General features: G+C 43.6%; 2 protein-coding genes and 1 pseudogene across 8 annotated transcripts; all 3 read left to right on the forward strand.

Moving 5' to 3' along the window:
- Positions 1–23,867: 23,867 nt before the first annotated feature.
- r3hdm2 (R3H domain containing 2) lies at positions 23,868–85,353 on the forward strand (the record flags this gene model as incomplete). Of its 6 annotated transcripts, none has more annotated exons than XM_083771928.1 (25): positions 23,868–23,988; positions 24,308–24,522; positions 25,893–25,934; positions 29,729–29,815; positions 30,728–30,845; positions 31,235–31,313; positions 32,049–32,108; positions 33,463–33,603; positions 35,723–35,831; positions 43,344–43,439; positions 43,867–43,916; positions 44,549–44,602; positions 49,864–50,102; positions 50,909–51,075; positions 52,279–52,377; positions 60,016–60,345; positions 65,439–65,574; positions 68,855–69,018; positions 70,310–70,449; positions 76,183–76,283; positions 76,522–76,694; positions 79,384–79,528; positions 80,393–80,487; positions 81,822–81,906; positions 84,962–85,353. In XM_083771928.1, the coding sequence occupies exons 2-25, from the start codon at positions 24,364–24,366 to the stop codon at positions 85,351–85,353; spliced, it is 3,261 nt and encodes a 1,086-aa protein (XP_083628054.1). In that variant the 5' UTR covers positions 23,868–23,988; positions 24,308–24,363. The 6 variants fall into 6 exon arrangements, with proteins under 6 accessions (XP_083628054.1, XP_083628055.1, XP_083628058.1 ...); XM_083771929.1 differs by having other exon boundaries at positions 43,885–43,916; XM_083771932.1 differs by lacking the exon at positions 52,279–52,377.
- Positions 56,685–57,851, forward strand: LOC310863710 (protein disulfide-isomerase A3-like; annotated as a pseudogene). The gene has a single exon. The product of its transcript is annotated as a protein disulfide-isomerase A3-like (transcript).
- Positions 85,354–89,999: 4,646 nt separating the features above from the next.
- Positions 90,000–105,115, forward strand: LOC310863317 (SH3 and cysteine-rich domain-containing protein 3-like). The gene is made up of 13 exons (XM_083771565.1): positions 90,000–90,137; positions 90,569–90,663; positions 93,908–93,986; positions 96,487–96,673; positions 96,942–97,039; positions 97,254–97,335; positions 98,687–98,787; positions 100,055–100,121; positions 101,330–101,397; positions 101,987–102,090; positions 102,797–102,848; positions 103,715–103,852; positions 104,816–105,115. The coding sequence occupies exons 2-13, from the start codon at positions 90,647–90,649 to the stop codon at positions 104,912–104,914; spliced, it is 1,092 nt and encodes a 363-aa protein (XP_083627691.1). The 5' UTR covers positions 90,000–90,137; positions 90,569–90,646; the 3' UTR covers positions 104,915–105,115.
- The last annotated feature ends 39,064 nt before the right edge of the window (positions 105,116–144,179 follow it).

A 144,179-nucleotide genomic window follows, 5' to 3' on the forward strand; every position in this document is an offset into this window, starting at 1 on the left:
GAGATTTGGTCTGGGTCTGTAGGAGCTGCTCTGCTGCATGGGAGTTCACAGTGATGGAACAGGTCAGTCTTCAGACAAGAAAAAAAAAAGAAGATATCGCTGGCAACGCAAAATCAATTCTCCGCATCGCCAAAATAAATCTATAGGCCTAGTTTCATTCGTGCCATTATACTCAGCCAATATGCACAACGCAGCGCATGAGATTGCAGATCTTTGAATTTTCGGTGCGCGCACTGACCATGTGAATCCAAGCAGGTCCTCACAAGTATAGGTACACCGCCAGGCTCCACAAGGTTCTCAGCGCAACAATGGCCCATCGATAAAAGTTGAGATTTTATAGTGCCATTATTCAGGCAATACTCAACAGATTGTTATAATTCCAAGTGATCTATAATCTGTGAAGTTTATATTTTCATTGGGGTGTAAGTAATGTTTTTATATGACTTATCAAACATGGTAGCCTATATTTAATGATCACTGAGCTGTGGTGCGCTTGCCTACACTCTCAATTAGGGATTTTCCCAGCGGTCATTTTCACTCTCGTGTAGCCTACAAACTTTATTCAAATAGGGTATTTTAAAATGCAACCACACTTTCGATTTATTTTTCCTGGCTCCTGGGACTGCAGCTGCACTGTTCAGTTGACTTCCTTGTTTTTAACACGGGGAAAGAGGAGGCGTTGCGAGGCGCAAGCATGGCTCGCGGACCAAATGGGGCCCTCTCGCGGACCAAAAGCGTCCGCTTTTTTTTTAATGACTATTCGATTCAAAATTTAAAAATCGATTCCTGTGCGTATCGATTGAACGTCGATTAATCGATTTTTTTGGGTCAGCCCTAGTCTGCCCTTGTTAAAACAGCTAGCTTGCGCTGAAATACAAAATGGTCTGTTCAAAGTGGTTGCCACATAGTACAGTAGTATCAACCAACAATGCTTGCCGAGTTCACCTTGTACTGTGATGAAAGGGCACCTCCGTTCTATTTCCTGAGGCCTAGATTTCTATTCTGGGGCCCTATACTTCTGTCTGGCATCTCAATCTGTTTAGTTCAAGGTTCATCTCCACCACCCAGACCTCTAGTTAGTTACAGCTCCCATCAGCACAGAGTAGAATGGACTTGATGGAGCACATAAGCAGACATTCATTGTGTGAGAGAGTTAACAGCAATCTTCACACTTAAATAAGGAGTTCAGTGACTCATATTCTTGGTATGATCAGCATGAGCATGCCTGTGCTTGCATGGACAATTAAAAACAAAATGATAGAGCTATCCACAGGCCTCCTCTGAGACACAGAGCTAACGTAGACATAAATGGTAGTGGTAGTGTGACTATGGAGCAGGTGGTGGCAACTGATTGTGGAAGACCTCAGGGCAGAGTGAGAGCGTAGTACATCAGTGTTGTAAGAAGGACCAGCACTTTTAGTCCCTTTAAGACAAATAAGCCTGAAGCCTTAAAATGGATCCCGTTGTGGCCTCGGTGCCAGTGAAGAGACACTAAATCTGGGGTGATGTGGTCTGTCTTCTTAGTGCCAGTTAGTACCGGTAATCACGGTCCTTTACCGGTCCGGTGAGCTCCTGAGGGTTGGTGACAAGGCAGCAGCACATAGAATGCAGCTGGTAGGTCATTGCCAGAGGCATCTGGAAGCTAAGGCCCATCAAGTTCTCCTGTGGGAACAAAATCGCGAGAAGACATGCAGCAAGACACCAGCATAGAGTTTAGAGTTTTATTAGGATCCCCATTAGCTGGTGCATAGCAGCAGCTAATCTTCCTGGAGTCCACACACAACATAAAAACATGACATTCGACATGAATGACATTACAGGACATACATTACAGGACATATACAATACATAATGGCAGAGGGGAGTGTGTGGCGCGCAACCTTAAATGTATGAACGCTTGTCTCAGGCCGACCAAGTAGCTGAAAGATTTGATATGTGATTAGGATTGACCTAGGGTTTCTGAGAGGCTATTTATGCTATATTTATGTATTACCTTCAGTCATGGGTCTCACTTAAATAAATAAATAAATAACCATTGTTTTTTCCTATAGTATGGTGTGCCTCGCATGGGCTCTTTGGTACTCATTCCTAACCCCTATACTCCAGATTTAAATGAATATATTACGGTCAACAGCAGCCATATGTATGGCTGAGGTCTAATAGGATTAAGATGGAACATTGGCTAGTCAGCAGTAAGCAGCAGGTCAGCTTTGAAATGGGACAATAATTGCTGAGAATCCTCTGGTCAAGGTTGTGCTTTCTGAGAAGAGACTGAACCACTGCATACTGTGGGCACTATCAGGCCCGGAGTGGAACTCCAAATCAGGCCGGGAGTTATACGCCCTGGCAGGCCACACCGCGAGCGCGCATAGCGCGCGCCGAAATTTTGGGGGCCCTTGGGGGACATTTTGGGGGCCTTTACAGTAATTTCACATGAGAAATGTACCATCTGATGTTATTTATATTATTAACTTCTTCCCTCCATTAACACAAGACACACAACGTAGTTGTGCTGCAGCAACACTGCCTGAATTGAATTGAAATTGACTGTGGCTGGCCTGGCCTGAGCTTAGGAGAGATTTATTTTTTGCTGGCCTGACCACCATTTTTTGGACAGCCAGGCCACTAGGAGGCAGGCCACCGGGAATCGTCCCGGTGCTCCTGATGGCCAAACCGGGCCTGGGCACTATGTTGCGTCAGAGGCACTTTATCCATAATTTGGGGTTTTAGCATTGTGTAAGAGTGCCCCCGTAATATTAATAATATCTTGTGCCACAGCCTAATTCCTTAAAACACCTCCGCTACCCGTTAGATTATGCATACTGTAGGTGTGGTTTGGGCATTAAAATGATTAAACCATGCCACAGTGCCACATGCCATTGCCTTTAAGAGATCCATTATCCATTACGCATTATGCTCAGTGATATCTCCCTTGCACTAGGGAAAGGCAACACGTTTGCCTTGAAATATATTTATTTTTGATAGTTTTGTGTGTCCAGTAGGCTAGCTCCTCGTCTCCTCTATCATTCACTCCGAACAACGCAGTCTCACTAGCAATAAAGCAGCGCTGCCACGGCTAAAAATGCATTTTCGGCCTATTCGGTTTCGGTTCGAATAGGCCAAAAATATATCACTGAATGGTGTATGAACTTAATGCATTCAAAAGTGCTGAATAAATGTTTTATGGACCCATAATAGTGATTATTATTTAAGTTAAGTTTTGCCATAATCATGTCTTTTGCCATAATGGGGTAGCTTTAAGGTGCGGCAATAACAGCAATGGTAGGAAAAAAGATATACAATATTCATATTCGGCTATTCGGTTTTCGGCCAACTGTTTCCTATATTCGGTATTCGGCCAAGAATTAACCTTTCGGTGCATCCCTAATAGCAAATATAGGGAAAGCGCATCAACACGCAAAATGTATTGTGGGTTGTGTGGCCGCAAGATAACGTTTACGCATAGTGGAAGCTCCTAAATGCGTAATTCACGGATAATGTTTAATGCGGTTTAAGGCATGGCATACGTTAGAGCCCTGTATTATTATGTAAAACCGTGCCGGCGGCTAGACAGGTGTTAATATTGGATAGAACACCTGGGCTTGTTCTATCAAATGATGTGCAGGTTTGTGCATAACTATGCACATCACACACATAGACCTATTATGTCTACTAGTAGACCGCTGCATATAAATTGGCCATACAGTCTCCTTATATGCCTATGTATGGACAACGGCCTAATGCGCCTATCCAATCAACTCGGCGCTGGGATTCTCAACTCCCTTGGGTCGTTACTCGTCTGCGATGCGAGCGCCGATGTTGAAGTCCGTCGGTCGGAGAGTGAGACGGTGTGGTTTAGCAAAAAGGTGTGGTTCTTCCTTGGATCTTGCGCCACTTTACAATGCTGGAGTTAATACTTAACGGTAGTTACAGACCAAAAATTGCAGCAGGTCTTCAAGATCTTGAAGATCGTCTATTTTTATGCTGCGTGACTTCCGCTCGCAAACGAAGTATAACTCAGGCTTAAGTGTGTGTGAGTGCATGGTTTGTTTGTACACCGGTAAACACACTGAGCTCTGTAATTGGGGGGGGGGGGGGGGGGGGGGGGGGAGTGGGAGAAGATAGGGGGGTGTTGAGGGATACGGCTGCTTTTCTCTTGGTGACAGAGCCTGTTGCCATGGAGCTGGTCTTCCCATTGGTGGAGGCCTGGTCCAATCACTTAACGGCACAGACCGTTTCATCATTGAGATTTTTTCCCCCTTTGCTTCCCGTCTTTGCTGTAGCTCCCTCCCCTCTTTCTCTCCCTATTTTCTCCTCATCTCACATTCCCCCTCCCTTCCTAAACTCGAAGTGCAGAAATTACATAAGGTGTGTAATGACAGTAGGAGCTGTTTCCCCGGTATATACATTTTTTCCTTCTCTTTTGCAGCAGTAGAGGATTCTACCACTTTAGAACAAGTAAATAGCAGCAGACATAACTCTGCCAGCCTGCTGCTATAGTTTGCTGTAAATGCAAACTTAACCCATTTTGGGCGAGAACCCCTTTTGGGGTTTTAAACATTATGTTATAATTTAGCGATTGAGTGGCGTGCTACGAGCTTGTAGATCTGCTATTTTTGAAAAATCGTGAAAATATTTATTTCAGAAAACTGGAGGATTTAGAAGATTTATTTTAAATTTTGAGGTCAGGCCTAAATGGGTTTAAACCACATCTATCCCCTTTCCTGTGCTGTGCAAGTTAATCTGTCTCCTAAGAGACAGATTAAAGGGTCTGAGGTGCCCATGTTTGATTTGAAAGTGGTACCAGATCGTTGTTCTCGCTTCCTCTTGTATTGTGGCTGTGGGAGTCGCTCACTTTTTTTTAGGTAGTTTGTCAGGTATGCGGGTACAGAGGGCATAGTCCTGTTTTTTAACAACTTTTATTATTCTCCAACTGTAGGCTATCTTTGCCAATTCCCCCTGTTTGTACTGCGGTCCTAGCCTGTTTCCTGCCAAGTTGGCACGGGGAGGTTTTAGACAAGCACACTGATAAACATGGAGGCATCGGGAGAGCATAACGTGCTACTCCACATTCCCAGAGGGAACTCCTTTAACCGAGTGATGAGAAGTCCAGTTGGCCTGACTTGCTCCCATCATTGGACACTACAGGAGTTATTGATGGGAGAAAAATCGAGTGGGAATCTATTAAGAAGTGGGCCTTTCTGTAGAGTGGCTTGTAATGGGTGTAATGTAACCTAACCAGTGGGGTGGATTTTACTCATATCCCCAGGGAAAGGTGACTGGTCTGTCGGTCGGTCGGTCGGTCTGTCTGTAGGATGTTTAGGCTATTGGGAAACCATTTTAAGTACTGTTCTGTTTGAATTTTAAAGCTACATGCAAAGGAAAGAAGGGCATACATATTGTATATCCTCGGAGCACAGGTCTCCGCAAGGTCAGGTATACTATTGTGGCCACCTGGGTAGAGCCAGGTATAATAGGCCAATGTGAAAAGGGTGACTTTCTTCTTTGGCCTTTCACGGCAATCGGACACATGATTTGAGGCATTTTGTTTGCAAAAGTGTACTCTGGTCCCTGCTGGTGGCGCTATAATAGGCCAATGTGAAAAGGGTGACATTTCTTCCTCAGCCTAGTGGGAATGTGCGTACAAAATCGGGAATCGCATACTATGTGGGATTTGAGGCTGTTTGTTCAAAATGAATCTTTTGAATCTTTGCAAAGCCAATGTTATAAATATAGAAAAAGGAATATCCGTACTCTCTTGAGTAGTTTCTTATGAACGTATTTATTTTCAATATAATACACACACAGCAGTGATCTATCTAGATAAACGGCCTTCCCTCAGTGATACAAAAATAAATAAAAGCCAATTAGGATGGTCACATGACTATTAGGGATGCCATACTCATATTTGGCCACTCGACGTGTCGAGGGCGCAAATCGATGTGTCCTTTTTTATTATTATTATTTTTTATTTATTTTTGTTGCTGCGCAACAGTTGAGGAGAATGCAACTATGCATTCCTTTAAGCAACACAACTTCTGCAGCTGCATCCATATGTTTAGAATTTGCATCAAAGCCCAATAATACAAAAATAAACTTTATTTTGTAAACTACACTGAAGGAGCAGCAATGCTATCAGCTTATACTCTATGGTCTGCAGCATGTCACGAATACCATAATGAACTGATACGGGACGCACGTTGTTCCGTATTTTATTAATGTCGGGTCGGGGAATAAATAGAAATACAGTATGAATGACGGCGCGATGTATTTGACATCTCTGTCCTGCTTTGCTTTCTTCACAATGAGAAGAGCGCTCGCAACTCTTTTTTCCGACTCGTTTTTGAGTCGCAGTGGGCATGAGTCGAAAATCTAGTCAGTTTTCGACTTTTTTCAACATCCCTAATGACTATAGAGATGCATTTCACTGTTGCAAACCTCATGGTGGCGCTATAACAGGCCGATCAGACAGAGGTTCTGCTCTGGCATCCAGGGATTGTGTGCACATTTTCGCAGTGACCGGGCCAACAATGCTCACGGACGGTGCTCACATGCTTTGATGGTGCAGGCGTAAAGATAGCTCTTGTCCATAGCTCTAAAGCATTGCATTTAGAGCTATGTTACTTCCGCTAACATAGCAGGTTGGTGCAGACCAAAGACTAGAGGCTGATCTGCATTCATGCAAGCGGCGGAAGTTGAGAGTAACATAGCTCTAAATGCAAGGCATTAGAGCTATGGATCAGAGCTAGCGTAAAGCATACCTGCCCACCACTGCATAGTCTAATCCCTAGCCTAGGGGTTTGAATCCACAGTAATGCATAAGGCTCGCTGATCATCTATCTACGTGAACACAATTGTCTGTGTTCAGGGGAGGGACACCGGGCGGGGGCGGCGATCTTTGTCAGTGTGTATACTCCGGGCTTGGGCGGCACCAGCCATCGGAACACCACAGGAACATTGAATGCGAGGAGTAGGATGGATGTGCTTGCTCGGGAGGATGTCCTCCAAGTGGTGGATCCTCGCTGGCAGTTTAGACATCAGTGGCAAGCAGTAGAAGGAATTTATTGCCATAACGACGAAATTGGGGGGGGGGGGGGGGGGGGGATTGTATAAAGATAATTGGCTACTGTAAATAAGTAAGTAGGTTGGAGAGGCTTATTGTCTTTTATCAGCTGAAAGCGTGGGAGTGTATCCCTGTTTCAATGCACTAGATAGATGGATTGCTGAGGTGGAGCGCAAAACACTTCTATCACCTCCCACGTGTCATGATCCAAGGGGGGATTTGGGGGATTTTTTGATGGTGAGACCTACAGTATGGTTCAACAGTCTTAGGCCAAAGGCCACCATGACTGATTTGAAAAAGGGGTGGAGATGATTCTTCCGAAATTAGCTGCTAACAGACACACACAGAGACACAGACAGTGGCGAACCATAATCCTCCCGGACGTCCTGCCTGGCGGAGATACAAAATAAAATATAACTAGAAAAAGTGCCCTTCTGGGCACAGGTCTCCACCAGGATAGGAATGTAGGACATTGCAGCTTGCCTTCATCTGGTGGTTGGATAAAAGGGCAACAAAAGTAAATTAGAGGTAAAAACACTTTTCGGCCAGTTATAGCGCTACCTTGAGGCTGAGTTGAAATTGTTCATTTTGCACAAAGCGGCCTCCTGGTGGCGCTATAACAGGCCGTTGTGGAAATGTTGGGGCAGAGGTTCATCGTTGGCATCCAGGGAGTGTGTGTGCAAAATTTGGCATCGACCGGGTTAACGGTGCCGGAGATTAGCTGCTCACGGACATACACACGGACGGACGGACGGACGGACGGACGGACGGACGGACGGACGGACGGACGGACGGAGTGCAAAACATACTCTCCCCCCATGCCTTCGGCCTGGTGGAGACAATAAAGTTTAATAATACTAGTTGGGCAGCCATTCATTGTGTTGTGTGCGGATAGATCCCCTTTATTAAGGACAGAAGTCTACCTTAGTTTTGTCTCCATCTGGTCTTTCTTTATTCATCTCTGTCTTCTGTGCATCTCTTTTACTGACTTTTTCTTGCTGTGTGGCGTCTCTCTCTCTCTTTTTTGGTGTCTCACCCACATTCCTGCCGTCATCAACACTGCATGTGAGAGAGATCAGTAGGATCCCCTCTCACTACTGCCTCTCATTCACTATGAAGAAAGGAAACGGATGTCTATTTGGCCGACTCAAGAGTTTGTATCTCTCTCTCCGTCTATCTCCGTTTCCCTCTTTCTCTCCCTCTCTTTTTTGGGGAGAGTTCCATATTTCTCTTGATTGTGTCCACACGCATTGTGTTCCCGCCCCTCGGTCCTTAATTCTCATTCACAGTCGCTAGCGCCAGCGACCACATACACACACACAGTAACATCCAGTGTCAATTTCATTGTAAGCAAGGGAAGTGGAGTGAGTTAGAAAGAGTTGGTGAGCGAGCGAGCGACAGAAAGGTAGTTGCGGAGAAAGGAGGAGGGGGGGGGGGGGGGTGACTCAGCGCTCAGTCCCTCAGGACTGAGTGGGCCGGCTAGGTGGGGGAGGATAACGTCACGGGCGTCATTAAAAGAGGAAGCAGTGGAAAACGGAGCGAGCGAGCCCGAGAGAGACGAACAACAGCATCCAGATAACATTCAGCAGTGGGTGGATGGAGGGAGAGATGGAGACGGGAGGGGGCGGCAGGCAGGCAGAAGGGGTATCCTCGCTGAATTAAAAGAACAGAGGGGGTGCCAGGGAAAAGGATGGAGAGACCTAAGACGGAAGAAGAGCGGAACCCCTTCTTCCTCTTCTGCGTTTCTCTGACGTGGGGTTTTTTTTCTTCTTTTTTTTAACGTTTTATTTATTTATTTATTTATTTTGTGTTCTCCGCAAACTCACAAAGGTTTCACATGTTCATTCATCTTCATTGTAAATTGTTCCGTTTCTGAGCTCTGAACAGCTTTGTCTTAATCACTTCGTCCACACGGCACATAATGTGTGAAAAATACATAGCATGCAAGCGTGTGCGTCTGTGTGTTGTGTGTACACACACGCCACGCATGCATGCGTAGCGTGTGTGTACACACTTAGGCTCACTCTTGTTTGCACTGTGCACCATTTGCGTTCACCTTCATCTTTCATTCAGCTTGGTAAGAGACCAATGCTGTGCATGATTCTTTCCATTCTGAAATTAAATATCCCTCAATCAACGGCACAGGATGATTGATTACTCACTACGATGAGGTTACCATACCATACCATACCATCTTTATTTCTATAGCACATTTAAATAACAACAAGTTGTACCAAAGTGCTTTACAATAAAATAATAAAAATCACAACTTCATTTAAAAACAAACAACATACAGTACACAGTGTCACTTTCAACATCAAAAAGCTCATACTATGCTAGGAAAAGCCAAAGAATAAAAATATGTCTTGAGGCGTGATTTAAACACCTGAAGAGTGGGGGCCTGTCTTATGTGCAGAGGCAGCTCATTCCAGAGCTTGGGAGCTGCGACTGCAAAAGCCCGGTTCCCTCTGAGCTTCAGCCTTGATTTAGGCACCACCAGGAGAAGCTGGTCAGAGGACCTGAGGGTCCTTGTGGGAACATACGGTTTGAGTAGTTCAGAGAGATAAATGGGTGCCAAACCATTTAAACATTTAAAAACAAAAAGCAAAACTTTGAAATCAATCCTGTATCGCACAGGAAGCCAATGGAGGGAGGCTAGTACAGGACTAATATGGTCACGCTTACGTGTACCTGTAAGCAACCGTGCGGCGGCATTCTGGACTAACTGTAAGCGAGATATGGAGACCTGGTTGACTCCAATATACAGGGCATTACAGTAGTCGAGGAGGGATGTCATAAAGGCATGGATAACAGTTTCGAACACAGGGCGGGAAAGACAAGATTTAATCTTTGCCAGCCTTCTCAGCTGGAAGAAGCTCTTTCTGACTGTTTCATTGACCTGTTTGTCCATTTTTAGATCAGAGACTATTTTAACGCCTAGATTGGTGGCAATTGGCTTTAAGAAAGGCTCAAGGGGACCTAAATCACCGGGAGGAAACACATTGTTGCTTGGCCCAAACACCATAACTTCGGTCTTGCCGTCGTTGAAGTTTAAAAAGTTTAAAGCCAGCCATGCTTTTACATCCTCCAGGCAAGCGAGCAAGGGTTTTAAGGAGTCAGGGTTGTTACGTTTCAGAGGCAGGTAGATTTGGCTGTCATCAGCGTAACAGTGGAAGGAAACACCGTGTTTTCTAAAAATAGATCCTAGGGGGAGCAGGTACAACATAAACAAGATTGGACCTAAGATCGAGCCCTGTGGCACCCCGCAGTTGAGGGATGCTGTGGAGGATGTAGCGTCTCCTAGGGTGACACAGAGACTTCTCCCTGACAGGTAGGATCTGAAAAACTCCAGTGCTGACCCTCTAATGCCAACCCAGTGCTCCAAGCGAGAGAGCAAAATGCTGTAATCTACCGTGTCGAAAGCGGCAGTCAGGTCCAAGAGCACCAAAATAAGAGAATCACCAGAGTCCGTAGCCAAAAATATATCATTAAAAATTCGTATGAGTGCAGTCTCAGTACTATGGAGGGTTTTGTACCCAGACTGGAACACTTCTAAGATGCCATGGGCGTTCAGATGGGGCATCAGTTGGGCCAGGACGCATTTTTCCATAACTTTTGAGTTAAACGGGAGCTTGGAAATGGGCCTGAAGTTGGATGGGACAGAGGGATCGAGGTTGTGCTTTTTAAGCAACGGCTGTACCACAGCATGTTTAAAAACAGCTGGTACATCACCTGCTAGGCACCGGTTTAAGATCGATAGGAGATCCGGCCCTGTAGCACCACTGGTCTCTTTAGCCAGCCGAGGGGGAAGGACGTCTAAGGGGGAGCCAGTTGGTTTTATTTGGGAAATAATTTCCTCTAGCTGAATAAGAGACACAGGCTCAAAGTGGCTCAAAATGGCGGGGCAGATGACAGCAGTAGATGGGTCATGTGTCGGAGTAGGGATGCTAGCCCTAATGTTAGCTACTTTTTCCATAACAAACTTTAAAAAGAGCTCACATTTTTCAGGGGAAGCATCTAGACAGACAGGCTGGGGGACGTCAAGAATGTCGTTTATAGTTTTAAATAAAACCTGAGGTTTGTGACAGTTTGTCACAATGATATCTGAAAATTATTTAATTTTTTCAGTTTTGACAATTAGCTGGTATTTACGCCAACTATCACGCAAAATGTCAAACGACACCGTTAGCTTATCTTTTTTCCACTGACGTTCAGCTCGCCTGCATTCTTTTCGGACCTTCCGTGTGCTGTCATTTAACCAGGGCTCAGTTTTAGGTTTAGTTCGCCTGGTTTTAATGGGAGCAACAGTATCAAGGGCTTTATGACAGATGGAATCAAAGCGAGCGGTTAGCTCATCTGTGGTCATACACACAAGGCTGGCTGGGCTTGGTACTGTTGCACTAGTGAAGGCAGACGAGAAACGGGCGGCAGTGGAAGAGTTAAGTATACGGCATCTAATAGCTGGTGCAGCTTGTTTAACAGTGTGACATGGGAGTGACATATCAAACAACACAGGCATATGGTCAGAGAAGAAAGCACCACATATTTCAACATTAGAAACAGGTAAACCATATGAGAGGACCAAGTCCAATGTGTGCCTGTGCTCTTGTGTGGGACCAGACACAGACTGCACAAGATCAAAGGAACTTATGAGACTTAAGAATTCACTAGCCATTGGCTTAGAGGGACAGCACACGTGTATATTTACATCACCCAGAATTAAAGCATGATTATACTTCGGCATTATTTCAGGTTGCAGGATTACACAATTTTGTCATCAATGGGAAATAACTAGACTTGCATATATACTGTATTCATAATGAAGCCTTTACAGATGTCCTCTTCCTTGTTGTAAATTGCATCCACATATCACTGCTGCAGAATTGCTTACAGTACTTTCTGAGAGGAATGTTGGTAAATCAGTCACTTTCTGGGGAAAAGCTACTACATTTTATAAATTCTTGAAATAAATCAACAATCCGGTTCCCACGAATATATATATATATATATATATATATATATAATTTTTATATATATTAAAAAAAAGATAGACCGACCTGCAAAATTGGATTACTATTGTGCTTCCTACTGCTAGCCTGCTAGCCTACTCAAACTACAGCCACATTCACTATATATACGCCTGCAGTGCACATAGTAAAATATTATTTCAGGAAAATGTTGCTTAACCCATTTAGACCTCACCTGACATTTATAAAATGTCTTCTAAATCCTGACAGTTTCCTGTCAGGATTTGCGCCACATTTTCACGATAAAAAAAAAATAGCAGACCTACAAGCTCATAGCGCGACACTCGGTGGCGCGCTATGAGCTTGTAGATCTGCTATTTTTCAATAGCTAAATTATAACATAATGTTTAAAACATCAAAATGGGTTAACTCAAGTGGGCAGAAAGAGTATATATTAGGACTGCAGAAAGTAATCAGAAGGACCATTTTCATGACACATTTTAGTTACGGAATGAAATATATTTTGGTAGGGGAATGTTTCTTCTGCTATTTAGATTAGTTAGTAGAATAAAAGGCTTCATGTAAACGCAGGTAAATATTTGATTAGTTTTGCAATGTTATGGGTTTTAGTTTGACTTTAATTAACTTGCTAATTGAATTATTGGTTTCTGTTTTTCACTTTTGTTTAACTAATACAGGATTGATACATGTTTGGGGTTTTCTACAATGGATATGAAATTATGAATGTATAGTTCAATTGTAAGCTAGCTTTATCTTGATACCCAACAGCTTATACTTATATTAATTTCCTCTGTAATTTAGTGTAAATGTCCCATAGCTAGGCTTACTGTACAGCTATATTCATTTATGTATGTATTTAGAAACTCATTGGCAAACTTTGGCCATGCATCTTTTGATTTGCTTGTGTCTTTATTATACCAGGAAAAGACTAGATATGTTCTTCTTGACACTCTCCGAGCCACTACTATGCAGCAGCATTCCTCTCATTTCTATGGCTTACCCTGCTGCTAGCTATTGCAGGGACCCTGACCTGGCTTGACCTAGAGTGGCTAAATTTGACTTGGTACCTGGCTGCACTGGCCATTAATGTACGAAGTGGGTCAGAGTGTCCTGCACTGCGCTACGAGCACTGAGGATGAAGATCGCTGTTGAAGAGGAGTGGTCTGGGAGAGATGGCAAGAACTGAGTATTGTATCCACTGTGTGCAAATATAGGCTAAAATGACAAATTGTCAAATAGCAAAAATAGCTGGTCTATAAGCTCACAATGTGTCGCAGCCTTGTGAGCTGTTAGATGGATTTATTTTATTTTTAATAGCCAACTATTGTCTGCAATTGACGTATATATACGTTTTATATCGCTTTATATGGATCCGAAATGGAACTGTTAAACAACTTTTAGCCCTGAGTCGGTTGCTAAGCAATGCCTTGTTCAGCACCGCACGCACAGAACGTGCTCGTGCATGCGTAGACTACTGTTAATAATTAGGATCTTCTTTGGCGCTTTTCTCAAACTACGGCGCTGTCCATTGTACTGATCAGACATCTGAGGTTCGGATCTGATTTCAGATTTTTCATCGGATCGCGATTGAAATATAAACGTTTATCGAGAAATATAGCTAGCGTTGAGCTAATGCTAACATTGACCTTTTCTTACAATGGAGGTCTACGAGTGGGGAAAACGAAAGTACTTGAGCAGTAATATCCCCAAAAATGTTATACGGATGAAATATTAGGCAGCAGTGTGCTTTGTTTTTTACGTCCTCTGAAATTCGCTCTGATATTCGGCCGAAACAACCTTTAATGTTCCAACACATTATATCTCTAAAGGTATTGGCTGTGTGTTTTCACTTGCTTTGCGTCAAACTTTCCACTTCATCTACATGCTCCTTGGAAGATGAACCATGGTTTGAGTAACCTATCCTGCCTTGAGACTCAGTCTTGTTTTTGCACTCTACACACAAGTCAACAAAATTAATCATTCACACTTTAATTCACACTTTATTCCAGACACACAGGGAATCCATAGAGTACATACAATTCAGCAACATCACACACAAGTTGACACAACGAAACAAAAAAACCCAAAATATAAAATATATACAAACCTAGTCAATGGCATGTCTTGAATCCCTCTGATATATCCCAGTGATGACAGGTGACATTTAGCGAATGTATCATATGGTATGGTCTACTAATCTTTGCTACTTTGATGTATTGCCCACTGACACACTGACTGAACAGAGCTCTCTGCTATGTTTTCGGGCCTGCATGTTAGGGAGGGCTGAAGTGTCTGCATTGCACATCCAGACCACAACCAAACAGGTTGTTGTTGACGTGCTGTGCTGAGTTGAGCCTGCTGTGCTAATGGCCAGTCAGCCGTTGTGCCATGGCATTACAGCATATGTAGGCATGCTTGGATCTAATTGTCTAATTGTCCTGTCTGAGTGGCGTTACCCAGACGTTGGATGTAGTCAAATTGTCTGGACAATTGTGTGTGGACAATTTGACTAGTGCGATGGGGATCGATGCAACGGATTGATCTGATGTCAGTTGCCACAAAATGAGTGGTCTCACTCTCATCCTGGCATGGCATGTCTGGCTGTTGAGGATCTGAGTTGTTTGACGCTCGCCTGGTTAATCTTGACTGTTGTTGTTGTTGTAGACATGTAGGTTTCATTCAGATTCCCATGTGTGTTTGTCTAAAATGAAAAAAAATGTGCAATTGTCGTACAGTATGTATCCATATCTGTTATCTAATGTGGTCCATAGGGTCCAATCCAAAAACTATCAATGTGTCTTAACTGTGGTCAACTCTCTTAACACCCCCGCCCCCTAACCCTTGCATCCCTCCCTCGCTCGCTCTCTTCGGCTCACTGCAGTCCGTCCGCACATTTATTTTTGATATCTTCCCTCTCTCTCCGTGCCCTTCTCGCCATTGCTCTGCTATACACAAATGGCAGCAGCTGAGAATGACGTCACTATCTCCTTGGCAACCCTGTGTGCCAGTGCCTGCAAAAAAAAAAAAGCAAGGTAGGAGAGTGCCGAGGGAGGGGGGGAAGGAAAGAGAGATAGAGAGAGGGAGGAGGTGGGAGGAGAGTTGGCGGAGGAGGATGAGAGAATAGGCGAGGCTGCTGGTTCATTCATAACCCATAGCCCTCATTCACTGTGCTGACTGTCTTACCACAGAATGTCCTCTCTTCCCCCCTCTACCACGCAGTGGGACGACAGCATGTGTCAGAGATGTCGTTTAGTGTGTGTGTGTGTGTGTGTGTGTGTGTGTGTGTGCGTGCGTGATAAATGATGGCAAACTTTTGTGTTCTGTGCTGTAACTGCTGTTACATGTTAGAGTTTTGTAAGAAGTGTGTGTGTGTGTGTGTGTGTGTGTGTGTGTGTGTGTGTGGGTGGGTGGGTGTAGTGGTCATTGATGCAGTACTATATGCTGCTGATGACGCCCTTGCCTTGTTGTTGCTGCTCTGCTTGGGTCTTCCCCACACTGGGAATCCCTGCCTCTCCTCTCATCTATCCTGCAGCACAGCACAGTGGCACTGACACGCACGCGCACGCACGGTCGCACGCACGCACAAATACACACACACACACACACACACACACACACACACACACACACACACACACACACTTTAATTGCGTGCCCAGTCTGTCCACATGCTTTCTTTAAATACCTGAATTACCTTTCGTGTGCACTTTTTTCATACAATCTTCCCACAAGCTAACATGCAAAACCGTCCAGTTGCTGACTCCGTGATGCCAGAGGAAATGGGCTTGTAGGATATGTTATTTAACTGTGTCTGTGTTTGTGTGTGTGTCCTGTGCACATGCATACTGAAGTCGTCAGAGTTTTCCTCTTTGCAGCTGAGATTTAGTAGCCGGAAGTATGGAGTTACATTTGTCTCTTTATTAACCAAACAAAAGAAAAATTAACCAAACAAAAGAAAAACATTTGAGAGAGAAAAAATCTAAACAGAACAAAAAACTATTTTTAATTCAAACAAATTAAAAACGCAATCAAAAAATATATTTGCAAGCAAAAAAAAAAAAGATTTGAAAGAAAAGAAAAAATAATTGAGAACAAAACTTTTAAAAATTAAAAAAAAATTAAATTAAAAAAAATTAAAAATTAAAAATTAAACTACATAAAACAAAATACTTACTAAATGTTTGGGTAATAATAATATGTGTTGTGCTAAATAAAATGTTTTTAATGTTTTTTTCCTTCGTTTGCGAATGAAAGTTTTTTTTTTCTCATTGCAAAACGCCTTCTCTCTCAAAACCTATGTCTTTGGTCTCGATTTTTTTTTTCTCTCTCAAAACCTATGTCTTTGGTCTCGATTTTTTTTTTTTCTCTCTTGGATTATTTGTGTGAGGGGTGAAAGTTCAGAAGGCGGGTCCTACGCTGAAAAGATGTAAGACACCTCTCCATTGGCCACTGTCTTAAACCCTTGCTTAGGGTGCAAATCTCAACTGTTTTGGACGGGGGTGGGCTCGTTGGAATCGTGTCGCCCCCCTGGGGGCGTCTTTGGGGGGCTCAAGGTTCAGGGACCCCCAGGGACCCCCTGGGACCCCCCAGGGACCCCCAAATGGTAACTCTGTCATTTCTCAACCGTTTTTGACGGGGGTGGGCTTGTTGTGATTGTGTCGCCCCCCTGGGGGCGTCTTTGTGGGTCTCAAGGTTCAGGGACCCCCAGGGACCCCCCAGGGACCCCCAAATGGTAACTGTCATTTCTCAAATGTTTTGGACCGGGGTGGGCTCGTTGGAATCGTGTCGCCCCCCTGGGGACGTCTTTAGGGGGCTCAAGGTTCAGGGACCCCGAGGGACCCCCCGGGACCCCCCAGGGACCCCCAAATGGTAACTCTGTCATTTCTCAACCGTTTTTGACGGGGGTGGGCTTGTTGTGATTGTGTCGCCCCCCTGGGGGCGTCTTTGTAGGTCTCAAGGTTCAGGGACCCCCAGGGACCCCCCAGGGACCCCCAAATGGTAACTCTGTCATTTCTCAACCGTTTTGGACGGCGGTGGGCTCGTTGGAATCGTGTCGCCCCCCTGGGGGCGTCTTTAGGGGGCTCAAGGTTCAGGGACCCCGAGGGACCCCCTGGGACCCCCCAGGGACCCCCAAATGGTAACTCTGTCATTTCTCAACCGTTTTGGACGGCGGTGGGCTCGTTGTGATTGTGTCGCCCCCCTGGGGGCGTCTTTATGGGGCTCAAGGTTCAGGGACCCCGAGGGACCCCCCGGGACCCCCCAGGGACCCCCAAATGGTAACTGTCATTTCTCAACCGTTTTTGACGGGGGTGGGCTTGTTGTGATTGTGTCGCCCCCCTGGGGGCGTCTTTGTGGGTCTCAAGGTTAAGGGACCCCCAGGGACCCCCCAGGGACCCCCAAATGGTAACTGTCATTTCTCAAATGTATTGGACCGGGGTGGGCTCGTTGGAATCGTGTCGCCCCCCTGGGGGCGTCTTTAGGGGGCTCAAGGTTCAGGGACCCCGAGGGACCCCCCGGGACCCCCCAGGGACCCCCAAATGGTAACTCTGTCATTTCTCAACCGTTTTGGACGGCGGTGGGCTCGTTGTGATTGTGTCGCGATTGTGTCGCCCCCCCGGGACCCCCCAGGGACCCCCAAATGGTAACTGTCATTTCTCAACTGTTTTGGACGGCGGTGGGCTCTTTGGAATCGTGTCGCCCCCCCCTGGTGGCGTTCTCAAGGTTTTGGAGGTTCGGGGACCCCCCGGGACCCCCCAGGGACCCCCAAATGGTAACTCTGTCATTTCTCAACCGTTTTGGACGGCTCGTTGTTATTGTGTCGCCCCCCTGGGGGCGTCTTTGGGGGTCTCAAGGTTCAGGGACCCCCCCGGGACCACCCAGGGACCCCCAAATGGTAACTCTGTCATTTCTCAACCGTTTTGGACGGCGGTGGGCTCGTTGGAATCGTGTCGCCCCCCCTGGGGGCGTCTTTAGGGGGCTCAAGGTTCAGAGACCCCGAGGGACCCCCCGGGACCCCCCAGGGACCCCCAAATGGTAACTGTCATTTCTCAACTGTTTTGGACGGCGGTGGGCTCTTTGGAATTGTGTCGCCCCCCCCTGGTGGCGTTCTCAAGGTTTTGAAGGTTCGGGGACCCCCCGGGACCCCCCAGGGACCCCCAAATGGTAACTGTCATTTCTCAACTGTTTTGGACGGCGGTGGGCTCTTTGGAATCGTGTCGCCCCCCCCTGGTGGCGTTCTCAAGGTTTTGAAGGTTCGGGGACCCCCCGGGACCCCCCAGGGACCCCCAAATGGTAACTCTGTCATTTCTCAACCGTTTTGGACGGCTCGTTGTTATTGTGTCGCCCCCCTGGGGGCGTCTTTGGGGGTCTCAAGGTTCAGGGACCCCCCAGGGACCCCCAAATGGTAACTCTGTAATTTCTCAAAGTGTGTGAGAGAGAGAGCTATAGTAAGAAGAATATGCAGATGAATATAAATGGTTCTCTCTGTCTCTCCCTCCCATCAATAAAGATCTATCATAAAAATGTCAAGAGTTACCATGTGGAAGTCCCCAGGGGTCCCCGAACCTCCAAAACCCTGATAATGCGCCCAGAGAGGCAACACGATTCCAACGAGCCCACCCCCGTCCAAAACGGTTGAGAAATGACAGAATTACCATTTGGGGTCCCGGGGGGTCCCCGAACCTACAAAACCCTGAGAACGCCCCCAGGGGGGCGACACGATTCCAACAAGCCCACCCCTGTCCAAAATGCTTGAGAAATGACAGAGTTACCATTTGGGGGTCCCTGGGGGGTCCCGGGGGGTCCCCGAACCTCCAAAACCCTGAGAACGCCCCCAGGGGGGCGACACGATTCCAACGAGCCCACCGCCGTCCAAAACGGTTGAGAAATGACAGAGTTACCATTTGGGGGTCCCTGGGTGGTCCCGGGGGGGTCCCTGAACCTTGAGACCCCCAAAGACGCCCCCAGGGGGGCGACACAATCACAACGAGCCCACCCCCGTCAAAAACGGTTGAGGAATGACAGTTACCATTTGGGGGTCCCAGGGGGGTCCCGGGGGGTCCCTCGGGGTCCCTGAACCTTGAGCCCCCTAAAGACGCCCCCAGGGGGGTGACACGATTCCAACGAGCCCACCGCCGTCCAAAACGGTTGAGAAATGACAGAGTTACCATTTGGGGGTCCCTGGGTGGTCCCGGGGGGGTCCCTGAACCTTGAGACCCCCAAAGACGCCCCCAGGGGGGCGACACGATTCCAACGAGCCCACCGCCGTCCAAAACGGTTGAGAAATGACAGAGTTACCATTTGGGGGTCCCTGGGTGGTCCCGGGGGGGTCCCTGAACCTTGAGACCCCCAAAGACGCCCCCAGGGGGGCGACACAATAACAACGAGCCGTCCAAAACTGTTGAGAAATGACAGAGTTACCATTTGGGGGTGCCTGGGGGGTCCCGGGGGGTCCCCGAACCTCCAAAACCTTGAGAACGCCACCAGGGGGGGGCGACACGATTCCAAAGAGCCCACCGCCGTCCAAAACAGTTGAGAAATGACAGTTACCATTTGGGGGTCCCTGGGGGGTCCCGGGGGGTCCCTCGGGGTCCCTGAACCTTGAGCCCCATAAAGACGCCCCCAGGGGGGCGACACAATCACAACGAGCCCACCGCCGTCCAAAACGGTTGAGAAATGACAGAGTTACCATTTGGGGGTCCCTGGGGGGTCCCGGGGGGTCCCTCGGGGTCCCTGAACCTTGAGCCCCCTAAAGACGCCCCCAGGGGGGCGACACGATTCCAACGAGCCCACCCCGGTCCAAAACATTTGAGAAATGACAGAGTTACCATTTGGGGGTCCCTGGGGGGTCCCTGGGGGGTCCCTGGGGGTCCCTGAACCTTGAGACCCACAAAGACACCCCCAGGGGGGCGACACAATCACAACAAGCCCACCCCCGTCAAAAACGGTTGAGAAATGACAGTTACCATTTGGGGGTCCCTGGGGGTCCCTCGGGGTCCCTGAACCTTGAGCCCCCTAAAGACGCCCCCAGGGGGGCGACACGATTCCAACGAGCCCACCGCCGTCCAAAACGGTTGAGAAATGACAGAGTTACCATGTGGGGGTCCCTGGGGGGTCCCTGGGGGTCCCTGAACCTTGAGACCCACAAAGACGCCCCCAGGGGGGCGACACAATCACAACAAGCCCACCCCCGTCAAAAACGGTTGAGAAATGACAGAGTTACCATTTGGGGGTCCCTGGGGGGTCCCGGGGGGTCCCTCGGGGTCCCTGAACCTTGAGCCCCCTAAAGACGCCCCCAGGGGGGCGACACGATTCCAACGAGCCCACCCCGGTCCAAAACATTTGAGAAATGACAGTTACCATTTGGGGGTCCCTGGGGGGTCCCTGGGGGTCCCTGAACCTTGAGACCCACAAAGACGCCCCCAGGGGGGCGACACAATCACAACAAGCCCACCCCCGTCAAAAACGGTTGAGAAATGACAGAGTTACCATTTGGGGGTCCCTGGGGGGTCCCAGGGGGTCCCTGGGGGTCCCTGAACCTTGAGCCCCCCAAAGACGCCCCCAGGGGGGCGACACGATTCCAACGAGCCCACCCCCGTCCAAAACAGTTGAGATTTGCACCCTAAGCAAGGGTTTAAGACAGTGGCCAATGGAGAGGTGTCTTACATCTTTTCAGCGTAGGACCCGCCTTCTGAACTTTCACCCCTCACACAAATAATCCAAGAGAGAAAAAAAAAAAATCGAGACCAAAGACATAGGTTTTGAGAGAGAAAAAAAAAATCGAGACCAAAGACATAGGTTTTGAGAGAGAAGGCGTTTTGCAATGAGAAAAAAAAAACTTTCATTCGCAAACGAAGGAAAAAAACATTAAAAACATTTTATTTAGCACAACACATATTATTATTACCCAAACATTTAGTAAGTATTTTGTTTTATGTAGTTTAATTTTTAATTTTTAATTTTTTTTAATTTAATTTTTTTTTAATTTTTAAAAGTTTTGTTCTCAATTATTTTTTCTTTTCTTTCAAATCTTTTTTTTTTTTGCTTGCAAATATATTTTTTGATTGCGTTTTTAATTTGTTTGAATTAAAAATAGTTTTTTGTTCTGTTTAGATTTTTTCTCTCTCAAATGTTTTTCTTTTGTTTGGTTAATTTTTCTTTTGTTTGGTTAATAAAGAGACAAATGTAACTCCATACGGAAGCTGTTTGTGGTTCCCTGTCATGTTTTATTTTCTCTATGTTGGTCTAATGACGCTCCCTGATGCTGAGAGAGAGGGCTAACATGATAATGACTTGCTGGAACTAACGACGCTCTGGCTATTGTCTCCAGGGGATGAGGAGGAGGCAGAGCTCGAGCAGTTCTCCTTGATTGGAGGGAGTTTAATTAATAGCAGCTTGTAATTGGAGGAAGTCAAGGGGGTTGTGATTAGAGATGCAGGTCTGTTACGTGTTAAGTCAAGACTTGAGTGGGTGACCTGGAGCACAAAATACAGTACTTCCCTCAGGTCAGAAAAACAAGCACTCTCAATCTGTATTAAGCAGTTTACCTGGAGCACGGCTCACGAAGATTCACAGTAAGAAAAGAATAGCCAGCACTCTAGTACTTTTAATTTATAATGCTACACGGACAATACAAGCCTTCCACGTGTATATGAGGGGCTTTCCCAAATTACATCATGTGGCATTGGCAGGCAGCCGAGTCTATGGACTTTTGCATGTCTATAAGTACCAGGTCTTATTACTTAACTTAAGACCTGGAGGCGTGATCAATGCCATTTGGCTATTCTGAGTGGCCAAAGAGCATTGACCACGCCTCCAGGTCTTAAGTTAAGTAATAAGACCTGGTACTTAAGACACGCAGAAAAGCCCTAAATGTTTGTTTAGAGCCAAATTATAAATTCCCCTTTGCCAGCCAACTATGTACTTTAATATGTGTTTAGGGCATTAAATTACAACGTAATTCGTCATCTGGGCGATATAAATACTGCCCTCGCTGCACCCCTCACTTCACACAAGTGTGATTTGTTTTACTGTAGCATTGCATGATGCATCTCATTATCACATTGCAAGTCTGTCCATCAACTTTTAAAATGCAGATAATTCCTAGTATTGCTATGCTTGGCATAGTTATTGTATATAACTATTTTGTGAATACCAAGTTTTCACTGTAAATCGCATTTCTGTTTCCCCATTATAGAAAGACATTAACCATTTAAAACATATACTTTGTTGACCGGGGTTCCCCATGGGTCTGTACTTACCCCCCTCACCCTCCGATCTACTGGCTCGTTGTTAGCTTGTAGATCTGCTATTTTTGACCAATGTTTGCCTATTATTAATTATGACTTGCATTGCTCATATAGGGATGCTCGCTTAAGATCTTTGTGGTTAATATACTATAAGAACGTTATAATAATAATCTAAAGTGACCCAAGAAGTGTTATGGCTAATTATTTTTACAAAAAGCAATGATTTAGACAGCAAATACCAAACAAACATCTTAGTGTCTTATTGTAGCAGTGGGCTAACATTGGGCTGGTATCTGGTTGAATATGTGCTCCTCCAGTGCCTGTGAGCTTGCAGCAGCAGCAGCAGCGATGAGTCACTCACTGTGTGAAACTGACGTCATCCGTGTCTCCTCTTTTCCGCTGTTGGTTTCTAGGGCTGTTTACTGTGGAGGGCAGACCATGCTGCTGCTGCTGCACTGAAGCAGAGGAGAGGAGACCAGAGGGACAGAGAGAACACAGACGACCCAGAGGGACCCAGAGGTGCTGTGTGTGTGTGTGTGTGTGTGTGTGTGTGTGTGTGTGTGTGTGTGTGTGTGTGTGTGTGTGTGTGTGTGTGTGTGTGTGTGTGTGTGTGTGCGTGTGCGTGTGCGTGTGCGTGTGCGTGTGCGTGTGCGTGTGCGCGTCATTTGTCTGACTGGCTTCCCCTGCATTTCCACTATTTCCTGAAAATATCGCTGTTAGTTTTACTTAGTTTCAGTTTAAAGGTTTCAGAAACCAGGAGGTTTGTGAACCTCTAGGGGTGATTGGCAGTACTGCGGGGCGTTTGCAAAATTGAGAAAAATATGATTTTAGTTTTAGTTTGAAAATTCGTTCTGTACACAAATGTGGTTGTAATGACTTATAATCATAATAAAAGTGTGTAATGTGAGACTGAGTTGTGCATGAGTTGTGCATGTCACTAAATGTGTAACCTATCTTTTGAAACAGAAATAATGCTGAAGCAGCATGCTGAAATAGAAGTCATTGTGCTTGCATAAAAAATAAGTTTGTAATTGACCATAATTATCTACCGGTATTGTCAATGGTAAGCCGTTTTCCGGCTGTCCTGTAAGCCCTGTCTTATTCTTGAAAGATTGTATATTGGCTATTTAAAAAGAAAAGGTAAATTGGTTTTTTAATGTTTTTCCTACAGTATAATGACCTCCCCAAAATAGGGAAGCCAGAATCAGAATGTAGTTCAAGGAGGTAAAATTACCTCAGTTTAATAGTTCACCTCAGTTTGTTGCTTTTACTGGTTGTAACAATAGAATATAACGGAACATAACAAAAAACATAGTACAAAGTATAAATAGAAAAATATATATAATATAGAAAAGAAAAAACAGGTTCTGCAGTTTTATTATTATTATTATTATTAACTATTGTAGCATTTCCCCCAAATTAATTGTATACTGTAGCTAGACTGATGTACCACAAATGGTGCAGCATTTGTTAGAAACCCTGTGTTTTTGTCTTCTCGCAGCAACCAAAAAAGCCCCGTGGCCCCCGGCGAAAGCTTGCTATGGACTGCCCTGCACCCCTTGCTGCAGCCCAGCATAGTACACTGCTTTAGAGGGACACCCCCCCTCCTCCTCCTCCTCCTCCTGCTTGTGGTCTCCATCCAGATACACTGTACAGGGACTCAACAACACAGATCTGATAGCTGCAACAGGTATTGATTACTGTAGCGTGTGCATGTCTTGTCTTCCAAAGATAGACTTGGGGAGTAGTTCTTTGCCTGTCTTATCCCATTTTGGGCAGGGACCCCTTTTTGTTGTTAGCATTATGTTATGCTTTAGCTATAGAAAAATGGCGAGTGGCGCGCTATGAGCTTGTAGGTCTGCTATTTTTGAAAGATCGACAAACGACTGACATAGAAACGTAGCTTTTTCAGAAAACTGTCAGGATGTAGAAGACATTTATAGAATCTGATCTCGGGTCAGAATGGGTTATTTATCTCTTGTTTGTCTTGCCGATCTCTCCCTCTCCAGCGTGTCCTGGGTGCTCCAGCCCCCCCCTCCCCCCTCTCCCCTCCTCCCCTAAGAAGATGTCAGTGAGCCCAGCAGCCGACATCCAGCAGGAGGGAGAGAGTGGGCCGGTCGACGAGCCCTGCAGCCGAGGCAACGCCTCCCCTCAACTCCAGGGCACCAAGGAGGGGACGGGGGAGGGCCAGGAGCCCGACGACGGCTCCCTGCACGATGCACAGGTAGAGGACCAGTGTTGTTTTCATCCACTAAAACTAAGACGGAAAATGTTCGTCGACTACGTTTTTTTCACTGACGAAAACTAAATTAAAACGAATCTATGATGACTAAAACTAAGACTAAATATACTGACAATTTCGTCAACAAATAACAACTAGACTAAAATGTTGGGAAGGGACTAGTGGACAAGAGTATAAGACACAAGTCATTTTACACTTGGTTGCATGCTGAAAATAGCCGATCTACAATCATCCCAAAAACATCCCAGGAGACTAAAATGTGACTAAAACTAAATGAAAACTATTCAAAAGACTACAACTAAAACTAAAATCTAAATTTGCTGCCAAAAACAACACTGTAGACTAGGACACATCTTTACGGTCCGCTTCCTCTGTATCTAACTGTATGTTTTAAGTCCCATGGCAAGATGTGACCCTGAGAAAGCGGTTCTAAATGAATGGATTATTTCAGTCGCAGCATTTCAGGGTTGTACAGTGAGAGAAGTAAAGAATGAAAGATAATTATAGATTGTTAGTTTGGATTTAGGGACACCACTGCAAATGCAAATTTGGATTTGAGTGAGTGTTCATCAATCAATCAATACATTTTATTTAATGCTTTCTAGTGTGGCAATTGTATAAATCAATCGCACCTACAAGTGCTGTACTTGGCTGCGCTAGTTGCCTTAACCTTCTTGGCTATTTTTTGGTGTGGGGAACCGTAGTGCGACTGAGTATAAATCAGGCTTTAGCTATCGTTTCTCCTACATTCATTCAGAAGCAGCTGCTGAATTTTCAACACCACTGCATATGCATTCACATTTATTTATTTCCTGTGCATGCGTGCGTGTGTGTGTGTGTGTGTGTGTTATTAGGGACAGACACAGTCTAATTCAAAAACCGCTTTAATGTAATGCTTATTGTTAATGCTCTTATTAACAAACTATATATATACAGTATATATATATACAAATGAAGATCTCCTGTTAATCTTATTGACAATCTCCTCTAGTGGTTTTCATCAGTTTTTTCTTGAAAAATTGGGATTCAAAAATGGGATTCAAAACTGCATATTGAACTTGTGCCCCTAGATCTTTCTCTATGCTCCTGCTCGTTTGCGATTAGGATCACCAGTGCTGCTTGGCAAAAACCTTACCATAGAACCCTGTATTCCACCTAGCAGGGCCATAATTGTATTTGTGCATCTGTTATTTTACGTATCATATTTTGCTCATGCATCATATTGTTTCATAGTTTACGTATGCATTTGTAATTTAACGTTACAATAAGCTATACCATTTAATATGCAACTATATTATGCAAAGTTGATTTATTATTTGGTTCTACAATACCTTTCACTTTCTCATGAACAGAGACGGGCTCCCAACCACGGCCATGGAAGGAAACGGGCCAAGGTGAGTGACTGATTTCATATTCCAACAAGGAGACATTAATTAGTCTTGACTTCCTCAAATATTCCCCTGTAGTCCAGTTACCGGTATGTGATTTGCCCAGGGAAAACTGCAATAGTAATCATTCAAGGTTTTATGTGAGCCCTACAGTCATCCAAATGACATATTAAAGGTTTACCATTATGTACTGTACATACTGTAGTGTAAGTAGCCATGGTTAGTTGGGTACCAATATCTTCCTGAGCCATGTGGCCCATAGGTCAGGAGCCTATATCCTGTGTCTGTAGCCTGAGGCCGCTTGATGTACACTCCCCCCCACACACACACACACCCCTGAACATGACACTTGTTATGTCGTAGGAGTTGCCCCCAATCCAACCCTTGATGCCGAGTGCCAAGCAGGGAGGCATTGGTCAGTGATAGTCTTTGATATGACTCTGCCTGGGAATGAACTCCACCACCCAGTCTCGGGGCGTTATTACTTGCGCAAGCAGAGCGCGCAAGTAAAGTACTAGTTTCGCCCGGGACTCGTATGCACCGTCCCAGCCGTCCCGCCAATTTTGATGCGTATGCACCATCCCAGCAAATGACGTGCCTGATACGGCAGTGGTGCCAGATTACATACATGTATACATAGGAGCATTACCTTTAATCCTCCCAACACTAAAACATATCGTCATTACGTAACCATCGAAAACCAATTACACTCTGGCATTGGGTCCTTTAATCCACATCTTTATTACGTAATCATTGAGAGCTAGTTATACATATATATGTATATGTATAAAACCAATGGTTTTCGATGGTGGCGTAATAAAGACGTGGATTAAAGGACCCAATGCCGGAGTGTAATTGGTTTTCGATGGTTACGTAATGACGATATGTTTTAGTGTTGGGAGGATTAAAGGTAATGCTCCTTCCTATGTATACATGTATGTAATCTGGCACCACTGCCGTATCAGGCACAAGTAGTCATTACTGAGATTTGACAGTTTGTAGCGGTCGAAAGTACTTGCACGCTCTGCTTGCGCACTACTAGTGTGCAACAAGCAAGTATGCACTCGACAGAGTGCAGTTCTTTTTTTTTTTATAACTTTGTTTATTGTTTTTTTTTCACAGAAGCATTATTTAAATACTGAGTTTGAAAAATAATAAATGGTGGCATTAACAGCTTCTCTTAAATAAACCCCACAAGTATGACATAAAAGAGTAAACACATTGAATTTTCACCCCAAAGAAAAAGGACAACAGAAAACAAGACAAACAAACCTTAAATACAAGATCAGTAAAAGTTGAAAAATAAAAGGCAGACAAAAACAGACAAAACAACAGTACACAACATCCTATAAAAAATCAAAGGTACATGATACATCCATAATCCGCATTACATCACAGGACAGAGTGCAGTTCTAGTTATTATTTGTATTGGTCCAAAAGCGCTAAGTGGTGAGTGGGCTGTCTCCCACTCCCATTTTGTTGTTTAAAATAGATGTGACCATTTTCACAGTTTAGTATCTGGGACGACACACCTTATACTTATGGTCAAACCTATACCAGGTGTAGACCATTTTACACGCAGAGGACCAGTGTGGCACAAACTGTGACCCCCCCCCTCCTAAAAAGAAAAAAAAAAGTATTGGGCTAGTACTAGTGGTACCCCAAATATCCTCTGTAAAAGTGTATTATAACTATAACTAAAAGGTAAAATGACACAGATGCTTTCCCGGAGTGAATGTGTTGAATATGCAGGGGTTGGTGGTGACATGTGTGTGTGTATTTATAACGGCTCCCACGCCACATGATGCACTGTAATGGTTCTTAAACATCTAATACCTTCGTTAATGGGATTAGATCTGACCTTCTGCCCTCTTTATATAGTTGTGTGTACACATGGCACACACACACACACACACACACACACACACACACACACACACACACACACACACACACACACACACACACACACACACACACACACACACGCACACACACTCCATGTATCTGGGTAATGTCTTTGCTGCAAGCCCCCTGTTGTCCTGACCTGTTTTCTACTATGTGGAATGGATCCTCTCTCATCCCCTTGTTGCACTACAGGCTGGTTGAGATGCCAGCCAAGTGTGTCAGCAGAAGGCTCTTTAGTAACGGGAAGAAAAAAGAAAGATGATGATTACAATGTTGTAGCTTCCCTTCTACTGTATAGTGTATACTGTAACATGCCCTCATCAGCCACAGGGTTTTCACGTTCCCTGCGTTCTCCTGTTCTCCCCTCAGAATCTCCTACCTCTGGATTTAGAGTTAGAGTTGTATTGGAAACATACAGCAACAAAGTTGTTTAACTTTTTCATGGTGCATTCACATGGGATCAGGCAAGCGGTATAGACGGCAAACCGGAAGTCATTTTAGTGGACGGGAGCCTGACGCCGGTAAACGGAACAGGACGGCACGGCAGCCCGGTAGCCAGAACCGGCGACGGTAACGGCAGACGGCATCAATATTTAATCATTTTACTGTTCCGTGCCATCCAGCAGGTTTTGCCGTTTGCCGTCTACCCATTTGCCTGATTCCATGATGTGAATGCAGCATATATTTTTTTTTTGTCCCCTTTTTTTCTGTGGTGAAAGGAAAGTACTGTAGTATAAACATGCCAGGGGTCTTCATAACATACGTTTACAGGACGTGTCACGAAACAAGGTTGACTAAAAAAATACGTAAGGGGCAGCAATATTATAGTGTTAACCCCCTGAATGCCAAGACTACGTCAAGCCCATAGACTGCCATGTTAATTGACGTAGTAAATCAACAAATCCCTCCAAGCCAATGACGTTATCTGCGTAGTAGACGTACTGCCCTGTCAGTACGTCTTTTTATAACAAAATATTGCAATTGTTTGACATTATTTTAATTATTTTTATGTAATCTACCAAAAACCGGCCGAAACCCGCGCGATCGTGCACTATCGTGCACGCGCGCCGTCTATGTGATCCGCGGCAAAAAATGTGATATTTTGGGATGTTCCTGGCCGTTTTTAAGCTTAATCTGACTAAGTTATGACAAAGCTAATGTTAGTTTAGCAATCCGGACGGCCAAGCTATAAGCTTGGCCGTCAAATTAGCTTCCTTTGTTTACCTCGTTTGACAGGAAGTGGTTTAGCCAGATTTAACACTTTTGTCAAAATCAGAATAATGGAACGTTACTGCCATCAAGTGGAACTTCTGGGTATTACTTTGAAATCGAAAGTAAAACGTGCTGTATTGTATTTAGATCGCTGATCCCTCTTATTGCATTAAAATGACGAATTAAGAAATGGGGCATTGGCCAGCATTGGCCAGATTTGGCGACTTTTTGAATGGCAATCGAAAAATGTGAGATATGACCACAATGTCACGAAATGTCTCATTTTATAGCTCCAAGTCACTACTTTACAATGAAAAAATAATTATGATTATAGCTTGTTCCATCGTTTACTTATAAGCTTTTTAGTAGACCTTGGTTTCAGTGATAAGTCAAACCAAGGTGTACTAAAGTGCTTATAAGTAAACGAAGGAACATGCTAGGAACATATTTTTTTTTTCGGTGTAAACTAGAGATGTGCAGCTTTAAAATGAGATATTTCGTGACATTGTGGTCATATCGCACATTATTCTATAGTCATTCAAAAAGTCAGCCAAAGTTGGCCTAAGGCACAATAAGATGATATTAAGGGTGGCCATAAGAGGGTTAATGGGTCATATTTATCTCTGTAAGATTTACATGCAATATGTTCCACAAGGACTGTGTTTTTTATTGTGTTCCAGTCTAATGCTAAGCTGAAACTGGTACGGAGTCTGGCAGTGTGTGAGGAATCTTCCGGTCCATTCGGTATTGATGGACTTCCAGAATCGGTAAATGCGAACCTATTTCTCTATTCCTGCATCTCCCATACATTTAATACCCCTCAGTTTCTAGTCTGTAATGTCTTTTTTCCCCTCTTTTTTTCATGCATGTAATAATTTGTTTGTCAGCAAAACTTCATAGCCAAATGATTGCACTGAATTGCAAATATTCACTACAGCCGTTGTTTAAAAAATAAACTGCGTAGGACTATAAACATGTGAGGGCCATTTCACGCCATTGAACAGAGCATGAACAAGCGACCGTTTGGCTTCTGCTGCACAAGCTGTATGGAGTAATTCTATGGTAATTATTTTGGAACTGGTTATCATTGACTTCAGTTGTTTTGGAGAAAGCTGCTATGAAGTTTTGCTGGCAAACTCCTTGTGTGTTGTTTGGACAAAGAAATGTTATCCTGGCCCAGGCCGTAGCGTAACGGTCTGGGCACCGGACTGGTAATCCAGTCGCAGTGTGCCGCGGGTTCGACTCCCGGACCCGACACGGCCTTTACTGCATGTCATCCCCCCATCTCTCTCCCGTTTCCTGTCAGCCTACTGTCTGTCCCTTCAAAAATCAATAAAAGGCATAAGCCGCAAAAAAAAATATCTTAAAAAAAAAAAAAAAGAAATGTTATCCTTGTTTCAACTGGCATGAAGGTAAGTAAATGAAAGAATTTGCATTTTTGGGTGAACTATTGCTTTAATTTAAAGTTACTCATACCATATTTTACTGGTGCAAACTGCAAAGTGTAGTATACGAGGTTTGGAAGATAAATGGGCACACTCCCAGTGTTCTGACAGTACAGCTGCGCTGGGAGTGCTGGTTTCAACTTCAATGCCTGTTGTTGAAGAATTGGCAGAATCTGTGCAGAAAACCTCATGTTTGAATAATTAGTTAATACTAATATTTGTCTTTTTTTGTAGGATATCATCCAACTTCACATCAGCTGTCCGTCAGACAAGGAGGAGGAGAAGTCCTCAAAAGATGAGTACGAAAATGAAGAGAAGAAAGACAAGACCCCGCGTAAGATGTTATCACGTGGTAAGATCTGTTTTTCGATTATTTGATTCGTATGTGCAATTTAGACCATGCTCTTTGGACAGTTTCTCTGAGCAGTGTTTATTTAACATAGTTATTATGTTTGAGGAGATTGTATGGTTTGTTGCTTCCCCACCAGCACTCGCGAATAGGAACCATTTCATTCTTAACTGTAACTGTAAATGTGAACATCCGTTGCAATTAGTCCTTGGTCCAACTCTTATTATTATCAGCTTGAGTCGCAAGACAAATCTCAGTGTGAGGCTGTGAGCTGTACAAGTATTATATCGTATCATATCAATAAAGAAACTAGTCGTTACATACTCAACACTTTCTTGATTCTACCAGTCTCACATGTGCTAATCCCTTCTCCCCTTCTACATCTCTGTCAGATTCCAGTCAGGAGTACACAGACTCCACGGGCATCGACGTTCATGAGTTTCTGGTCAACACACTGAAAAACAATCCCAGGTAAGTGACTATTATACATTGCGTCATTCACAGCCTAAAGACCCGCCAGCCCCTGCCTGCCTCTGATTGGTAGGGGGCCCGCGAGGTGGAGCATTATCACCTTCTACAGCTAGGAAAACAATTCTGCCAGCCAACTCGCTAGCCTAATGGTCTAATCATTCGAATACCGCAGCCGCCACAATTTTTCCAACAACCGCGGACTAGTTTTTTTTGTTCCGATAAAGTATAGTTCTAGAGTACCACGACGGAGGGGCGCCTTCTCTAGCGAACCTGAGCCACGAGAGACACCAGTGACAACCGAGCGTGCCGTGTCGAATTTTGCGAACGTCAATCAGAGGCAGGCGGGGGCGGGTACTTTGCGCAACCCTATCGGGATTTTGAATGACGCTTCTACATCAAGGGTTGATCTCATCATGGGAGATAATCCATCACGGTTTAGGAATGAATCCTGCGGGTCAAGATGAGCTACTGTAGCACTAGCATATAGAGAGGGGAATCCCATCCTCTCACTATTGGATTTCTATTTAGAGTGTTTCTCAGTGTTTGGCATTGAACATGGCCCCTGCTCTAAGCCTCTGGGGGTGTGGGATTGGGAAGGACTGCCCATCCTTACTTTAGACGGCATTGGAAAAGTATTCAGTGCTTGCCTTTGATCTTTGCTTGGTATTCTGTCTGCACTCTACTCAATGATCTCTCACTCATTCCGCCCCTCCCTCTCTCCCTTTGCTTCGACAGGGATCGAATGATGCTGCTCAAACTAGAACAAGATATCCTGGAGTTCATTAATGACGACAAGTGAGCCACATTCTTCCCAACCACTCACTCGTACTTAAATTTAGCCCGCTGAAGTCCATCCCACTTTTATTTATAGGCCACTACAGGTTGTAGTTTTTTTATATTATGGAGAAAGTTTATGCTTGGCTGTGTTCCCTCTGGCATTTTAACCGTGAGCCTGTTATTGTGTGGGACTCTGAGTCCCCCTGTTGCTGAGACTTCAACATTGCTAGGTTGAAGTGTTGGTTAACCACTTTCAACCTGCCGTCCCAACTGTGCCTGGCATTATAGGCAACAGAATAAATAAATAAAATAAATAAAACAATTTCGTAACCCTTCCTTTTACAGTACGGTAATTACCAATTTTTTTCTATAATTGCAAAGATCTACATGCTCGCAATGCGTCAAGATTCGACATTGTGTGAGCTTGTAGATTGGTTATTTTTTGCTATTCACGAAGTGTAAGTGAAATGCTTTTGTGTTGATTGAGCTTCAACCGAATGTAGCCAACTGAGACACACAAAGGATCTGAATGGAGTTGGTCAATTCTTTCTCCCGTACACAGTGGGACATGCCGTCCATACTCCTACTTTGTTTACCACACGTCCCTATTCCGGGGGCAAACATTTGGTAAAAATAGCACATCTACAAGCTCACAACGCCTGAAAAAAGGAAGGGGTCCTTGACCACTGTGGGACAAGGACCCCTTGTGTCCCACAAGGGGTCCCACAAGGGGTCAATTACTGTGGGTCAATTAAGTTGAGACCGACCTGACCAGATTCTACAAATGTCTTCTAAATAATGACAGTTTTCTGAAAAACCTATGTTTCTATATCAGTGGTTCTCAAACTATTTCATGTCAAGGACCCCAATAATTATATGTAATTGGCCGCCGACCCCCATCTGAAAATATTTTGTTCCAGGAACCCCCAGAAGCAAAAAATATGAGTTAAAAACGTTTGCTGCGAAATAATATATATTCAAAGATTTGCACACGTTTTCACGATATATATATATATATTTTTTAGCAGATCTACAAGCTCGTAGTGCGGCACTATGAGCTTGTAGATCTGCAATTTTTCAACAGCTAAAGTTTAAAATAACGGTTAAAGGTGGTTAACCCATTTTGGGCGGGAACCCCTTTTGGTGTTTTAAACATTATGTTATAATTTAGCTATTGAAAAATAGCAGATCTACAAGCTCATAGCGCGCCACCGAGTGGCACGCTATATATAATATGAATATATATGAATAATATTTAATATTCTTTCAAAGTGAATGTTTTTAACTCTAAACGGGTTAAAAGCTAAAGTGACCGACACGGATGCGGTTCAGGTCTGAATGGGTTCAAGCGGTTTTAATTTCTCCCCTGCAGTAACCAGTATAAGAAGTTCCCTCAGATGACGTCGTATCACCGCATGCTGCTGCACCGCGTGGCGGCCTACTTCGGCATGGACCACAACGTGGACCAGACGGGCAAGGCCGTCATCATCAACAAGACGGGCAACACGCGCATGTAAGCAGCCTCGTGAATACTATGGGTGATTAGTTGTGACCAGCTGCAGCCTCGTGAATACTATGGGTGATTAGTTGTGACCAGCTGCAGCCTCGTGAATACTATGGGTGATTAGTTGTGACCAGCTGCAGCCTCGTGAATACTATGGGTGATTAGTTGTGACCAGCTGCAGCCTCGTGAATACTATGGGTGATTAGTTGTGACCAGCTGCAGCCTCGTGAATACTATGGGTGATTTGTTGTGACCAGCTGCAGCCTCGTGAATACTATGGGTGATTTGTTGTGACCAGCTGCAGCCTCGTGAATACTATGGGTGATTTGTTGTGACCAGCTGCAGCCTCGTGAATACTATAGGTGATTAGTTGTGACCAGCTGCAGCCTCGTGAATACTATGGGTGATTAGTTGTGACCAGCTGCAGCCTCGTGAATACTATGGGTGATTAGTTGTGACCAGCTGCAGCCTCGTGAATACTATGGGTGATTAGTTGTGACCAGCTGCAGCCTCGTGAATACTATGGGTGATTAGTTGTGACCAGCTGCAGCCTCGTGAATACTATGGGTGATTAGTTGTGACCAGCTGCAGCCTCGTGAATACTATGGGTGATTTGTTGTGACCAGCTGCAGCCTCGTGAATAATATCGGTGATTTGTTGTGACCAGCTGCAGCCTCGTGAATACTATGGGTGATTAGTTGTGACCAGCTGCAGCCTCGTGAATACTATGGGTGATTAGTTGTGACCAGCTGCAGCCTTGTGAATACTATGGGTGATTAGTTGTGACCAGCTGCAGCCTTGTGAATACTATGGGTGATTTGTTGTGACCAGCTGCAGCCTCGTGAATAATGTCGGTGATTTGTTGTTTGTGACCAGCTTTTTTTTTTTTACAGTGTGAGTATTTCATCTGCATTTGCCCTTTAAAATAGATTTACCAATCTACAGTGAGAGAATCCAAAGTAAAATCTACTTACCCAATCAGGATGAAAAATGTAACCGGCCCATTTGGTGACATCCTGATGGCGTGATCCTGGTGGTGCTATAAAAGGCAGATGTTAAAAGTGTGGGCAGAGGTTTTTTCTTTTCCTCTCGAGAGTGTGTGCAAAGTTTCACGTGATCAGTCCAGTTAAAAATGTAAATGTAAAATTGTGAATCGGCCTGTTATAGTGCCAACATAAGGCTGATTTGAAAAATGTAGGATGGCCAAGGAAGATTTCTTCCTTTAGTTTCTCAGCAATCGGATGCCATGTCCATGATTTAAGACATTTTGTTCAAATCGGACCACTCCTGCTATAATTTGGAGGCCAATCTTAGCCAATCGGGATAGTGCTAACAGGACAATGTGAAAAGGGTGTCGTCATAGTCTCAGACTGGAGACAATAATAAAACATAACAAAATCAGAATAATGTATTATTAAAGTGTGTTCTATTTAGACCAGGGGTTTTCAACAGGTGGTCCGTGGACCACTGGTGGTCCGTGGAGGTATTGCATGTGGTCCCTGACCATGCATTTAGTAATGCAGCAAAGTATTTTCTTCCATGGAACAGAACAGTGCACTAAACGTCTGTGCACTGTTCCATGGAAGTGTGTCAATGTTATCAGAATTACTGGGAAGTCTGAGGTTAAGAAATTCCACAGAAAAGGCAGTTAATTAGAATCTCAAGAAGGGTGTACCACTGTACCAGCTTGCCTGAATGAGTCATCATTATTAGGAAATGTTAATGTGCCCATATAATCATGTCATCATGTGCTATATCTTGCACGTATTTGCCATTTTTACTATATATATATATATTACTATGACTATTATTAAAATAGTTCAAATAGCCAATAATAGCCATAATGTATGGATGTAGATCAGCTAGTATTTTTCAAGATAGTAAAATATGGAAAGAAAAAGTTTAGGGATAAAGGTTAAGGCACGCCATCGTTTGAGAAACAGTATAAGACATGGGATGCATTCCATAACAAGTGTTACGAAAGCACTAATCTTAGCCCATATCCCATTACAACACAACAGTGGTCCCCAGGTTGATCCTTAGTCAAGGTGGTGGTCCCTGGTTCACAATCAGTTGAAAACCCCTGATTTAGACGGTCATGGCAATGTTTGACGTTTTTCTACCATAGCCCAGAACAACGGTTTTCTGAGCACATCAAGGATGAGCGCAACGTGGACTTTCAGAAGAAGTTCATCCTCAAGAGGGACGACGCCAGCATGGACAAGGACGATAATCAGGTAACAGAATGTTTTCAACCCTTTTCACATCAAGGCCAATTATTTATTCTGCATTTGAGCCACAAACCACCATTTGGTGAGATTTAGCCTCTCAGAGCGAAGATGTAAAATATTTTGTTGTTGGATACGATTCCATGCTGTATTGATGTGGTTTAATTAATCTAAATACAAAATAGATGTGTTGTGTGCTGTGTTCTTGCTAATTCTGCAATTTTTGAGGAAAATTAGTTTTTTTCCTCAAAATTGCTCCTTGCTAAGTGTGTTCAGACTCTAGAGGGCTTTTTTTTCTTATGAGCACTGGCCATCCCAACTTCAATACATTAGCATTAGCTATTTTTAACCATGCGCCAAGATATCATGCACAAGGGATGGTGATTCAATATCTGCTGCTTTGATATTGCTTTTTAACTAGGCCACACTTTAACCGCCACAAGAGTGTTGCTCAAAAGTAGTGAAAATAGCAGATCTGCGAGACTATTTAAAATCATAATAAAAATGGAACGGTTTTGGACATACAAGGTTTGGGTTTCCCCCAGACAGTGACTGCATGCTGAATACATGTACTGTATCTGCCTATTGCTTTTTTTACTTGAAATTGCAAATGTTGGGAGCTTTTTCATCTGTAATCTTGTTATGTGAAATTGACTCTGATTAGTTGCACTCACAAAACTTCTAGGTGCACCAACTTAAATTGAAAACAACTGACATCTGCTATGTCACAAAAAACCTTTCCCTGTGACATTGGCTCTAAGGGCGCTTTCACACCCAAAGTTCGCTTAGAAGGTCCGGATCAAGGACCAAGGACCAAATATTTGCATTTTGATTTTGGTCCGTTTGGTGTTCACACTGGACTTTGTAAAGCGTACCAAATATGTAAACAAATGACACGTGGACATGTTAAGCGAACCAAATAGTGAGGGGGAAAAGAACATGAGGGGAAATCACTGTCTACAATTTTTGGGGCAACCTTCAGTCACACAGAGAGAGAATAGAACAGCAACATGACAGGCAGCAACAACTTGCTATTGCATTCATTCTTATTAATTATTTTATTAGCCAAATAAAGAGCAACAGATGAACAGAGGAGCAGGTGTTTGAACAATAATGTGCTTGCTGCTGAATGCTGATGCATAAATTCACGGAGACGTATAGCCTACTACAACAAGGTATCCCCGATAAAAAGGACTTTTCTTCCATGTGTGCACCTTCACCCATGTTATTTCTGCGCATCAAATCGGCGCCGCGGCGGGCATTTCCATGTCATCTTATGGTTTGGTCAGTTGGTTATTGAGCTTCAAGTCAGAACAGCTCCGCTGCAGCTAATTGAGTTGACCTAGTTTTACGTCTTTTGCTATAGTAATGTAATCAATTAATCATTTGGGACCACCTGTGTATAGCTTATTTAACATTGGCTTTTTCTCGATACCTGCGGCCTGCGCGACATGGATGATTTTAAATATTTCTCTGTCTCTGCGTCTCTCCCATATAAATATATGGGTCTCTCCCCCAGTCCCCTCATGTGCGTGCGCGCCCACGCGCCCACACACACACACACACAAAAAGGAGGGGACACGAGTTGAAAGAGAAACTCGCATGAAGACTCATGCATCGCAGATTCGCATGCTTTGTCATAACTTTGCGTGGCGGCGGCCGGCGAATTGCTTAAAATAAACAGATCTACAAGCTTACATCGTGTGCCATACCGTACACCATTCCATGTCGATAACTTGTACATTTTGCGCATGTGAACCTCGTATGCTGCGCTGCGCCTCGACATATACTGTATGCGTCTACTATTAAAATCAGACTGTCAGCTGTCATATGATCCCCGTAAAAAAATACATGCTTTTATAACTATAATTATTAATGCAGCCTCACAACTGCCGACGCCCGACGGCTATTTTGCCTATCGTCCTGTATTTGGTCCTCTATAAAGTCCGAATGCATTCACACCAGTAATGAAGCGCACCGTGGTTCGTTTGGAAGCGAACCGAGTCCGGCCTTTTTTAGCGGACCATGGTTCGTTTCTTTGATCCGCACCAGAGTTCGTATGCACGTTCACACCAACCGAACCAAAGGGGTAAGCGGACCATGGTTCGTTTTAAACGAACCAAACATGTCCGGTGTGAAAGCGCCCTAAAACCTTTGAAGTTAACCACTTTGTTCCCTACGTGCTGTGTTGACCGGAGTCCCTCAGGGCTCCTCCTCTTTTCCCTTTACACCAATTTTCTAAAAAAGTTGCCGAACTACAAGCTCAACTCAACGTGTTGCCAGTTTGTAGATCTGCATTTTTCTTTCCAAAATAGAGACACTGGGGTTCATGTGGCAAGGCCTTAATGGTGTAAGCTGTGTATTGGCTAATTGCTGAGCGTTTGACCCATGGCTGTGCATGGCTACCATTAAGGACAATTGCCTCTGTAGTTTGACCCATGGCTGTGCATGGCTACCATTGAGGACAATTGCCTCTGTAGTTTGACCCATGGCTGTGCATGGCTACCATTGAGGACAAAGGCTAGAAAAATCTAAGCCAAACATTCTAGTCAGGAGAAATTTTAAAATCTTTAATGCACAAGCATTCTCATATGATCTTCATCATAGTAATCTGCCAAATATGTTCCACATACCTGATGCCGAATCTGCACTTGATTTTTTTATCACTTCTTAACTCTTTGGCTGATAAACATGCTCCATTTAAAAAAATTAGAGTAAAAGACAGGTCAAATAAATGGTTCACGGATGAATTATCTTCACTACTTCAGTCACGAAATAAAGCCTGGACCTTAGCCAGACGCTCAGGTGACCCCTCTCACTGGCTGGCTTTTAGACAGCTACGAAACAAATGTACTGCACTGGTGACTAAAGCCAAATCAAACTATTATGTACATCTACTTGGAAATAATTCTACTCACCCTAACCCCAAAAAGTTTTGGAATATAATAAACACCACTAGAAAACAAAATACTACTGCCCTTCCCACTCACCTCAGCATGGGAAATGATGTCCTAACTAATGAAAAAGAAATATGTACAGCTTTTAATAACCACTTTGCTGCTGCGGGCCACTTATTTGACAACTTGCACATGAGAAATGCCACCTCTGCTGACAATTTGCACATAGGAAATACTGCTGCTGCTGCTGCTGTCTCCATTAGAGATAGCTTTCTGTCTGCCTCAGAAACTCCTTTTTCTTTTACCCCTTTTAACACCAGTGAGGTATTTCATGCTCTTTCCACCATAGACCCAAATAAATCAGTTGGGGAGGACAATCTGGACCCTTTCCTTCTGAGGGCCTCCACTCCCTTAATTACAGAACAAATCTGCTATATTTTCAATTTGTCCATTTCATCTGGTATTATTCCCAGAGCCTGGAAAACGGCTCATGTGGTTCCCCTGCACAAAGGACAAGATAAAAATGACCCAAATAATTATCGTCCAATTTCCAAGTTATCATGTCTTGCTAAAATTCTTGAATCCCTTGTAAATAAGCAACTTAAAGTGTTCTTACATAATAATTCAGTTTTGAGTCCTTACCAATCTGGTTTCCGGGCCAAACATAGTACAGTAACTGCCACGACATTAGTTTTAAATGATATTGCCTCAGCATTGGATAACAAGCTATTTTGTGCTGCACTATTTGTAGACCTATCAAAAGCTTTCGATACCGTGGACCATACATTGCTTTTAGAAAGATTATGTCATATTGGTTTTGATCCTATTGCCTGTACATGGTTTAAAAATTACCTCTCTGAGAGACATCAATGTGTTAAAGTTGGAACTGTAAAATCAGAGTTCCTCCATATATCTAAAGGAGTACCCCAAGGCTCGATTTTGGGTCCCATACTGTTTATTATATATATTAACAATATTGTAAATACATTACAGACCTGTAATGTACATTTATATGCTGATGATACGATCTTATATTGTTTCTCAGACTCTGTGGAGAAATCTACTCATATGTTGCAACTTGCCTTTGATGTTTTCCAGAAATCATTGCTGGATTTAAAACTGGTTTTAAATGCAGAAAAGACTATGAGGGAAAATAAAGGGAAGCTCCGCACACTCAATCTGCGCACAATCGGTTTATTTCTTTGCAAGCTTTCGGTCTACTGACCTTCTTCAGGCATCTGCAGCAAATGCAGAAAAGACCAAACTTATGTTTTTTACAAAGAAAATAGCTTTAAATGAAAATTATCCTCAGCTATACACCTCTAATGGCACCACCATTGAACGAGTACCTTTTTATAAATACCTCAGGATCTGGCTAGACGAGAAACTTACTTTTAAAACACACATTGAAATTTTAACAAAGAAATTGCGAATGAAGCTTGGCTTTTTTTACCGAAACAGATCCTGCTTTCCTTGGCCTACCAGAAAAAGACTAATTGAAGCACTTTTCATCTCCGCTCTGGACTACGGGGACATTATATACAGAAACGCATCAGCTACCACACTTAAAATCTTGGACCCAGTTTATCATTCTGCCCTCAGATTTATAACAGGCGACAGCTATAACACTCATCATTGCATACTATATAATAAGGTTGGTTGGCCCTCCCTTGCGACAAGGAGAGACCAACATTGGTTTTTATTTATATATAAAGCTCTAATTGGGAACTTACCTTCTTATTTAAATTCTCTTTTAAAATGGAAAAACATTTCTTATCATACACGCTCCCAAGAATATTTGATGCTAGCGAGCATACATGCCTCCACTACATCTGGAAAGTCTGCCTTCAAGTGCTCTGCCCCACACACTTGGAACACCTTACAGACTTCACTAAAATACAGCTCTCTTCCTTCTCTATATCGCTTTCATCTTGACATATCAACGCTGGTAAATATCAACTGTACCTGTTTTAATTGAGCACTATGCAATGTTCCCTTATTATTATTATTATTATTACCAGTAATATTTTACTCTATTTATCTATGTTTTGTTTTCTTGTTGTTTTCTTGTTTTATGTTATGTTACATTGTAACTGTACATTGTTGATGTGTTGTAATCTCGGCACCACTGAAAAAGAGGGTCCCAGCCCTCAGTGTGTTATCCGAGAACTAAATAAAGGTTGAAAAATTGCCTCTGTAGTTTGACCCATGGCTGTGCATGGCTACCATTGAGGACAATTGCCTCTGTAGTTTGACCCATGGCTGTGCATGGCTACCATTGAGGACATTGCCTCTGTAATTTGTACCTTTATTTAGCTGCGACCTTGCAGCTAGTCTACGCCACTCGGTTGAGTGATGGGTAGGTTGTCTACCCAAAATCTTCAAAACCTAATCGAGAGTTGGTTGCAGCTTATCAAGAATTATTTTCTAAAACAGTTCTTGTTTTATCCTATACACAGCCTTTATTTGCCCTGGTTGAGGTAAAGGCTTAAAGGTGCAGTGAAATGAAAAAGACGTTTTTCACACTTTTAGACCATATCCGTGGTCATTATATGGGCATACCTAACAATGGATGCCAATTTTTTTTGAAAATTCTCATTTCTGTGTGTTTTTATATCAAAGGTCCATAAAAACGATTGCATTATTTATTTATTAAAACGAAAACGTGCTGCGTGATGACGTGTAGAGATACACATCGATAAAAGCCAATAACAATGAAGCTCACCCGTTTAATTTCCCATATTTGTGCGTCCGTCCATCACAGCTGCTATTGATTACAGAATACTCAGTTTTTATTTCCATTCCAGATAATATCCAGACAGTGTATTACTCGCTTTCAACTTAATCATCACGCTAGAATATGTATCTGAAAACATTATATGGAAGAAATAAGCCACATAACAGTAAACTGGTTGTGCTGGCCGACCATATGATTTATAAACAAACAACACCACGCTGTTGCGCCTAGCATAGCTACCGTCCCTAGCTACCGTCCCATCGCCTGAAGGGATGCGACGCTCTGATTGGTTCAGAAACTTCAGACCGGTGTTTCATGTTGAAACACCATTTTCATGTTGTTCACCATTTCCGTTTCACTGCGCCTTTAAAGGCCATAGAAGTTGAATAATTGATATCAGACCTAGGGCTGTAACTGACCAATTACTGCAAGATGAAGTGCCACCACATCCTGAACTGTCACTAAGGATCTCCACATGTCAAACATAGACGCCACGGTTGCAATGGTGAACAAAAGCTATTTTCGAAATGTTTTCCTGTTTACACTTCGTTTAAAAATGTATAAGAGTAAACGGTGAGCTTTCTCATTGTGTCTAACCACATGAAAATCATGTATAAATACAGCAAAGATGCAATATTGATTGGATTGCTCAAATCACCTCTGAGATGAAAATAAGGGTTGTGTAATAAACAATCATTAATGATTACCCAGGCATTTGTTGTTGCCGATGGTATCCAACCTTGGGAAACGATGAATGCTCGGGTGATATATGTATCTACTTGACCACTGAATAGTCAGTTAACTATAGTAGGCTACTATAATGTATGTAAACTAATGTTTTTGTTATGTCCATAAAAGAGAAGGGGAAGTCGATAGACTCGATACATATGTACATACAAAATAACTGGTTCCATTCTAGATTCTTGGAAACTTTTTTTGTTTCCAGTTCCGAACCAACTGTTAGTATTCTGAACCAAGTCATTTTTCAGTGGAAACACTCTGAACTGGTTCAATATTAGGCGGAAAAAAAGAACAAAACTGGTTCAACCCTGATGTAAAATGGGCCATAGTATATCTATCCATGAACCTGTGAGCATAGCAGCACATATATACTGTACACATGATTTGGTTAATTCAAGTGCAAGAATAAAACAAAATCAGCGTGTTGTACGTGGGAATAATTTGCAGAGTGTCCATGTCTGCGTCAATGAAGTAGACGGTTATCCTCCCACATATTATATTTAACATTCGACCAGGCACATGTGTGTCATTGATTGATTAATTGGAATTTTCTATTTCACATTATGGGTACATTTCAAACGAAAGTGCAAGTCGGTACAGAAACTGCTACTTTGTGGACGAAACCCTGAAATGCACAAGACTTGTTTACATCAGGGTCCACCATTTTCAATTCATCATAACAATTAAAGACTTCTATGAAAAAGAAAACAGGAAATCATCTTATTATAAAGAAAGTAAAAAAGGGAAAACATGTAGCCTACAGTATGGGGGGAAAAGGGCGTGGGTAAATGTGGGGGTGGACGCATTGTGAAAGCCAATTAAAATCCAGCTCTGAGGAAAGACTTGCTGAAGGTATCCAATTAAAAAGAACTGCATCAAACCAAAGCCAGATGTTGCTGGCTTTTGGTTGTCTCTCAGTCACACACGGAAAGAGTTGAATACTGTGTCACACCAGCGTGCACAAATCACATTCTTACAGGTTTCACAGACCACATTATGGTCGCATATACAGCAAAAAAGGCCACACGGTATAGAGCCCTCCCTGGTCGGCCTTTATCGCAACTCGCCGTCCTAATTGGCTGTTGTTTTTAGGATCAATAGCGCCAGAAAACAAATCCTGAAAGGTGGTTGTTGTCCAATTTGCAGATCCGCGTTCCGCTGCAGGATGGCAGACGAAGCAAGTCCATCGAGGAGAGAGAGGAGGAGTACCAGCGGGTACGAGACCGCATCTTTGCCCGAGAAGTAAGTATGGGGCAGGTCCACTCAACTTGACTCAAGTATTTCCAGGGACAGATCCCATAAGAACTCACACTTAATTGGGACTAGGAGCATACCATTACTTTTGGGATAGAATAAATCCTGATTTATCCTCATCTACAAGCTTCAGTGTGGCGCCATGCAACACCGTCGTGAGCTTGTAGATCAGTTATTTTCAGCTTTAGAAAGCATAAAAAACACGAGGGGAGAGAACACGTTGAGTACTTGTCCTAAAGACGAGAGACGGTGTGTCACTGATACGTCGTAGAGTCCCATTCTAAATCCCTGTGACGTCGACTCCAGTGAAGATGTATCATTTTTGAGAAGTTTTAATTGTGTTGATCTACACGTTCTTTTAGGATTGGGCTCAAGTGGTCCTGCTTGGTTGGATAAAGCTATTCATAATGTGCAGGTGTCTTTTTCTTTGCAGTCCTCTCAAAACGGATACATCAACGACAACAGGTAAGACCACGATGCAGGGGAGTCACCCCTTCCCCCAAGCTTAACATGTGCTCGTCAGAGACTACAGCTACGTACGGGTTCTGTAGAGGTCTGGACGGAATTTAGATCCACTGTACAGAAGTTAATGACAATTGTCCAGCTCGTTAGTTCCCTATGAAGTCCTTTTTAGAGAGGAGCAAAATGAGTGGTTTTGTCTTTAATTCTTCAAGGTAACATGCAAACACTGTATTAATTTGACATTTGTAATTTTTTCCATTTTGCTGAAGTAACCTTCAGTGTGGGGAGCATAATGTCATAACAAAGATGTGTTGGTAATGGAAGACCCGTTATCCAGTACTAAAAGTTATGTAAAGTGGTCAGTTTAAGTCCCCCCCCCCCCCCCCCCCCCCCCATTGAGGATGAGTGATTAAGAGTCAATATGCTGAGAGGGAGAGAACTGGGGAGCGTGGGCCTTTCAACAGTTTCTGCTTTGTGTGCATTTTTGTTTCTAGGGGTAAAAGTTCTACACTATACAGTACCTCAACTTTTCCCCTCCTTCCCTGACTCCCGCCCACCTACTGTACCCCACCCACTCCCTTCTCAAATCCAATCCTGTAACCCCAGCATTTTTCTCCCAATGTTAACTTCAACAGACTTTCCACTGAAGGCTACTCCTCTAGCTCTCAAAAGAGGAGGCAGATCTTTAGGTACTGGAGCGTGCTGCTGACTTTGACTATTAGGGCTGCAACGATCGGTTACTTTCTCTGCCATTATTCTATCGATTACGCTTTTGATTGATCAAAATTTATATATCGGAGTCCACAAAATAAATACCCCATTATGTTTAACCACTTGCGTTGTTATACAGTGTTATGCACCAAGTTGCCAAAATACACAGTCTACAAGCTCACAACACGTTTCATCATGATGAGTTCCAGTGAGGGACAATGATCAGCAGGGGGGCATATAGTATTCACCGGCACTTTATGATTAAACACCCTTTTATAGGCTATATAACAAATGTTACTTGGCCCATAAAGACAGTAATGCACTGTATCGATCACTAGCAGAGAAGGTGCAAAGAACTTATTATCAAACTTAAACGCATAACCGTAAAGATTGTTGTCATCCATACAGAAAACACACTAACACAGTGATCACATTTCATTATTATTATTTATTTTTAAAGATATTTATGGGGCTTTTTGCCTTCATTGATATACAGTAGCTTGACAGGAAATGGGGAGAAGACAGGAAAAGGGGGAAGACACCAGCAAAGGTCGTCGGGATTGGGACTCGAACCCGCGGCACGCTGTCAGGCTAGCCTAGGCTATAGATTACCAGCCTAGGTGCCCGGTCTGCTACGCTGGCCCAGGCCCACATTCATTTAATTAATGTGACTGGTTGCTACCTCCACGGCGCGAGGAATAACAAACAAAAAGCCAGCAACCTGCGCAGGCCAGTTCCACAACCATGGGCAGTTCCTCAGCATCTTAACAAATAAGGCTGATGAATTTTGCGAGTGCATAATTATGTACTAAAGTACAGCAGACCTAAGTGTATGTTTTATTGGTTAATTTCACTCACCATTACTAGAGCTGAAGACCTGCATGCGACTTCCTGAGAACGGAACCCTTCCATTCATTATGGCAGTTGCGCTCGCTAAAGTGAAACACTATCTCAGAGAAAGGCACTAAAAACAAAATCATGTTATAATAAGTCTAGGCCTCTGTTAGCCTGTATTTACAGTCTATAAATTGATTTGCAAATGTATATATTTTTGAATAATGTATGTATTTGTAAAACAAAAAGAAATGTGTTGGTGTACTGGCCAATCTAGATGGGGTGGGGGGGGGGGGCACAAAATACAATCTGAGCCCCAAAATGTCCCGTGTCCTGACACGTTGTGAGGTTGCAGATCTGCTATATTTTATTCACTAAAATCATTAATCGATTATTCTTTTATAATCGATTAGTTCGATTAACTTGTTGCAGCCCTATTTGACCTGTGTGTTTTGCAATGCCCATCTCTGAAAGTGGTTTGGTGGTTTGGTTGGTGACTTGACTTGTGGTGTCCCTTTGCTTGCCGTGGTGGGCTGATTGATGGCTCCTCCAGCACCGCACCGTGGGGCCTTCCCACGGGCCCATGCATGGCTGCTTTGTGGTTTCACTGATTGGGGGGACTGATTGACTGATTGATATTTACCCTGCCACACTTCAACCATCACTACATCTCTCTTTGAGTCTATGCAGTAACTGCACTACCTCCACAGTATATCTTTGTTGATGTTTTGTGGTTGATTTGGTCAGACTTTTTCCCAGTGGCCACCTGGTGGACGCAAGAGCCAACTGCTTGACTGCCTACCCGGATCTACTTGGTTTTTAGTGTAACGCACGTCCGGTTTGGGGCGTCTATTTTAGATGCTAAATAATTAGCGTCAATGCTAGCGAGCTAAAATGAGGCCATGCTTACTCTAGAAAGCGCCAATCGGGATCACCGGACAATCAGAGAAGACCTCAGAACGTTGCGCGTTTTGTCAAAACCATGGAGAGCTGCGTAGATTTAGAGTTATTCAGCTTTTTAGTCCGCCTGTATACGAGAAGTGAACGACAGTGTGCACGCACAAAACTGGCCTTAGGATCGCTGAAGAAGGAAAGGAAAAAATAAAAAAAATAAATCAGCGATCCGGTTTGATATCAATAATAAAGCTTATCTGACGGAACGTTCCGCCAGAAGCAGTTGCCGGTTGGATTCTATATGGCGGAACGTTCCGTCATGAGCAGTTTTTGTTTAATTAAATGCTATTATACCTACAGTACAATACCTTCAACCTCATAACAATTTGTCTAACAACAAAAGGCAATTGGATTTTTTTAAAGATATTTTTTTGCGGCTTACGCCTTTTATTGATTTTTTAAGGGATAGAAAGTAGGCTGACAGGAAACGGGAGAGAGATGGGGGGATGACATGCGGTAAAGGCCGTGTCGGGTCCGGGAGTCGAACCCGCGGCACACCGCGACTGGATCACCAGTCCGGTGCCCAGACCGTTACGCTACGGCCTGGGCCGGCAATTGGATTTTTAAGGAAATACACCAGTATTCTTTGTAAGCCTAAACTAGACTATTAACACATTTAGACCTGAGGCCGATTCTAAAAATGCTTTCTAAATCCTGACCTATAAAACTCGTATTCAAAAACGTATTAAAAAATGACCCATGTTGACCTATGTTGCTACATAGCAACAACTAGGGTTTCCCGTCCTAAATGGGTTAATTGGTGTACTGTAATATTTACAATTTACTGGTAATAATTGACAATTACTGGTCAGTGTTTGGGACTATTTCTTACTGTGAGTCAAGAAGTGCACGCGCATCCAAACATTTTGACAGGTGCTGGATCCGAAAAGAATGAAGAGATTACGCACAGTATACTGAGAGTGAGAGTATATACCTGACGAAGGCCAGTTCGTCCGAAACATAATTTTTTGTCCGCTCTGTTATTAAATTATTTTGGGAGCTTTTAAGACGGTGTGCAGATCCCTTCTTTCTCTTTACAAGCTTTTCAGTGCTGTCACCAATGCACAATGCAATCTCATATGTACGTGTGTGTATATTTCTATTACGTCCTCCCATTTTAAACAAAAATGAATGCCCAAATAATAATAATAATACAAAAATGTTAACCTAGTTTACAGAAACCTCACTTGTGTGTAACTAAGGATACATCCACTGGCTTCCCTCAAGTCCTCCCATTTTGAACAAATCAATACGCAAGCTTAGAAATAAGTGGTTGGTTAACCGCGTTTTCAGAAACGGCAACACTGTGTAAGGCTGCAAGGCATAAGGATATATTCCTTAAATGATCCTACACAAAATACATGGAGAACGTAATGGGACCGTCTGTGATTGATCCTTCTAATAAAGACTGGGAGTGACGAAGTGCAGAATAGCGATAGCTGATACGGAGTGGCTTTCCCCGGTGTATGTGTGTGTGTGTGTGTGTGTGTGTGTGTGTGTGTGTGTGTGTGTGTGTGTGTGGTGGAGACGTGGTGTTGTGAGGGAGAGAAAGTAGGGAGAGATGGAATATCATGTGACCTGACCAACAGCAGAATACCTCCTCCTCCTCCTCACGCTCTCATCTTTGTCTGCAGAGCGAAGCGAGGGAGCAGTATAGCACCCACCCTTCCTTAAAATAGGCTGTTGCAGAGAAAAGGCTTAAAATAGGCGCTCCATTAATTACAGCCTCGCTGAAATATGTATCAACCGCTGCCACCTTCAAACAACCAATGCTTTACTGTCACGGTCTTACTTACCATCTCTGTGTTCTGGGTGTTGGAGATTCCCCAGAAATCCTTAGACGTTTTTCTTTTTGTACGGAGATTCCCCAGACAATTCTGGAAAATAAATTAAAAGTTAGTTTCCATTCTCGGGCTAATGCTTGCTCATTGCGATCGCCTCTTTCACTTGGTTCTCTGAGGATGCCCGAAAGATCTGAATAAAGCAGACTTGGCCATTTTCTGCTGTCTGGTACAGAGATGCAGATCTTTGATTGGTTTACAGGCTTGTTATCCACGTTAAATTCAGCACCACATCACGCCTTAATTATAAAAATGTGTCATTTCGTTTCAGTTACTATCATTTTGTATTCATAAAAATGTTTGGTTTGGTTTCCCACTAGCATTATAGCGTTACATTTTTTTGTGTCTCTTTAATTGGAGCTATAATATTAAGGTTGTGACTGGTGACACTTAAACCCTACCTATATAATTTGTTGACCGCAGTTTCCCCTCTACGCCAGATTTCTTTGACAAAAATAGCCAATCTACAAGTTCCCACCGTGTTGCCTTGTGACCTGTTGTGAGCTTGCAGATATGCTATTTTTGCCAAATGGTTATGCCAGGCTCATGCCAGGGTTCATGTGGTTAAAGGCTTTGTGAAAGCGGTGTCCATGCTTACAAGTCTGATCGTTGGTTTTCTTGGCATATACTGTAGCTACCTTTATCCAGTGTGACTGGCCACACAGAGGCACTGAGTGTGTATGCAAGCAATATAGCCAATCCATAGTGGTGAACCTGTGTTAGCAACGTGGTTAATAAGCCATAGATGCAGTGTGTGCGATTTGGTGTTTGTGTGTAGCTGGTCTTCTATGTATACATGTTCAAGTCTGTGTATATGTCAGATTGTCTTTTGTGTCTCCATTACAGTATACAGTACTGTATGTGTAGTTTAGCAGTGTGCATGTCATGTTGTTGTATGGACCTTGTATCATGTATTCACAGTTTGTGACAATACCATATCATGTGATTGTGTCTTGGAATGTTTGTGATGGTTTTCATCGTCACATCACCCCAGGGTTGTCTTCCACCCCTTGTGGTATATGTGGTTGTCTGGAGCATCTCCTTCTCTTGCATGTATTTTTGTTCTTTGGATGGGTTGTCACGTGGGGCGTATTTGTATGGTTGGCGGGTGGGAGCTTGTGGTCGTTTTCATTGCCTGACCTTTTTATCACGGTTTCTACACCAGCCACCATGCATCTGTCTATTGAATGCCTGATCTCACCAGCCTGGCTGGCAAAGTGTCTGTCTCTACCTCTCGATGACCATACTGTGCTCTTCTCCCCCCCCCCCCCACCCCCCACCTTCTTCTGAATCTTCTCTTCTCCCAATTCTCCTTTCTTTCTCATCTCCTTGCCACTCCTCTTGTCCGCCCCTTCACTGCTCTCATTCTTTCCCTTCCCTTCATGTTGACACCCCCCTCTCCACCCCCCCCCCATCATTTTCTATCCGTTATCCTTACCTACACCTTCCCTTAATTTAATCTCTTCCTGCCTGTTTACGTCTCATCTCCTCTTCCTCTTTTCCTACCCCTCTCTCCTCTCTTCTCCTGTACACTCTGCCTCTTCCTATCATTTGTTCCCTCTCTCTCTCTCTCTCTCTCCCTCCCCCCCTCTTGCCTCTCTCTCTCCCAGGGGGAACCGTGAGAGTTCCAGCCGAGCGTCCAGCAGTCGCCAGAGCAGCACGGACAGCGACATGAAGTGCCTGGAGCCGCGGCCGTGGAGCAGCACGGACTCCGACAGCTCCAACTGTCGCACGCTGCGGCCGCCGGTCACCAAGGCCAGCAGCTTCTCTGGCATCTCCATCCTCACCCGGGGAGACAGTCTGGGCAGCAGCAAGGGCTCACAGGGCAGCTGCAGGGGCTCCCGCTCAGGTAAAGGGAGCTGGGGGGGGGGGGGGGGGGGGGGGGGGAGGGGGAGGACTGCATGGTGGCACCCACAGTGCGGGGTGCGTCGTGGGGCTTCCAGAGTTGTCTGTTAAAACCCATTCTGACCTGAGATCAGATTCTAAAAATGACTTCTACATCCTGACAGTTTTCCATTCTGACCTGAGATCAGATTCTAAAAATGTCTGTTTGAAAATGACAGTTTTCTGAAAAAGCTATGTTTCCATGTCAGTCGTTCTTTGATTTAAAAAAAATAGCAGACCTACAAGCTCGTAGCGCGCCACTCGGTGGCGCGCTATGAGCTTGTATATCTGCTATTTTTCAATAGCTAAAACATAACATGATGCTAACACCAAAAGGGGTTCCCGTACAGAATGGATTAACGTTCCACTCCAGTGACTCCTGGTTCAAAGACGAGAAGATTCATGGAGTGAGATGTGTTTACTGAAGAGACAGGCACCGATGTATTGGATTTGAATCTGAAGCCTGGGCTCTTCAGATTATTTGAACGTTAGTTTAGCATAGTTTTGAGTGTGAATATCTTATTCTTAACTCATTCAATTTTAACTGAAAGGAAAGATGGAAAAGGGCTTCAACAGGTTCAATGTTTTGTTGCATCCATGGAATTTGCCCCCGAAAGCGGTCCAAAAGGCACCTTATGCTTACTAGGTTACAGATGGAGGGCTCGTCTAAGAGACGGGTGGGGTTTTGGATAGGGAGTGTTGCTATTTCTACCGCATTTGGTGGTTTTTGTACACCCACAGCCAACTCTTCTCTATGTCTCCACCGTGCAGGCCTGCCCCTGGTGAGTCCAGACGTTTGTCCCCCAGCAGCGCCCCCTCAGTCCAGCCGTAGCCTGCTCCCCTGCCCCTCTCAGCAACCTCCGCAACAGCCTCAACCACAGAGCGCCCTGCTGCCCACGCCGCAGCAGCACCCCATGGGCAACCACATGATGGCTCAGGTACGCTATGTCTATCAGGTAAGGCAACGCTGCCTGCTCCCTTAACCACATGTTCTCCTGTGGCCAACAGAGCGTTGCCTCTCACAATATCCAAACGCTTCCGGTCATACAGTCTGGAACACGGACGCTGTTTTGACGATTAAGGGAGAGAGCGGATGTGAAGCCTCCTCCCCACTTCCATTTAATCTTTACAGACGAGCACATTTGTCCTAATGTAAATTAAAATCATCATAGCATATCACTGCTGTCGGGAAGAAACCACTTGACTCCAAAATGTTAATTTTTCAGGAAATGAAAAATATACATTTTTCAGGAAATTAAGAAAGAAAATAATTAAACAAAGCAATACTGCCTCATCAAAGTTGGTGTTGTGACTTTATATATTGTCAATTACTTACATGAGAGGGGGAGAGGTGGTGGAGTTGGCTGCTTTAGCAGTCAGTTTGAGGGTCCAAATCCAATGGATTTAAGAGGTTTTAGTTTTTTGTCTTCATTTGCTCAATCATTTTTTAACCAACACACAGACGCAAAGGGTGTTCAATAGCATTGATTTATGATTCTTATGAAACATAAACACCAATAGTGGAGTTAGGTGGTTTCTCCCCGACTGCTGCTTAGCATAAAGGGAAATTAAAAGATTTAAAAGGAAAGATATTTTAAACGGAAATGACAATCATAATGAATGGGATGGTCAGGAGGAGTTAGTGGGTTATTCTAGATCAGCTCTCCTCCTCGCGACCGGCTTGATGAATGCATTTCACTTATTCTCAACCTATTTTGATTGGCTGTTCATCTTTGAGTACACTTGGAAATCCTCCGTATTATTCCAACTGACAGCATTATGGATCTTGAGAGCCACTGCTGCAGATAACATGTCTTCCATGTCCTCGTGCCATATAGCAAAAATTAAAAAAATGACAATAGTTGCCATCTCCTCTTTGGGTTTTACACATAGTACAATCGTAGTTTTAAGTATATCAGTATTAAACTGCCTTTTCCCCACTTTTCCATTTTGTTCATTAACAACTTCTCCTCTGTTCTAACCCACATCTTTCTCTCCACCTGCCTATCAAACCTATACCTTCTCACCGGCTGGCTCCTCACCCTATTCTCTGTTTCTTTGCTTCCCCCCCACCTCTCTCTCTCTCTCTCTCTCTATCTCTCTCTCTCTCTCTCTCTCTCCCCCTCCGGTGGCGCACGCAGCCTGTGGCATCACTGCAGCCCTCTCAGCCTGTCTCCTATTCAAGCCCCTCCTGTCCCCAGGTTCTCCTGCCCATCGCTCCTCCCCAGCAGTACACAATGGTACTGTTACCTCTCTGGGAGACTGCTGTCTCTTAAAACACTTGCATATATCCAAGCAGAAAGTATTAAGGCCGTGACACACTGAAAAATAAAATAAAAGAGGTTACCGACGTGGCTTTCTGTGATGCTCCAACTAATTTTGGAGTGTCTGTGCCAGGCATCAACACAAAATGGAAGCTCTGAGAGAGAGGTTTTTGGGCACGTCCAGTGTGGCCGCAGCCATTGTAAACAACGTGTGTGTTTGTTAATGCCTCTTGCAGTGTGTCAGGGCCTTTGCACTGCTGTACCGTCATATTCTGTTGTTTGGGCAGTGCAACTACTACTTGCTGGAAACTGTGATTTACTCACATTAAACCATGCCCGACAAACTGCGAGAGAGGGCGAAATCTCAGAACGACGTTCGACCTAGGTTGTGACTGAATCATTTTAAGTCGGGGCTTTATTTTTTACGTCGCAGCGTGTTTTGAATTATACGTCGCAGCGTTAAGAATCCGTCGTGGCGTGAGGACTCGTCGCAGCGTTAAGAATCCGTCGTGGCGTGAGGACTCGTCGCGGCACTCGTCGGGGCTATATCTACCCGTTTGCGACGTAATTTGCCTTTGGTATTTGGTGGTATTTGGTGCATCGTGCCCGGCGATCGGCCCACGTGCCCGGGCGAGCCTGCGTTCCCGAGCTCTCACCTCTTTTGCGCACCGAAAAGAGCAGATCTACACCTCGGGGGGTCCCCGTGGACCGCACGTGTGTGTGTGTGTGTGTGTGTTAGAGACCTGTAAGCCCGTCTGGGCCTGGCCCGGCCCACCAAAACGGGCCGGGCCCGGGCCGACTTTGTCACTGCCCAACGGGCCCAGGGCCGGGCGGGCTCACGCACCATTATATACATTTTCCGATGTGAATTTCACCCAGACTGGACTTGCTTCAGCAGCGCGGCAGCATGCTCCATAGTGACGTGACAATAACCCCTCCGCAGTGTCCGCACACACACAAGCCACAAGGCAAGCACACTAAAATCTGGTCAAAACTATAAAGACTTTGAAACAACGTGTTTTACATTCTATCTCTCTCGCTCCGCGCCTAAACTCTCGTCCTCTCTCTCTCCTAATTATTGTGCAGCACAGCTGTACACACACACACACACACACACACCGAGTACTAAGTAAGTAGCCTATAGGCTACGGCTCCAAAAACATTAAATACTGCGGGAGCATTATTACCACACTAAACAAAGTTGGATTTGTACATTGCAGAAACTGCAGATACATAATGTAAGTGTTCTTATTATTGTCCGTCTACTCTGGGTTTTATAATGCAGCGTGAGTCCGCGATAGCCGATCTGCAAGCTCACAATGCGTTGCGCTGATTGACAGTGCACGTGCAGCAGCTACTGTATAAAATTATATTTAAGTAGGCTACTTTTTAGTGTGACGTCTGTGTGTTATTGACTTCTTGTTCCTTAATGTGGGTTTATCAGAGCGATATAGTGCAGCTGTGAGTCAGTGGGCTGCTGCTGCTGCGTCATTGCACCAATAGAGCGACCGCGGCGGCGGCACGCATGCTTGAAATATTAAATAAAAATATGCCGGGCACGGGCCTATATTTTAGGCCCGTGCAGGGCTCTAGTGTGTGTGTGTGTGTGTGTGTGTTAAATGTGGTCATTTAAATGTAGGCCTATTATATATACACGCACCATACAAGCACCTATATTATATAATATGTGTTATCGCATACAAATGGGCAATCAACATATAGCCACACCCCCCACCAGCAGATGTATATAAACATGGAACTGCGCTATGATATTAAAATGGACTGAGCTGTGATTGCGCCGTACTGCGCCGGCCGGTGGCCACTGGCCTATTATGCCTATAAATGCATATCATGCCTGTTGGTGAAATATAAACATCTAAAATGGTTCAGTAATAATTAGCATAAGTTATTATTAACGAAAAACATCTAATACTATTTTTTCTTTTTTTAAGATATTTTTTTGCGGCTTACGCCTTTTATTGATTTTTGAAGGGACAGACAGTAGGCTGACAGGAAACGGGAGAGAGATGGGGGGATGACATGCAGTAAAGGCCGTGTCGGGTCCGGGAGTCGAACCCGCGGCACACTGCGACTGGATTACCAGTCCGGTGCCCAGACCGTTACGCTACGGCCTGGGCCATCTAATACTATTTTAAATTGGTCTAGTAAAGTTAGTAACTAATCAGAAGCAGCAACCATGCAGAGCTATACCAATCAGATTAAATAGGCTATAAGCCTTAAACGCTTGACAAGCAATATTCAAAATACAACTATAGTTGTATTTACGCAGCAACAGGCCCTGATGCAGGATGGTCCAGAGTGCCCGTCCCCCACCCTGTCCCCCACCCCATGTGGACCCTTGGGGTCCCTATGCACTTTGTGTAGAAGCTGCGTAGCCCCATACTGAAAAGAGGACGATTTTACGCACAGAGCGCAAGGCAATGTGATTACGATCGTCCTTCTGGGGGGGAGGGGGGTCCCTGGGCGACCCCCCAACACAATAGATAACCTACAAAGACATATGAATTTATATACAAGGCTATATTAATTTAGCCGATCATCAAAGCTCACCGCCCCCCTAGCATCTGTCTGTCTGTCTGTCTGTCATATAGAAATTAAAGAATTATGGCTCACAGCTCAGTCCATTTTAATATCATAGCGCAGTTCCATGTTTATATACATCTGCTGGTGGGGGGTGCTGCTATATGTTGATTGTCCATTTGTATGCGATAACACATATTATATAATATAGGTGCTTGTATGGTGCGTGTATATATAATAGGCCTACATTTAAATGACCACATTTAACACACACACACACACACTAGAGCCCTGCACGGGCCTAAAATATAGGCCCGTGCCCGGCCCGGGGCCCGTGGAGTTAAGGCCCGTCCGGCCCTAAGCCTGTTGGTACAGTCCAGAAACGGCCCGGGCCCGGCCCGGAAGCCCAACATATTTTTATTTAATATTTCAAGCATGCGTGCCGCCGCCGCGGTCGCTCTGTTGGTGCACGGACGCATCAGCAGCAGCCTACTGACTCACAGCTGCACTATATCGCTCTGATAAACCCACATTAAGGAACAAGAAGTCAATAACACACAGACGTCACACTAAAAAGTAGCCTACTTAAATATAATTTTATACAGTAGCTGCTGCACGTGCACTGTCAATCAGCGCAACACGTTGTGAGCTTGCTCACAACGCAACTCGAGAACCGTTCGCCCCACCGACTTCAAATTCGACACACACGTTCCACACACCCACAGGGAGTGCAGTGCCCGGTCTCGAGTCGGTCGGACCCACGGTTGTCCAGAACCGCCACAAAAGGCCCTTTTCATTTGGCGGCCATCTTGAAAAATGGTGGCCATTTAGTTTTTTCAAGTGGACAACGTACTTTTCTGAGAGAGTAGGTTCTGAAGCACTTGTGTACCAAATTTGGTGCTTGTACCATAAAGTGAACGATCGTGTCATTAATATCCTCCACTAATACTGAAAACAATCAAATGCATGCAAACAAGTTTTGCCGTGCCTACTTTGACACCTCCAATGTGATTACAGCCGGAGTGTGTTGGGGACATTGGAGTTAATTTCACACTTCACTCCCACATTAATGCCTGTTTTGGACATGCCATAGATGACAATTCTCAAAAATATTCTAGGCCGTATGTGAGGACTTAAGTTGTTTCGAAGCTCATATCTCTCAGTACCTTTACTTACACAACACTTTGCTCCTGTTGACAGTCATGATATTGCTCTAGACCAGTGGTTCCCTAAACATTTTAGCCTGTGACCAAAAAGAACATTTTGATGTCTCCCCGGGATCAAAAACTAGTGAAAATAGCAGATCTACAAGCTCACAACATGTCGCTTTGTGCCACGTTGTGAGCTTGTAGATCTGCTATTTTCACTACTACTTAAACTTTTGTTTTCAAATTTATGGAATTTCTTAGATTTTTCTTTCGTTATCTTCATGAAATCACTTTGCTTTGTTTGGGATACGGGGCTGTCTAGAGAGTAGACCATCATCTAGGTCGGACATGGGTCAGGCAGAGAACTTCACATGTTGGGCATGTCCAGGCCATATATGGGCATATAATATGCCGACTTGCAGTGACGTCGGTCATGTCCAGTCCATATATGTTCTGGACTTTATGACGTGTCAATGTTGGCCTTAATGTCGTTATTTAAAGGGCTTTTACAGACGGTTTTCAATTAGAATTAGTTTACTTGTGCATCTTATCTAGTTTATTGATTAGTTCATAGCACAGAGGAACTGAGTCCAAATGTTGAAGTGGCTGTTTTTTGCTCTACTTGTCGGGTCCGCACTGGCCAGTGACGTGCTCGAGTTCACAGATGATGATTTTGACAAAAAGATCGGAGCAGATGAGCTCGTCCTGGTGAAGTTCTTTGCTCCCTGGTGTGGCCATTGTAAACGACTGGCACCCGAGTATGAGGCCGCTGCCACCAGGCTGAAAGGCATCGTCTCATTGGCCAAAGTTGACTGCACAGCCAACGACAAGGTCTGCAACAAGTATGGAATTGGCGGCTACCCGACTGTGAAGATCTTCAGGGATGGCGTGGACTCGGGTCGTTACGATGGCCCCAGGACCGCAGATGGCATCGTCAGCCACCTTACAAAGCTGGCTCTGCCGTCTTCGGTGGAACTCAAGACTGAAGCGGATTTTGAGAAGTACATTGCAGGACCCGATCCCAGTGTTATTGGGTTCTTTGCCGACAGTGGAAGCACCTCCCAGGCCGATTTCCTGAAGGCAGCCAGTGCTTTGGGTCGGCCTTACCGTTTTGCCCACACCAACCTAGAGTCTCTTCTCCAGCAACACGCAGAGGGAGTCACCCTGTTTCGCCCGGCACAACTCCGCAGCAAGTTCGAGGACAGCTCAGTGGTGTTCAGCGCGAAGAAGTTCACCAGCAACAAGATCAAGAAGTTCGTCAAGAACAACTACTTCGGCATGTGCCCTCTCATGACGGAGGGCAACGAGGAACACCTTAAAGGGGATAAGGACCTGCTCGTGGCCTACTATGATTTGGATTACAACAAGAACCCTAAGGTCTCCCACTACTGGAGGAACAGGGTGATGAAGGTTGCCAAACGATTCCTGGACGAGGGGATGGAGTTGAGATTTGCTGTTGCAAACAAGAACCTGTTCAGCCAAGACGTGTCACAACTGGGCCTGGACGGGAGCACAGGAGAGCTGCCTGTGATCGGCATCCTTAGCGACAGTGGACTCAAACACGTCATGACGGAGGAGTTCACTCGTGATGGGAAGGCCCTGGAGCAATTCCTTCACGACTACTTTGACGGTACTCTGAACCGCGTCTAAGCCTTTGCTGATCCTAGAGAACAACAATGGACCGGTCAAGGTGTGGTGTCTGCGAATTTTGACTCCATCGTAAACTATTACAATAACCCAGAGATTTGTGTAAAGAAATAATCTGAACATTTTCAAGGTATTTCTTTTTTTTTTATGTTCAGAAATAGCAGATGTACAAGCAATCTATTTCTGAATAACCAACGCTCAAATGGGTTAAACTTTTTTTTTTTAAGATTTTAGTTTTTGTTTTAGGGTTTTTTTCTGGTTCACGTCAAGACATGAATCGAACCTGTGACTAGGTATCATGCATCAGAGGCTATTACACACCTTAACCAAGTGGTTAAGGCCTTAACCAAGGCCAAGTGGCCTAAATACAAAGAATTGGGAGAGAAGCTGGTCGGCAAGCCTAGCGTTGTCATTTGCCAATATGAACACAACGTCCAACGATGAGCCTTCCCCGTAAGAAGTCCCAGTATTCCCCACAATCTACTGCTCTACCTGTTGGACAGAACCCAAATATATACGAGGGAGGTCGCGAGGTCAACGTCTTAAACTCCTACCCGAAGAGGTAGACCACCAACCCCCTGATTGCTCAGGAGAAGCCAAAGACGTTGGAGCTATAATATGGTGAATGTAGTGATGGCCATGGCGTTCCTGAAGTGAAACAAATGATAGCAAAGAGGGGGAAAAAAATTGCTATAATTTGAATGTTGTTTTTTTGCAAGTTGGAGATGCATGCCTCGCCCTGTAAGTTGGAAATGGATGCCCCACCCAGATATTATGTCTGTATCCCTTTTATGCCCTGTCCCGAGCCTGGGAGGAGGCCTTTTTGGGGTGGTTTTGGACAACCGTGGGTACGACCGACTTAACACCGGGCGCTGCACTCCCTGTTGTGGTGTGGAACGAGTGTGTCGAATTTGAAGTCGGTGGGGCGAACGGTTGTCGAGTTACATGGATTACAGACGTACGTACACAGAGACTTTTATAGGCATTTATAGTTGCTTTATGTTTTTGCTTTTCTTTTTTCTTTACTGCTCTGTAAAGTACCTTGCTCTGCATTCATGTCTTGGAAGGTGCTATATAAATAAAGTTTATATATACGGTCATCATTTTTATTTATTTTTTTATTTATACTTTTATATATATATATTTATTTTTTTGCAAAATTATAAGGTTATATTGTCCAGATCGCTCAATGTTTTCTCCTTGTGTGAGGAAGCTAAGTTGTCTCCATCAACCAACTAAATGTCTGTTTGCAGCTGTCCACCGCTGCCTAGGGATGGATATCGTTGGGGTATTTTTTATCCGGTACTGATTCCGGTTCTGCTTATCGATTCCGGTTCCTAACGGTTCCCTATTTCGGTTCCAAATGGTATAAAATAACTGTTTATTAAAAATAATAGGTCAAATGTTTCTTTAACAAAAAGTTTTATTCCTATTTATTGCCTTAGTCAATTTAAGACATATAGGCTAATGAATAGAGTAACATATTATCCTTTATTCAACTGTACGTTGAGGATAAGGGTGAGAATAAGACAATAACACATTTTGACAATAACAAAAGAAAGCTCAGACTGAGGAGCACTGCAACACACACCGTCTCACACAGTCTCTCACGCTCACACACACGCACGCACACACACACACACAAACTTTTAATATCATTAGGCCAATATTTGCTCTTTATGATTATGATAGTATATGTGCGTGTGATGTGTACATTCAAACTGTAGGATCGGTTATTGTCACGGACAGAAGTGATTCTTTCCTTTTCCAACTGCGTGCGTTGGGAGTGCAGTCAGAGCCATTAATTAGAAACTCTGTACAGCTGTGAGAGACTCTGCCTTTGATGTGTAAAATCACACTTGTGTGAACTGTGAAGTGAGCGGCACCATTTATCATGATTATGTCGCTTTGTGTGTGTGCCCCTCGTGGCCTAAAGAGTTTATACGGAATAAAACGTTCCTTAAAAGGTCCATAGGCTTGGCTGCCACATGTCGTCACGGTCATTTGGCAGCCTCTGTGGCACCCATAGCACATTTATTTTGCCATTGACTTGGCCTAAAAAGTTAAAAGTCCATAGACTTTGCTGCCACATGACATCCCTGAAGGCACACACAAAGCCACGAGTTGGAGCGGCTAGCACCACTCAAACAATGATGGCATGACTTCCAAATTAGTCAATTAGTAAAAAGTGTATATGTTAGGCACCTGTCATATTTCATAGTATTCTAAATCTATAATCCTGACCCACCAGCACTAACATTATTCTGGTCTCTTCCAGGGAGACGAGCTGGCGCCACAGTTCAACCAGATGACGCTGAGTCGGCAGGGCTCCAGCGAGAACCCTGAGCCTCCCCCCATGTACCAGCCCCCTCCCACCGTGCTGTCCCAGCACCCCCCTCCACAGACCAGTTACATTATGGCCACCACGGGTCAGCCTATGGCCCCTCCATCTGGCTACCAGCCAAACACTGGCCACCCCCATCCACCACCCCCTCCGCCGCCTCCGTCCCAACAACCACCTCCACAGGGTTACATGCAGCCCCCTCCACCGCCTCCGTCCCAACAACCACCTCCACAGGGTTACATGCAGCCCCCTCCACCACAACAGGTATGATACCACCTCCACAGGGTTACATGCAGCCCCCTCCACCACAACAGGTATGATACCACCTCCACAGGGTTACATGCAGCCCCCTCCACCACAACAGGTATGATACCACCTCCACAGGGTTACATGCAGCCCCCTCCACCACAACAGGTATGATACCACCTCCACAGGGTTACATGCAGCCCCCTCCACCACAACAGGTATGATACCACCTCCACAGGGTTACATGCAGCCCCCTCCACCACAACAGGTATGATACCACCTCCACAGGGTTACATGCAGCCCCCTCCACCACAACAGGTATGATACCACCTCCACAGGGTTACATGCAGCCCCCTCCACCACAACAGGTATGATACCACCTCCACAGGTTTACATGCAGCCCCCTCCACCACAACAGGTATGATACCACCTCCACAGGGTTACATGCAGCCCCCTCCACCACAACAGGTATGATACCACCTCCACAGGGTTACATGCAGCCCCCTCCACCACAACAGGTATGATACCACCTCCACAGGGTTACATGCAGCCCCCTCCACCACAACAGGTATGATACCACCTCCACAGGGTTACATGCAGCCCCCTCCACCACAACAGGTATGATGAACCACCTCCACAGGGTTACATGCAGCCCCCTCCACCACAACAGGTATGATACCACCTCCACAGGGTTACATGCAGCCCCCTCCACCACAACAGGTATGATACCACCTCCACAGGGTTACATGCAGCCCCCTCCACCGCCTCCATCCCAACAACCACCTCCACAGGGTTACATGCAGCCCCCTCCACCACAACAGGTATGATACCACCTCCACAGGGTTACATGCAGCCCCCTCCACCACAACAGGTATGATACCACCTCCACAGGGTTACATGCAGCCCCCTCCACCACAACAGGTATGATGAACCACCTCCACAGGGTTACATGCAGCCCCCTCCACCACAACAGGTATGATACCACCTCCACAGGGTTACATGCAGCCCCCTCCACCACAACAGGTATGATACCACCTCCACAGGGTTACATGCAGCCCCCTCCACCACAACAGGTATGATACCACCTCCACAGGGTTACATGCAGCCCCCTCCACCACAACAGGTATGATACCACCTCCACAGGGTTACATGCAGCCCCCTCCACCACAACAGGTATGATGGCTTCCTTCACAGCCTTAGAAGATCATTACCAATACCGTTACAGAAGTCATTTGTGTTTAGCTCAGAGGATGAGGACCATAGAAGAAGACATGATTTTAAACATCGGTTCGCTCGGACTACACTAAAACAAATGTGCACTTCTGTTACAGGTATAAAGTTATGGAATTCACAAAACCAGGAGTTGAAGAGTTGTACGACAGTGTTTCAGTTTAAGAAAGTGTTTAAAAAGGAAAATAATTATAAAATATGAATTAGAAGGTTAGATATAAGTGTTCTTTTGTTCCCTCAGCGTTTCTTTTGTTCTCTTATTGAGCTCTATGTTCTTTTGTCTTTGTTGTTTTTCTTTCTTTTTTATTTGATGTAATCATGGTGATGTAAAATGTATGGTTTTGTAGCAGCATCAATTAGATGTTTATTTTATTTTATGATAGGGGCAGGTTAAAATAAGATTTATCTTCTTCCTGCTCCTTTTCTTTTCTGGTTTGAAATATGTAAAAAAAATAAGTACAAAGTAAAATGAATACAATCATGTAAAACCATAACTGAAATGAAATAAATAAATATGAGATGAAATAATATGAAATGAAATATCGTAGATGGATCAAATGCTATTCACTAATAATTGTATGAAACCAGAATTAGGCACTCCTTTTTTGGATGACATTTGATTGCTGCCTCCATTACCTCAATCTTACGGCAACTACGCCTGTACATGGGAAACATTCCACGTAGCTGGAAAATATCAGCGACCAAAGCTTTCTACTGTACATAGCTAACCAGTGCGCAGATTGAGTGAAAAGGTGTGAACTGTCAACGTGTGTGATTCCTGTGACAGAGGGGTTGGAGAGTGTCCTCTTTCCACTGAGCAGAATGCTACACGTCGCCTTCTCACTTGTGCACTCAGTCAACCAACCAGTCAACATGTCGCACTCTTCTGCTCTCTCCTTGCTGACCTGTTGCAGCTTTGCATCCATAAAGCATTCATTAACATTCACTAGAGGAGAGGGAACACAATTGATCACTTTACAGTAGGAGCGTGTAACTACTGTTCAGAGAAATGTAGAGATGGAAACTCGTGAACCACACCGGTGTCAAGTTTGTCAGTGTAGATTTATATGGTAAAGGGTGTGTTTACAATTTCCCATGGTCATTAAAAGGTTGCTGAACATACCAGAATAATTGAGTTGGTGTTTGCTAAACATCATTGCTTGGATGTTTGAGAAGTATCTGTTCTCCAGGGAATATTTTCGGCTAGACTTTTCAAATTAGTCCATGCTTTAAAATCTATTAAAGTGCAGTGATGACTTACCTTTGACAAACTGTTAAATTGGTAAACTACAATATTTGGAAAATGGTCAGCTGCAATGTAATGTATACTGTGAGACGTTGTAAATGCGCTAAACATGCCAGACTGCCCGATGTTGTCTTTTAACCACTGGTCCTCTATCTACAGTATAGCATTTCATTAATGCTTACCTACAACTCCAGTCTGTTTCTACTGCAGCACGATTAATAGAGAGCAATCAAAGTACATTGTACTGTTTACATTTTATTTTGTAGCAGAAAGGCTGGTATTGTAGTCGCTGTACCGCGCTGTTGTGACGAAAAGATAGCTGAGCCAGAAGGCAAAGCTCTTGGTCTACCGAGCAATCTTCGTTCCTACTCTTACCTCATCATCATTAAGTGTGGGTCATGACCGAAAGAATAAGGTACAATCTTCTCAGACGGGTGGCTGTCCTCTCCCTTAGAGACAAGTTCAGTCACAAACTCGGGAGTAGAGCCACTGTTCCTTCGCTTTGAAAGCAGCCAGCTTTACGAGGACGAGGACAGCCCACGCTAATATACGTGGATGTACTCAAGAACGACGCAGGAGCGCAAAGTACCAACGAACTGGCCAGATGTATGGAGAACCGGGATGACTGGAAACGACGATGGAGGGCTCGTCTGAGGACGACCTAGAGAGAGCTTATAGTAGGTGGTTTGAGCATCTAGTCATGCCTCCCACTGGTAGGTGACTCGCCTCGGCATCTCCTAGGAGGAAGTTGCTAATGTTGCCCCTGTGACCCGACTCTGGATAAGCAGTTGAAGATGGATGATGAAAGCACATTTTTTATTTGTTTATTTTTTTTAACCTTTTTCTATACTTAGACGTCTTTGGTTTCCACTTTCCAGATGATTACAACATGCAGTGGTGACAGACAGCTCGCAAATCTAGACCGTTCAAACTTTGTGTGGCATGTTTCTGTCCAGTGTTTTATCTGCCGCCTCCAGTTTGGATGTTCTTTTTATAGTTTTTTTACCTCCTTTGCAACGTATCTACCCATGCTCTGTACTTTTCGTCCCTCTCCGTGCCTCTCGCTCTATCCTCTTGTCCTCTGATGTTCATGCGGTATTGACTGGGAAGGGAAAGCATACATACGGCGGTGGTGTTTGGTGTGTGGGTGGACGACAATGGAACAGAAGAGCAACTATTGACACCGCTGTACCCCCTGTGGACACCGGGTTGCTTGCGATCCATGTCATGTATGCAGATGAAGGCAGAGGCAGCAACTATCGATCCTCCTAACTTTCACTTGCTCTCCCTCTCTGTCCTTTTGATGTGCCTGTAGGGATCTATAGGGATGTTGTGGAAAGCGAGTATAGCTGCATTATATGGGGCAATTAGAGTACGTGTACCGGAAGCAGACAACTAACAAACCATTTTGTATGTTTTCTTTTTCTTTTTTTTCCCTCCCCACTTTAGTCATCATGCCGTTTGATTCCTCCCCACACATTTCCATGTTGTTGTTGTATCATACCGACTCACGAGGAGCACCCACCGGGAGGACATAGAGCCTCAAACACTCGCCCCGGCCTGTAGTTGTAGTAATATGTGCAGTGATACTTTTCACCCTCCCGCACACGTTCAGTTTTGTTATTTTCTGATGTTTGAAGCTACGCTTTTTAAAGTCCAGCTTCATGGCACTAAGGAAATGCGAGAAACACTTATCTACATAGACATGCATCGAAACCTGAAGCTAGTCCTTAGTGTTGACGCTGTATATGTGAATTGGGGCACAATGGATTCGAAAATCAGCCACTAAAAAGTTGTGTTGGCTGATAATTTTCCTATTGATAATTGATTCATTTTCCCTTCCATTCCCGCCCTTTCGTTAGTCACCCCACGCCTCAATATATGGTCACACCTTGTGACATCACACCTCCACATATGCTCATGCCTTGTGACATCACCATGACATCACGCCTCTATATATGGTCACGCCTCATGACATCACCATGACATCACGCCTCTATATATGGTCACGCCTCATGACATCACGCCTCCATATATGCTCACACCTCGTGACATGTCACGCCACCATATATGAACATCACATCTAACCCTGGATAACCATACATGGAGAACACTGGATCATCACCTAGATCTGCATATATGGAGCCAGTCCAGCAACTATATATGACCTCAAACCCTTAGATCTCCATATATGGAGCTGACCTGTTCTGACATTCCATTTGTTGATGTGACCTCATCAAACCCTGTACACTCAAGACACGGGTTGCATATATGGCCAGTACAGAATTCATTCCATATGTTGATCTGACCCCCCATGCCAAAGCGCCAGTGCTCGCAGGCGGATGTGTGCACACGACCTCCCCCTGCTTGTCGCCCCCGGGGCGTCTTACTGGTATTGGTGTGGTTGCTCTAACAGGGTGACCAGACTATAGTAATTGCCAGGCTGTATTTGATGTGTGACGTACCATGTGGGTCAATACATCGTCATCATACTGTACTTAGGCAAGCTACTCGAGCCCACACCGGAATTGTGCCTTTCTAGTGTGTCTTATTGCGCGTTTTTGTCTCACGAATACCACATGCTGTTGTAACTGTTCTCTCTTTCTTCCTTTTTTTCCTCACTTCCCTCACCCAGATCCAGGTGTCGTTCTATGCCCCTGGTCAGTATCCCAGCTCGGGCCAGCAGTACCGCGTTTCCCAGCCCATGTCCCACCAGGTGTCTTATCCCACCCAGCGCGCACAGCCCATGCCTCAACCTGCACAGCAGTCAGGTTTGTATATATGTATTTGTCGACTAATTTATGTTTAGCAGTACCAAATTAAATCTAGCTGGCACCTTTCATGGGGGGGGGGGGGTGATAGAGATAGAAATAGATAAAAATACTTAAATACCCAAAGTCAATAATGAGGAGTCCACAAGAAATAAAAGATTTCCAGTCAGCGAGCTGTCACAAAATGGACACAGTCACAAAATGGACACGGTTAATATAGTATATTCTTATCATGATTTACCGTTCTGGTGGGGGAGAGTCCGCCCACTAGAAAGGCTACAAAGTGGTACGTGAAAAGATGTTGTCACTTCCTGTAAATCCAGGAAGCATGACTCTGGGCAATGTTGTCGTAAATAATCGTTGTTCACAACTCGGAGTCATGAAGAGAGATACCCATTTCTTTATTTTATATATTTTTTATATGGAGGGACAGACAGTATAGGCTGACAGGAAATGGGTAGAGAGATGGGGGGGGGGGGGGGTGACATGCCGTAAGGGCCGTCGGGATCAGGAGTCGAACCCGCGGCACACTGCCAGACTGGATTACCAGCCAGGGCCAACCTGGGCCGCTGAGCCACGGCCCAGGCCAAGAAACCCATTTCTATCATGTAGGGAGACTGTGTGTCTGCTTCGATACAGCACAAAGCCAAACGTAGGAGAAACAACATGTTGTTCACAGAACAGATAAACTGGTTTAAAGGTTCTGGGGAAAACGGGAAAAACAATTCTCTCTATTGGCTGGGGGAGAAGTGATATGAAAAACAATTCTCTCTATTGGCTGGGGGAGAAGTGAAACCGGGATCAACGTGGCAGATGACATCATTCGCAAACCTGGATCAACGTGACAGATGACATCATTCACAAACAATCGATGTACCGAAATACCCATCAAACGTGGTCTTTGGTATGACCTGGCCGGGGATCGAACCCCAACCTCCCCGCAAATACTTGCTTAATTCCCAGCCATGTAAAATTAGTGCTAGAGAGGCTGAGCTTCGGCAGTTACTGTGACATGTTAAAATCTCCAAAGAAACTACTTCTTCTGATGATGGTTATTAGCTCAAATCATGAGGTCCAAAAATGTTTTTACCGAAAAATCTGAAAGGCAAAATAAGCATAAATGAAGCTTAACTGAAACAGAAAGCAAATAAAAAGACTATTGTGTCTCATTCACCCTCGACTGACTGACTGACACAAATCAACAGATAATATTAAGGAGACGTCACAACAGGAGCTAATTGACAAAATATGAAAGGGTGAGCAACCAAAAATTAAAAACAGGCAAATATCTATAAAGAGGTGTTGCTAAAAATACTACCGTTACTAAAATGAATGTTACACAGCATGACTTTAAAGTACAGTGATGTGTATTTAACATTCATATTTCCATGAACCTCATAAAAATGTATTGTCTGGAATTCCACTGTGAACTGATTTTAATCAATTCATTTTAATACATTTTACCAAGGCATAAGAAAATAATCCTCTAGGTCATTCTGTATGTTTGATAGTTATACCAGGTGAAAGGTAGATTTTAAATAACCTTGAACCAGCGTTGTTCTGACAAGTCGAGCACAGTGCACTCTTACCCAAATAGATTTGAAAAGCTGGCAGCATTATCCTTCACCCTCTTTTCATTACATTGGCAGGCAGAGAGAGTTGACTAGGTGAATGGACGCTGGCTCGCAAGCAAGGCCTGCTAAGTCTTTAACACTGATGGTCAACAAGACCTTCCAACCAGGCGGTGTTCTCAAACACAAAACTAGCTGTTGTGAAAGTTTATTTTGGCAGGATGTGAACTACTGTACACAAGACCCTTTTTTATGGGAGCATTTAAATGTGTCATCCACATCATTGCCTGGAATTGCTGCAGATTGCATGATGATGTTGGGAGTCAGGACTGCCCAGGACTGCTCAGGACTGCCCAGACTTGTCTATACTGTTCTATGAAAACAGCCATGGTGTCCTTTAACCTGCACTTTCAACCTGGTGTCCCTATTTTGGGCATGTCATCATAGACAGACATGCCAAGATTCTCAAATTGCTCAGAAACTGTGAAAATGGCTAATTTACAACACATCCGATTGTAGATTGGCTATTTATTTTTTTTACTTCTGTAGCTAGTTGTCTACAATTAAGCTACTGCAGTAGTAAAGAGATGTTTATGTTCGATCTGTGAATATTTCGTAGACGTGTGCTTATTTGTCCTTTTTCTGCTCAAAATGAGACAATCTGGGATGTTTAGGACCTTATAAAACCTGAAAACGAGCTACGCTAATGATGATGCTACCGCCGGGCAATGTTGCTCCTCTTCGCAACAACAACAGCAGCAGCAGCAGCTATGGGGGGGGGGAATTAAAAAACTTCAGTGCACTGTGCCTACACATGTTGCGACCGAAGGTCGCAACATGTGTAGGCATAGTGCAAGGAATAAATGCATTCGCCATGTATCCGAAGGAAGTCTGATCCAATCACTTTTAGATTTCTCCAGTTTAATCCTGAGTTTAAGTTTTGTTGTGTTCAAGATCTGATTTTAGGCATGTTTAAGCCTCCAGGAAAATCCGTGTTGAGGTTCTTAATCCACTGTTTTTCATTCAAACGTCTTTGTCCTACTGTCCAGTTTGGATTGTGTTGAAGTCCAGCTCATTTTAGAGCTTCAATGCCGTGAGCCATGAAATGTTGCACAAATCTTGTGGTTGTCTTTTTTGCATTGTTAATATTGTATCTATGTTGTCCCAGCCTTGTACCTATTGTTTTACCCGTTTCTCTGACATATTGTAAACCACATTTTTCACATGTGATTAAATAAATGCAGTTGCTGGTTCTGGCTGTTATTTGTTGTTTAATCTCCAACACGCGTTTTGTAGTTCTATTTTTGACTAATTGTTTGGGTTTGAAGTATTCTGGTCCCTGGCGTGCTGGTGTGTTGATTTCTTTTAGCTTGCTGTGTACTAGATAATCTTTAAGGTTTTTGTTTTTTCTGTAGGCCGATATAATTTTATACTCTTTTAGAAGAGGGGGGGGGGGGGGGGGGGGGCTATACGTCCTGCTTAGTCAGGGGGCCCTTCTTTGATTTTTCACACATTTTCTGGCACTGGTGCCATGATTTCCCCTAGAGGGCTGGCTGGGATGGATTGTGTTAAGATGTGCAAAATAGAGCTCTGAGGGGGAATGTTAACGTTCATACTGTACATACTGCCCCTCCGTTTAAAGTCTGGAAAACGTCCGTAATTCAGTGCATGTCTGAAAGTGACTTAACTCTCTGTGTGATTCCCTCCAGGTCTGCAGACGATCATGCCCAGCCAGCAGCCCAGCTACCAGGGCATGATGGGGGTGCAGCAAGTTCAACCACAGAACCCTGGTCTGCTCAACTCCCAGAGAGCAGGCCTGGGAGGCCAGATGCAAAACATGATGGTCCAATACCCACAGATGCCCTCATATCAGGTACGGCACTGGTTTCTTAAGTGTGGTCTGGGGACCCCCAGCGGTCCTTGAGACGGTTTTTAATCAAAAATAAGTGATCTACAAGCTCACAACCAGTGTTCTCATCAGGCCTGAAATTTAAGGCCCGGCCCTACCCTAACTGGGTCGGCCCGAGGCTCGGCCCGGCCCTAACAATTACCATAATGTTGGGCCCGAAAACCCGAGTGGGAAAAAAAAGGAAAAAGAAAAATGCCACTATATGGCGGCGCCTGGTGTCGTGGTTATTGTTATTGAGACGAGTGTGTCAGAGAACTGACTGAACTGAAATAAAGGATTTATGCAACTCACGTTAATTGGCTGATAATGTTCCAAACATTCTAATGATTTCCAATACTGTCCCCGTTAACAAAGTTCAACATTTTCAGCGTTCACAGTTGTGCAACAGTCCTGAACACTATAACACTACAACTATACAATATAATGACAACTGTCAACTTGGCTATAATCTACTAGATTACTGTATCGTTTACATTAATCATTGCCTCTCAAACCCACATACCATGCGTAATGTGCGTTGCCTAACCAAAAGAATAGACATACAAACAATCAACATGCTGCTCAATGGCATGTCGACAGCTTGCAGATCTGTTCTTTTGGGCACACAACGAGGCATGCGCGCGCCGCGCTACGATGGGGAAACTGACTAGCTGTACAGCACTACGATTTGGAATTAACCTTTAAGCATATGGTAATTTAACTTAAGTTATATACTTGGTGCTGAGTACTAAGCAGCTCATTTGGCTCGCAAACCAGAGGCCAGACAGCGGTAGCAAGTTCAACAACTACCGTTCCTTCTTGTCACTTCTCTGGTGCGCTGCTACCCCTCCTCCACCAGTCTGGTCACATAGTGGCCTAAACTGTAAAAGTTAATCACCAACATTCATACAGCTCAGCTCTCTTCATATACATTACACAAACAACAGAATTGTTATTTTTATTATAATAAAATTATTAAAAAAAAAAAAAAAAAAAAAAAAATAGAAATCACGGAAAATCACAGAGCCCGAGGCTAATTATCGTGCATTTTGGGCCATACCCTACCCGAAAATGTCGGGCCGGTTCGGGTTCGGGCAGAGATTGAGAACTCTACTCACAACCCGTTGTGGAGACCTGTGTCCCGAGCCGCACTTTTTCTAGTTTGATCTGTGACGACTGTTTACTGTAACACATTGATAAATAGACACCAGAAGTGTCTTTTCTCTGTCCGTTTGATGGTGGTAAAGCAGCTGTTTACGTGGGGTGTTGTGTCCAGGTGCCAGTGGGTAACGAGTCCCAGCAGGTGGTGCAGCAGCAGTACCAGCAGCAGGTGATGGTACCAGTCAGCCAGTCTGTCCAGGGGCCCATGCCTGTATACTACAGTGTCATCACCCCCACACAGCAGAACAGCACAAGGTATTGATTTATGTATACGTTTGTTTGTTTGGGAGGGACAGCACATATTGATGAACACCACATACACTGCAATGTAAATAGGCCAGATTTACCACGGTATCACATCCATACCGTCGCTGTCCAGTGGAAACCTTGTGCATAGGTCCAAAACCGTTATAGTTATATTGGGTGACTGTGGCTCAGGAGGTAGAGCAGGTCGTCCAATGATCCATGGGTCGGTGGTTCGAATCCCGGCTCCTCCTGTCTACAAGTGTCCTTGGGCAAGACATTGAACCCCAAATTGCTCCCGATGTGCTGGTTGGTACCTTGCATGGCTCCCGCCGTAATCGGTGTATGAATGTGTGTGTGAATGGTTGAACGTAATGTAAAGCACCTTGGATAAAGGCGCTATATAAATGCACCATTTATTTACCATTTTGGATAAAAGAACGCTCATTTACGTACACTAGGTTGTATGACCGCGTCGCTCAACAAACATGACTTATTTTCAGTTGATCAATCAAATATTGATATTCGTGGGTCTGACCTGACCTGAGGCTTCCCGCCTTTCCTGTTTTTTCCCTCACTGTCACTACAATTACGATGTATTACTTTCGCAAGCAGAGCACGCACGTATTGTGGTCGTGCTGGCTTTTGTATGCGTATGCTTGGAGGTATATACAGTATACCAGATGTTGATGGTGACGTAATTAGGAGTATATGTTTCAGTGTCGGGTGAATTAAAGGTAATGTCTGTATGTATACATACATATGTAATCTGAAACCTATCTTTATTACGTCACCATCAAAAGCCAGTTATAACCCGGCATTGATACATATCTTAATTACGTCACCATCAACATCTAGTATATATACCTCCGAGCATACACATAAAATAGCCAGCCGACGACAGTATAGTACTTTCAACTTACAATTTACAATTTAGGCATTTAGCAGACGCTCTTAATCCAGAGCGATTTACATTTAAGCAAGAACAAAAGCATGGGAATACATCACATAAAAGCATTTATCATGAGACATGCGTAAGCTAAGAAGGTAACAGTGGAATATCTATATGATGAAACTATACATACACTATACATAATAAACTATACATATTCACTACTATGCTATACATATGTACTATGGCGTGCTATGACTATATACAATACAATTATAGTGCTGTCTACATAACATGCTATAAGTCTGTGTCAAATGCTATCTAAGCCAACAGAAATGCTATCTAAGGGGTTAGGGTAAGTGCTATGGGCCATGATGGAGTCTGAAAAGGTGGGTTTTCAGGCTACGGCGGAAGATTGGGAGTGATGCTGCAGTTCTGACTGCAATGGGAAGTGCATTCCACAGTTTTGGAGCCAGAAGGGAGAAGAGTTTGGGACGTGTGGAGCGTTGTCCCGGCGTTTTTAGTGAGGGTACTTCCAGTTTCCCTGCGTTGGCTGATCTGAGTGCGCGGGAGGGTTTGTAGGGTTCAATCATACTTGTAAGATATGGGGGAGCCATACCTTTGGTTGCTTTGAATGCCAGCATCAGAGTTTTGTATTCTGTGCGGGCAGCGACCGGGAGCCAGTGGAGGGAGCGGAGCAGGGGGGAGACATGTGAGAATTTTGGCTGGTTGAAGACCAAGCGAGCTGCTGCATTTTGGATCAGCTGGAGAGGCTTAAGTGCACATGCTGGTAGGCCAGTAAGGAGGGAGTTACAGTAGTCGAGTTTTGACAAGACTGTTGTCTGGATTAGGAGCTGGGCTGATTCCTGGGTGAGGAACGGTCTAATTCGTCGTATGTTATAGAGTGTGAACCTACATGATCGAGTGACAGCTGTGATGTGAGCTTTGAACGAGAGCTGACTGTCCAGGACAACACCAAGATTCCTGGCTGTTGGGACAGACGTTACCAGGGCGTTGTCTACGGAAATAGTTAGCTCCCGCATAGGGCAGGTCTTAGCTGGGAAAAAGAGAAGCTTACAACTTACAACTTACATACATGTGTACATACATTACCTGTTACCCAACCGATATTGAAACATATCGTAATTACGTCACCACTGACAGCCAGTTATAACCCGACTTTAGTATTTAATTTCAATGTTTTACTGAGAGGCTGAGATATGTAAGTTCGTAGCGGTCGAATGGCCTACTAGTGCACAACGCACAAGTAGGCACTCGTCAGAGTGCAGTTCTAGTTTATTATGCCTTTATTATAGACAGGAAAGTAGGCTGACAGGAACTGGGGTGTTACACGCAGCAAAGGCCGTCGGGATCGGGACTCGAACCTGCGGCACTTTGTCAGGCTACATTGTAGCCTATCTGCCCGGACCGATGTGCCAGCGGTCCGGTCAGTAATCGTATTTTTTGTTATGTGACATGGTTTTGCAACGATGTGTAAATTTGCCTCAAGGCTCATTTTGGAATGCGTCTGCATCTTATAATGATTATAAGAAGAATATTATGAATGATTATAATATAATTACAGTACCACTATGTTATGGAAAGCAGGGATGTCATGATCCTGCTACTATTACATTTAATATTATCTGTTGAGTCCTATTCCCACATCCCGCATCAAATTAGCTTTCTACAGTGTTCATGGATGTGGAGATGCACAGTGTATTTCATTTATGATTAATGCATTATTAATTCATGCATAATAACCCCTTCATGCCAGAAAACCCTCAAATCCCATAAAATCTATATATTATGAGATCTAAGTGTTTGTCCATGAATGTGGATATGTACAATATTTGATTTCAGAATAGGGCATTTTTTATATTTGCCCCTTCATGCTTAAAACGGCAAAATCCCATAAAATACAATAATCAATGCAAATGCATTCTAAAAAAATGCTTATTTGGAAGTGGTCATGTCCACCACATCTCCTTTCTTATGAATTAATTATTTCGGGCCTGGCATGAGCATTTTACATGACCAAAACATCCACATAACATGTGAATGACTATGTACACAGGTTTTCACACTTACTTATACAGCCACACTTTATAATTGCACAAATGTCATCTGGGGCAGGTTTATAATCTTCAGGTACATTGGTAGGGCTCAGTGACCTGATAGATCTGTGTATTTCCATTCAACCTACTCTGGGTCCCATGCTGGTGGAAGATGCCCATCAACATTTTACCACAAAGCTGCATAAAAGTGGGCCATCTTAACATTCTCAATGAATGATTGGTGTGTTGGTGGTAGTAGTGCAGCTATAGGTTTGAAGCAGATGCATGTCCCTTCCCATTCTTTTCTCCCAGGCTAGTAGTCTAGTTTCCTCCATAGTGGAATAACGGGAAAGGACCTGAAGGTCCAAGTAGCACTTGCCTGGAATGCCTATAGCACAAGATGAGGAGAGTGTGGAAATCAGACATGGGAGAAGACTTTGCAGTATCCCTGTCCTCCTGTTCCATCTCTTCCATGTCTGTCTCAATCGTGGAGCAGATGTGACAACTCAGGTCCAAGGTCTTCGGGGTCTCTGTAGAGGTAGCTTTTCATTATAGTAGAGGGCCATAACATCAGGTGGAGAAGGCAGTCATCTCATGTTCAGACTAGATGTATGACATCAGCAATTGTAATCCCATTCTGACCCTGGTCCTCTGCCTCTGGAGCCTCTGGAGCCTCCATCGTAGATGGAGGCTCCATCTACGATCACTCTGTAGAACATGCTCAGCCATCAACTGCATGCAGGGCACCCACACACATTCTGAAGGAACTTCTTTCCCATTCAACATCTTGGCAAAAACATCTGACAGTCACAGAACACCAGAAAGCCCACTTTCAGGTAACAGTGAACCTACTGTGTAGGCCAGGGGTGGGCAACTTTGAAGATGGAGAGGGCCAATATATTTCCACACTCACTCGAGAGGGCCACAGTGCATATTACTGTCGTAGCAAAAAAAAGTAGCTTGTAGATCAGCTATTTTTGCTATATTTGAATTGAAAACCTGAATAATTTTTGCTATTTTTTAATTGGAATCCTGAAAAGTTACCTTTTTATTGAATTTCAAATACATTTAGGCCTAGTTATAGTTATGTTAACTTTATGAACTGTTAACTACGTTGGACACAAAAAGACAATAACATTTTAATACTAGTCATGGAGTAATTAAACCGGGTTTGGAATTGTAACAGCTGAAATCAGTACTATATCAGTATTCTGATATTAACATGCGGGCCGCATTAAGTGAAGGTGGGGGCTGCATGTGCCCCCCGGGCCGCCAGTTGCCCACCCCTGGAAAAAGTTACACATGTATGAATTGTGGTTATTATCTGTAGCCTACAGCATTGAATTGATACTATTCATAGCTGTAATATTTAATAATGATTTAAAAATTCTACTTTTTCAGCTGAGTATGTTTATTAATTTCAGTGGAATAATATTTGTGTTCTATAGACCAGTATTACACCGGGGCTCCACCGGGCGCGTCAGCGTCGCGTCTCCGTCACCGTCACAGAATGTTCCCTTTTTAATCAATGAAGGGTGGCTCCACTGCCCGCGTTGCGTCGCGTCTCCGTCACCATTCAAATTGCCCCGGTTGAACATGACACATTGAACATGACCACATGGATACATCTTGGAGAAAGTAGATTTAATGGTTTGGATTTAAGTAACGTTGCATGAAATAGGCTATCATAACCCTATTTTTGGGGGAAATGTTCGGTGGATGTTTGGTGCAAGATGGTCAAGATAGATGGCCTGAAAAGGTTAATATGCCACCACCTGAAAAGAAATATGCTACAGTTTCATTAATACAGATTGTAGAATGCAGATCTTTTCACTTGATTATTGTGCATAAAATCTCAAAAAGTTGGATTCTGTGGTTTTCGGGCATGAAGAGTTATTATGCATTAATTCATAATGCATTAATCATACATGAAATACATTGTGCATCTCCACATTCATGAACACTGTAGAAAGCTAATTTGATGCATTTAGACCAATTATATTGCATGAAATACCATAAAACTCTAATTTGTGTGGGTTTTTTGTGTTTCAGGCATTGAGGGGTTAATAACTAAAAATGCCCAAGGGATATCATCGGGCACCCTCTTGAATTTTTAAAGGACCACTTCACCACTCTTCATATAATAGGTCCTCACTAATAATCATGATAAAATGGCACGATTTATTTCTACTCAGTCTGTGTCTCATAGCAGGGCTGTGGGCAGTTTAGAAACCGTCTTCCAGTGACATCATCATTAGGCAGATTATTTTTTGAACAAGATTTTTTTACAAAAATGTTTAGATTTTCATTATCGTGAGCACGATGGCTTCCATTTTGGTATTGCAACTTTTCAGGACTAGAAAACCTGCAGTTTTTATTAGCTTGTATTCCCCTTCGATGATGTCACTGGAAGACAATTTCTGAACTGCCCACAGCCCTCCTATGAGACACAGACAGAAAAAGATTGCGCCATTTTTTCATGATTATTAGTGAGGACCTATTATATGAAGATAGGTTGAGTGGTCCTTTAAGAGGTGACCCCAAGCTACAAGAATCAGTTGAGAAAAAAACGTTATCTGACGAAACTACGTTCAGCCAAAAATCAGCCTTCCGCTCCCGGACTATGGTTCATTGGTTCTGTATGCTGAATTGCTGACACATTTTCTTGTGTTTTGGTCAGAGATTATCACTATGGTTGAGAAAGACAGGACAAATAGTTTTTGGTCAGAATAATAATATCCACCGCTGCTAAATATTGTAAAGCTAGACACATTTCTCTGTGTGTTTGTCTGCCAGTCCATCGGTGGGTTACCTGCAGCCACCCAGCACTGAGCAGTACCAGATCACCCAGTCCCCAGCCCCCTGCAACCCGCAGCAGATGCAGCAGCAATATTCAGGTATGTGGTCGTGGCCAGAAGGTAGCTTAGCAGATAAGCTTTGCACGTTAGTAAAGGATTAAGTTTAAAGAACTTCTGGAACACAAACTTGTCACTGCGCGTTTACATTACCTTTGTACAGCCAAATAAAGCATTCAACATTTCAACCTCACCTTGGTTTGGCTCTGTGCACTCATGTGTGGACACAACGGATTTAGATTTCTGTGTATACTGTATTGTATGTGTGTCTCTCTCCCAGGAGTGCCGCCCCCTGGTCCTGGGGTCATGGTCATGCAGCTCAGTGTCCCCAATGGGCCACAACCTTCCCAGAATCCTCCTCTGGTCCAGTGGAACCACCCCTGCAAGTACTACAGCATAGAGCAGAGACCCAGCAAGCCAGGAGAGCTCTACAAAACTGACAACACGCCACAGGTACACGGCAGCAGCACACACGTAAAGTCACAAGAGATACCTATTCAATTCAATTCAATTAAATCTTTATTGCAGACTCAGGGGAATCCATATCACAGTACAGAACAACAATACAAATAGATACAAAATAATAATATAGATCCAATCCAATCCACTTTATTTATATAGCACGTTTTAAAACTCAGAGTTTACAAAGTGCTGTACAGGAGAATAAAATAAAATAAAAACAAGTGCACTAAAGCTACCACACAAAAAAACAACAGTGAGAAAACAAAGTACAAACAGTGACAACAACTGAGACACATTACAGAAAACAACAGAAAAACAACAGCATCACAGTGAGACGAAACATATACAAGGACCAAAAGAACTCAAGCGGGGTTAAAAGCCAAGGTAAAGAGGTGGGTCTTCAGGCGGGATTTAAAGGTCTCGATGGAGGGGGCCAATTTGACGTGGGAGGGGAGTGCGTTCCATAGTTTAGGGGCTACAACAGAAAAGGCTCGGTCGCCTCTGGACTTTAAGCGGTCTTTTTTGTGTCCCTGAGGTTTAGCTGGCCCTCAGACCGCAGTGATCTAGCAGGAGTATAAACCTCAATAAGGTCAGACAGATAAAGAGGAGCCAGACCATTTATAGATTTAAAGACAAATAAAATAATTTTAAAATCCACTCTGAAGCGGACAGGGAGCCATTGAAGGGAGGCCAAGACAGGTGTGATATGCTCACGTCTGCGAGTACCTGTGAGTAGACGAGCGGCTGAGTTTTGGACTAGCTGGAGTCGAGCAAGGGAGGCTTGGTTTAAACCAGCGTACAAGGCATTACAGTAGTCCAACCGCGTAGATATGAAGGCATGTATAACTCGCTCAAAATCACTAAAAGATAGCACCGACTTGATTTTGGCCAGCAGCCTCAGATGATAGAAACTAGAGCTAACTACCGCATTGACCTGTTTGTCAAGTTTAAGGGCATTGTCTAGTTTGACGCCAAGGTTTGAGACCACAGGTTTCACATATGGCTGCAGGGAACCTAGGTCATTGGGAACGATACCAGGACCGCTAGGTCCAAACACTATAACCTCCGTTTTACTTTCGTTGACACTTAGAAAATTAAGAGCCATCCATGCCTTGATGTCACTTAGACAGTCAAGCAGAGGTTTCAGGGAGCCGTTATTGTCCTTTTTAAGTGGCATGTATATTTGCGAATCATCCGCATAAAGGTGATACGAAATGCCATGTTTCTTAAAGATAAGGCCAATAGGAAGTAGATATAAAGAAAATAGAATAGGCCCAAGGATCGAGCCCTGGGGGACTCCAGAGGACAGGGGGGTGGAGGACGATACGAAGTCGCCAAATTTAACAGAGAAGCATCTCTCCGATAAATAGGAAGAGAACCAGGCTAAAGCGGTATCTCTGACACCAACACAAAGCTCCAAACGAGATATGAGAGTATTGTGATTGAGAGTGTCGAAAGCAGAGCTTAGATCTAGGAGTAGTAGGATCACAGAGTCCCCAGAGTCGGTGGTCAATAGGATGTCATTGAAAACCTTCAACAACGCTGACTCTGTGCTGTGAAACGCTTTGAACCCAGATTGAAAAACATCAAAAATGCTATTAAGCTGCAAAAAAGACTGGAGTTGAGACAGCACCGTTTTCTCAAGGATCTTAGAAATGAACGGAAGCTTTGAGATGGGTCTGTAGTTAGATAAAATAGAGGTATCCAGACTAGAAAGAAATATACAATAAAAAGAGTTCCACCATGTTCAGTTTCGAACATACAGACAAGTTCGCCAATGGTTCCACAGTCTGGAGGAGAACCTGACAGAACTATGTATCGGGTTAGTAATGATGTCATTTACTGACTAAGATACTCATAAATCATAAGATTTACATAAGATTGCGTAGCACAGCAGAGCAGGTGGGGACCCCAACACTGACGAACATTTGGCTTGCACTGGAGCTTCTTGGAGCTCTCAGTAGCAGCCTCATACAGTCATTGTAGACCACTGTCAATCGTCTAATACTGGCTTGTTTGTAGCGCACTACCTATTGATAGCAGCAATCCAGTTATAGACCCGGCATTCTTTGTGTTGCAATGCCACACAATCTGCTATTCACTGCAAATGTTTGTGCCTATTATTACATGACCAGCATAGGGACACAAGGGAGTGGTTAAGGATTTAGTCCTGTTCTCTGTGAAATAATCCTGATAAAAAACATGCTTAGTGTGCCCTCACCTACTGCTAGAGAAGGTTGGCAGGAAGGTTTGTCATGAGGGTGCAGCGTTGTTTTTTTTGTCTCTGATTAATGCACTGTTAAACTTATAACTATGCTGAGTATCTCAAATGCTGTGCTGTGAGAAGGATGGGCACATGCCCTTTGCACTTTAGCCCATTTTGGGTGGGAACCCCTTTTGGTGTTTTAAACATTATGTTATAATTTAGCTATTGAAAAATAGCAGATCTACAAGCTCATAGCACGCCACCGAGTGGCGCGCTACGAGCTTGTAGGTCTGCTATTTTGTGTGAAAATATTTATTTCAGATAACTTCACGGTGCTGTTTTTTTCTTTTCTTTGCTGATGTAAAATTTGTACTTGATTCTGTGAAGATGTTAACAAATACATAACAAACTAAACTAAACTAAAAGTGACTTTCTTCTATGCATTCTATCCTCTCCTGTCCTGGGTTCATACAGGCCAGTACTCAGCTGAGCAGTCCTCTGGCCTCCCCCAACCAGTCGCCCACTCCGTCTCCCTCTGGGAACGTCGGCAGTGTCTGTCCAGGCCTCGGACCCCTGCCTCTCCTCTCCCAGTTCCCCCGTCCCGCGGGACCAGCGCAAGGTACACAGACGCACACCTACAGCATGCACGGGGCCACAGGCAGCCCCCCCACCGTCACTTGACCCATTCTGACCTGAGATCAGATTCTAAAAGTGTCTTCTACATCCTGACAGTTTTCTTTCTTTGATTTTTCAAAAATAGCAGACCTACAAGCTCATAGCGCACCACTCGGTGGCGCGCTATGAGCTTGTAGATCTGCTATTTTCACAACTATATATATGCTTTATGTTGGTTTCCCTCCGTTTTCATGTCGATGGTCAAATTTGGTGGCCCTATAGGCATGCTTGAAAAACGGACACATACTAGACTACAGACATGAATAAAATAGAAATCACACCCGTGTGAACTGAGTGGTGCAACCCCCCGCCCTCTCTCTATCATTAGCAGGCAACAGTGCAGCTCTCTCTCTGTTTCTGGCACAACAGCGCCCCTACTGGTACTATTAGTCATACTGGTGCTCATTAACGTCACATAGGCATACACATAGGTGAACCAATACATAGGTGAACACGGACATTGCTGTTCCTTGGAGCGGTTGCACCACTCAAAAAATACTACATACGTACTCTATGTACACCAGCGGTATCGACTATGGTCAGGAGTTTTTTAACCCTTGCTCTTTCACGCTCTTCCACCGCGACGCTCTTTACTATCTGTGTTGACTCTTTGTTTTTCTTGTTAACCCTTGTTGGTGTTGGCCATAAACCAAAGGGTTTTGACCATCTCACCCACATAACTGGGTGACCGTGCGACTCGCGCGACCGTGGCGTAACCTCTCACCTAGAACGCTCACACTGACTGCGAGTCCATGTTGTTACTACAACCACGACCGCATGTTGTTTGAATGTCCAATGTGTTGTTCAGGTGACGGGCGCTACTCTCTATTGGGCCAGCCTCTGCAGTACAGCCTGTGTCCTCCTCCCCTCATGCACAGCCAGTCCTCCTACAGCTCACATCAGGTCAGTACTGGTTTCTTTTTTTATTGTCTCCACCAGGCCGAAGGCATGGGGGGAGAGTATGTTTTGCACTCCGTCCGTCCGTCCGTGTGTGTGTGTGTGTGTGTGTCCGTCCGTCCGTGTGTCCGTGAGCAGCTAATCTCGGCCACCGTTAACCTGGTCGATGCCAAATTTTGCACACACACTCCCTGGATGCCAACGATGAACCTCTGCCCCAAATTTCCAGAACGGCCTGTTATAGCGCCACCAGGAGGCCGCTTTGTGCAAAACAAGATTTTGCACAGTACACCTACAGATTTTGTCCAAACATCGCGCAAATTGGTACACAGTCTGAGTCTAGAGCCATTCAACGAAACGGGTCTTTCAGATTTCTCAGACTCCATCCTGATTGGTTAAGATTGGCTTCCAAAGTTCACAGGAGTGCTCAGTTTCAAACAAAATGCTGCAAATCATGAACACATCGCGTGAAATTGTGCACGCACATTCCCACTAGGCCGAGGAAGAAATGCCACATGAACAATTTCAACTCAGCCTCAAGGTGGCGCTATAACTGGCCGAAAAGTGTTTTTACCTCTAATTTACTTTTGTTGCCCTTTTATCCAACCACCAGATGAAGGCAAGCTGCAATGTCCTACATTCCTATCCTGGTGGAGACCTGTGCCCAGAAGGGCACTTTTTCTAGTTATTATTATTATTATTATTTTTTTCTCTCTTTTTTTTACTTAACCCATTCTGACCTGAGATCAGATTCATACGAGGTTTCCACTGGACACACACTGGTCTGATTAACCCATTCTGACCTGAGATCAGATTCTAAAAATGTCAGTCGTTCTTTGATTTTTCAAAAATAGCAGACCTACAAGCTCGTAGCGCGCCACTCGGTGGCGCGCTATGAGCTTGTAGATCTGCTATTTTTCAATAGCTAAAGCATAACACGATGCTAACACCAAAATGGGTTCCCGTTCAGAATGGGTTATAACTTACTGTAAAACGTTTGTATAATGTTGGTTTTGCTATTTGTTTTATGTGAATTGCACATGATAGTGACTTAACTGTGATCGACAGCATTGCTCCCAGTATTCTTACATTCATATTGTGGGAAATCCCTTATTTAATGTATGGGGGGGCTAACATGAATAATTCCACAACCAACTTCTCTTGTGCCCTCTAATGTATGTACACTGACTGTACTGTATCTGTATGTACACTGATACATCCAGTCTCCACTCAGACGTGTCTATCGAGTGTGTATACTCCCACCTGCTGCCTCATGGTATTATTACACTCTCTATCAACGGCTAGATGTTGTCTTGCTGTGTGGTTGTGTTGTGTTCCAGGGCCAAGGAGTGATGAAACATGGGGCGCGAGGGAAGAAACAGCCACTCAAATCTATGTCGACAGACCTGGGTATAACTGATGTTGGTAAGAAACATGCAGTTATGACCTAATACCACTTAAACATTTTGACCTGAGATCAGATTCTAAAAATGTCTTCTACATCCTGACAGTTTTCTGAAAAGGCTATGTTTCTATGTCAGTGGTTCTTCGATTTTTCAAAAATAGCAGACCTACAAGCTAGTAGCGCGCCACCTAGTGGCGCGCTACTAGCTTGTAGATCTGCTATTTTTCAATAGCTAAAGCATAACATAATGCTACCAAAAGGGGTTCCAGCCCAAAATGGGTTAAACATTTTGGGGTTTGGGAACGCATGGGTTAGGGAGTGAGTTAGCGGATTGAGACTTATGCAAAGGTTCAAAATATAATTTAGATAAAATGTTATTTAGACTTATACTAGATTTACCTGTGATCCCAGTCTACTGAAGCACCACTACACTGTGCCATTTGGAGTATATGGGTGCCATTTAGGACTTCAAATAATATTACTAATCATATTACAGTTTTATGAGCTGGGGGGCGTGTTGTATGTCATATTGCAATTTTGGGCATGTTAAGAAGCGCTTTCGACACCCCGTGGATTGCGCAAAACGGCCTTGAATTAGTCATGGGTGTGTTTAAGGCGTGTTTGAGACGTACCCAATCAACATGTCCGTACTATTCTCTTTACCAGTCAGCTGATGTCACATACGGAATGCGCACTTTGGGGATCGTGGTATTACATTTCTTCTGGCACCATAGAAGACATGACATGACTTTGTCACATTTGGGTTAATTATTCCTATTGCACTGCATGCTGTCACCTTTATGCCTCAAAATAATTTGTTTCTATTGAAAAACACCAGTAAAATAACGTTTATTATATTTTATTTCATTCAAGTCATGATGAAGGAATGAGTTGAATGCTGCTGCTTAATGCTGTGCCTGTGGCCCCGATGGTTCTTCGCTCGTAGCATTTTATTGAAGAAGACTTGAATCGGGTGTGATACAGCATATGAAAGCAAACTTCCCAAGGATTATGGAGATGTTTTTATTTATTTTTAAGGTTGAGAAATGAAAGAATTATGGACGTTTCTAATCTCAACATTTTACAAAAAAAGGCTGTTGCCATGTCTCATAGAAACAAGTAAATAGGTCTATAAAAATAAGCGCATATAACAGGGGTCTGCAACCTATTTTAAATGAAGTGCCATGTTTTTATTTTCTAGATAGTGAGTCTGCCATATCCAGATTCATTTTAATGACACCACATTAAAATAAAAAAACATATTTTGATTGTCCACAAATATAAAGTTATTCCTTCTTTTTAAATATGTTCTTGCACATTGTTATAATGATCATTATATATATCCCCCTGCAGTCAGAGTTCATAGTTTTAATGAATGAATGTGATGCATTGCATTTTCAAAAGTAATCTTGGAAATTTTGTATTTAATTTTTGGATTAGCCGTCCTTAGTTGGGCAAATGCATTCATCTGGGGATCCTTGACATGGGAATGTGCTGTGTGAGGATCACTGGTTTAAACAACATTAGGAGAAAAGCCCAAATAACCACTTTAGAAACAAGAAAAGCAACCACAAAATAGTACAACTACCAATATTTACAAGCAACTTTACAGAAAAAGAAGCCGCTTATAATAAACAGACATGGCAACACTCTAGCAGCCTCCCAGAGCCGCTCAAGTGTAAAATCAAACAGTGCTTGTTGCGTTTATGAGGTGGTCAGACCCACGTCTAATCGTTATGCGCTGAGTGTTTCTAGGTCAAGGGGCTTAATAGCAAATTGCGCAAAGCGAAAATAATTAACATATGGACACTCCCACAATGCTAAAATATTCAGGAACGCCGTATGCCATATGTGTGTGCGTTCAACACGGGCCGAGTGTGTTCAACACGGGCCGATATGCCTTTCATAATACCATTGTGCGCAGAGCGAGGGCAATTTATGTATTACCCCATTGTAAAACGGATCTTCAAAATGGCACCCTATGTGTTCACACACCGTGCTTATTGTCACTCTGGATAAGAGCAATTATTGTAAAATAGCCGTAGCCTCTGGCTTGGCTCCCTAATGCAAAATGAATTTAAAAGAGAAAAAGAACAAAACGTCTCTCAGCTACAATATTAATATTTTTAGTGTTTTGAACATTTCTGATATTTTCAAAAAATGTCTTATCTATGCTGTCGGGCAGAAACCTGCTAACTCCGCTGCCGGACAGCGACAATGTGCCCAAAATAGGAACGCCCGGTTGAAGGTGGTTAAACTTGCACAATAATCATATGAAGTAAATTTGAATTGAAAAACCTTTTCTTTTTGAGCGGTGCACTATGGTCAGAAGTATTTTAACCCTTGCTCTTTCACGCTCTTCCACCGTAACGCTCTTTACTATCTATGTTGACTCTTTGTTTTTCTTGTTAACCCTTGTTGGTGTTGGCCATAAACCAAAGGGTTTTGACCATCTCACCCACATAACTGGCACCTTTCCACTCGCGCGACCGTGGCGTAACCTCTCACCTAGAACGCTCACACTGCGAGTCCATGTTGTGAACTTGTGACTACAACCACACCTTTTATTTTTGAGCGGTGCACACCACTCCAATGACTGACCACGTGTGTCCCTACATCTGTCTGTCTGTCTGTCTGTCTGTCTGTCTGTCTGTGGTATGAGCAGCTGCAATATCGCTGGGTGACCTAAAGTGGCACTGGTGAGCAGTCTACAGGGCCTTTCACACTGACCACTATAACTATAGCAATAAATGTATACCTATTAAACAATAAGTATAAGTATGTAGGGCTGTTCTCAGTGGTCCCTTATTGGCTGTTGACGGTGATATAACTAAGTACATTTTCAAGGTTGGTATAAGGTCAATAACGGGTTTAAAGGATTTCGAACAGCAGTTGTATTACACATTAGTTAGTAGCAGCACTTGCGCGCTCTGCTTGCGCACAAGTAGGCCATGTATACTTGTGTGCAAGGCGCAAGTTGGCAGCTCGACAGAAAGCATTTCTAGGTCTTTTTATTATTATTTATTATCATTTGGTTTACATTTATTTGTATATCTCGGCCTCTCTCTCTCTCAGTGGTGAGTCGAGTCCTGGAGGTGACGGACCTACCGGAAGGGATATCGCGCCCAGAGGCCGAGAAGCTCTTCAACCAGCTGTCGCTCTGCGGGGCCAAGATCCAGTGGCTGAAGGACCCCCAGGGGGGGCGAGGGGGGGGCATGGGAGGGGCGAGCGTGGGCATCGGAGGAGGAGGAGGAGGAGGAGGAGGGGCGAAGGGCGACGGCCACCACCACCACCACCACCACCACGACCCGGCTCACCTGTACACGGTGGTGGCGGTGTTCCCCAGCACCATGGCTGCACAGAGTGCTTCCTTCAAACTCAACAACAGTGGGGCCAGCCTGTTCAAACTGAGGTCCGCCAAAAAGAACTATGACCTGCGCGTGCTGGAGAGGGCCAGCTCCCAGTGAGAGGAGGGGCGGGAGAGGAAAACAGAGTGGGGGGGGGGGGGGGGGGGGAGACACTTGTGTGTGTGTGGTGGAGAACAGGAAGGAGTGCTGACTGAGGAGGGACTGCTGCTCTCTCTGTGTCAAAAGGAATCCTGGACGATGATGATGTGTCAAATGTACAAAAAAAAGGGGGGGGAAGAAGGTGTGAATCACGAGGTGGCTGTTTGTTTGCAAAAATGACTTTTTTTTCCTTTTTGTTTGTTCTATTTGATTTTGGTTTTTGTATTTATATAACTGAAGAGCACACAAGACACGTGAGCATGTGTTTTCAACTGTTGCTGTGGAATGTGTGCTGCCATTATCACGAAAAAGAAAAAAGAAAGCTAAACGCACATGTGATGCCACATACACACTCACAACACAAAGGCCCTCATTTATCAATCTTAGCATAGAAACCAGCGCAGGTCTGACTGCAGGAGTCGTCTCATGGCGGGGCTCATGTGTGATTTATCAAATGGTCATATCCTGCCAATCACAGCGTAAGAATGGCTGGATGTTGATAACGTGGCGGCTGACGACAATCGTCGTTTAATTATCGCGACCTTAAATATCCTTGTTTCAGAAGCCTCGACCCTTGAGTTGCAACATGGCGAAGCGGAATACAGCCATCTTCTCCGACATGTACATTTTCTCCACCAATCATCTCTGTGTATAATAATTTCAGAAGCGATGTGGTGCTGTCTCCGTCGTACAGTGCCCAGTCGGGTCTGTGATCCACTGGGTGCATTAGAACATCCATTGGCACCCCGTTATCGCAATAATAATATTGCAATATGGTGCAGAACTCCACAGCCACAGAATAATTTGATGCTTTCCTGTGCGTATTTTGTCACAACCTGCACTCCTGCTGTGATGGTAGCCAGAGGAAATGACCAGATATTGCGTGAGGGAGTTGTCGTCTTCAACTAGAACTTGAATCGTGAAAAAATAGTGTGGGAATATTAATTTCCCTCATTGCTGCTGAGGATATATGACTCCGACCCTGGAGACATATCCGTACACTGCTGTTTTAAATTTAAGTCCTCTTGCGTCTACTCGCACGTATACTGTAGCTTGCCATTGTCTTGAACTGAAGGACCTTTTAAACCTTTTAGACCTTTTAAACCTCTTTAAACTGATTTAAGGATCGGCACTAATTTGTTGGATTTCAAAAGAGAGGAGCGATCCGAGCACCTACAAAGGATAGAGGAGAGGGCATGAAATCATTAAATCAAGGTACTTTATATTACAAAAGGGTTAAAACCAACATGTTTTCGATCAAACGGTCTCCATCCAGAAGGGTTGCGTGGGTAGTGTTTTTATTTATTTATTGTTGCCCAGACCTACAACCCGCCCTGCCCCCCACCCAATACAGTCTGTGCCTGCACGATACAATGACAATTGTAATGTGATGTGATGTATGCCCCCTCCCCCCCCCCGTACCTCTCTGTCTACACCCCAACTCTGCCTCCCTCCCCCGCACCCCTCTCCCCCACCTCTGTTATCTTTGATGTTGCAAGAAAGATGTATTTGGCGCTGCTCTGCGGCGACATGGGCATTAGGGCTACGCTTGCATGCGGGCCGTTTGTCTAAGACAAATTTCTTCCTCGGGAGACAAATACTAAAGAACCTTGATCGAGGCAGATATTCTTTTGCTAATTGTAAAAGAAACGTAACGAAAACGCATAAAGATCTCCACTTCTGGTTAGCGGTTTGATGTGTTCAGTACCTATAATGCATAAAAGAGTCATTACTATTGTGAATATCTTTACAATGTCTGGCTATAGGATGAACTAGTTTGTTGGTACGGCTGGCATATTTATGCTCTTCAAGACGGTCCCTAAGACGGCGCTTTTGTAATAAAGTACCTTGATTTTACGCTCTCTCCTCCATCATCAGAGTGCTCGGATCACTCCTCTCTTTTCAAGTTTGATTCCCCTTGATCCTATAGAAGCTTACGTTTTCTTTTAACTCTACTTTTATCTCATCTGTGCACCTACTGTAGTTGATCTCTCTTTCATTTTGCTAATATGTTGGCTTGTTTTTAATTCCTCAATTTTGAATGCTTATAATTATGTCACCTGTTGATCGCAACTACCCATTTGTTAGGGATGCATAGGGTAATGTTGTAGGTACATTTTAAGTGAAAGAAGTGGATGCTACATAATGTTTAGATGCCTATCGAGAGATTTCCAGACTACAGTGTCGTACTGCAAGCATACGATTTGCGTACACAAGCTGAGACTTGACGTGAGTCATCTGCGTTTGTGTGAAAATTGACGACTCATTGATATATGCAGAGAATTCTGTTTCTTTTTTTTTTGGTGGTGGTGGTGGGGGGGTTGCACAAGTATGATAAATGAGGGCCAAAGACCCGCTATGTAGTAAAGGTTCAAACACACACGCGCACACATGGTCACTTACTTGCGCAGGCAACAGGGTCACGTAGCACAGTGGTTCTCAAAGTGGGGTCCGGGGATCCCCAGCAAAATGGGGTAAATTGCACTCAAAATCAGTTTAACCACTTGTATGTACATTGGCTATTTGAAAATACCCCATCTACAAGCTTTTAGATCGGATATTTTCAAAGGGATCTTATTCTTGAGCAAATGTGAAAGATATAATATTTTTGAACATTTTAACAGAAATTTTGTATGGGGGTCCCTGGCATAAACTATTTTCAGATGGGACTAATTCGTATTAATTTGGGGTGGGGTCCTTGAAAGCTTGAGAACCACTGACGTAGCATATACACAACCAACACACTGGACAGTCGACCTCAGTCAAGCCTCCCTCTCTGCATCCTCGTCATTCCTCCTATTCCTCCTCTTTCCTTTCCTCCTCTCCTTCCCTGCCTCCTGGCACTCTCACATCACCTCAGCAGCTTCTATTTACCACATGAACCCTAGCATCCCTATTTTGGGCATGTTCATCATCTTAGACAAACGTTCGGACTGATCATCTTGCAAGCTCGCAAAACACTTTTCGGCAAAGAGATTTGGTGTACAGGGAGAAAATGAGAGGGGCCCATGGATAAAGCCTTGTGGGACCCCTGGTTAACAAAGTATATAGGGTCTAAGTGGTTAATGTCTCATATTTATAAACTTTCATACGAGCTTGTCATGTGCTCCTGCTCTCTTTCTCTTGGCGCTCTGCCTTTCGCGTCCACCCTCCTCTCGGCCATGTCTCACGCTGCTCCGCCCACTGCTCCCTCCGTTCCTCTCACATTCTCTTGCTCTCTCTTTCTCTCCTCTTTCGCTTTCTGTTTGCCTTACTTACTGCTGTTGTGGGTTTCTGTATTGCGCTGTTTTCTTTCTCTCAGAAGAGTATTGGTCTTTTTTTGGTTCGATATATTTATATAAGTGATGTAAGGAATAAATGAAATCTATATATTCAGTGATATTTTTCTTTTCTTCTCTTCTTCTCCCAGTGGATAAGTTTAGGTCTTCCTTTTATCCCTGACCCCTTTATCCCCTCCTTTCAACCCTTCTTTTCTCCTTCTCTCCTATCTTTGTTTTTCTCCATTCCTTAGCCTCCCAGTGCCCCCACCCCTGCACCCTCCCACCTGTCCACCTACCTATCCTTGTCCCCCTTGTGTTTGCGTTTCTTTCTTTTCTTTCTTTTCGTTGACAGCTGTGCGGAACGTATCAGAAGAAGTAGTTAAAAGTGCACAATGATTGCATACGTCTACTGTAAATTTTATTTAATCTGTTATATTTTTTGTTTGTTTTTAAAAATATAAAAGTAAAGAAAAAAAAATCTATCAAAAACATGGCATGGTCTGGTGTCATTCATTATCCGATGTCCTGAAATAGCTTGTGAAAGCTTGTATACTGTATATACACACACAGCTCTGGCTATGGTCTTAACTATTGTCTGATTTAGCTTTTACATTGTTACCCTTGCATTCTACACGTACAATGGTGTTGGCCCAAGCTGTATACCGTGTGCGTGCAACATGCTAGAAGTGTATTGATTTCATGGGCTATTTCTGGAAATGCACGATTGTGGCATTATTAAAGTGACAGATATTGGAGTGCATTTAAATTGTCAACCCCGCTGGGGAGAAATCCGAATGGCATTTGCTGTATGATTTCACCATCACTCTTAACCTGAAGTCACAGGCTTTGTAGTCATGCATGAGATTGGATGCTACCATTCAGACAGGATGGCATCTTAATGGGTAACAGTATTGTGGATTGTTTGATCTATCTCTGACTTATTTACTGTGTGTGTGTGTGTGTGTGTGTGTGTGTGTGTGTGTGTGTGTGTGGGGGGGTTGTAGTTTTGCATTTCATTAAGGTACAGCCTAATGGTTTATTCTTGTAACGACCGTAATGAACACACAATGATCTTTATTTACAGTCAAAAGGACAGTTTACAAAGGTCTTCACTAATGTAAGTAAAGTGCTGTAATTTTCACCACTCAGCTGGGGGGGGGGCTTGGCTGCTTTTAAAGTGCTCAGCTGTCACAAACACTCACATGAACACACACACACGGATGCAGAGTCAGGGCAGAGCTATACCGCATACATTACTCATCCCCATCTCCCACCTGTTGGAGCCCCATTTGGAAAGTTGACCATGTAAAGACCAAACAAAGGGGTGGCAGAGAAAGCTGCAAAGAGTTGACATGCATTACCAACGTGGCTCTTTGCTGTGAGGGACCACCGCTCTTGGAAGGCAGCGGAGTGCACAAGAAGAGGACCCCCGGCCCAGCGCCAGTGTGTGAGAAACTGCAAACAACCAACACGGTTAGTTCATGGGTCAGTAAATGCATGGAAATGCCAATTGCCAATGGTTACACATTGGAAATACCGATCAAATTTACTTCTGCTTGTTTGATTTCACACCTCACCACCTTTGCATTTTTTGTTTTTTTAAGAGTCTATGACTGTTTTAGGATTAGCCGAAACTTTGCCAGGATTGCTGTGCCAGAATAGAGCTCACGTGTGAACATTTTGAAAGGGGCAGCAATGTTTGAAGTTAATTTATTGGCAGAATATGTTGATCTAGCACTAAACAAATGCTTAACATTAGGAAATGACTAATATCTAAACAGTTGTACAACTAAATATAAAATAGGCTTAAATATAAGGCAAGCAGGGTGGTATCTCAATTGGAGTGCACCTATTAGTTTGGGGGAAGCCCTCTGGCATGCAGTCAATCATGTGGGGATCATTTGTTGGTTTTCCAGTGCCCTTCGTTGTTCCAGAGCTGCACCACCTGCTGGAGGAAGTAACGCCTACACCTGAGACACAAGACAACCCACACCATGGCTCACTATGACTCGTAAGTCCAGTTCATTCACAGAAAAACACCGAAATCACTCAAAGTTCTCTTTACAAGTCACTATTGCGGTGTCCTTATTTTGGTGCCGTGTCATTATAATTAGGGGGAATGTTTCACAATTTGGCCGTTTCTGAAAAATGGACTATCATAGACAAAGTATAAAATAGGGCATAAAGGAGCACTTAACTCATTTCCAATGCTCATGGCTCCATCTGTCTGTTCCCCCTCTGTCTCAGAGGTGGGCTGTGGACAGAATCATGTCTGTTCCCCCTCTGTCTCAGAGGTGGGCTGTGGACAGAATCATGTCTGTTCCCCCTCTGTCTCAGAGGTGGGCTGTGGACAGAATCATGTCTGTTCCCTCTGTGTCTCAGAGGTGGGCTGTGGACAGAATCATGTCTGTTCCCCCTCTGTGTCTCAGAGGTGGGCTGTGGACAGAATCATGTCTGTTCCCCCTCTGTCTCAGAGGTGGGCTGTGGACAGAATCATGTCTGTTCCCTCTCTGTCTCAGAGGTGGGCTGTGGACAGAATCATGTCTGTTCCCCCTCTGTCTCAGAGGTGGGCTGTGGACAGAATCATGTCTGTTCCCCCTCTGTCTCAGAGGTGGGCTGTGGACAGAATCATGTCTGTTCCCCCTCTGTCTCAGAGGTGGGCTGTGGACAGAATCATGTCTGTTCCCCCTCTGTCTCAGAGGTGGGCTGTGGACAGAATCATGTCTGTTCCCCCTCTGTCTCAGAGGTGGGCTGTGGACAGAATCATGTCTGTTCCCTCTGTGTCTCAGAGGTGGGCTGTGGACAGAATCATGTCTGTTCCCTCTGTGTCTCAGAGGTGGGCTGTGGACAGAATCATGTCTGTTCCCTCTGTGTCTCAGAGGTGGGCTGTGGACAGAATCATGTCTGTTCCCCCTCTGTCTCAGAGGTGGGCTGTGGACAGAATCATGTCTGTTCCCCCTCTGTCTCAGAGGTGGGCTGTGGACAGAATCATGTCTGTTCCCCCTCTGTCTCAGAGGTGGGCTGTGGACAGAATCATGTCTGTTCCCTCTGTGTCTCAGAGGTGGGCTGTGGACAGAATCATGTCTGTTCCCTCTGTGTCTCAGAGGTGGGCTGTGGACAGAATCATGTCTGTTCCCTCTGTGTCTCAGAGGTGGGCTGTGGACAGAATCATGTCTGTTCTCTCTGTGTCTCAGAGGTGGGCTGTGGACAGAATCATGTCTGTTCCCTCTGTGTCTCAGATTCGCTTTTATTTTTGATTGATTGAATACTTTATTAGTTAAGTCCTGGGGACTTGTTTCCATTGTGGTCCTATGTGTCTTCATCAGCCGAGCATAGCGTTGCTGTCGGGAGGAAACCACCTAACTCCATTTTTTTGATTTTATGGGTTTTTTGCATGAATCAGTGCTATTGAACACCCTTTACGTCTGTGTGTTGTTTCAAAAACAAAACTATTGAACCAATAAAGTATAGTTAAAACTAAAAGTGCTTGGGACAAAACCTCTTAACTCTATTGGACCCTCAAACTGTCTGCTAATTAAAGCAGCTAACTCCACCACCTCTCCTCCTCTCATGGAACTAATTGACAATATATAAAGGCACAACACCAACTTTGATGAGGCAGCATTGATTTGTTTTCAAAAGTTTTCTTAATTTCCTAAAAAATATATACTTTTAATTTCCTGAAAAATGAACATTTTGTAGTTTAGGTTTCTTCCCGACAGCAGAGATATATATCAACAGTTAACACATTGATACATGCCCATCAACAAATACACCATGCTATCTTTAATATACCAACAGTTAACACATTGATACATGCCCATCAACAAATACACCATGCTATCTTTAATATACCAACAGTTAACACATTGATACATGCCCATCAACAAATACACCATGCTATCTTTCGAAAAAGAAAACGTTTTTGAGGGTCGCAGGCTCATCCATGGCTTTCCGAAATTATATCATAGGCCAACGAAGTCTATGGACCCTTAATTTGTGTGGAGAGAGCCTATAATGCTACATTTCCCGTCCCAGCAAGAAGTCTATGGACTTTAATGTTTGTTTAGGGTAAATTGTTACGTAATTTGTGCCAGCCAAGTCTATGGACTTTTATGTTTGTTTAGGGTAATGACAACGTAAGACGTCATCTTGTTGATATAAATACTGCCCTCGCTTCACCCCAGTACTAAAGCAGGAATAATAAAGGCAATTTAATGATAGAAATTAAGAACAAAGGAACAATTAAAAAAATAAGAAATAAATAAGAGTGAAAGCAGAAACTAGCTGTCCATTCCTATAGCTAGTTTTTAAAAATACTTTTGAAAGTGGACACCAGCGGTAGTTGGTTCCAATTAGCAGTGAAAGCACTATCACCTTCCGTCACCAGCTTTGTGTTGGCGAGGTCAAGTAAAGGTTCGTCTGCTGACGGGTGGGTATGTGAGCAGACAGGAGGTCAAAAATATTTAAATAGGTGCCAGTCCGTTCAGTGATTTAAAAACAAAGTCATTTTAAAATCAATGCTGAACGCCACTGATAGCCAGTGCAGTGCATGATGTCATTGGTACGCAGAGCGGTTACTGAACTCTTCCACAGCCCACCTTTGAGACAGACAGAGCAAGCAAGTAAACAGAGGTGGTGCCAAATCACAGACAGCAGACAGGAGCACGGGTGAAGTGGTTAATCATTCGCAATGTTCTTACATTGGTGCTCAAATAGCCTAATTGTTGACACAACACAACATCTCTTGGAATCACCACGTGTTTAGAATCCCAAACTTTTTAGTCCGTGACCCAAAATAGAAATGAGATGTTTGCCTGGGACCCACACTAGTGAAAATAGCAGATCTACGTTGCTTCACGCCGCATTGTGAGCTTGTAGATCGACTATTTTCTACTTCTTAAGCATTTGTTTTCCAATTGATGGAATTTTCTTAGATTGTTCTTAGATTTCTTCATGAAATTTCTGCAAAAAATCTTTGCTTTTTTGGGGATGTTCTTTGAAAATATTTTGAAATAGTAGTGATTATAAACAAAATGAAGGAAACAAAAAAGAAAGGGACCCATAAAAATGTGTCCACGACCCACATATGGGTCCCGAGCCAGTGTTTGAGAATCAGTGGTTTAGGATGACTAAGACGCAGTGCTGGTGGTCCTCTTGTCCTATGGCGTGATTGATGCTGCAAGGATCGGAGAAGCCCTGGTTACAGTGTGTCTATGTGTATAAACAGTTGGCCTTCTGCTACATGCTAACAGATTGGATGACAAGGACTCGTTGGACATCCATGACAACCCGCCTCCCCCTGATAACGTGGTGAAAGAAGACGATAACACGGTACGAAATCCTATATCCATCAGCTAATAGAGGGCATGTGACATCATCATTATACACAGAAGTTATGCGGGAACGCCTACTGTGTTGAGTGTCAAAAAACTACTTTCTGGCCTTGACAGCACATACTGTACATCCAAACAGAAAAGTCCTAACTTGATTGCGTTAAACATCGTTAAACTCCCTTTGCCACTCAGTTTATGCATGCACATACTGTACCCTCATATACATGAATAGCCAAATAAAAAAAGCTACCATTTAACCACATGAACCTTAGCGTCCGTATTCTGGGCCTAATGCCCTGTACTGTAGGTCATAATCATAAGGCGAAGAGATTTGGTATATCAGATATTTATATTTTTATCACTGCTCCTTGGAGAGTGGAGTGAACTTTATGGATCTGAGATCACTGACCATGTCGTGGAAGATGTACTGTACGAGTTATTACGTAGAATTGGTCTTCGCAGCCTCGTTTCAAGAATCTCAAACATTATGGATGGATGCTTTGTGATACATATTCACCACCAGACTACCGTACATTTGCACTCCTACTCTGAAATCGATGACAGGTAAATTCCAGTTAATTGACAGATGTACAAATCCATTTTCACACTATTCAGCTATTAACTGGGAAGTATAAACCCAGTGGAGCTGAGTTCAGTTTTGTGAAAATGCTGTATTGGGGTCTGTCACAGTTGTTTGTTTCGGAAAAAGATTGAAAATTAACACATCTTTTCATGCTATTTACTATTTAGCCATTATCCTTCATTGATTATGAAGGGACTGGAAAACATAATCTACTGTAGAGTCTTGGAACAGCTCGTGGAACTGCGGTTATGGGTTCTGTTACTGTGTTTTGTTTTGGAGTGCTGATGGCCAAACAGAGTTGCCAAGTGATGGAGTGTAATGTGTGAACTGTCACTGGGCTTAGACAGCTATTGTAAATTAATCCACCGCTTGCCAACAACTAATCCTGCCTGTGACAGAGAGACTGGAGCCAGTAGAAAGAGAGAGAGAGAGAGAGAGAGAGAGAGAGAGAGAGAGAGAGAGAGAGAGAGAGAGAGAGAGAGAGAGTGCGTGCGCGTACTGCAGTATATTTAGGAGGAGAATGACATTGTCATGTCATTCTCTTCATTGTGTGCAGTTAGGAGTTCTGTCTGTCTCTGTTGCTATTTTAAGATATTAGGCTCCCATTCATGTTATCCCCACCTGTGGCGTGTGTGTGTGTGTGTGTGTGTGTGTGTGTGTGTGTGTGTGTGTGTGTGTGTGTGTGTGTGTGTGTGTGTGTGTGTGTGTGTGTGTGTGTGTGTGTGTGTGTGTGTGTGTGTGTGTGTGTGTGTGTGTGTGTGTGTGTGTGTGTGTGTGTGTGTGTGTGTGTGTGTAAGTGTGAAAGCTAGCACGAGCGGCTGGCTGACGAGGGTGCAGCTCACAACTATCATTATGTTCTCTGTCTGTACCCTTCAGCACAGCAGACAGGAGCCATCCATGTGAGTCAGACCCCAGGGACATTTTGGTATTAATAGAAACATTCTGATAGGAAATATGGCGAGCAGCGGGAGACACCGTGATGTTGGAACTCCTGTGGTTTCATGAAGAAGTGTGGAGCGTGATACAATGCATTTATTCTTTACTTTTGAAGAGAGCAGAAGAAACAAACAAAAAGAAAAGCCAAATGGTTTATTTCAAAATTCGTTCAAAGTCTTGTTTAATTGTTTGTTTCACTGCAGAATCCCGAGTGTACGTTTAAATTAACACTGGTTCTACCACACCTGAATAAACTTGGTATAGAGTTTCTGCTTGTTATATTCGTTTTAACAAGCTATGTGTGGCAGGCTGAAGTTACGCTTCAGTTTACACCACTGGTTCTCAATGTGGGGTCCTGGAGGCGGTTCCAGCTAAATGATTTAAAGTTAGGAACCAAATGGACCCTTGCGTGACTGTAACCCTGAGTGTAGGCTACAAATAGAACCAAATCCATTTGGTTCCGTCTATAGTCTCAGAGTTGAATCTACAGTCAGTGTAGATTGTTATCCCAGAGATACAGTACCTATCATATCACATGAGGGTCCGTGGACTAATCACACTTGAAATGGAAAAGGTTGAGAATCCCAGATTAGACAGTACTTAGTTGTACAACAGTGTGTGAATGGGTGAATGTGAAGTAGGGCCTACATTGTAATGTAAAGCGCTTTGGATAAAAGCGCTATAAAAATGCAGTCCATTTACCATTTACCCTGTCTCTTCTCATGGTTTAGAGAAGATTGTGTGCACATTTAGGAGAGGATAAAACATCCACACACCGTTTATAAGCTCCAAAAAACTAACCAAATAATTTTCCTGATGAAGACCTAAAAGGGTAGAAACGTTGCGCCAGTAATAAAGTATGTTTTTTTTAGCTTAAAAACACGAGTGCGTATGTTATATCTTCTCATGGTTTTGCATGGTCGTTGCTGTATATTATTTAGTTTTCATTCTCTCTGTGACAGAATCCCTCCATTTCCAGGTGTATTTCATCTATGATGAAGAAGTGGAGGAGGAGGAGAAAGACGAGCCGCCCCCAGAGCCAGTGAAACCCGTCAACGACAAGCCTCACAAGTTTAAAGACCACTACTGCAAGAAGCCAAAGTTCTGCGACGTCTGCGCTCGCATGATAGTCCGCAAGTCCCTTTCTTTATTATGTTTGACCACTTGTAAAGCCTGCTTCGTCAGATTCTAAAAATGTCTGTTTGAAAAGGTTCTGAAAAAGCTATGTTTCTATGTCAGTCGTTCTTCAATTTTTCAAAAATAGCAGACCTACAAGCTCGTAGCGCGCCACTCGGTGGCACGCTATGAGCTTGTAGATCTGCTATTTTTAAATAGCTAAAGCATAACATAATGCTAACACCAAAAGGTGTTAACAGCCTATGTTTAACTGTGGTTTCAACTTCTAATTTATTCTTGTTTTCATTTTGTCTGCAGTCAACAATAAGTTTGCGTTACGGTGTAAAAACTGCAAGACCAACATCCACCACCAGTGTCAGTCCTACGTGGAGTTCCAGCGATGTTTTGGCAAAATTGTGAGTTTTCATCCCCCACTGCGAATAGTTATTGGACTCTTATACTGACTCATCTGCTATAAATCTCATACTGACTAATCTGCTATGAAAAGCCTACTTAGCATCTCCTCTCCTCTCCTCTCCTCTCCTCTCCTCTCCTCTCCTCTCCTCTCCTCTCCTCTCCTCTCCTCTCCTCTCCTCTCCTCTCCTCTCCTCTCCTCTCCTCTCCCTATAGCCTCCAGGTTTCAGAAGGGCCTACAGCTCTCCTCTCTACAGTAGTCAACAGAATGCCACAGTATCACAGCTGTTACCCTTCTGTGAGTCCAAAGTCCACACATTGTCCCAACATAATATGGCTTCCAATTCCATTATAACATTTTAGTTAAATCAGACATATCGTATTTGACATAGGCCTACAGACAAGACAGATAAGACAGATAAGAAAGTCAGTCAGTCAGTCAGTCAGTCAGTCAGTCAGTCACTCACTCACTCACTCACTCACTCACTCACTCACTCACTCACTCACTCACTCAGAAACCCTCTCAAAGATACAGTCAAAAACATCTCCCAATGTAATTTCGAGTAAACTACTGTAAAAGCAACTAAATTCTGCAATATGGCAAAGTCAGTTTTTGCATTGGCAGACTCTGCGTCATTGCTGACTCAATGTTTGTTTGTTTATTTGATTGAGCTTTCACAGCCATAGTTCCTCTCTTCGTCTCTGCTTTGTCTATAAGTAATACAGCAGTAAAACAGAAAATGACAAGTGAAAATCATATGCCCAAAATATAAAACCAAATGTGCTGTTTTTATGCTGTCGTTGTCCTTCAAACGTGTATTAATAGGTTTCAACAGAAAAGTCCACTCCAGTGAGCCATGGCAGTTGTTTTTCTTTTTTTCCTGTGTTCTAAAGCTTTTCCAGCTGCAATGGAAAAAAAAATCCCTATTTGCCTGCGGGTGTCGCTGTTGAGTGATTTTGCCTGTCAATCATTGCCTCTGCTCTCCCCCAAATGGAGGTCTGTGGCCTAATCTATATCAAACCCTAATCTATATATATCAAACCCTAATCTACAGTATATCAAACCCAAACCTGAGTTCCTTGAAATGAAAAAGGTTGAAAATCACTGTTCTAACCAAATATCGTCAATGTCGGGTGAGCTTGTAGATCTGCTATTTTCTCTACTTTTGTGTGACACTCTCGCGTGATGAAGCAGAGATAAAGAAAAAAGAAACGTGGAGATAACTAGGTTTCTGCATGACAGCAACGACATACAGTACAGCCCCGCCCCCTGCACGGCACCCAGTTAGAGAAAGCAGGGTTTCTCAGACTGGGTGCCGTGTAGGGCTCTGCAGAATACTTTGATCATATTGGCATTTGATCAATATCCCTGCAGTTTAAACACACCAAATCTCTTCTCCAAAAATTGGCGTCCCCACAGAATATGGATGCTATAGCTCACGTGGTTAAAAGTTATTTTCAATCTGTCCTAATGGAAACGGATATTCTCTCAAGTTTTCCTTGTAATACTGCATCTTAGGAGAAAAGGTTGACCTAGTTACGTACTGTAATATGTTATGACATAAAATATAAGGTGCTAATTCAGGGTTGCCACATGGAGTAGCCTATGTCGTGGGAGTTGACCTGCCTGTCATCCTCTCTGTCGACAGCGCAGTCCAACCGCACGGACCCAGTGTTCGAGACGCTCCGCATCGGAGTCATCATGGCCAACAAGGAGCGCAAGAAAGGATCCGAACAAGACAAGAAGAATGTGAGTAGAATGTTCCCCCACAAGAGCTTTTAGTCAACACTCGTCCCTGCCACAACACTTTAGACTTACTTTTTAAGTCCAATGATTCCCAACCTGTGTGGGCCGCCAGGAATCTCAGGATATTGTTTGTGGGTCCCCAAATTGGCAGAACAACACAATATTAACGATTGTATCTACGATATAATATAATTGAATGAATGGCACACAGGGGAGGGCTGAGGCCAAACTAGTATAGAACTATTGGAACTATTGTGTTGTGCTGGTGCTGGCATATAGTGTTACTGGACACAAAAAATAGTTCCGTGTGACAGAGGGGTCAAAGTTTGAACAAAGGTTGCTCTATATGGTAGAAATGGGTCAACAATACAAATGACACTAGTTTTGTGGATTTATTCATTTTTAATGAGTGGCCCCCAGACCTCCACCAAATGAACAGAACTACTGGATAAGTGGATATTCACCTAAGGCAAACAATTATAATATCTTTGCAACCACTATATTAATGTCAAGTATTTCCTACAGCTTTAAATCCAAAAATCTGAACTAACCCTTTAGCCTAAACACAGGGTGTGTATCCCTTTCCTATATCTCGTCAACCACATAATGATTGTATGCACATGCACACCTCGTGCACATACTAGTGTACACAGTACACTCAACACAGTTGTTCTTCAACTGATGTAGTAGTGCTGAACACATGCTTTTAGTGAAATTAAATGGGAAATGAAGTGTAGTATGGCATATACGGGAGAAAGGTTAAGGGGACTAAGTGATGGCTGGGGAGAAAGAAAAGTGTGACTGAATTCAACTACTGTATGCGCTCAACTTAGCCTGGGGACCTAAATGAGAAATAATGCTCTCCGAATCTGTGAGCCGTGCTCATTAAAACATACCGCCGCTCGCTTTCGGATCCATCATGCAATAGGTCTGCTGCCCATGCTGACAAGCCATGGACTGAGAACTTAATATAAGATTTGATAAACGTTTATTGATATCCCCAGATGGATCAGAATGAAACACACAAGGTTATAAGGTAGGAGTAGGTAGAGCCATGAACTAAACCAAGATAAATAAAAAACGAAATACTGAGCTAATAATGTACAACGTGATAGAGAAACTACTCTATTGAGGATATAATACTGCTTACAGTACGTACTATGAATGTATGCAAATCGCCAATGACAATTAATAGTATTAGCCAGGACAATTCAGGACGACACAAAAACACAAATTGCAACGTCTAACTTGCGTGTCAACTGTGGTCCAGATGATGATGATGATGATGGATGAAGATGAGTCCCAGCCCAAACAGGAGGAGGGGAGGTGTGAAGGAGGTGAGTTTAAATCTTATCGAACTATAAATGCACCAAGTCTCTGTGTGTACTGTACGTACATGTGTACGTTTGTAATGCACGTAACTCGAGAACCGTTCGCCCCACCGACTTCAAATTGGACACACACGTTCCACACCCCCTCAGGGATTGCAGTGCCCGGTGTCGAGTCCGTCGGATAGCCGGTTGTCCAGAACCAGCACAAAAGCCTCGCCCCGGGTTCTGGACCTGATCACCCCTTATATCTCCATATATGGAGCTGGCCTGTCCTGACATCTCAGTGTTTGTTCTGACATCTGCATTCACACCATATTTGGGCATGCCTGACAAAGAACTCCATTATACATGTATGGGCATAAAAGGGACACAGACATAATAACTAAAAATAATAATAAATAATATATTAAAATTAATAATCCAGCATTCTCCCATTTACAGTATAGTGTATAAGTGCTGTTGGACATGTTGTATCTCTATATTTTAACTGTTTATGTTTTTGTTTCTTGTTTCTTTGAATGCCCTACTTCATGGCACAAGCATATCACATAAAGTAGCTAAAACAGCAGATCTACAATCGTTCTACAATGAGCTTGTAGATCTGCTATTTTACCTATTTTTGAAAAAATTCTAAAATGAAAATGAAATGGTTAAGACAGTCAAGTGTATTTTGGGGTTGTTACTAATGCCAAAAAAAACACAATCAGACTACTTTTTTTTACAAAGTATATTTATTGGTTTTTTAGACATTTAAAGAACAATCAGACTAATTAACAAGTGTTTGTCCAATCATTACAAGACTCACCATATATGTTTCATGACACTATTGAACCATGTGGGTAAAATTATTATGAAACCATTCAATAGGCACCATCAGTTGCCAATCAAAATATAATAATCAAAATCAATGATAGTTTTCCCAAACATTTAATAATTTGAAAGCATGAAATATGTCTGAAAAATGTTTTTAAATTTGAATAGTAGAGGTGACAGCGAAGCTGGAAAAAGGGCATGGCCTGGACCAGATTTGTCTGTAAATTAACGCATTATCAGAAACAGTCAGAAGTGTCTAGACACTTTGCACATTTCAACTTCTATCAGTCTGTTTTGCATGGCTTCAACACCCGAATAGCAGCTTTTTGTCTACAGTGTACACAGTATATTTATATACAGTACTTATTTGCTCATACTTTTGTGGTTTTGTGGTACACTAGCCAAACAAGAGCCAGAGAAGAAGGGAGACAAAGAGAAGAAGGGAGACAAAACTGGTGCTGATGATAAGGTGAGAGAATCTGGAGATGATGATGATGTTGATGACAATCAACAATGAGATTATGAATGATAATGACAAGTGAAAGTTGCTAGACTTCCATATTCCAATAGTCTACTGGAATGATCATGAACCCAGAAATGGTGGTTATAGTATAAACTTTTATGATTCAAATGTCATCTATATAGGCTTAGAAGATGAGATTAAGCTTGGTTGCTAAAAGTTGCACGTTGAGCAATTTGAGTTATTATCATAATATGTGACCATACCCATTAACATCCTGTATAAGGCAAAAACATCAACATTTCATCATGCTTTAAGTAGCATGTGACATGTCAAACTAGGGGGTTTTCATGATGCTGAATCCATTCCAAGCATTAGTTTTGCAAAAAAGAAACACTCCTTGGCCTAAAAATGGCCACACAAAAGTGGTGAAAATATCAGATCTACAACAAGCTCGTCGCGCTGTGAGCTTGTAGATCGGCTATTTCCACTATTTTAAAATGTTTATAAAATAATCTTGGAAAAGGAATGGTTTGGGACATGCAATGTTTCCGCCCGACGGCGTCCACATCAATGTCAATTGTGTGCATTTGTTCAGAGCAAGAAGCCCCAGCCAGGGAAGATTGGCGTGTTCAGTCAGACTCATTACTACCTGGCACTCTACCGCTTCAAGGCCATAGAGAAAGATGACCTGGACGTACAGTAAGCACTGGTGCTGTTCATGTTCTATCTCTGTCATGCTTTCATTTACACGAAAAACATGCAGCGCTTTCGTGCTTTTTGCTTCCCTGCTCTCTCCTGCTTTCTGTCTGGAAGAAGTATTTTTACCTATAAGTGAACGTATCAATGTATCATAAGCTTGATTTACTAACTAGTAAAATGGTAAATGGTGCATTTATATAGCGCCTTTATCCAAGGCGCTTTACATATGATTGTGCATTACATTCACCCATTCATACACCGATGGCAGCGGAAGCCATGCAAGGTAGCCTATACCAACCAGCACATCGGGAGCAATTTGGGGTTCAGTGTTTTGCCCAAGGACATGTAGACAGGAGGAGCTGGGATTTGAACCGCTGACCCATGGATCATTGGATGACCTGCTCTACCTCCTGAGCCACAGCCACCTCTCGTATAGGCTGTAGTAACAAACGTTTTCAAATAATCAACAAAACAAAATACCAAATTGTACTTAAGTACAGTACTTACAGAAAGTGCATATACTTAAATTCTTTCCACCACTGCCCACGCATTCACTCTCTCCATCTCTTTCTCTCTCTTGCACGTGCTCTCTCTCTCTCTCTCTCTCTCTCTCTCTCTCTGTCATGTATACTCTCATTTATTTGTCCTTGTTGTGTATGTGAGCCTGTGTGACACACAGTGTGTGTCCTGTGTGTTAATGTTTCAGCGCTGGAGATCGTATCACGGTGATAGATGACTCCAATGAGGAATGGTGGAAGGTAAGCCCTGGTTTTGATTTATCATTATGATCCAGCCACTGTGCCTCATTGCACTCATCCGTGGAAATAATATTATGGGGAGTTTCCTTAAAAAAAAAAAATAAGGAAATAAAGAGGGGAAATAAGCTTCCCATTGATTCAAATGGCAATAGACAACATTCAGCCACTTGGTGTCACACTTTTGTTGCGTAAGTTTGGCTGTTTCCCCTTTGTGTCTAAAAGGCAGGAAATCTTAAGAAATTATTTTACACCTTTTTAAAGGTGCTGTGTTGTGTATGTATTTTAGTATTTGTTTGCATGCAGTAACAGTTAATAAATTCAGTAACAGTTAATAACAGTTAGTAAATAACAGTTAATAGTAACAGTTAATAAATTCAATACCCTAAAACCATTAGTAACAGTTAATAAATTCAATACCTAAAACCATTAGTAACAGTTAATAAATTCAATACCCTAAAACCATTTTATACCAAGTACCACCTCAGAAAATATCCATAATACCCTGATGTTAATATACAGGAGCGAAGAACCTGCCCCATCCTATTCAGTTGGCACAGGAGGCAAATGTGTTGTATTAATGGACATTAGAAGTTTGCTCATACTGTCTACATCAGTGAAGCAACCGATTGATACAAAATGGGAAGTAACCGAATAATACTTATTTCAATGAAATGAGGCATACGTCTCATAATGCATTATGCCACGGGCCCCCATTTGAAACCATTGTTTTTCTCTACACTCTGGGACCCCAGTCTACCGTACAAGTCAATAGGCAAGATGTCCTGTATTGTTGTGTACAAAATATCTAAATAAAGGAGAAAAAAAGGTTAGTAGTCAAAGACAAGTGTCTGTGTGTGTTCCACCAGGGTAAAATAGGGGAGAGAACAGGCTTCCTGCCTGTTAACTACATCATCAGAGTGCGATCAGGAGAGCAAGTCTTCAAGGTAACCCGCTCCTTCGTGGGCAACAGAGAAATGGGCCAAATCACACTAAAGAAAGACCAGGTGAACACACACACACGCACGCACACACACACGCACACACACACGCGCGCGCACACACACACACACGCACGCACGCACGCACGCACACACACACACACACACACACACACACACACACACACACACACACACACACACACACACACACACACACACACACACGCACGCGCACACACACACTAAATGCCTCAAAGATAAATCAACCAATCCACAATACTGTTCCCCATTAACATGCCATCCTGTCCTGATACCATACTGATGACATGGAGGCTAACTTTAGCAGAGGCACATACATACAATACTCTACATACACAACAAAAGCATAATGCAGGAGCACATGTATACAGTATACACACACACACACACACACACACACACACACACACACACACACACACACACACACACACGTGCGCGCATAGACTCGCACACTACAACCTAAAGTGCTGTAATTTGCTGCAGCATAATGTATTGTCCTTCAGGTTAAGTGTCTATGGATTGTATGCTATCTTAATTAAAGCAGCCCTTAATTAAAGCCAAGGTGTCCCCCCCCCACACAGTGAGGGTAGATCTGACTTTTCCACTAGTTCTGGTCTATCGTTAATTAATACACCTTAATAATTCAGAGAGATTGATCAAGTACAGTGTGTTAGTCCGAAAGACACGTAACACAGTCAATTTGACTGAATTAAATATGAGCCAATTATAATGGCTGCATACTTTATAGTTCACGGGTTTACAAAGTGTGTATAAATATAATATATATATATACTGTATAGTGTATACTGTCTATACGTAATATCGCTGTCGGGCAGAAACCTTGTAATCCATATTTCAACACACACACGCACACGCACACGCACACGCACACGCACACGCACACACACACACACACGCACACACACTCACACACACACACTCACACACAAGGTGAATGAACGTGCCTCGTGTGTCCCCATGCAGATCGTGGTGAAGAAGGGAGAGGAGGTCAACGGTTACCTGAAGGTCAGCACGGGACGGAAGTTGGGCTTCTTCCCGGTTAACCTTCTCCAGGAGATCTGAGCGCTGCAGTGCATGCTGGGAACCCAGCCCGCCCGCCAGCCAGCCAGGCTGTGGTTGGTTCTGGGCTGTTCCACATCAATCACTGATTAGAAACCCTGATTAAAACATTGATTAAAACAAATCACCCCTCTGTGTCTGAGGAGGATAAAAGGCCATGAAGGAGTCCTTGTGGGGTCTTTCCCTTTTCACCGTGGGAGTGTCGAATCCACCGTAAGGATGCAGTGAATGTAGACTGTAGGCCTATGTAGGCTTACAGTAAGTAGAACTGTGTGGATGTACTGTATATTTGGAACCCAGATGCTATATATATACTGTATACCGTATTATCTATATATATATATACAGCGTTAATGCACTGATGGGGACAGTAGAGCTGTTATCTCTGAAGGCTGCTGTCAGACGCGAGTCCCCTACTCTACTGTATGTCCATATATGGAAACCACTTGAAACTAGAAGGCCTCGAAATCTAAGTTAGCTAGTCAAAAAATTCCAACATATATTTCAAACAAATTATTTTTATTTATTTATTCTTTTTTAATCCGGAGTTCCGGACACTTTTTTTAGAATGGTGAAAATATGTACTATATTCACCATATAACTTTTAGATAGTTTTGCTATTTTGTTGAACAACAGATATATATATATAATTCAGCCTACACCAATTTAATGTTTATTAAAGGAACGGCAAGGGAAAAACATTGAATACGTTTTTGTAAAATATTCCAATATATCTTTGTATTGAATAACCTGTAGGTAACTTCTGTGCGTATATTACAATCTCAGAGCTTTGCCTTCCTGTTTCAATATGCTGTTTAATGGACATTTAGGCTTTTCATAAAAATAAAAATAAAGGTCCAGCTGAAAATGTGTTCTTTTTTATTTCATCTCTTTGGTCCTCACTTTGGAGTTCATAAGACAAAGAATGAATTTAATATACTCTCACTCTCCAGAAAGACACACTGCTCTCGTAATGTCAAATCCTGACAGACTGTAATAGCTCATTTCTTTATTATACTGTAGATAATAAGTTGAAACTGGATAAAGGAGCAAATATGAACGCAGATAAAGCTATATATATAATATCTCTACATGAGTGAGCGTACCGTTGCTGTCGGGTAGAAACCTTGTACTGTATGTCCAAAGCCGTTTAAAAGAAGTGACAAAAGCCAATCTACAAGCTCACAATGCGTCATGAGCTTGTAGATCTGCTATTTGTTTGTGAGACACTCTTACTTTCTACAAGCTCGTAGTGCACCACGAGCTTGTAGGTCTGCTATTTTTGAAAAATCGAAGAATGACTGACATAGAAACATAGCTTTTTCAGAAAACTGTCAGGATGTAGAAGACATTTTTAGAATCTGATCTCAGGTCAGAATGGTCTAGACTAGGGACGTGCCATTCCTTCCACAGGTCTGTATCATGATGCCTTATTGGGACACTGTTGTTGCCCACTTTCCATCAGCTGTTGTATGGCACTGGTTCTCAACATGGGGGTTTCAGGTGGTCAAGCCAGTCAGATAAACACTTTAAAAAACAGAAGTTCAGCCCTGCACCCAGAGAGAGAGAGAGAGAGAGAGAGAGAGAGAGAGAGAAAGTGAATATGAAATTGTCACAGAATGGGGGCTGGATTTAATGTCTATATTTAGATCATTTACCAGCAGATTGCTGGAATAGCAATGGGAAGAATGCATGTGGAGAGAGAGAGAGAGAGAGAGAGAGAGAGAGAGAGAGAGAGAGAGAGAGAGAGAGAGAGAGAGAGAGAGATTTTCCATACATGAAGGGGACATACAGAAATTAACACAAGCACACAGTGAGTGGATGCTTGGGGAATGGCATGGGCACGCATCCCCCGAGAGGCGTCCCAGTGTTAACCAGCAGACATGGCTAACATGACACCTATAGACAGACAAGCACAGGTTCACTGCACTGCAGCGCTCGCTGCTGCTGCTGCTTCCATCTGCCCTTTCTTCTCAACCCTCTCCATCTTTTCCCGTCTCCTCTGATCGTCAGAATTCCTCCTTTCTGTCTTTGTTTGGTTATTTCTTTCTTTCGCTGTCATTTATTTTTATTTTTTTTCCCAACCACTTCAGCCCTATTTAAAAAACACATTTCTTTTTACTTTTCAAAATTTGTCAATCAGCTATTTTTTTAAAACTAAATTGGAATGGTTTTTTTGTGTGCCTAATGACATGACCAAAAAATAGGGACAACCTATACTCAGCTATACGTGGCTGAGTTGGCTCTGGAGCCTACTTGGTCTGTTCTTGTTTCATTGATTCCTTCTAATCTACACCTTCATGTCCAAGTCAGAAATGGCAGATAAGCTTCAACGGGGGAGGATGGAGAGAGAGAGAGAGAGGTAGGTAGGTAGGTAGGTAGGTAGAGAGAAAGAGAGCATTAATGAATAAAGACATTAACCACTTTGAGCACACAAACCCTCTCAGAGTCTCTCTCATTGTTACACATCCACACTGCAGTGAGAAGGATGAGTTGTATGCTGCGGTCACACCTCCCTCTCTGTCCCCTTCTGTCTGTCAGAGGAAGACAGGCTGGCTGGAGCAGGTAAGGCTCGGCTGTATAGGCTTCAGCACTCCCCTGATTGGACAACAGGCCACCCCCTCAGACACGGGTCACCTCCTCCTGAGAAACGGCCTCTGACTGCTTCCTGCATGCTGCTGCAGACCGGGGGTTCACAGCTGCCATGTTATTGTCATCCCAGACCCCCTGACCTGACCTTGCTGCTCTAGACAGGCGGTGTTCCTGAAGGCTTGCTTGCCCTGTGTGTGTGTGTGTGTGTGTGCGCGCGAGCGAGCATATTATCAGTGGACGCAAGTGTCTGGATAATAGTGATGAGCGTGTGTGCGGTGTGTGTGTGCGCGCACACTTTGATTCCACACTTTGATTCCATGTGCCACACTTTGATTCCACACTTTGATTCCATTATGCCACACTTTGATTCCATTTTGATTCCACAAAATGATTGATTTCCACAGATGATTAGCTTAATAATGTGCAAAATTGTTTTCTCACTCAACAGTAAACAAACCATCATACAATACCAGTAAGAGGTGGTGCCTGAGGTCGCGTGCAAGCATCCGCCTGGGTGACAGCAGACTGCTGGACGGGCGCTGGTGTTTGGCATGGGGGGTCAGATCAACATATGGAATTAATTCTGTACTGGCCATATATGGAGTGTGTCTTGAGTGTACAGTGTTTGATGAGGTCAGATCAACATATGGAAGGTCAGAACAGGTCAGCTTCATATATGGAGATCTAATAGGGTTTGAGGTCAGATTTAGAGTTGCTGGCCAATATTGATGACATCAGGGATCTCCATATATGGGCTTAATTTGAACATCCCTGATGATGTCACGTGATGTCACGACCAACCAACCAACACACTGATGGGACATGCACGATTTCGGTCGCAATTAAGTGTATAGCTTCTGTACATTTTTAAAGTGACAATTTAAAGACTTTTTAATTTAAATAATTAGGCCTACACACCTTTCTGTGTCAAAAGTAATCAACAAACTATACTATAAAAAAAATTAAAACATTGTCCAAATTGTGAAATAGCTGGCCATGAGGCCGAAACGTGTCGGTTGTCTGTCAGAGATGTATAAACCATGTGAAAAGGCCAATTGGCTATTCCTTCATTCCCATTTGTAGCTTTGAGCCTTGCACTTATAACACTAGTCTTCTAATTTGGAGTGTTGCGGGTTTTCTGCTTTTGCAGTTTCTCTTTCTCTCAAATTGTGAGGCCAGTAGGCCTGAATGAGGCAAAGTGGGGTGGGGTCCCCAGCTCTTAATGTTTTCCCTGGCTTAGACCAGCAGAGGGTGCTGTGGTACCTCCTATAGCACAACGCACCTGATAGCCTATTAGTTAGCAGGCCCATCCATGCCTGAACGGCCCTGCAGGTAAACATGCTATTGCTATCTCTACTCTGTCCTGGATGGCTGGATCAAGCTGTGAGTTCCAGTTGTGAAGAGACCACTGTAATGTAAGTCAAAAAGCTTTTAGAGAGGACATTTTAAATGCAGATGGTCGTGTGATGTTTTGGCGATGTGCAGAGTTCTGGGAATGATCCATGTGGACGTGCGGACACGTGATTATATATTGTCTGCAAAAGCTGTCTTAGCACAATAACCCTCATGTTTTCTGCCTATACACAACAGCCTACACATGCTTCACATAGCCTACGTTTCATTCAGGACGTGGTTTGCACCAATTTGAAATAGGGCTAAGTACAGTTGAATCCAATGGGAACCGGTGCAGAAGTCGTCAAAAGTCAGTGATAATTCCTATCGTTTTCGTTTTTCGTTTCATTAAACTGTTGTTTTATCCACTTTTCAATTTTAAAATGTCAAGCGGACTACTTTGAAGGGCTCGTGCCAAGCGAGATCTCGGTATACTCAGAGCCAGCTAATAGAACAGAAGAGTTGGTTACTTGGTTGTTGTTTTATAGGTTGTGCGTGGCCGTGGTGTTGGTAACTTATCTTTTCCATATTGCACGTCATCATACATTGATTGATTGATTGAAATATTTATTAACAGTTTGTAGAATTTACAGTACATTTTAAGCACAAACTCAATACAAAGACTGTCAACTGTGAGTGGACGACCCAATTAAGCATTACACTTGTTTACAACAGGGTCCACATTGTTCAATTCATCAAATATACTGGGGCTCTTTTTAAATGTTTGTCCATGTTTAGTTTTAAGCTTGTGTTTTTTTTAATAGGCTCTATGTTTTATGTTGCACTGCCAATAACTGAGGGGAAACTATATTTTATGTTCTTTTGTATGCAAGTACTGGTACATAGGAAAATGACAAATAAAGTGATTCTGGAGTTACGATATTGAGGGGGCGGAAACCGAGCGCTGTTCATGCTGTTCATGCAGCCTGGACTGAGACAGGCTGGAGTTGGAAATACATTGTTTTCAACGAGGGCGGCGCAAATAAGAGCTATTTTAAGCATGTGTGCAACATGACAACTGTTTTAAAGTATTGTACAGTAACAACTAAAGTGTCTTTAATGTTTATGTTGTACTATTACTACAAAACAATCTAAAATAAAGGGGTTTAAGTCACACTAAGATCATTAAAGCTGGCCTGTTGCCTGAGTCCAATCAAAGATGGTCTATATATATGGTCTATATGGGCGAACTTCATTTGAGCTAATAGAGGCGAAATGGTACACTACATCTACAAAGCCTACGGTCTCCTAAATATAGTAGGCTTCTGCCCGACCTAAAGCAAAGCAAAGTTACTACCGTATGTTTACCCAGGGTAACTGGACTAAGCTCAAGAACTTGTTTACAGCCAGGCCCTGCTCATAGAACATGGTAGGGGTAGGGGTTCAATGCCTTGCTCAAGGGCACCACCCTCCCCCTCCCCTCTCCCAGGCTGACAACAACACCCAACAGCACTGACGTCATCTGGATGAGCATTGAGAGCATTATAGCCTATATGACAAATGTCATGAACTAAGACAGTTTTGGAAAATTATATTATTAATCATTTTATTTCATTTCACATTATAATATTCACATATTGTCATCTTAAATATGTGGCCAGAGCCCCATATGTGTCGTCCGTCAAATTGCAGATGACAGAGAGAGGCTTCCAGACTCTTCTCAAATCTCGTGAGAGTTTGTTGCTGGGATAAAGAAAGGTCGATAACAAAGCAGATTTTCTCCTGATTTGTCTCGATAAAAGAAGCCATTTTAGTTGGAAATATTGTATGCCTTGTGGTGATTGGGTCCAGTATTTAGTTCAGTGACCGACCATGGAATAAGCTGTGTTCACGTTCATTCTCCCATCGGAAATGAATAGACTCCAACATTCTTCCCGTCTCCTAATATTGTACCCGCCCCCTTCACGCAGATACGGGAAGCAAAGTCGAGTTCGTGCCTCTTGCTAATTTTCCTCTTGAGTCCAATGTATTTCTGCCTACTTCCGGTCCAGGACTTGTCCCATAATTCTCAATAGAAGTCTATGTAGGAGAGCCGCCATTGGACTGGCCCCATGAAGTGAAAGCAGTTTGCGTAACTCTGTCTATATCTAAGGCTCTGGGTTTACTATAAACAAAATGTTGGCGCCCTGTATGAGTGTTCTTTATGGTTTCTTTTTGTGACCGGTATTAGGGTATAGTCAGAGACTTATGCAAACTGCATTCACTATGGGGTCAGTCCAATGACAAGTCCTGGACCGAAAGTAGGCAGAAATTAATTCACAAAACTAGCGTCATTTGTATCACACGGAACTATGTGTTTTGTGTCCATATCACTACCCCCAAAAAATAGTTCCATGTAGGTAGGTCAACAATACAAATGACACTAGTTTTGTGAATTAATTTACTTTTAATGCGTGACCCCAGTGCCCCCCACAAAATGACCGGAACTACTTAATATTTCACCAAAAACAGAGCAGAACTCCCACCACGAGACTCGGGCAATCAATTAATACAGTTGCAACCAACTTTGCATTACTTCCCGTATCTGTGTGAGCTGGGCGGTAACATTATTAGGAGACAGGAAGAATGTTGGAGTCTATTCATTTCCAATGGGAGAATGGACGTGAACTCAGCTTCTGAACCATTCCTTAACTCCATGGTCACTGATGGTCAATGCTGGACCCAATCATCACAAGGCATACAATATTTACAAGATATTCATATTAAAATGGCTTCTTTTAACGAGACAAATATATCACTGAAAGAACAGGGTCAGGGCAATGTACACATACAGAGAAAACAAGGTTTGATAAGTTAGTAATTTGTATTCACTTTCTCAGGGTCCCTTGACTGATCAATACTGTACGTACACCAACTTAAGGACGATGCTGGTGATGATGAAGTTATTGTCTGTGAGTATACAGTAGTATCATAATTGTTAGACAGTACTGTGTAAATTGGCTGCCCTACAGTACATTGCATAATCTTTTCTTGGCCAAAGACCCTGTCTGGCCCTATGCGTGAACAATTTATATGAATGTTTGTAATGTGTTAATCTACATTGCTCAGGCTGTTCGTGTCTGTCAAATCAAAGTCAAAAGTGATTAAACTGAAGCAAGCCCAAAGTCATTTCACTTTAGAAAAAAAAAGCCCAAAGTCGCTTATAATAATAAGCTGACTTGAGAACATGAGCCTGCTAAGCTACATGTTGACAATAACTGTTATTAGCATCCAATGTTGGCACGACATTTGTTGCCATTGACGCATGCGGTTGCCAAGTCACACAATATGGCCGTGTCTAACAACACTCGCACCCTCTTGTGAAAATGACACGTCCCTTTTTAGGGGCGCGTGTTCTGTATCATCTCATTGACCCGTCATATTCACAATTACATTTAGTGTCCAGTCGCAGAGAAAATCCATCTTCCCTCCACCAGCCGTTGAGAAATGTAGCAAATGTGTGAACGCTGAACGGGGAAAGGGAAAATAATAACATAAAACTATATTAGAGTTCCTCTTTGCCTGGCAGAGCAGGTATTGATTTTGTTTTGGAGCTAGTGTTTCAGAAAGTATCTTCCATGGACCAATGCTAATGCTGCCTCTTCTCCTCGGACTCAAAGCAACAAAACACTGGGCCTTTTTTTGTATGGTTTGGGATGGGAATGTGCTTTATTCTTTTGTGTGTGTGTGTGTGTGTGTGTGTGTGTGATTCTTCTAATAATTGCAGCAGAAGAACTCTCCTTCCATTCTTCACTGCTGTGCCAAAATTCAATTATCTAATCTGATTTGTGTGATTATTAATCTCCATTACTCATGCATTCACAACGATTTGGTTATATCATGAGTCACAACATGACAGTGCCCCCCCCAAGGGGAAAAGTACACCTAATAGGATGCACAGACACAGGGCCCCGGGATACGTTTAGGAGTCTGTGTGTGGATGGATTGATTGATGGACGCTGACAAGGAAGAAAGGACTAATACATAGGAGTAAGGAAGGAAGGAAGGGAACAAGAAAGGATGCTAGTAAGGAAGGGTGGAATCGAGATACAAACTAGAAAAAGTGCCCTTCCGGGCACAGGTCTCCACCAGGTTATCCACAGATCCGTGCAGTTAGAGGTAAAAACACTTTTCGGCCAGTTATAGCGCCACCTTGAGGCTGAGTTGAAATTGTTCATGTGGCATTTTGTCCTCGGCCTAGTGGGAATGTGGGTGCACAATTTCAGGGAAATCACGCGATGTGTTCATGATTTGCAGCATTTTGTTTGAAACTGAGCACTCTTGTGAACTTTGGAAGCCAATCTTAACCAATCAGGATGGAGTCTGCTAAATCTGAAAGACCCGTTTCGTTGAATGGCTCTAGAGAGACTGTGTACCAATTTGCGTGATGTTTGGACAAAATCTGTAGGTGTACTGTGCAAAAACTTGTTTTACACAAAGCGGCCTCCTGGTGGCGCTATAACAGGCCGTTCTGGAAAGTTTGGGGCAGAGGTTCATGGTTGGCATCCAGGGAGTGTGTGTGCAAAATATGGCATCGACCGGGTTAACGGTGGCCGAGATTAGCTGTTCACGGACACACGGACACACGGACACACACACGGACACACGGACACACACACGGACGGACACGCGGACGGACGGAGTGCAAAACATACTCTCCCCACATGCCTTCGGCCTGGTGGAGACAAAGATGGAAGGAAGGGAACAAGGAAGCAAGGAAGGAGCCATCATCCTGGCGTGATGAAACAGCTCAGGTGTTTATGCACAGGCTGCCAATTGGATACTGAGGGGAGCATAGCGGCAAGGCATTGGCAGTCTTCTGTGTGTATGTGTACATGCAGTATGTGTGTGTGTGTGCATCTGTCTATCCATCTGTGTGGAGTGAGAGAGAGCGGGGAAGCAGATACGCGACCATTTTTGTGCTTGTGCAAGAATATATTATAGATGTTGATGACACTCATGCAGGGAGAAAGACAAGTTTACGGAGTAAGTCCTGAGGCCCAAAGTGAAAGAAAAGGAGATTGAGTGTAGATGGAGTGAGACGATAGAGATGGAGAGAGAGAGTGAGAGAGCTTGAGCATAGATGGAGTGAGACGAGAGAGAGAGAGAGCTGGAGAGAAGACTGCAGGGTTGGAACCAATTAGACCAGGAGAAGCTCTCTCCACCTGCACTGAGAGGCCCCCTGGGGAGAGCCCCGGTGACAAGATGAGGGATCATCATCATTACCATTATTTATTTGCTAAGCAGAGGCCGACTCTGGGGCCACTCCTAATAGGATTCACGAATTACAATGAGCATGTTGCTTTTTTTGGGACGGGGAAGAGGAGAGTGGAGAGACTGGGTGGGTGGGTGGCCTGTGTGTGCACTGTGTGTGCGCGTGGGGGGTTAAGATATGGACTGGTATAATGCAAGCATACATTTGGAAGCGCCTACTGATATTATGCCTACAAAAATGGCTTTCTTGAATCCATAGATAATTTCAGTGTATGCACTCAGCTTTTGAAGCCACGCAGCATTATATTCATCCACAATCACGTCCAACATATTCCCCTTCTTACCTCCTAGAAATGTAATGAAGTACAATATTTATCTTTGAAATGTTGTGAATACAAATACTCCCTGAAATGATTGTGGTTTTCATTATGCAGTATCAATATTTAATTTAAGAACTTCTGTGCCAAATTTAAAAGTAGTCAATATAGACTTTCTAGACTTTTCCTAAATGAACCACAGACGAGATGAAAACTAGAAAAAGTGCTCCTCGGAGCACAAGTCTCTGCCACCCAGGTCAGGTATAGGTTATTGTGGTCTCCTGGTGGCGGTGGCGCTATAATAGGCTAATGGGAAAAGGGCGCTGTTTCTTCTTACGCCTTTGACGTACACATTCATCATTTGAGGCATTTTGTTCCAAAAATGTGATCCACCTGCTGGTGGCGCTATAACAGGCCAATGTGAAAAGGGTGCGATTTGTTCCCTGGCCATACGTTCATGATATTGAGGCATTTTGTTCAAAACGGGCCAATCGTGCAAGCTTTGGAAGCCAATGTTAGCCAATTAGGATGGAATATGAAATATCGGAGAGATCTGTCTTGATCATCAGAATCTGAAGGAGTAGGCCTAATATAAAAAAAAATCTTACAAAAGTTGGCCTCCTGATGGCACTATAATGGCACTATAAAAGGCCTCTAGGGAGTGTGCATGTGGCCTGTTATAGCGCCACCATGAGGTGGTAACAATGCAGTAGGCTCTGCACTGGACAAATGTGCATGGCATTATTTCAATAAACTAGAAATACGGGAATGTTAGAGGGAGAAACGGTATTGAACTCAATCAACCAACATGACAGTCCGACAGGAGTTTTCATGTAATGCACGGTAAGACTACGATGATTAGTATTTTTGCCATCACCTAGGTGGGTCAGTCGTGTAACCTTCCCGTTAAGCTGTGTATGTGTTCAACAGCACAGCCATGCAAAATAACATTGACAGCTATGAGGTGTCGAAAGCTTGCCATCCTTAGCAACGGTAGCTAAACTATTTGGATTGGCATTGGACAACTGCTGTTGGGGTGGGGTTTAGCAAAGGGCTAATAATTTGGGGGCCCACTTGCAATGTCCTCACGGCCCACCATTCGGCCCATTTAGAAATCCTGAAGGTATGGATTTCAACGCAGTCAGACATGCAGTATACAGACGCTCCTATAGATAATGGAATCATGGAAATATCGGCACATAACTTTACCTTGAGATGACTTCTTATTCAACCACCACCCACCAGTCTGCCACCCCCACATCATCTCTATAATCCACTGATGTGTCAGTATATGCCGTGGCAACAAGTCTCATGTATGAAAAGGCTTGCTATGTAATTTAAAATGTAATACCTTCATTCCTTCCTGACATTTCACTGGTAGCTGGGGACCCAGCCATCCAACATTTGAGAGGACCTGTGATGTTATGACATACTTTTTATTTGTATTTCTTCTATTAATTTGGTCATTAAGGTCCACAGAATGAGAGGTCTGCTCTGCCGGAAATATTGCGAAAAAAGGTTATGGCCATTTTTGTATACCTCAGACAAGTAGCATGTGACATGTCAAACTAGGGGGTTTTCATGATTCTGAATCTATTCCAAGCATTAGTTTTGCACGAAAAACACTCCTTGGCCTAAATTCGGGCCATATCCACGCCCAAATGTGCTGACCTCATCACATTTTGTGATGACTGCTATCGCTGTTTTTAGGCCAAGGAGTGTTTTTCGTGCAAAACTAATGGTTGGAATGAATTCAGAATCATGAAATCCCCCTAGTTTGACATGTCACATGCTACTATGATGAAATTTTGCCTTATATTGGTTGTCTATGGTGTGGTATACAACAATGGCCATCACCTTTTTTCGCAATGTTTCCGGCAGAGCAGCCCTCTCATTCTGTGGACCGTAATGAATAGTGAATAGAAAAAATCAGCCGTGTGAGGGGCGCAAATGTGAGTGAGGGGCGCAAATATATTAAAGTCTAACTTATGTTGATTAGGTGATGTAATGGTGTAAAACAAATGATGCAAACATTAAACGCCATTAACAATAAAGAGACAATATGACGTAATGAGGCACATTATGACGTAAATTGTCCCTTCATTGTCAATGGCGTTTACAAAACAAACATTGAACTAAAGACAAACATTAAACCTGTATATAGGAGGGGCTAGCGCCCCTCAAAAACACAAATAAAAAGTATGTCATGATCACAGATTAATCCTTAATCCGTTGAGCTTAATTGGGCCTGTGGCTCCCCGGCTATGGGGTGTATATATATATATACATTATAATTTGTGTAAAAGCCTGGGCTGCTGATAATAGCATGTAATGTTAGCCTACGATGCTGTGTCTGCTCGGATAATCATAAGGTTTGACCTGCTTAACCTTCATCTGTTTGACTGATTCACTCTCATTTACATACGGAAGCAGGTATACCTCATGGTCACACTGCTTTATTAGGACACCGACCGTATGCTAGGGGTGGCAACTACCTGAAATTCAAATGAGGGACAAATAAGGCATCCGTTATTTTCAAGAAAAATAAGGGACGCCCAGAAAAAGATGGGTACCGGTATGTACCATTTTTGTATATTACATTGACAACCCCTTTAACCCTGGCAATTGCCTGCATCCATATTTTGGGTGGAACATTAGCCTAAAATAGCAGATCTACAAACTCTAAACAAATACTAATACTCAAGAAAATGTACTGTGTTACTGTCCACCTCACCTCTATATACACCTATGTATACGTAAAGTGAATTCAACATCAGACCTTTGTCGTGTGATAGCCTGCCTGGTACCATCTGGTTCTCTGAGCTTGCCAGTTGCCACTCAACTCACTTCACACAAGTGTGATTTTAAAATATTTTTGTCATCCAGGACTGCTTGTTGGGTTCAACAACCTGCAATGCCCAAAAAGGAGGCAAAAAGTATTGTGCTGTCTGTATTGTGTGTGTGTGTGTGTGTGTGTGTGTGTGTGTGTGTGTGTGTGTGTGTGTGTGTGTGTGTGTGTGTGTGTGTGTGTGTGTGTGTGTGTGTGTGTGTGTGTGTGTGTGTGTGTGTGTGTGTGTGTGTGTGTGTGTGTGTGTGTGTGTGTGTGTGTGTGTGTGTGTGTGTGTGTGTGTGTGTGTGTGTGGTATTAGTTTGTGCATTACTGTGCATGCATGTGCTTGTACTGCACAGGTTAGCCAGAGTGAGTGCTGTTTCATTTGTATTTTAATGCGAGTGTAAGCCCTTGCACGTGCGTGCACGATGTGTGCAAGAGACATTCAGGTGTTGAGGAGCACAGACTATAGTTAGCCCATAACTCATGCGGCTCTCCATTCAGAAGACACCTGAGGGCCCACATTACACCAGTGAGACTCAATCACAGCCTACGCTAAATCGATAATCCAGGAGATAAGGGTGAGAGAGAGGGGGGAGAGAGAGAGAGAGAGAGAGAGAGAGAGAGAGAGAGAGAGAGAGAGAGAGAGAGAGAGAGAGAGAGAGAGAGAGAGAGAGAGAAGCAAGTAAGGGGAGTGCTTAGAGGAGAGGTAGAAAGAAAGAAAGAGAGCGGATGGGAAGATGAAGGATGAGGGCAGGTTTTCCTACAATCACCCAAAGGCCCCTTTGCTGACTGTGTTTTTGTGTGACGATGAGAGGACATCGTTGAGGTGAAAGGAGAGAGAGAAGGGGGAGAGCGAGGGAGAGGGAGCGTGACAGAGAAATCATACGGAGGGAGAGAGAGATGTACTGTAGCGGCCTGCTGCTGCTGCAAAAAAAGAGGCAACATTCTTGTAATCTAAAGAAAGCCAAACACGGGAGTATCACTCCACACAGTCCTGCTGGAACCAGAGTTATTGTTGTATCATGGCATCTTTTAATCCCATTGTCATTGGCTGGGAAGCTGCTAGCAATGACACACTGCGCTGTGCGCCAGCTTTGTGCTATAGGTGTAAGATAGGGCCCTGAGAGTGTAGAAATGGACCCCTAACCAAGCCCCAGAATGGCTGGGCAATGTTGAAGCCAGCGACCGTAGTGCCGTCAAAACCGATACGGCAGGCGATGACGCAGAGGTACCACAAGAATTGCGCGAGGGGTACTATCATAGGAGCCAACCAATCATATATCAACACTCGAGGGGTACTATCATAGGAGCCAGCCGATCATATCAAGACTCGAGGGGTACTACCAGGAAGACTTTGACAGTCTTCCGGGTCCTTCAAAACGCCACTGAGTCAACTTCCATTGAAGTGAATAGCGTGGGGTCGGGGCTGTCGCTCCTCCTCCGCTCTCTAGAAATATTATATAACTCTATGCCCCTAACAGATTTTACTGTTGGAGCACGCCCTAGTACGTTTACTAAGTGTCAAGTAAAACAATCAGGAATACATGTACAGTTATGGATATAGTCCTACTAGCATAAGGGTATAGGCCTAAACATTTCAACTTTGCAGTCAAGTATAGTAGAAGAAAATAAGCTCTAACTAGCCGGAAAAGTTGCTTTTGCCCTCTCATTGTCGTTCACTGACCCCCTGCTGTGTGTCCGTTCCAACTGATTCAGATTTTCACTCTTTTTCCCTGTCTCACCCTTCATCTCTTACCTGTCCGTCTCTTTGAAGCAGCACAGTGTATGGTGCCTCTGTCTCTCTCTCTCTCTCTCTCTGTCTCTCTCTCTCTCTCTGTCTTTCTCTTTGCTCACGCCGTTGTTTCTCTGAGTGATGGCCGGCTGATGGTGAGCGCTGGGCGATGACAGATGGATGTGACAAGCAGATGGTTTTGCTTGTCGTCTCTTTAATCACACAGATCCAGTCGGGCATGACGGCAGAACTCCGTCTTGTCAAAATGACACAAACTGGAGACAAATTTATCCCGCGCCACAGAAGTCATAACAACCCCCCCCCCCCCCCCCCACCCCCCGCCCCCAAAAATAATAATAAATAAATACAATAAAAAGGATGGGGGGGGGGGGGGGGACACTTTGAAATGTAAATAGGGGTCTTGATGCTGAGCTCGCCTGTGATGTGCGGATGGAGCGAGCTATTTGCTGCCAGGCAGAGAATTGGTCTTTTATTGTGACAGTCGTGGCAGTGGTGATGTAAGGGCCATAAACAGTTCATGGCTGTGAAGTCAACCACCATCAGTATTATCGCAAACACAAACATATGTTGATATGACTGTACTGTGAGAGATAACTATAAGCTGCTACAGTATCTACTTTGTAGCCCCCAGAATTTAACTAAATGCCTATCCTGAACAATTATTTATTAATTAATTATTGATTTATGACTATGGGCCCTATTTTGCGTGTCTTTAAGTACCAGGTCTTATGACTTCACTTAAGACCTGGAGGAGTCGCCATTGCTGTTTGGCCACTCAAAATAGCTAAACAGCATTGACCACACCTCCAACTCTTAAGTTAAGTCATAAGACCTCGTACTTAAAGGGGAATAACTCATTTTTTACTGTTTTTTAATTATTAGATTTTATTTCCCAGACCTCCAGTTCTATAGGCAACACAGAATGGGGGGACTTTTTTATTATTTCCACACTATCCTAAGGTATATTAATGACAGAATAGGGCCCTATGACTGAAGTGCAGAGAGAGAGAGAGAGAGAGAGAGATAACGTGGCTGTTTGTCTCTTCGGTGGGGTGGTGGTATACTGTATATCGATCTGAAAATTAGAGATGCTCTGATCGATCGGTGGCCGAAATCGGCTGATCACAGATCCGATCAATTTAAGTACTCTCTGTTTGTCTGAAAACGGTTTTCTCCTCAGTGGGTTGATCTAGATACTGAACTTGCACAGATGGACTGACCATTTGGCATATTATGAAGACATTTTAACTTTTCGTTTTTGTGAATCCTGCAGAGTTTAACTTTGGAATTTACTCAGCATGCGCGGCCACAGGCTGTATTGTTGCGGTTGCGATACCCCAGGCTATGGGATTGGCTATGTTGTCACGGTTACGGTCCCAGCCAGTGGGCGCACTATAGTTTCGGGGCTACAGAGTATAGACGGACACACACAATGCCACACCTGCAGCAGTACAGACAGCGTTAAAGTTATGAAGGACGTTGATTTACTGTAGGATCCACCCATGTCCACAGAAAGCGTTTCCATAGGCTTGTGAACATCATTGGTTGTCATTGTCTTTTAGAATTTTGAGTATCTGTGGTGTCCTGCCTCCACTGCTCCGGAATTGCTTCCGAACACTGATTGGCCTTGAGTGGCCAATTTGACCTACTGTGGAACATGTCATACTATTTGACACTATTTCTGTTACCTTGATGGATAGTGATGTATACTAGTGCCAGGTCAAACAAGCAGATGATTCATTGTCTTTCATTATTTTAATTCCAAAACAACAATGCAGTGCATGTTATTGTTCTTCCAGACCACACAGACAGTATATCACATCTTCCCCCAGACCACACAGACAGTATATTTCATCTTCCCCCTTTTTTAAAGAGATCATCCCTCCTCCGCGTCATCAGTGCCCATACCCGAGGCGGGGGTTGGCGATAGGGCCTTTCTGTGTGGAGTTTGCATGTTCTCCCCGTGTCCCCTAGACACGAGAACATGCATACCCTCACAAAAACATGCCGTAATCCTGGTCTCTAAAACTACCTCAGGCCCAGGCCGTAGCGTAACGGTCTGGGCACCGGACTGGTAATCCAGTCGCAGTGTGCCGCGGGTTCGACTCCCGGACCCGACACGGCCTTTACTGCATGTCATCCCCCCATCTCTCTCCCGTTTCCTGTCAGCCTACTGTCTGTCCCTTCAAAAATCAATAAAAGGCGTAAGCCGCAAAAAAAAAAAAAAAAAAAAAAAAAAAAAAAAAAAAAAATACCTCCCCTTGGCCAGCCGGGGCGCCTGATGGAGGGGAAAGGAACTGGTCGGAATAACGTGTCCCTTCCACGCGCTACGTCCGGCCGGGGAAATTCCCCTCTGTCAGGTGAAAAGAAGCAGCTTGGACTCCTCATGCATAGAAGGAGGCATGAGGTCAGTCCGCTGCCCCCCCAGGTTGGCAGAGGAAGTGTAGCGCCCAGGATTACATTAGATAATTGGCACTGGGTGAAAAAGAAAACTGGGTTACAAAATCGTGGGATAAAAATTTAAGTAAAAAAAAATAAAAGAAAAGAGAACATCCCCAAATGTACGATGTAACAGCATGGCATATAAAATATAGAACAAATCTATTTCAGACTTTAGCAAAATATGAAATTCAAATGGCAAACAACAAAACATTTAGATTTTCTTGAATTAGTATTCACTGCCACATTCTTAAACAACTTCTTCACTGGTACACATTCTAATATCAACATGTCTTTTTTCCCCCCAGAACATCAAACAATGGCTATGTTAAATCACATATCATGCAATCGAAGTGTTTTGATAGTCTCTAAGTCACACAGTCCTTGAGCCATATTGGGTTGTTTCTCACCCTCTGAGGTCTGCCCATGGGCACTACCAATTGGCTGTATTTGTGCTCTTACTGTGGGCCCAGGTAGCTCTGAATAGTACAGCCCTTAAGCACACGGTTAAAGCGCTCCACGGCTCCGTTTGCTTGCGTAAAACAAACGGAAACGGAAACGGCTGCAGTGGGGCAACATGTGTCCTGTCGTTTACCGCTCTCAAAGAGCACCTACTGGAGGCTGCTATTCAAAACTGTCCCCTGCAACAATGTCAGTCCCCCCCCCCCCCCCCCCTTTTTTTCTTTTCTATACTGCTCAGGTTTTTTCCTTTTTTCCTTTCTTTAACGGTTTGATGATTTCTTTAGTTTTTCCATAGAAGTGTATATTTGCACATCTTTAAATGTTCTGATGAAACTGTAAACAAGTCTTTTCTGGCTATCCTCTCATTAGCAGTTTTTGTATTGACCTGTACTTTCATTTGTACTGTACCCATTCTACAAACTGTGAAATAAAATGACCAATTAATCCATTTTCAGTCACCTTTAGGCCACTCATTAGGGCTGCCTAGTCTACATCACTGCAGTGCATCTTATTGTTTGTCCAGTTACCGCACAAAGTATATCACAGACCCTGTAAGAAATTAAGTACCGGTATACATAAGATTATGGCCACTCAAATGGTAGTGATATTTGGTCTGGCCCATGCATCTCTGCATTCATCCTAAATAGAGTTAGGGTTGAGATAGGGTACCCACGTGGGGGGAGTGGGGGGAAATGACCTAAGTGACAGCTTAGCATGAAGATTATTTCATAAATACATAATAGTATGTATTTATATCATGAATAGATGTATTTCTATCTTAACCCATATAACCATTATCATTTTATTTCCTTAATGCTTTAGATATTGTTTTTAAAATAGAAGTAGTTTTACAGTTACACCCTACAGCACAAAGGGTTTTAGGTGAGGGAAGTGATGCTTTGCAACGTTTTCATGTGTTAAGTTTAATTAACACCAAATAGCTAGCTCAGCAAAAAACAGGTGGCAATCAATTCATTGTGTGAAAAGCGATAATGTCACACACACACACACACGCACACACACACACACACACACACACACACACACACACACACACACACACACACACACACACACACACACACACACACACACACACACACACACACACACACCACACACTCTCTATTGCTATACTTGTGAGTACATCATAATGTCCGACACAGGTGCACAACTATATTAATCAGGCATAAACCCTCACCCCACCCTAAACCTAACCAAAATGCCTAATCACACACACACACACACACACACACACACACACACACACACACACACACACACACACACACACACACACACACACACAAATAAGTAAACACTCAAAGAGACTCACTCATTGTGACTCCTTTGCACAGGCGGAGAAGAGATATCACGGAGAAGTGATCTCCCTGCTACCACAGAGATGAGTAGGTATTAGTCTAATGGTTTCCTTCCTATCCGCCCCTCCATCGTGGTCTGTCTATAGTCTATACTGTCTCCAGGCCTCTTGTTCCCCAGCCCCGTGTTACCACTCACGCAGCTCTCAATCTCAAGGTTGCGCTTGGCAAGGTTAAATTGACTTTAGATTAATTAACTGTCAATTAAGGGAGTAATTGTTTCATAATGTGGTGTGCCCCAGAGACGAGGTAGGGGGGTGTGTGTGTGTGTGTGTGTGTGTGTGTGTGTGTCACTGTCAGAGCTGCTTTAGGCCGATAAGGTATAGTGAGTGAAGCTTTAAAAGATGGACAGAGTGTGTGTGTGTGTGTGTGTGTGTGTGCCTTTTACCCAAACTCACAGAAACACCAGTGCCTATGCACCAACCTTACCATGCTATGATGAAGAGAAGGATTGCTTCTATCAGGCACTTGATGATGTACCTAATCGAGTGGTTGCTTGGTGACGTTAATGCACGAGTTTGGAAGAGCATGCCAAACTGGAATGGGGTGATTGGAGCCTATGGCATTGGGCAAGTCAACTCCAATGGCATAACACTTCGTAGTCTCTGCTCCATTGACCATACCATCACAAACACAATCTTCCAACAAAAGTACAGGGCATCCTGGATGCATCCCAGATCCAAACACTGGAACCCGATCGAATATGCCACTGTGAGGCAGGCTGATCTTAAAGATGTACTTCATACGAAAGCCATGCGAGGAGCGGATTGCTGGACAGACCATGCATGATCCTGACAAAAGTCAGAATCCATGTCCGGCCTTTAAAACGCCAATGTGGTCCAAAGAACAAGCCACTCCTCCACTGCGCCAGACTTTCCAACGGCGACACTCAAAACAACTTCCGTCGCTACTTAGCTGACGAGCTGTTGAACATTGAACAGCTGATCAGTTCTGAGTCTGGGATGGATGAGAAGTGGAGGTCTTTTTGCACCACCCTCTTGTGCATCTGCCCTCCTGGACAAGATGCTCAAAGCACACAGAGCCAGCCACCCTCAACAAACCACTATCACAACCCCTTAACACAATCATTCCCGGGATTCCTTCAAAATAGGAGCTCTGGGGTGCCGGAAAGAAATGGCCGCTTTTACTCTGAACCCCCCCCCCCCCCATCTCAAAATCCAGGCTCAAGCAAATAGGAATGACCTGTACAATTTCTAGATAGGACAAAAAACTAAATGGTGTTGTTATTCAAAAGACGACAAAATCAGAATTAGCTGTCAAAATGAATACTGGTTCCCTGTTCCCACCTTCAAAGGTAGGGAAGCTAAATATCTGTACATATCTGCACAATGGTGGACGAGATCCATAACCACCTTAAACGAGCCTCAATATTGTTTGGTCTGCAACCGCAACTGTGGATCCAGGATCGGGCCATTCAGGCACCAGGAGACTCACAAATAGGAGAAAATGGTCATCATCTGACACGATGGACAACCACAAGCTGTGTGTGTGTGTGTGTGTGTGTGTGTGTGTGTGTGTGTGTGTGTGTGTGTGTGTGTGTGTGTGTGTGTCTTTGATGGTGATTCATCCTTTTATCCCCCCTCCCTCATAACCACAGCATGGATGCACTGGAGCTCATGTGTGGTGACATGTATGACCACGCACATATGTGTGTGCACACTCACACTGCGCACACACTGCACACAAACAATTTTACTGTAGGCACAAATGCATGCACACACACATGCACACGCACAGAGACAATGGGAGTCTTTTCTCACACACACACACACACACACACACACACACACACACACACACACACACACACACACACACAGAGACACGCACACTAATCACCATTCATCAGTGTTGTGAGAGTTGGAGTGACGGATGTATCCATTATGCAGTAGCACAGTAAACCAGAGAGAAGGAGAGGAAATGAGAGAGTGTGATGAAAAACACAATGAAAATGAGAGATGAATAACAGTGGGGCCGGATGAGGGAGGAGGAGGCTGAAGAAATGCTGATTGCCTCCTGCTTGCTAATGGTTAGTTGAGGACATAGTCGTTCATGAAGTCCCCTCTAGGCTATGTCCCTCCTCCTCCTCTCCATTCATATGGATTAAAGTTCTCAGTCGACCACGACTGATTTCTGTCATTTGGATTCCACAGAAGCTGTGAATGTCTTCATTTTTTCTTCATTTTTTTTTTACCCCCATTTCTCCCCAATTTTGTCGCCATGCCAATTGATTCCTCCTCACAGCCACGTTTTGGGTGTTGTCACTGCTGTAGTATCCCGCTGACACTCCTGCCAGTGGTGGATTTGAACCCACAACCTCCATAGCATTTGAAGTGGTCAAACCAATTTATGTTCAGAACGAAGCATCTTCCATAAACCCCCTAATGGCTTCGGACGTTTCATAAAAGCAAAGGTTAAAGCCTGAATTTGTGATTTCTTCACCTGGTTGTGGTTGGCAGTATGTTGGAACAGCCGGAACAATATTATTACTATAAAACATCATAATTTCACATTTTGTGTTAATTGTTCAGTGCTAGTGTGGGGAGCTCCTCCCACTGGTTCGCAAATCACACATTAGGTGTTTGACACACATTGTTCTGTTGTGAGATTCTACTGTATTTTGCTTTAATCCATGATTCTCTCTCTCTTTCTCTCTCTCTCTCTCTCTCTCTCTCTCTCTCTCTCTCTCTCGTTGTGTTGTATGGTTCATCACTCCAGACAAAAAGGACATTAATTATCGAGCAGAATTGTGAATAGTAATTTATTTGAGTCTGAAATAGAAAACCACACACAAATATCCATTATTCCTGTCAGAGTAATGATACATTACGCTGTTCCAGGCCTCATTTCAGCGATATTCTGTTTTATTTTTATTGTCAGCAGACGGCCACTTAAAATATAATTTTCTTGAGTCAGCTAGGCTATTCAGTGTGTGTGTGTGTGTGTGTTTGTGTGCGTGCGTGCAGCCGGCTCAAACTTCTCTCGCATGTCTCAAAGCAACTTACATTAGTTGTTTTGATCCTGCTTGGATGCATTCTCAGTCTAAACGGAAAATAAAAAAATAAATCAGTGGTTTGCTGCAATAACATTACCTATTAATAGTTTGGTAATATCCGCTTAACTTTACAGGCAACTTCAACATCACTGTCTGGATATTACCACATAAAAACAGGTGTCACTGTCATGTCCATTTATCCAAATAAAACCATCTGCTGAAATCATACATTTCTCTGTAATATTCTAGACTGAAAATAAAAGTGTGTGTGTGTGTGTGTGTGTGTGTGTGTGTGTGTGTGTGTGTGTGTGTGTGTGTGTGTGTGTGTGTGTGTGTGTGTGTGTGTGTGTGTGTGTGTGTGTGTGTGTGTGTGTGTGTGTGTGTGTGTGTGTGTGCTACTGTAGGCTGTATGGGATGGTGGAGTAGTCCTAATCCATTTTAATTACCACTGATATACGAGTTGGCAATTAGTTGCAGAGAATAGCAACTCTCCCAGTAATTGACATTATGCGACTTGTGCTTTCTTCAAGTAACTGTAAAGTGTTTTCAGTTAATGAGCTTAGTTCCTCACTTGGTGGTTGTAAATGTTTTCTGAGCCCCATGTCTGTGATTACAGCTTGTCTCACCTATTGACCTGCAAACCAATATTCTCCATTATCTATACGGTATGAGTGAGTTTATATTTTTGTGTATCACTTTTAATAGCTCAAGTGCAGACACTGAGCGTGGCGCAGTGAGCCGATCCATGGATCCATGGATGGATGGATGGATGGGTGGATGGGTGATGGTCAAATGAATGAGTGATGGGGAGATGAGTGGAGGGATACGTAGATGAATTGCTGGATGGGCACACAGGTGCATGTGCAGATGGGCTGATTATCGTCACTTTCGGGCAGAAACCTTGTATGTAGTACACACATCAACTTTTTATGTTTTACTATGTATGTTTCGTACTACTGTGCAGAGTCACACAAAAATTGCAGATCTAAAAGCACATATAGGCTAGCAATGTGGCACGTTGTGAGCTTGCTGATCAGCAATTTTTTCTATTTTGGAAGTGGTTAAGCGTTAAGTGTATCTGCGGTTTTATGAATATTGAACCAATGAAAATAAGAGCTTGTGACTACAACGATAACTACTGTACATTGGATCAATTATTTGGCCATTTTCTTTTTTTTCTCCATTTTCTGAAAAGTATAAGAGTTTTTGACATATGAGGTTTCCACCTGACAGCGACGTTATGTGTAAAGATGGAGGAGACTGCAGATGGATGACAGTGCGGGGAGACTTGATTGTCATCCGATGAGCTGATGAATAAATGGGCAGACGTCCATGAAGTGGATGGACCGAGAGATGGATTGATAGGTGTTCTTCTTTCCACCGGGCCACCTGTATACCCATGGTATTCAGAAGTGGGTGGAGAGCTGATACGCTTTCATAATAGGGTTAATGGAGCTCAAAATAAACTGCAAAACAATTCTCTCGTGGCTGTTTTTATACTTCGTCGTACGACAGTGTAATGCGCCAGAAATGGCGATCTACAAGCACATAATGCATAACGCGTTAGCAGCTTTTAAATCTACTATTTTCACTCTACAACATTGGAGTTTGTTTTGTATGCATTTCCTGAGAACACCTGCAGTATATGCTCTTCAAATGACAACTAAGTACACGTGAGCAATCCTATCTATGTGAAAGTCATTCACTAGTAGTAAGTGTAGTGAATAGACTAGTCACTTGTGTAGTATCAGTTTTGAATTGCATCTTCCCTGGGACATAATGATATTATCCCTGGGAGGATATTATACAGACTTTACTGTTTAGAATGGCACCTTCCCAGGTTGTTTAGGAGGGATACATGTCTACATGGTGCAGCCATAAAGATATATAATATGTATAATATATATTCATATTATGAATACATCTGCAACCGAAGATGTACAGAATGTACAATTATGGTGCAGAAGGATGAATACGTTAGCAAAGTATACACACAGTATACAAATAGCAGTCAGTACTGTGTGGTGAATAAAAAATATGCTGCCATGGATAATATAACATGTAGAGTTTTTGTGAAAGGGTGTTGTGCAAGTCTGCAAGATAATATGCAAAGACACTGTATGTGCACTGTTAGGAATTCACAGGTTGAAAACAGCAGAGTTGGGTTATTGTTAAGAGCTCTGATAGCCTTTGATAATGACAATATGAATGTAAAAACATTATGTTAAGAATATACAGGATTCTTTTATTTAAAACCTTGAAAAATCTGTTATCACTGTGATACCAATAAATAGCACTACTATGTCAGTTACACTGATCCACGCCATAAAAACAATCAATTGATTGATTGATCATTCAAATAAAAACGCTCAGAAAATGCACGCACGCACCCATCGCGACCACTTTCAAGACTTTCTAGTGGGCCCTGATCCAGAAGCGGTTGGATAACCACCGGCCTATAAGGGAAAATACCCTTTCCGTCTCTCCAGTAGTATAGTGCCTTTGTGACAGTGCAGGCATTTGCCTGACCGCAGCGGCACAAACGGTACAATATGCTGGGCTGCTGTGGCTCTTTCAAAATCCCTTTAGCTCTACTCAGACACCTCCTGGGATATTAGTCCTGCGGGGATGGGAGTGAAGTCCCCGTGGTGCGCTCGGCTGAGCGAGCGCACCACTTTCTCCAGGGGCGGCTGGTCCCGGGAGGAGTTATTCTCGCACGGCGCGGTGATAGCCAGCGCCAGAATGCTCTGTGTATGTAGTAGCTGAGTAGAAGGATTTCAGCATCTTCTGTGAGACTTTACATTTCCTCAGCTGTCTGAGGTGGTACATAGTCTTCCTCGCCGTCACAGTGTCTGTGTGTGCACAGTGCATGACAAGTCCTCAGTGATGTGCACACACTTATAGGTACTTGAATCTGCTCACCGCCGCCACTGGTTTCCTGTTGATCATAGGGGGGGCGGTGTAGGTCTTCTGTCCAGAGTTGTTTTTTACTGACATTTAAAAAAGAGGATGATATCATTGCACCACAGCGTCTACTGTTAATACTAAACCTCTCTGAAAGTTTATCGCCTTTTGTCGAGGCAACTTGCTCGGTGAGAGTGACATGCTATAATAACACTAATTGTTTCAGTCCTGGATTCTGGCTGAACAAGCCACAAACTTAAAATGGCATGAATAGTTCATAACTAATCATCTCCCCGCACCTAACTTCATGTATTGTATCGTTAAGGTACTGTACATTTGAGAATATCTACGTGATGTTCGCAGGCAACTTCAACATCACTGGATAATCACATTAACAAAAAACATCAAATACATTACACTTTCTCTGTCTTCGTTCTGCCACAAAGCGAACAAACACAGGGAGACTGATCCATAGATGGTCTGTGTGTTATTCACTTACTCCTGCATTACAGTAACTGAATAACCTGCCAGTCTTGAGAGAGGATTTTCTTTTTGTCTGTGTCTGATAATGTGGGTGTCTGATAGAGCGATCAGACACTGTGTGTGTGTGTGTGTGTGTGTGTGTGTGTGTGTGTGTGTGTGTGTGTGTGTGTGTGTGTGTGTGTGTGTGTGTGTGTGTGTGTGTGTGTGTGTGTGTGTGTGTGTGTGTGTGTGTGTGTGTGTGTGTGTGTGGAAAAAGTCAGTCAGGGGGAAATTATTGAGGGTGTGTGACTGTGTGTGGGCACACATGTACTGTATGAGTGCATCATGTGTGCATAGTGCATACTGCATACAGTATTTACAGTATGTGTGTGGTGACGGGTGCAGGTGGTGGCGATGCTACCAGCCACACACTCCTCGTCTCTCCATCTCATTTAACTATCATCCTGGTGGTGGCTCCTGCATTCAGACCCTCCTCATTTAACTATCATCCTGGTGGTGGCTCCTACATTCAGACCCTCCTCATTTAACTATCATCCTGGTGGTGGCTCCTACATTCAGACCCTCCTCATTTAACTATCATCCTGGTGGTGGCTCCTACATTCAGACCCTCCTCATTTAACTATCATCCTGGTGGTGGCTCCTGCATTCAGACCCTCCTCATTTAACTATCATCCTGGTGGTGGCTCCTACATTCAGACCCTCCTCATTTAACTATCATCCTGGTGGTGGCTCCTGCATTCAGACCCTCCTCATTTAACTATCATCCTGGTGGTGGCTCCTACATTCAGACCCTCCTCATTTAACTATCATCCTGGTGGTGGCTCCTGCATTCAGACCCTCCTCATTTAACTATCATCCTGGTGGTGGCTCCTGCATTCAGACCCTCATTTAACTATCGTCCTGGTGGTGGCTCCTGCATTCAGACCCTCCTCATTTAACTATCATCCTGGTGGTGGCTCCTGCATTCAGACCCTCCTCATTTAACTATCATCCTGGTGGTGGCTCCTGCATTCAGACCCTCATTTAACTATCATCCTGGTGGTGGCTCCTGCATTCAGACCCTCCTCATTTAACTATCATCCTGGTGGTGGCTCCTGCATTCAGACCCCCAAAAAGTGTTGTACCCTGCCCTTTTTTTCCCTCTTCGTTTTGATGTCTATGTTGTCTATGGAAAAATGAATGGGAAATTCTCTTCCGGTTTCGGGACGGTGACGTTCTGTACTGTTCCTGAATAAACAATGTGGGGCTCGAATAGCTCACCAAGTGCTTTCTGGCATCGCACGGATGAGATGTAACTCGCCTTCCCTCTTGTCTTCCTATTGACCCACATGACGTCACAGGGGGGCGGACTAGAAATGGGAATAAACAGTGACGATAGCAACAGCAATTGGGGAAAGGTGCAATTCTGGGAAAATTGCAAGTGTGGTTGCACCGGCGACCACACTAAGCTTGCTAAGTACAGTATGATGATTATGACAATGTGGGAAATGACAACAGTGTCCCAGAACTTTATCCACATGAAACCCAAGTGTTAATTCCTGTTCTGGGGCGAACATTTGGCAAAAATAGCAGATCTACAAGTTGTTTGTTGAACGACTATTTTCGGGGAAGATACAGTATGTAGTGCAGAAGGGAAAAAGGACTAAGGAGACGACCAAGTATAGACCCCTGGGGGACTCAGACCAACAAACTATAAAGGGTTTAAGAAGTTATCGAGCCGTAATAAGTTGGGCCAGTTGGGATACAGACAAGAGACGTTTAAAAAAAAATATATATATACAAAATGTGAAACATTCGAACATCCAGGCAATCTCATCTGTTGTCTTGGTTGCTGCTTTAATTGTTCATTAATTGTATTCATCAAAGTTCAAACTCCTGATGATAATCATAATGTATTCTATGTGAATACATTATTGTGACAGGCGGAGGGGCACTCATTATATTTAATGAGTGTGTGCCTCTAAGCAAAGCTGGTTTTCACAGATCTATCCGGCCACGAAAAGAGAAATAATAATCACGTATTTCTTTAGTAGTTTTCTTTTGTATTGTAATGTATTTTTATTATTTTAGTGCAGGGAGGTTAATTATTCCGCCTTTAGACAAAAAGTCAAAAACATTCATGTCCTTTACTACTTTATATGTAAAGACAATACTGTAACACTGTTACTTTTATGTATTGTGTGTGTGTGTGTGTGTGTGTGTGTGTGTGTGTGTGTGTGTGTGTGTGTGTGTGTGTGTGTGTGTGTGTGTGTGTGTGTGTGTGTGTGTGTGTGTGTGTGTGTGTGTGTGTGTGTGTGTGTGTGTGTGTGTGTGTGTGTGTGTGTGTGTGTGTCCTTAAGCATCTTTGTCTTTGAAACCTTTTTTGGTGAACTAAAATGCGATTCTTTGATGCGCACCAGAATTCGAATGAGCCTTCACACCTGCCAAATGAATGAGCCTTCACACCTGCCAAATGAACTTGGCTTTGATGGATCTGTGTGTGTGTGTGTGTGTGGCCAGAGCTAATCTTGTAAACCGTTGGATTGATTAGCGCCAAACTTTGTGAATGCAAATATAATTTCTTTTCATTTTAACTGATGGAAAAGGTATAGGAAGAAACTAAACATTTATATTTAAAGTATAATCAAAGTCTCTGATCGGGCTGAAACCTTGCTCAAAGAGATGTCATAGATGACTTACGTCGTACGAGATCCACATGATATTTTTTTGAGGGGCGCTAGAATGCTTGTCCTTAGTTCAATATTTGTTTTGTAAACACCATTGACAATGAAGGGAAGATTTTAAGGTTGGGCGATATGCCAATTTTTTTCAACCGCCCATCGTCTGACAAATATTCGCCGATTAACGATGTATTCGTGTCATAAAAGTAAAGTGAGAACAGCTCACTGCAGGTCGCAAAAAAGACAGATCTACAAGCTCTCATGGCGCCGCGTCCTGCCTGTTTTTGCAGCTCCGTTCGCTAGGCGTTGAGAGCTTGTAGATCAGTCTGTTTCTGCAGCGCAGCTGCGCAGAAGAGGGTAACTTGCTCCCTTGCCTCCCCGCACCGGTCAGTCGGAGGCTCGGAGCGGAGCCCACAAGCTGCTGCGGCCTGGCTGCTGCTGATCTACAAGCTCTCAAGGCATCGTGTCCTGCCTGTTTTTGCAGTGCCGTTCGCTACGCGTTGAGAGCTTGTAGATCTGTCTATTTTTGCAGCGCTGGTGTCGGTGTTCGTTCACGTTGTCAATAAAAAATAACTTAGATTACAGGCGGATATGAAGTTCAATCAGTGGGTTGCAGCACCAGTAGGGGCTACACGCTAAGCTAATGCTAAGCTAAGCGCTATTATGATCCCCGAGCCTATGCACTAACACTAGTAGACAGTTTTTTTATTTTCCCCCCCGACTTCACGGGTGAGGCATTGGGATTTTGATGAGACACGAGACAGCAGTGTGCATTCTGTTGTGACTGTATATTATTAAACTGCATGGGTCTGGACTCCGGAGCTTAAAAAACATGTACGTAGGCTACAGCCTTCCTCAGCTCCCAGGCTCCCAGCCTTTACTTTGGCTGGCGGCTGCCGTAAGTGCTGTGCCCCGGTGCCCGATGCTGCTGAGTGCGGGGACTGTGGGAGCATACATTATAACGGAGGAGGTGATTTCCACCCGGCCGCTGTTACTACTTTGCTGGGCCAAATTGATTCACATGTTGCTCACACTTTACAGGTTAATTGGGCTAAATCGTCCTGAGAAATCGCCTAATAAAAATATTTGGCGATTGGATTCGTATATTCGCGATTGACGATGTATTCGTATCGTCACCCAACCCTAGAAGATTTACGTCATTATGTGCCTCATTACGTCATATTGTCTCTTTATTGTTAATGGCGTTTAATGTTTGTGTTTGCACCGTTTGTTTCACAACGGCGCAAACACATTTGCACATTACATCACCTAATCAACATGAGTTAGACTTTAATATTTTAGCACCCCTCACTTCACATGGGGTCTTTTCGCTGAATAGAGAGTTTGTTCACCTGTTAAGACGTCATACTCGGACCATATTACTGCAGCAGGTCTCTTCATTTCAGAGACAATGGAGTGATCAGAAGCATGTCTGATTGGAACAGAAGCCAGAGCGACGTGCATTGAATATATCGTTTCAGGTCTTTGTTTCGAGGGGAAAGCATTGATATTGCTGAATGGCAGAATGGTGCCAACAATCAACAAACACCCTCTAGAGAATATATTGTTTGTACCCAAACACAGTTTGAAAGATGGACTGTCAAATAAGACCTGAAGGAAGCACTTTTGTGGTTAACTACAGTGGGCAACCTGCTATGATTCTTACTAATACATCATGGTGAACAGGTAATTCATAATTGTTGTTAATGATGGATTGTCAATGTACGAGAACCCGATCCAGGGACGATATCACACCAATCCCCCGCGACCTCCACTGGCTCCCAGTCAAGCACAGAATAGACTTCAAAAACTGCAGAAGTCACTCCCAACTCGCATCAGAGTCGCCCCATACTCACCTTGTTTAAAACCCCATTCAAAACGCACCTCTTTAGACTTGCATTCCATACATGAATCCCAACCACCTTTCTGCCATGCCCACGGCCCATAGTTATCACGACTATTTCATAGGTTATCTATCGCAGCCCTTCAAAACCTAGTGGAAGAGAGAAGGGCGAAGCAGTTTACAGACCCTTCTGCATCTCACGTCTGTGTTATCAGAAAATGCTTTCATATCAACATTCATAACATTTGGATTCAAGGTGTTTGCGTCATTCTTCCTTTTTACGCCTTTTGGAAGCAACATAAGACATGATCAGTCCACGAGAGTATAGGCTTTGCGTGTCTCCCAAAGGAGAGAAGGATCATCTGTAGATGATGAGTTAATTGAGTAAAACATCTTGAATTCTGAAGTGAAGTACGAAACAAATCTATCATCTTTGAGAAGGGATGAATTAAGTCTCCAGCGTTTTGAACGTGCTCTCTCCTCAGAAAGTGAATAAAAAAAACAGATATACAGGGGCATGATCTGACAGAACAATACTTCCCATGGTACAAGATGAGACCAAAAATAACGTAGAGGAAGGAATAAAGAAATAATCTATTCTAGTGTAACATTTTGGAAGGGCACTGTAAAAATGCAATTCAAATCAGAGGCATAGGGCTCTCCAGACATCAGAAAATCCAATATCTGAACATAAAGAGGAGAGCATCTTGGCTTGCCTCGAGGGGGGTGGGGGGGCGGGGGGGTGGATGTTTTCTAAAGATGGGGTAAGGTGACAGTTGAAATCTTCGCCCACAAAGGCATCCTCAGAAGCTAGCTCAGAAAATCAGCGGAATAGCCAGGAGGACAATAAACATTCATGAATGTCACATCTTTACCTTTAAGAAGAACCCCCTTAACAATTACATATCTGCCCTGGCTGTCTATAATAGACTTGAAAGGCCTAAATGCAATATTCTTATTGATCAAAATGGCCACACCCCTACTAAATGAGGAGTAAGCTGTAGCAAAAACCTGCCCTATACCCAATTTGTTTGAAGTCTAACATTGTCCTTGGCCTCCATATGGGTCTCTTGTAAAAAAGCAACAGAAACATTCTCTGACAAAACTGCCTTCCTCTTGGCCGCCTTTTGAAGGCCCAGAATGTTCCAGGAGCAAAGCTTGAAACTGTCGGAATTAACCATGGTCATGGAACATTAACTGATACTTAGGCAGAATAGACCTAGAAGGGCCTATAGGCACACTATCCTTACTCATATCCAATAACAAACATGTGTGTCCTGAGCTATAAGACAAATAAATAAAAAAAGAGAGACCGAAAAACACTAGTGGGGGGCCTGTCCCCAAAAATGCAGGGACTAAACATGCAACATAAAACCCTCAAAAATCCACCAAATGTAGATTAAAACTTCTCAGCAGCCCCACTCCCATATCAAATAGGTGCCTCAAAGATAAGCAAAATAGTCATAAGAAATATAACAAAACGAAGAAATATATATGTACATACTGTACACACACACACACACACACACACACACACACACACACACACACACACACACACACACACACACACACACACACACACACACACACACACAGTGTCATGTTCGACTCAACGTCTATGTAGTGTCATTTTAGCCTACTTTCATTGTCAAGGTCCTGGTTAAATTAAAAATAATTTGAACACACACACACACACACACACACACACACACACACATGGTGTGTTCTTGCCCTGCAGGCAGCGCCATCAGTCAGGGTCTCACATGGGGAGAGGCTGGCTGACCTTCACAAGCACTCAAGCCAAGACACAGTCGGAAGAAGGCAAGGGGGCGGGATGGAACAAAGGGAGAGAAAATAAGGAATGCCAGTGAAAGTGAAAGAAACAAACGAGAGACAAACACAAATAAAATATATAAACTAAATGACAGAAATGGAGACTTAATCAATTGACTTCAACCACACTACCAAAAGTTGACGTCTGTTTCTGAGCCATCCAAGCGAGTCAGCCAATGTTGGCAGCAGAAGCCATTTGATCAGCATGCAAAAGTTGGCAGCAGCTTCAATGACAAAGCCTGTCAGCTTCCAGTCACAAAATGCACATGATGCTACAGTAATCGCCCTCTGTGTCACTCCTATTTTTGTAACGGTGATAATTATGTGGATAATTCTTTTTTAGCACATTCTCTTGAAAGCAATTAAAAACGGATGAATAAAATCAAACCAATTATTAAAAACAAAGACAGAAGAACAAAAAGATTACTCATTCTGGGCGGGAACCCCTTTTGGTGTTTTAAACATTATGCTATAATTTAGCTATTGAAAAATAGCAGATCTACAAGCACATAGCGTGCGCTACGAGCTTGTAGGTCTGCTATTTTTGAAAAATCGTGAAAATGTGCCTCAAATCTTGGAATATATATTATTACAGAGTGAACATTTTGACTCAAACCTTTATTGCTTCTGGGGAGGTTCCTGGAACATAATTATTTTCAGATGGGGTCGGTGGCAAATTACATATAATTTTTTGGGGTCCATGAAATATTGAGAACTCATATAGAAACATTTTTCAGAAAATTGTCATTATTTAGAAGACTTTTTTAATATCGACGTCAGGTCTAAAGGGGTTACCGGTAATCTTTTTTTTGTTGGTGGAAGTATGGCCTGTCCTGTGGAAGTTCAGAGGGGACCATTGACACTTATCAAAGCTCTACAGTACACTTGAACACTACGTGGTTGCGAAGGCCAGGGAGAATATTCAGATGTGTGCTCAATAAACTGAAGTCTAAAAGTGTCCGCTGTGGTTCAGAAACAAACAATATTTAGTATCATGCCCGATCTGTCACCTCGCCATACAATAAATACAATAATCAGACGCATAGGATGCAGACCACAGCTCTTTTAGACACACAAAACAGTGTGCCTCTGCCATTCGGAAGTACTTGATAATGATATGTATTGTTGAAGCACTATAGAGCGTCGCAGTCCCGCCCCCCTCGAGAGACCCGGAAAATAAATCCCTGTTCATTTTCCTCATAGACTTTTCAGAAAGTATTTATTTAAAGACGTTTACGCCGCGGACAAAGAGTACATTAAAATATATTAAAATGTGTTTTCACCTTTCACCTGGGTAGAGAAACTGACTCTACTGACTGTATAAGAAGGGGCGGAGCTATCCAGCATTGTACTAGCAGGATTGTTTTTGTAGACCTGGTAGCAACCCGGGCCCAGGCCTGGTTGCTTGTTTTTCCACGTGGAATCTGTGAATGAACTCTGTGGATTTGACTGCCATGTGTACTTTGGTGTCACTACAGTGCGGTGTCGGTGACCTTGCCCTCTGTATCTGCCAATCTGTATTTCAGCACATCTGCGAGGTGACTGCCTGCATGGTGACTTGGCTCAGTGGCTTGGCTGGCTGTCCAACAGCAGATAAATCACACCGGAACGCTCCTCTCTCTCACCTCCGTGTCCCCGAACGCTGACACAGGAATACCAAGTAAAAACACACCCGGGATAAACTGATACTGAAGTGACACACAATCAATGGTTCCTACTTGGAGGAGGGGTGGCGAACAAGGTAGTGTGTGTGTGTGTGTGTGTGTGTGTGTGTGTGTGTGTGTGTGTGTGTGTGTGTGTGTGTGTGTGTGTGTGTGTGTGTGTGTGTGTGTGTGTGTGTGTGTGTGTGTGTGTGTGTGTGTGTGTGACTGTCTGACTGTGTGTGTGTGAGAGCACGTGCGTGCGATCGAACCGGTGCACGTGTGCAATAAGAGTAAGACATTCAATATTAGAGGCGAATCAAAAGTTTGAACTGGACAGGTAATATGAAACGGGACTTATTGTGCTCTACACCCACTGGTTTCTACTGAGTCAGGATCCAAAACAAAGTCAAGGGCCTAGCTATTGGTAGAGTTATAACATTTACTGACCCTGGGTCCCCTGCAGCAAAATGACTCAAGGGCCTATTGACGATATGCACACGGCTGCCATCTTGCCAGAAAGGTGCTAACTGGGTGCAACTTCCCATAGACAGCCCATTCATCCAAACAGAATTTTTTTATTTTTTTGTTATTAAATAACGTCAAACTCACCAACATTGCAGCTGTACGGAAACTTAAATTATCCTCTTTCTGTCTGCAATGTGTTTGTTTAATAAAATTCCACTGTAGACATGTTATGAGTTAATCCCTGTCAGAAATTCCTTGCAGATTATTTTTTTCTAAATGCTGGAGTTTGGAAGTGCTCGTTGACTATTACTCAACAGGCTACAGCCCATGCGTACCACCTGTTTTGAATTTTCACATAATGCAGGAGGCAGCAGGAGGTTGCTTTACTGATAACGAGCTTTACTGACACTTTACTGACACTTCGAAAATAAATCACCTGCCAGGTATTTCTTGACAGGAAGTAGCTCATAAGATGTCTACGGTGGACTTTTATGAAACAAACACTTTGCCGATAGTAAGACGATAATTCAAGCTTTTCGTACAGCTGCAATGTTGGTGAGTTTCACGTTCTCTATATTAACAAGTGAGAACTTGTACCCAACACATGGCAAGAAACCCAAAGCCACAACAGCTACGTCACTATTGCAACACCCACAACACCATCTTACACACTACACCCACACACACTCACACGGCAGTGACGTCACACTTACCTTCGCAGTGTTCGGGACCTATCTCCTCCTATCGCGCCGAACGCCAAAACTCAACACCACCCGCCAAACACTGGCACTGGCACTGCCACCAAAAATGCCTCCCTTCCACACTCACGCCGCCAATGCATTTGTTTACTACAAACATTATCGCCCGAAGCACCCACACCCCCGGAACACTGTTGCCCTTTCACCACGCTAAATTCGCCAGGTCTATGCAAGTGAGCACAAATTACATGTGCGAAAATTCATTCACAAGCCCACAAATGCCATTCAAATGCCATTCAACACACACTACGACTCGCTTACAATTCACAAACCTGGCAACACTGCCCTGTCTTCTAATAGGCCCACACTAGCTCTCAGAATCTGATTCTGATCTCCCGCAGGAGAAGAGAAACAAGGAAGGAGAGGAATTGTAGCCTCACGATTTTGCTTATTCCTTCTAAATCTCTGTATTTAAAATATAACTCACTCAGCGAATCTCTTAGTTACATCAACATTGTACTTTGTCAGTAGTTTGTTTGTGCCTAAATATTACGATTACACGGATCGCTTTGGCTATTTTTGCCTGCCAGCCAACTGCCGAGTACACACGCCTGCACACACACGCACACGCACACCTGGCTTGCACACACACACACACGCACGCCTGGAAGCCACGATCTCTCTCTCGCCACGCCTCTCTCTCGCCACGCCACACACACACAGGCTATACACGGCGGCGGCGCGGCAGCGAGACAGGACGTTATAATCTTGAGTTTCATTAAATAACTGTCTTTCTCCGCACGCGCACGTGCGCACACAACATTATTCAAGTGAAATGCGTAACGGCAATATTGGGCTAATATAGGCTACCAATACAGGTCGTTATAATCTTCACTTTCATTAAATAACTCTGTCTTTCTCCGCGTGCGCACACAACATTATTCAAGTGAAATGCATAACGCCAATATTGGGTTAATATAGGCTACCAATATGTGGGTAGCCTACAGGGATTTACCCACGGAATGAATATATATATATATATTCATCTATACCAGGGCTGCCCACACTTTTTTTTACTTCAGAGCTACTTTCAAAACGACCAGCTCATATACCCACCAGATAAAACTATCATCCCATTGCAGAAAATAGTTACAAAATGTAATTGAGGCTACATACAGTGGTGTCCCCTTCGTCTGTACCAGGCTGACTTCTATAGGTTTTGAAAGGTACCTTTCTTTTTTTACCCAGGGAAGTAGCTGAGCACAGGTGCTCATTTTCAGCAACGCCCTGCACATCGAAACACACACACACATAGAGATGCAACGATACTGATTTTTCAATTCCGATCCGATATATTAATTTTGAAATTTCCCGATATCCGATATTTGCCGATCCGATATTTGCTGTAGGCTACATAGCAAAACAAATGAATACAAAAAAATTCAAAGAGGGGATGTTTATGGTTAAGTGTTTAACCTGTAAAAATAAGAATATGAACTGTTTAACCTGTAAACCTTAAGGGAATGGCAACCTGTTAATTAATACTATGGATTATTATTATGTGCAAAGGTAAATTTTTACCCCTAAAGTGATGCCTGCATGTAACCTGTTAATTCATTCTATGGTTTATTATTAATAATAATAATAATAAAAATAATAGTAATTATTATTATTGCTATATACACGTGGTACCTTTTTACCCCTAATGCGATGCCGGGAATCAGCTGCGCTTTCATGTGACAAAAGCCCTGAGCCTTACCGACAGAACTCGGGGAGAAAAAAAATACCTCAGGACGTTTGTTATGGCACTAGCTGGTGTTGTGTTGCTACTTTAGTTTGCAAACTCTGTCTTTGTCTTAAGAATTGCACTACACTTACAATCTGAATCAGTGTTTGAGCTTCTGACAACAATGTCATGGTTTGATAACTGAGCCAATTATATAAAGACGGATTTTACCGCGACGACGACGCGTTTATTCTTCATCATCATCGTCGTCGTCACAGCAGCGTCGTCACAGCAGCATTTTTTTCAATGGCAATAATAAAGTTACAAAGATTGAATCACATAGCGCTAAACAGCACGTGTGTGTATATATAGCAGAAGAATGGATTACAAGAGCAATCTCATCAACAATGTCAGAACGCAGCTAGATGATCAGGCTCCACCACACAACTGAACTGCGCATGCAGTGATTTGACTGATCCGTCATCATCCGTGCGATGACGGGTAAACTTTATACTTTTATTACTGTTAAGTCTGTAAGTGATTCCATTCTCTTGCATATTGCACCTTAGTGGGGATTTTTTCTATAGTCTCTGTTTGCAGTCTGTACATACTGGAGGTTGGATTCGCTCACTGCACTGTCTGTGCAGGACGGACTGTAAACATAAAACACGTGTCCCCCCTCCTGTATCGGAGCGTGTATCGGTGTATCAAATCCGATCTCCGATACATTAATTAAGCTGGATCGGAGGCCGATACCGATATAATATCGGATCGGTTGCATCTCTACACACACACACACACACACACACACACACACACACACACACACACACACACAAAATGTCATGTCAAAGGTACCTCTGGAAGCCACACCTCTGATGGGTCGGGTTTAGTCTTAAGGGGTGTGTTTTTTTCACCCACTGTGTAATACAATGAATGGACGGTAGGTGGCAGTAGTACAGAGGCCAGAGAAACTATAAGACAAACGCACATGGAATGGGAAATAGAGGGGGGGAAATGGAAATGGTAGGGTTTTTATTTTTGGTATTTGACTTTGCTACTGATGATTGTACGCAACAACAACTATTGCATTGTGTGTTTGAGCTGACAGGCCCTTTTTTATGTCAATCAATCAAGTCATCTCAGGTCATCTTAAGCGGCAGATTCAAAAATAGTTTTTTATATTAAAATTATATATATTTTTAGGGCCATGTCATGTGCTCTACCTGCAAAGCCTTTGTGATCTATAACTTTTGGGCACCGCTTAACGTCAGATCAGGGGTTTTGTCGGCCAGTGCCAAAAATGCTCCCCGACAGCATAATCGGAGCAAATATCGGGCAGTGTGTATGAGCCATAATGTGTTGACTACACTACACTACACTAATAAGGACACATAATAATAACTAATAACCCATCCGTTACTACATGTGGAGTCAACTCCCGCAATTTCCTTCTTCCCATAGTGCTCTGGGAGAACGTAACTCTGGGATGAGCGGCCGCGAAATTCTAGTTTAATACAATTAGATAGGACTTTTCTATTTGGATGAATGGGCTGTCTATGGAAAGTTGCAGCTTAGCACCTTGCTAGCAAGATGGAAGCCGTGTGCATATCGTCAATTTCTGTTGGGGTTATACGTTTTATTTAGCCCCGATCTCCGCAATTAAGAGACAATAGCCTAAAAAGTTTTAAGATTCAGCGTCTTGTTCTTGTGGACATCGCAAGGAAATAGAAGTATCTTTTCAACCAGGGACAAGGCAAAATCCTAAAATTGTACTACAGTATACTAGGCCTACGATTACAAGGCGCACTGGAATTATTTAGTTTTTTCTGGAGTCGGAAGGAGTGGACATTACTTTTGTTATCTAATTCACCGATGTGGTTAAAAGGTGTGAGAATGTCTTGCCTATGTGTTTTTTTTTGCTTTCCATTGTAAATGGCAAGCTTCTCTGGTAAACGGGCGAATAGGAACAGACTGGAACTTTGGACATATCAGGAACTGTTCCTCCCATCACGCTGACTTGAAAATATTCTCAATGGAACGAACCACTCCAATTGTCAAGGTTGTTTCCTCTATATTTTAATACATTTAAAATGTCAACTATCGGCGCCCGATGTGAACGCACCTCAACAACCACCACAAATTTATAGTGACAAGAATGTGGTACTTGTTGTTAATTTACGCATTTAGAAAAGCAACTTTGTGCATCTAATGTCATAGTTGCACCAGCATTGTTGTCAAGCAAAGTGTGTTAAAAAGATCTGACATCGAAACATTTGTCGTTTTTCTAATCTAATGCATATCAGACTGTGGGTCCTGGAAATGAAAAAAGATTGAGATGCACTGCTCACCTCATTAGGTGTTAAAAGGTAGCCTATGGGAGCTTGAGCATATGGGTTGGAGGCAGGGGTATAGTGCTGGCTGGAGGGGGGTTAACAGCAGCTCAAATGGAGTTGGGAAGGGGTTGGAACACATGGGAGGCCCCAGGAGACCCACCATGACAGGAAGTGATGAATCAGGACCCAGAGGGGTCGGTGGATGAGAGGGTAGCGGTTGGGAGAAGGTGGGAGATATAACTGTGAGAAGGGGGTGCGTGCGTGCGTGCGTGCGTGCGTGCGTGCGTGCGTGCGCGCGTGCGTGCGTGCGTGCGCGCGTGCGTGCGGCTGTGCACACACGCCCTCTTCACGTCAGCTCTGCGTACATCATTATAATCAGCAGAGCAGCTATGATACACACCTGGGAGAAAGACAGAACCTCTTAGAGAGAGAGAACACCTTGACCACAAACGCTAGCAGCCCTATTCTCAGTGCCGTCAGTACGTATACGCACTGAGCGTATATATATACAAGCCGGCCCGGGTGGCTGGCATAGCCGTCTGGGCACCTTGGCTGCATGGTAATCCAGTCTGGCAGTGTGCCGCGGGTTCGACTCCCGATCCCGATGGCCTTTACTGTGTGTCGCCCCCCCATCTCTCTCCCCATTTCCTGTCGGACTAGCTGTATCCCTCTATAAAAACTTATTTTAATTTTGTTTTATGCAGAAAGCAGATCCTCATCTCCATGGGTTTGAGGTCTGATGTAGAGTTTCTGGCCGGCTCCATATATGCAGATCTAGGTGATAATCCAGTGTTCTCCATGTATGGCTATCCAGGGTTTGATGAGGTCAGTGTTGTGATCTTCATATATGGAGACAGCCATATATGGAGTGTATCACGAGGCATGGTGGACTGATGGCCATATATGGTGGTGTCACGAGGCGAGATGTCACGCTGCGTGATGGACTGATGTCCATAAATGGCGTGACGGAGCGACTGACAGGTTTTGCAGGTTTTCATAGTAATCGTCGCAAAAACAATATGTACAGACATACAACATAAACTGAGTGTGTGTCAGGCTCCCTAGGGCACCCCCGTGGCGCTGGGCCTGCGTGTAGGGCAGCCAACAGGTCAGCGATGTCCCTGCCCATTGATCTACCAGCTCAATGTAGACTAGAGCAAGCGTGTGGGCCTACTGTACATTAGCCATGGTCTGCGATGAGATTTTGGTCGTTTTGACCCGTGGGGGACTGCAGTCCCTGGGGGACTGCGAGATCACTGCAAAAAAAAGTCTGAATTTATCATTTCATCGTGACGTTG

Source organism: Protomyctophum parallelum (assembly GCF_964188405.1).
Source record: "Protomyctophum parallelum genome assembly, chromosome: 8".
NCBI lineage: Eukaryota > Metazoa > Chordata > Actinopteri > Myctophiformes > Myctophidae > Protomyctophum > Protomyctophum parallelum.

What these genes read in the sequence shown, in the direction of transcription:
- LOC310863317 (XM_083771565.1), top strand. An exon ending in ATCACAGCTGTTACCCTTCT is followed by an intron (nt 97,336 to 98,686) that starts GTGAGTCCAAAG and finishes CTCTGTCGACAG; the next exon opens with CGCAGTCCAACCGCACGGAC. An exon ending in GGAGGGGAGGTGTGAAGGAG is followed by an intron (nt 100,122 to 101,329) that starts GTGAGTTTAAAT and finishes GTGGTACACTAG; the next exon opens with CCAAACAAGAGCCAGAGAAG.